Source organism: Schistocerca cancellata, chromosome 2 (genome assembly GCF_023864275.1).
Source record: "Schistocerca cancellata isolate TAMUIC-IGC-003103 chromosome 2, iqSchCanc2.1, whole genome shotgun sequence".
Lineage (NCBI taxonomy): Eukaryota > Metazoa > Arthropoda > Insecta > Orthoptera > Acrididae > Schistocerca > Schistocerca cancellata.
Genome location: NC_064627.1, coordinates 566,566,697 through 566,691,065, shown reverse-complemented (window position 1 = coordinate 566,691,065; position 124,369 = coordinate 566,566,697). Strand labels below are relative to the sequence as shown.

Sequence of the window (124,369 nt, the reverse complement as noted above, 5' to 3'; positions counted from 1 at the left end):
CAGGTAATTTCTCTGTTGTTCACATTTGTTCTGTATTTATGTCTTATTGATTATAACTAGATAAAGTTTTACCTTAATTGTAGGTGAACGGGGGCAGAAGGAAAAGGAAGGGATTACTGATGTCAGCTGCATCCGGACATTACGCGGAGCCAGCGGCGACGAGCGAAAAATGTGTACCGGATCGGGGTTCGAAGCCGGGATCTCTTGTTTACTAGAGGGGTGCTTCAACCACTGCGCCTTCTGCAGTGCAGTGTTATCGCCTCTGCGCCGACTATCTCGGCACCCCTCACGGCCGACCTACATTCCCTATCCGGAGCCCCTGCTCATATCCTCCATGCTCGCTACTCAGAGATTTCCGCAGGAGGTGGGACGTACAGTACGCTGTGATACATATATGTAAATTGAAGGTGGAGGGGGAGAAAGAAAAGGAGAGATAAAGTATTATTGCATGTGTCCAGCATAAAAACAAATGTTACAAAACGTTTTTCTACGATTAGTCCCGGCGTACAAAGTCTAGATCACTCTAGAGTTGATTTAGATGTCTATAGTTGGTAAAAACCGTGGCTTAAATCAAATGCTAGCTCATGTTGAAAAATGTTCACATGGGTGTGAGCTCCTAAGGGACCAAACTGCTTAGGTTATCGGTCCTTAGACTTACACACTACTTAAATTAACGTGTGCTAAGAACAACAACACACACCCATGCCCGAGGGAGGACTCGAACCTCCGGCGGGAAGGGCCGCGCACTCCGTTACGTGACGCCTCAAACCACGCGGCAACTGCACGCGGCTGACTAGTTCTTCTAGTTGGATTTTCATATTCATAAAAGAAAGAATATAATAATTATGTATAACTTTTGAAAAAGTAATTTTGTGAGTAGGCTGTTTATGTTTTCTTTATGTAAGTTTGCTGTTTATGTTTTCTTATTGGCAACGTTACGTAGCGCTCTGTATGAAAATCACTGGCTGTGCTGTGTGCAGTCTGTGGCTAGTTTGCATTGTTGTCTGCCATTGTAGTGTTAGGCAGCGGCAGCTGGATGTGAACAGCGCGTAGCGTTGCGCAGTTAGAGGTGAGCCGCCAGCAGTGGTGGATGTGAGGAGAGAGGTGGCGGAGTTTTGAAATTACATATATTATGACTTGTGATGATATTAAGGTAAATACATTGTTTGTTATTAATATCTTTCATTTGCTAACTATCTCTATCAGTAGTTAGTGACTTCCGTAGTTTGAATCTTTTATTTAGCTGGCAGTAGTGGCGCTCGCTGTATTGCAGTAGTTCGAGTAATGAAGATTTTTGTGAGGTAAGTTATTTGTGAAAGGTATAGTTTAATGTTACTCAGGGCCATTCTTTTGCAGGGATCTTTGATAGTCAGATTGCGTTGCGCTAAAAATATTGTGTGTCACTTTAGCGAATGTTTGAGTACGTTCAGTTTTGCTCAGCTGTTTGAAAAGCAAATAGTGTAAGAGGTTTATCAGCACAGTCGTGTATAATTGTTCTAAGGGGACGTTTCAATTTTAGAATGTAATACAGTAAACACCCGACTTTAATTAACGAACAGGCAACGGCCTTGCCGCAGTGGATACATCGGTTCCCGTCCGATCACCGAAGTTAAGCGCTGTCGGGCGTGGCCGGCACTTGGATGGGTCACCATCCGGGCCGCCATGTGCTCTTCCCATTTTTCGGGGTGCACTCAGCCTCGTGATGCTAATTGAGGAGCTACTCGACCGAATGGTAGCGGCTCCCGTCAAAGAAAACCATCGTAACGACCGGGAGAGCAGTGTGCTGACCACACGCCCCTCCTATCCGCATCCTCATCTGAGGATGACACGGCGGTCGGACGTGATGACGGAGTGTTAATTAGTGAACGTATTTTGGCCTAGTTTGAAATCTGATTAAAACTGGTCAGCTGCTGGGGGGGCTCTCGATCTCGAGACCTCCAATATTCTGAGGTCTTCCAAGACTGAAGCCATCCCTTCCGCTTCCCTCCCCCCCCACCCCCCTACCCACTCTCTACCCTTATTACGCCTACAATTACATTTATAATGCAAAGCAGTAGACTATGCCATATACATTGTAAGAGCTGTCAGAACTATGTTTACTGAAACTCTTACGACACTGATGCTACAGTGGTAAAAATGGAAATGAGCGTTCGGCGTCATTGGCCGGGACGCCCCTCACGGAGCAGGTCCGGCCGCCTTGGTGCAGGTCTTATTACATTCGATGCCACATTGGCCGACCTGCGCGCCGAAAGGGGATGAAATGATGATTAAGACGACAGAACACCTAGTCCCTGAACGGAGAAAATCCCCGACCCAGCCGGGAATCGAACCCGGGCCCGTAGGACGGCAATCCGTCACGCTGATCACTTTTATTTTTTATTTTTGTAAATCTCATTTTTGTTCGGTTTTGTTCGTTGCATCTGCTCGTGGCGGACGTCGCAAGACAGCCGTTTCAGTTCGTCGTTGATCCATTAACTCAGTTTGTTCATTACAGAGAGCAAGCACCCTCTGACCGGACACGCTGAGCTACCATGCCGGCACCACTCAGCTCTCGGGGCGGACGCTACAGTGGTATTGGAGAACAAACTATACTGGTCCACGGTTCCAGTATTTGTGACGGTTCACTGCTGGGCGCAATGATTTAATTATATAGGTGGTCATAAGTGTGGAATAACCACTGTGAAACAAAAATAGGTGAATAAACGGAAATTTAAAGCCAAGCAGTATGAGATGGGAAATGGGGGGAGGGTTGGGGACTTGGCGACCATTTTGAAAGCCACCATCTTGCATACAACTTATTTTCAAACGGCCATATAAGACAGGTAGAGTATTACATGGGAAAAACAATGAAGCCTTTCAGTTGAACAATAATATATCTATTCGTGTTCTATTTACGTCGCAAAGGCTAAAGGATAAGTTCCAGGTGTGGTCTAACGTATTGTAAGGTTATCGTTAGCCCACTTCACCCACTCTTCACGGTCACATCGACTGGAATGCAAGTGCAAGCAGCAACCCATCCTTACGTGTGAGACATCTAATAGAGTTAAATCTAGGGAATGTGTGGGCCATTCTACCGGATTGCTATTGTACCGTGAATTTGCAATTCGTCTCACGTCTTGTTTCCTGCATAGTCCAGATTGCCGCGTTAGCGCTGCTCTTGCGATAGCTCTAAGATATGGGATGCCGTCGGCAGCATTTGTGGCGCTGAGCTCTAGGCCGACCAGCACTCAAGCTAGAGTCTTGGAATGACCAGTGGGCGAGCCAGATAGATCAGTTGGCAAGTGGACGGCGAGCGACTGCGCGCAGAGGACCTCGGTCCAGTGGCGGCAAAGGACGGCCGCCCATAGCTATCTTGTGGGCAGTAGTGGGTATTCCCGATACCGTGCGTGACGTAAGCAGGGCCTTCCGCGTAGTGGGTTGGTTACCCACGGAGCAGTTGGAAGCAGTCAGTTGGTGGAGAGCTAAGCAGGGAAACCGTCTGCAAGCTGGTACGCCAAGGAGCTGTCTGCGGGATCTCACTAACAGTGAGCGCGGGGCATTGTTGCTGTGAGGACATAGACCCAGTGGGGCATTTAGTGTCTTCTGCGGGGTAAGACAACGGTGATTCCCGTGGAGATGCAGAGAGGGCTTCCAGAACAGAAAAAAGAGCACTAACTAGGTGCTTCAGTGACTGATAGTATTTTGGTAGGTCAGGTGAGGCAAGTTAGTGTATAGTGAAGAGTACAGGCTGTGCATTGAGTGTATCGGATGATCAGTAATATTACATATGGAGGATCCGAGGATAAAGTGCGGTTTTTTTATGGTGGTTGTGTGGTGGCACACTGGGCCTGCGGATGTTTTCTCTAAAAGCGAGAGCCGTATGCTTTTGTTATTTATACACCATAAGCGTGATTAATTTTGTATTTGCCATTGTGCAGAAGGTGACCTTGTTATTATTACGCTGTGAGCATGACTAATTTTGTTTATGCTTTGGTATCGAAAATTAAATTGTTATTTTGTCCTGTAAGATTGATCTGTTTTGTACATCATATTCTACATAAATTTGTAATGAGTAATTTGTGTAGGTGTAGCTTAGCTACGGTGACTTGTTGGTCACGGCGGTAGTCGTAGATCTTTATTCATTTGAGTGCTTAATGAGAGTACGTTTAATTAAGCCAGCGAGTTGTCCTTTTGTTTGTGCTTTGGTTGATGGCAGAAGCCAATTTTATTGCTATTTTGTGCCAGTGGCCAGAGGCCGTAATTTTTAACCCTGCTGTTCTGTTCGGGTCTATATGACCCGAAACGAATATGAACGTTATTTTACATTATGTAAATACCAATATATATTTATGAAACTTTGTGACTTTGTCTGAAAATGGATGAGCAGCATGTGTTTTAAAAGGTTTTAAAAAAGTTTAAGAAGTTTGGGCTTCAACTGTAATAGTTGCATATGTAATGTTCGGGTCATAATGACCCGACACAAATATGTTTAGTGTAACTCGTATTTATTTCTAAAATCTGGAAATGGCGAAAATTATTTTTGTTGTGTTGTGTGGGAATAGTGACTGCATCATTCCAACTTACTCTCAACAATCACCTAAAGCTCCATGCGTTCACAACAATGGGCTTGTTTGTTGCTTTCCCCAGGAAATAATAATTGGCAGTTCTCAATAATTGGAATGCTTTGTTTCTGCCCAGTTTGACTTGTGACACCATGGCGATGAGACCATTGAATGATCGTGAGTTGGAAGAAATAGTAAATGCCTCACCAGATGAAGGATCACTTTCTGAGTTTGAAGATCACATCAGCAATGCATCTGAAAGCGAGTGTTCCGATGACAGTTACGACAGTCCACAGCCCATACAAAATAGTGTAGAGACTTTTCTTTCTAAAAATGGGAATATAGAATGGCAGTTGCATCCACCAGCACAACATGGTCGCCTACCAGCTTCGAACATCATCAAGAGTACCCCAGGAGTTACCAGGTATGCAGTCAGCAGAATATCTGATGTAAAATGTTCATTTGAAGCAGTATTTCACACAGCGCTTCAAAATGAAATAATAGAGATGACAAATATTGAAGGGCAGCGAGTTTATGGTGAACAGTGGACAGATATTGATGGTTCTGTTTTCCATGCATACTTAGGACTCTTACTCCTAGCGGGTGTATATCGATCTCATGGGGAGTCTACAAAAAGTTTGTGGGATAAAGATACTGGGCGAAACATATTTCGAGCAACCATGTCTCATGAAACATTCTGTAAGATATCACGTGTCCTGCGATTTGACAAGAAATCTACTAGAGAGGAAAGACGACGTACTGACAAACTTGCCGCAATTCGTAGTATTTGGGAGAAGTGGGTAGAGGTCCTTCCTCAACTGTATAATCCAGGAGAAAATGTTACTGTTGACGAGCAGTTAGTAGCATTTAGAGGTCGCTGTCCATTCAAGCAGTATATCCCAAGTAAACCGGCAAAATATGGGATCAAAATATGGACCATGTGTGACAGCAAAACTTCATACGTACTGAAAGCCCAAATTTATACAGGAAAGGTGAGTGGAGCGGCACCAGAAAGAAATCAGGGAATGAGGGTGGTATCTGATCTCACTTCTGAGTTACGTGGTCAGAATATCACGTGTGACAACTTTTTTACGTCGTACAATTTGGGGCAGCTGCTTCTGAAAAGGAAATTGACTATGTTGGGAACTATACGGAAAAATAAGCCGGAGCTTCCACACAAAATGACCAACAAGGAGGTACACAGCTCTTCATTTTACTTCACAAATGACACTACTGTGGTTAATTATATTCCTAAGAGACACAAGAATGTTGTACTTATGAGCACTCTCCACCATGATGCGGAAATCAGTGACAGGGCTGATAAGAAGCCAAAAATGATTTTGGACTATAATTCAACCAAAGGTGCTGTAGACACGCTTGATCAGTTATTAGGTACATATACATGCAAACGAAAAAGTAATAGGTGGCCAATGATAGTTTTCTACAATATTCTTGATGTTTCTGCTTATAATGCATACGTTTTGTGGATTTCGGTTGACCCTAATTGGAATGCAAGCAAATTGACTAGAAGGAGAATATTCTTGGAGGAACTTGGAAAGTCACTGATAAAAGAACATATTGCATCAAGAACGCATTTCCCAAGAACAGAAGATTCTTTGAGAATGGTCACAAGCATCCAAAACCCGAATGATGTGGGTGGTGTGTCAGAATCGGTAACAACAAGAAAATCTACAAAACGTGCACGCTGTAAGTTCTGTCCATCAAGTAATGACAATAAAACAAACATGGTGTGTGGAAAATGTAGTAAACATATTTGCAAGAAACATGTAACCTACTTGTGTCCACAGTGCAAGCAGTAAGAAAAGAACTGTAGTATTTTATAAGATGATTGTATTGAAAATTCTGTTGTTTCAAATTTATGTGAATACTTGTGCCTAAACTACAATCAGTAAGAAGAGAGGATTCTAAAGTTGTAGTGCTTTCTATGTTGGAATGTAATAAAAAAACTGTAGTGTGTTCTGTACTGTAGTGTGCTCTAAGATGAATATCTGTAATGACAACTGTCTGTTGTTAGAAAATGTCAATACTTACGTCTAAACTGTCAACAATAAGAATAGAAGTATGGAAAAACTGTAGTGCTTTCTAAGTTGAATGCCTGTAATGGAAACTGTCTGTTGTTTCAAATTTATGTGCATATTTAAATGAAAAATATCCCTCAATAAAGTTGTATGCATTGTTATTATTATTATTATTACCATTATTATTATTATTATTATTATTATTATTATTACTAACAAGGTACTGGAATAGAACAACAATGTCGATAGCTAAAACTGTACCAAAATTTATGTTTCTAAAGCATTTTGATATGTCGGGTCATATTGACCCGAACAGTATATATGTCAAGTAAAAGTGAACAGAACAGCAGGGTTAAACTATTATTGTTTTGGCCCGATTATGTCTGCTGGGGTGAAGTCTATTTGAACTTCGTTTTCGTTGTGTTAAACGTACTTTATGTTGTTATTCTCTTGTTCAACCCTGCCGTCATGAACTGCACTGAGCTCTAAGTTAAGTTGTTTGTCGTAATTTCTCTATTGTCAAGAAGAATATTTTATGTTAAATACATTCCTTTTAAAACTGAGCCCACGCCTGCACAATTCCCGGCCCGAACCTCACTCCACCCAAGTCGTACGCTTCACTATGACCTATCTATCTCTGGAGAAACTGGGTATCCAAGTACACCGGGACAGATACCCTATAACGAGGTGGGCCATAATCGTACAGAATGGACGTTGTAAATGTCCCATCTTCAGACAGCAACAGGGACAGCACATCTTCGTCTAACGACTGGAGACAACAGCTTGCTGGTTGTAAGTGTACTCTGAATGATGAGTGGCTCAACAATACGCGAACCCCACACTCCACACTATACCATCGTTTTTGACGTGTAATCTAGCCTAGTGGATCTGTCCATTAAAGGGTGACATCTGACCAGTTTCTGTGATTCAGTTCGTCCATCATGTGTGTCACCTATTTTGCAAACTGAACCTGACAATAAATAAAAATTAAGCAGCAGAATGGTTTCTGAGAGAATTTTACTATTCGGTAGAAGAACTCATGGAGGACAAACAGCTAATTTGAGCTAGGTGTGATTTAGTATAAGATTTTGTTTCTACAACAAAACTGCCCTATTACTAAGATATTGTTGTTATCATCAGTTCATAGTTCGTGATGAAATTTTACTGCAAATGTTAGATTGTCTTCTGTACCTGAATTGAATGATTTAGATTATGAGACTGAAAAGTCATATTTCACAATGTAGTAACTAAATTACATAGAAGAGACCATCAGTGACCCGACTTTGGCATGAAAATGGTCAAAATGCCAAAGAAACATTTCAGTGGTATGCAGACAGCCTTGGGTGCAAGAGTGAGATGTGGACCATATTTGCATTCCTGGCCGTAGTTGTGGGAAACTATAGAACAGGAAACATCTTACACTGAAAAATATCCACTAAGCTAACACTTGGCTAACTCATAACATTTATGTATTACATTTGTATATACTGTGTAATAAGTGTCATGAGTCATCCGTTTATACTGAATAAGCAGCAAAAAGTTACATAACCAAAACTTGTTTTGAATATCTGTTCCTAAATATCTGTTTATGGTAAAGAAGACAAGTGTGGAAACTGCTACAGACTGCTGAGAAATGTTGACAGTGTGAAGCTGCATGTACTTCTTTTTTTCCCTCATGATAAACACCCCATTGTTCTCTTACGTAAGCCGGCCTGTGTGGCCGTGCGGTTCTAGGCGCTTCAGTCTGGAACCGCGTGACCGCTACGGTCGCAGGTTCGAATCCTACCTTGGGCATGGATGTGTGTGATGTCCTTAGGTTAGTTAGGTTTAAGTAGTTCTAAGTTATATGGGACTGATGACCACAGATGTTAAGTCCCATAGTGCTCAGAGCCATTTGAACCATCTCTTACGTAAACAAACCAGGCAGTTGCACTGAAGTCGAGACGGTCTAAGAAGGTGGCTGACAACTAGCAGCGCTGTTGCCAGCTTTCAACTACGGAGCGCCAACGGCTATAGGCAGAAACAGTAGCCCGCCCTTTACAAAGCTGTGACAACACTGAGACGTTGCCATATCGACGTTTACAAAATCGCGGTTCGTTTTTAATTGAGGTAGTCCCGCGAAGATACCCCACCAAGCCCAATGCAACTGCCAAGGATCAACTTAACCAACTCAACTATAGCTCCCCTTATGTAAACAAATCGCTCACTTAGGTTCATTTATTTATTTAGGACATATTTAATGGCCAATAAATGTCTTTATAATTGCAATTAATGTTCCATAACTGTCTTTGTAATTACCACAATTTATAGCCAAGATGGCGGCCGAGTAGCGCACTTATGTTCATTTTTACCCAGGTGTCCGAATGCTCTTAGCATAAAGTGTAACTGCCATCAGAAAGATGGTAATTTATGACTAAAAAATTGCGTCTTACCCCTTCCAGCCCATTGTCACAATGTGCTACTACTGCCCCTTCTCGCACTACCGCTCCCCCCCTCCCCCCCTCCACCGTCCTCTCACGCTGCTATAGTTGAATTCTTTTATCCTGGCGGCTTGCGCATTGCCGCCCAGACGCGGGAGATTGCTGCGTTGCCAGTTGCAAAAGACGCACGCGCCAAGAGAAGCAGCGCCATAGTATAGTATAGTTCGCAAACTTACGTTTAGGGGGCAGCGCGCAGTTCATGAAGTAAAGCCACCACGATCGCATTAACCCTTTCACTGCTACATAGACGTACTCCCCGCATTCCGCGCTGTACGCGATGTTGTCACTGCACTGCTCGCCTGTGCTGACACATGGTGTTCCAACTGCTTTGACACACTTATCATTCGATTTCACAAAAACTATTTAGCCCAAAAATTAGATTTTTACACATCTTCTTGACTGATACCTTCCCCCCATAAATGACTTAATTTTGTTTCGATGTTCAACCCAGTTATTGTGCAGCATTAAATGTAGTAAACCCTTGCACGAAATTTTGAAGAGTTTGCAGAGGTAAAAGTCCATAGCGTATACTTTCCGTATGGTCGATTTTAGTTGCCACAATGTTCAGAATGAAATGTGGACAAGATACCGAAATTTCATATAAAATTTACTGTATAACAATATCTCATTTAATTTAAGTACCACATAGGTGTCATATGTAATATTGAGAAATATTCCGTCTTTCGCGACTGTAACAAAAGTTTTATTTACACCGGGCACGTTTGGCTTTATTTTAAAGCACTTCAATCAATCAAAGGGAAGTAGACAAAATACATTAAACAAAACTGTGGACTTACAAAAACATTAGGACTTGAATATACCGTCTATCAGTGAAGTGCTCTGAGCTATGTCAAATATAATTTTTGTGTGTGGCACACACAAACAACATTTATTTGCTAAAACACTGATCAGCCGACACAAACGTTGAATATTGTGTTACCGCAGCACCAAACTACGAAAGGTGACTTGGCAATGGAGGAGACAAAATACTGTCCACAGAATATGCTTCAAAAGAGAGAAACGTGTCTAGTCTAACTAAGTCGCTTATTACACTTGCAGAAGAGGAATATATTTCAATACCATTGGTAAAACTGCGACTGTGGAACAAAAACAAGAAAGAGAACATGAGTACCATTGTGTATGTGCCATACCTTTCATTGACTGAAGTGTTTTAAAATAAAGCCAAACGCGCCCGTAAATAAAACTTTTATTACAGTCGCGAAATACGGAATATTTCTCAATATTACATACGACACCTATGTGGAACTTAAATTAAATGAGATATTGTTAAACAATAAATTTTATATGAAATTTAGGTATCTTGTCCACATTTCATTCTCAACGTTGTGGCAACTAAAATCGACCATACGGAAAGTATACGCTATGGACTTTTACCTCTGCAAACTCTTCAAAATTTCGTGCAAGGGTTTACTACATTTAATGCTGCACAATAACTGGGTTGAACATCGAAACAAAATTAAGTCATTTATGGGGGGAAGATATCAGTCAAGAAGATGTGTAAAAATCTAATTTTTGGGCCAAATAGTTTTTGTGAAACGAATGATAAGTGTGTCAAAGCAGTGGGAACACCATGTGTCTGCACAGGCGAGCAGTGCAGTGATGACAAAATCGCGCACAGCGCGAAATGCGGGGAGCACGTCTCTGTAGCAGCGAAAGGGTTAATGAAGAGACAAAGCACTCGAAATTTCCAAAAACTGCATTCAAACGAATAAAATTCGTGAAGTAAGACACTACGATATTGTTTTTAAATAAAGAAAATACAAAGCACCACACAAGGATCGAACTCTTCACCTTTCGGTTATTTACCCAATGCCTTAACCGTTATGCTAACGCAGCTCGTTCAACTGTGCAGCTCCATGAAGACTTTAACAGGTCAGGCAAAATACTGACAAACACTGTTGGTATGATTATGAATTACTCACACTTCATCGAAGTACAATAGGAAATAAACAATTACCGCTGTTCTTTATTGCGAAAAAGCGGTTCGTGAGATTGATACAAACACCTTTCTTATTGCTTGTTTGGTTTAATTAATTAATAGAATATGAAGCAATTGGTATAAAGAATGCTTTTTCCAAACTTTCTATAAAAGAAAGGCTGCTATCAAGACATTGCTTTTGTTCTATTACTTTATTTATGGCTGAAAGTTTCTAAAACTGAAGACACTCGTCCGTGCTCTGCTCTGCAGTCGAGCTCTGGCAACGTCGTTCTCTGTTCATTGGCTGACTGTGCTTTGTGACGTCAGATGCGCAGAACGAACCTAAACTCGGCCGCCAACATAAATGACGCGCACTTTAGTGTTCATTGTCTGAACCTCACTTGAACAGCAGCAGCTGAAAATCAAATGATGTTCGCAAAATTTGCAACAGAGTATAGTATTGGCATGGTTTTCGCAAACGTTCAGCAGAGTATCACAAACACCCAAGGATATATGTATTGTAATATCGTATACGACGATTTCGTGGCTAATCTTACGGATTTTTTAAGAAGACGTACGTATACGGGGTTTAATTGCTATTTTACTGATTTCCGACACTTTTTAAGAAGATACATGTAAATATGACTTTCGCTGGTATTTTCGCCGACTTTTTACGAATTTACACGTAAATCTGTGTTCAGAAGCTAATTTTACCGGTATTTCAAGAAGACGCACATAAATACAAGTTTCGTGGGTATTTTACTGATTTTTCAACAAGCTGCATGTAGATATGGGTTTGTAAAAACCACCAAACATGTCCTGCACGCACCTCAATGTATGACGCTACTTACAGTTTTGGGATAGTATTACTCATAATTCAAGAAGACAGACTTAAATATTTACTCTGAAAGTTTGAAAACTTTCTGAAAAGTACATTTGGAAACACACCACTACTAAGTACTGTTTTATCGATTTGTTTCCCACAAATTGCCACTTTTTCCAGGAAGAGACACGTAAAAGAATAGATATCAAACAACCACCACATCGCAATCATATAAGACACTACCGCCAGCATAAGAATACGAGAGACAGCTGTACATGTTATTTGAGAAAAAAAAGCGTCGGTACTTATTCGATCACACTGCTGCTGCTGCTAAAGACGTTGAATGAAGACTAAGCAGTGCTTGCCAGAGTCGGCCTAAACTTTGTTACGTTTTCTGCATTACATATTGTAAACGAGTAATGATTTTACTACGGTAGTACGAGCATTAACTTTAATAGCGCGTTGATATTCCACTTATACCGAATACAACTTCCGTTCTACGCGACACAAAGCCTTTATATTTTTCTAGAGGTATATGACTCCATATCTTTTGCGAAATTAATATTCCATTACCGTCTGACGTTCCAATAACGGCAGATGGCTCTCCCCTGGTTTACGCTGAGGTTACAAAAGACATGAGTTACCTCCTAGTATCGTGTCGGACCTCCCTTTTTCTCTGTGTAGTCAAGCAATTCGAAGTGGCATAGACTCAACAAAAAATTGTTCAAATCGCTCTGAGCACTATGGGACTTAACATCTGAGGTCATCAGTCCCCTAGAACTTAGAATTACTTACATCTACATACATACTCCGCAATCCACCATACGGTGCGTGGCGGAGGGTACCTCGTACCACAACTAGCATCTTCTCTCTCTGTTCCACTCCCAAACAGAACGAGGGACAAATGACTGCTTATATGCTTCTGTACGAGCTCTAATCTCTCTTATATTATCCTTGTAGTCTTTCCGCGAAATGTAAGTTGGCGGCAGTAAAATTGTACTGTAGTCAGCCTCAAATGCTGGTTCTCTAAATTTCCTCAGTAGCGATTCACGAAAAGAACGACTCCTTTCCTCTAGAGACTCCCACCCGATTTCCTGAAGCATTTCTGTAACACTCGCGTGATGATCAAACCTACCAGTAACAAATCTAGCAGCTCGCCTCTGAACTGCTTCTATGTCCTCCCTCAATCCGACATTATCGGGATCCCAAACGCTCGAGCAGAACAAGTCATATTAGTGTTTTATAAGCGGTCTCTTTTACAGATGAACCACATCTTCCCAAAATTCTACCAATGAACCGAAGACGACTATCCGCCTTCCCTACAACTGCCATTACATGCTTGTCCCACTTCATATCGCTCTGCAGTGTTACTCCAAAATATTTAATCGACGTGACTGTGTCAAGCGCTACACTACTAATGGAGTATTCAAACATTACGGGATTCTTTTTCCTATTCATCTGCATTAATTTACATTTATCTATATTTAGAGTTAGCAGCCATTCTTTATACTAATCACAAATCCTGTCCAAGTCATCTTGTATCCTCCTACAGTCACTCAACGACGACACCTTCTCGTACACCACAGCATCATCAGCAAACAGTCGCACATTGCTATCAACCCTATCCAAAAGATCATTTATGTAGATAGAAAACAACAGCGGACCTACCACACTTCCCTGGGGCACTCCAGATGATACCCTCACCTCCGATGAACACTCACCATCGAGGACAACGTACTGGGTTCTCTTAAGAAGTCTTCGAGCCACTCACATATTTGGGAACCAATCCCATATGCTCGTACCTTAGTAAGGAGTCTGCAGTGGGGCACCGAGTCAAACAGTTTCCGGAAGTCAAGGAAAATGGCATCCGTCTGATACCCTTCATCCATGATTCGCAAGATATGTTCGAGAATCTTGCAACAAACCGATGTTAAGGATATTGGTCTGTAATTTTGAGGATCCGTCCTTCTACCCTTCTTATATACAGGCGTCACCTGCGCTTTTTTCCAGTCGCTCGTGACTTCACGTTGGGCAAGAGATCCGCTATAAATGCAAGCTAAGTAAGGAGCCAATGCAGTAGAGTACTCTCTGTAAAACCGAATTGGAATCCCATCAGGACCTGGCGATTTATTTATTTTCAACCCATTCAGCTGCTTCACAACCCCAGGGATGTCTATCACTATGTCCTCCATACGGGAATCTGTACGAGACTCAAATGGCGGTATGTTTGTGCGATCCTCCTGCGTGAAAGATTTCTCAAATACTAAATTTAAAATTTCAGCTTTCGTTTTGCTGTCTTCCGTTGCCAGGCCAGACTGATCAATGAGTGACTGGATGGAAGCCTTCGACCCGCTTACCGATTTTACGTAAGACCAGAATTTCCTTGGGTTTTCAGCAAGATCTTTTGCTAAGTTATGATGGTGGTAGTGGTTGAATGCTTCGCGCATCACTCTTTTTACATCAGCACGAATCTCTACTAACTTTTGCCTGTCCTCATTCTCTTGCTCTTCCTTGTACCGCAAGTGCAACTGCCTTTGCTTCCTGGGCATTCTCCGAATTGCGCTGTTAAACCACGTTGGGTCTTTTCCATCCGTAACCCACTTTTTCGGCACATACTTGTCCAATGCGTGATTTACAATGTGTTTAAAATTTGCCCATATTCTTCCACGTCCATCGTACCGGAAGTAAATGAAGTCGATTCATTTACTAAGTGGGACGCTAACAACTGCTTATCTGCTCTTTCTAGTAAGAATACTCTCCTAGCCTTCTTGACCGACTTTATAACTTTTGTAACCATAGTCGTAATGACAACATTATGATCACTAATCCCTGTCTCAACACTGACACCGTCGATGACGTCTGGCCTGTTCGTGGCTACCAGATCTAAAATATTTCCACTACGCGTTGGCTGTCTATTTAGCTGCTCAAGACAGTTTTCGGATAATGTGTTCAAAAGTAATTCACACGGCGGCTTGTCTGTACCACCTGTAATGAATCCACAGACATCCCAGTCTATACTAGGTAACCTAAGGACATCACACACATCCATGCCCGAGGCAGGATTCGAACCTGCGACCGGAGCAGCAGCGCGGTTTCAGACTGTAGCGCCTAGAACCGCTCGGCCACTCCAGCCGGCCAGACTCAATAAGACGTTGGAAACCGTCAATAATTGCAGAAGTGTTGCCGGTGCAGGATTTTGCGCTACTACTGAACTAATTGGTACATCCCATAAATGTTTACAGGATTCATGTTGGGCGATATGAACGGCCAAATCATTCGCTCGAATTGTCCTGATTGTTCTTCAAACCAATCGCAAACAATTGTGTCCCACTGCCATGGTGCATTGTCATCTATAAAAATTCCATCCTTATTTGGCTGCAAATGATCTCCAAGTAGCCGAACATAACTATTTCCAGTCAATGATTGGTTCACATGGAGCAGAGGACCCAGTCTGTTCCATGAAAACACGTCCCACACAATTATGGAGCCACCACCAGTTTGGACTGTGCCTTGTTGACAACTTGGTCCATGGCTTCGCGGGGTCTGTGCTACACTCGATCCCCACCATCACCTCTTACCAACTGACCAGACCACGGTTCTCCAGTCGTTTAGGGTCCAACCGACATTGTCACAAGCCCAGGGGTTGCGTTGCAGGCGATGTGTTGTTAGCAAGGCTACCCGCATCGGTCGCTTGCTGCCATAGCCCATTAACGCCAGATTTCGCGGTACTTTCCTAACGTATACGTTCGTCGTACGTTCCACATTGATTTATGCAGTTATTTCACGTAACGCTGCTTGTCTGTTAGCACTGACAACTCCATAAAACAACGCTGTTCTCGGTCTTTACGTACAGGCCATCGGCTATTGCGTTGTCTAAGGAATGAGGTAATGCCTGACATTTAGTATTCTTGACACACTCTTGACACTGTGGATCTCGGACTATTGAATTCCCTAACGATTTCCGAAACAGTATGTCTCATGCATCTAGCACCAACTACCATTTAGCATTCAAAGTCCTGCCGCCATCATCACGTCGGAAACCTTGTCACAGTAGTTACTTGAGTACAAAGCACTGCCGTTTTATACCATCTGTATATGTGCATATTGCTATCCCATGGTTTTTGTCATCTCATTGTAAGATTCACTATAAAAGATCAGCCATACAGTATGTCACTCCGAGGAGGCTTCAGGCGTATTGTTTTTCCTCTGCAAATAGTATCATTAGCGAATGGTGCACGGAAAGAATGTCTATCTGTCTGTCAAAATTCTGAGCTGTACATCAATTTGATAATGTTATTCACAGGATTTTATGTACGAATCGATAACGCAAATCTAGTCTGCCTATTAAGATATTATAGACACACAAAACTCACGGAAGAATGTGCACTGTCCATCTAGTCTAAAAATGGTTCAAATGGCTCTGAGCACTATGGGACTTAACTGCTGTGGTCATCAGTCCCCTAGAACTTAGAACTACTTAAACCTAACTAACCTAAGGACAATACAGACATCCATGCCCGAGGCAGGATTCGAACCTGCGACCGTAGCGGTCGCGCGGTTCCAACGTTTCCCCATATTTTTACCTTTAACAGATCTCCATAAAAAAACTACAGTCGTTGATTTACGTACCACTTGTGTCTCCAACGTCTATCTCCTCGAATATGGAACGCTATTTGCGTTGACTACTCCAGCAATCGCTCCCCACTACAGACAGACTGCCCCAGCACGTTGCTACGATAGTGCAGTAGCTCTTCCCTCGTTTAAGTTCCAAACTGCTAACACTACTGTGTCTTACAACAAGCAGTCTACAATGTTTTGTACAAAATGAATAAGATTCCTTGGAAGAAAGACAGCAACTCTCCCAGACATGTACAAGTTACATATATTTCACCTGGAATATACTCCACAGTTTTTTAACGGTAAAGCTCCTCCATGGTGTATATCGCCTCTCTTGAAAATCATACCACAGTAGCAGCACCAACTAAATTACTGTATTGGTACTGTTTCCAGTGATTTGTTGTCACTGACATAATAAAACAGTATGCAGATCTCTTCGACTGTTTAGATGCAAAGTTAAATTTTATTTACGTTGCTCCGACTCTCACTCCCTGCAAATCGCTACAGCTTAATGGTGCTGCAGCCTTCCTAAAAATAACAGCCTGTATCTAAACACACAGTCTGCAAGCCAATGTACAGTGCACAGTAGGGACTCCGCCAGAACAATATTACCGAGTTTCGGTCCTATTCCACTCACCACGTACTGATCGAGTAAAAATGATTGTCTATATGCTTCTGTTCGTACCTCAACCTCCCTTATGATCGCTATACCAGATATATTTATTGTAGTGATTATAATATAGGGATATAGTTCTCCAGTGCAATGACAAATAAGTCTTATTGCAGCACCTTTTGTATACAAAGGTTGCACCAAGAAAATCTGGTACATAACACTCACTATTCCACTGCGGGATTGTCTTTAAATGTAAGTGTATGTGTCCAAATCTCCTTTGTTGTATTCCATTATCACTATGCCAAATATGCTACGCCAGCATTACTGTGGTGGTGGCGTAATGGTGTCGGAGCCTTCGTTGAATGCATAACCTTCACGAGAAATATATTGTCTTTTTCTTTTTTTTTTTTTTTTGGTGGAAATACCTCCATAATACGATTCTAACAACGTCCTAGCGCTTTCAACACACGTTAACCATTAGATCATTTACATTAGTGCAGTTGTTACGCAGATCAGCCACAACTAGTAACACACTATTTAGAGCTACTGCTGGAGTACGGAATGATTTAGGATTCAAATACAGCACTGTTCATCTCCCCCTCCCTCTCCCTACGTCCTGTTCTGGAGTGCATTGACCATAACACGGTATTCCTGCTAGAGCAACACATATCTTCTTCTTTTTCCATATGGGTAATGCACGTACGTGTAGTGACACTTAATTTTAGAAACACGCGGACGGGATTTGCCGCCACTCGTCTGTCACACCTGTAATTTTCCCGTATAAATAAAAAAATATATAAAATAATAATGTGCAACCTTCCCGAACAGAAAATAAAAAAATAAAAATAATTAAATTTGTATGATTAAATTCTTACGTATGAAAACTGATAAATCTTAACTCACGAAAAACTGATAAATTTTGACGTAAGCAGTGCTACGCCATGGCCTTGTGAAATCAATTTGAAACTGAAAAATTATTATCTCGTACAGTGTCGCCGGATAACGCTGTCTATATATCTGCTCGTAAATGGCACAGCTTAGTGCAATGGTAGCCTATCTACTAATACTGGATAACATTTGTCAGAGATCTGAATTACGAGAAAAACTGACTTTACTTAGTGACACAGCTGCACAGCTGGTCGTCTGTTTACTAAAGAACACTTGGCTATGATCTGACAAAAATTCTGGAATATTTTAATTTAGATAAATGACCGGATCGTGACTGGCAATGGTGAAATTATACTTTTACACTTGAATGGTAAATACATTTATATTCTGAAAATTTTTTACGTTATTGATAAACATCTGCAATCCATTACACGGTAAAATTGAGTGTATTAAAATCTGGTTCAACTGGTGCTGACGAATCACAAAAGAAAAGATTGAAACAAATTCATATTAACATCTCAGACAAGTGACTTAACTATGCGCATGCCAATAAAAATAATAAAATTTACTTTGCAATAGATGGTTGACTTAATTACACTGCTGATTTTTCATTATATTAACAATTATTCATTTGTTCATCATCATTATCTCATACCATGGTATCACTTAGCTCTGCGGCTGATCACAATTATTATTCATTTCCATATAATAAAATTTTACAATTTGTTCTGCACTGTGACTTTAACAGCTACAAACTATAAACTGCGCTGTACCAGCAACAGACAACTACACTGTAGCAGCGAGCGACTGCAACTGCGGCAGTGACTGTACTGACCTGCGACTCTATTGCAGCTCTCTTTTGACAGAGACAAAGGTAATTTATGTCTCAGGTGGCGCCTGTGAATTGTCGTTCTAGCAAGTGAGCAATACATCGAGATTACATTTGCTCCAGCAGGGTGGTGAACCCCTTACATACAAAGCACCTATCCCCACACAGATCTTGCGACCTTCCTGTAGATGACTCTATCACCCGAAAACATTCCACGTACATCTAAAGAAATGCACCACAAGCCGCTCTACAGTGCACGGCAGAGGGTACATTGCATCATTATCATCGATTACCCAACCATCCCATGCTCAAGCTCTCATCGAGTAAAAAATGATGGTATACAGGGTGTTACAAAAAGGTACGGCCAAACTTTCAGGAAACATTCCTCACACACAAATAAAGAAAAGATGTTATGTGGACATGTGTCCGGAAACGCTTAATTTCCATGTCAGAGCTCATTTTAGTTTCGTCAGTATGTACTGTACTTCCTCGATTCACCGCCCAATTGAAGGAAGGTAATGTTGACTTTGGTGCTTGTGTTGACATGCGACTCATTGCTCTACAGTACTAGCATCAAGCACATCAGTACGTAGCATCAACAAGTTAGTGTTCATCACGAACGTGGTTTTGCAGTCAGTGCAATGTTTACAAATGCGGAGTTGGCAGATGCCCATTTGATGTATGGATTAGCACGGGGCAATAGCCGTGGCGCGGTACGTTTGTATCGAGACAGATTTCCAGAACGAAGGTGTCCCGACAGGAAGACGTTCGAAGCAATTGATCCGCGCCTTAGGGAGCACAGAACATTCCAGCCTATGACTCGCGACTGGGGAAGACCTAGAACGACGAGGACACCTGCAATGGACGAGGCAATTCTTCGTGCAGTTGACGATAACCCTAATGTCAGCGTCAGAGAAGTTGCTGCTGTACAAGGTAACGTTGACCACGTCACTGTATGGAGAGTGCTACGGGAGAACCAGTTGTTTCCGTACCATGTACAGCGTGTGCAGGCACTATCAGCGGCTGATTGGCCTCCACAGGTACACTTCTGCGAATGGTTCATCCAACAATGTGTCAATCCTCATTTCAGTGCAAATGTTCTCTTTACGGATGAGGCTTCACTCCAACGTGATCAAATTGTAAATTTTCACAATCAACATGTGTGGGCTGACGAGAATCCGCACGCAATTGTGCAATCACGTCACCAACACAGATTTTCTGTGACCGTTTGGGCAGGCATTGTTGGTGATGTCTTGATTGGGCCCCATGTTCTTCCACCTACGCTCAGTGGAGCACGTTATCATGATTTCATACGGGATACTCAACCTGTGCTGCTAGAACATGTGCCTTTACAAGTGCGACACAACATGTGGTTCGTGCACGATGGAGCTCCTGCACATTTCAGTCGAAGTGTTCGTACGCTTCTCGACAACAGATTCGGTGACCGATGGACTGGTAGAGGCGGACCAATTCCATGGCATCCACGCTCTCCTGACCTCAACCCTCTTGACTTTCATTTATGGGGGCATTTGAAAGCTCTTGTCTACGCAACCCCGGTACCAAATGTAGAGACTCTTCGTGCTTGTATTGTGGACGGCTGTGATACAATATGCCATTCTCCAGGGCTGCATCAGCGCATCAGGGATTCCATGCGACGGAGGACATTTTGAACAATTCCCGTAACAAAGTGTTTGAAGTCACGCTGGTACGTTCTGTTGCTGTGTGTTTCCATTCCATGATTAATGTGATTTGAAGAGAAGTAATAAAATGAGCTCTAACATGGAAAGTAAGCGTTTCTGGACACATGTCCACATAACATATTTTCTTTCTTTGTGTGTGAGGAATGTTTCCTGAAAGTTTGGCCGTACCTCTTTGTAACACCCTGTATATACCACTATTCACATCCTATGTGATCGCTACACCAGATATTGTTTTTTAATTGCGAAAATGTAGGGAGATGATTCCCCGAAAGCAAAGACCAAAGCAGCCTAGCTGCCGCATCTTTAATATACGACGAATACACAAAGAAAATCAGACTCTTATCACCTGAAATCCGCCACTATCAAATAATTGTCTGTATGTGTCTATATATGTCCTTTACCTTATTCCTATGATCACTACACTGGAAATGCTATGCAGAGTATATTAAGGTGGTGGCATAGTGGTATGAGAGTCCTAGTTGTCTTTTAAATTTACCCAATAGCTTTTCGTTAGAAATACATTGTCTGTTATTTCAAATAGGATATATCTACATAATGTGATCCTAACATTGTCCCAGAGCGTCTGTCACTACCCATCAGACTATATTCACATTGGTGTGGTGCTTTGCAGACCGGCAGCAACCACGCACAATTCAGAGGTTCTCCCCTCTCCGTGGACTGACCATGATATCATAATTCAGCTGAAGTAGCGTGTATCTTCTCCTCCCACATGGGCAGTACTCATCTGTGCAGTAGCAGGTATTTATTTATAAACAAATCCAATACTTACGCATTGTTTCGAATTGTAGTGATAAAATCTGTATGTGACATGCGGGTGGGATTTGTGGCCATTCGACTGCTAGAAATAAGTCGACCTGTCAGTACTTAGAACATCTGCAGACGAAGCTAGAGTACATATCTAAATGTGTAACACTAGCATACGACCTTACAGTGGATGATGGGGAGTAAATCCGAGATTTAACCCACGTCCATACTCCATTCACATAAAAAGGATAACCGTCGGCAAACACCAGTAATTTCGTGCGGCGTTTATGCAGGTAAGTAATATACAGTCCGCAACATATTTCTCGGATTTCCAGCAGCAAAACTGTCTCATAGCGACCAACATAAAGGAGACTGTTCAGAATCGCGTTGTGACTGAACGACTGCATGCGTGCCGCTCCTCGCTGGATTTCCAATTAATCTAACATTTTTGAGGGACCCAGATTAACAAGCAATATCTAAAAGATTCGTTTGAACAAGTGGTTTTTGTAAGTCACTTCATCTTTTCAGATGATTCCACAGGCAGTAGTTCTGCATTGGCTTAGTCGAACGACTACCCCTAGGTACCTAGGTTTGTTACCGTTTCCACCAATAGTGTAATCGAACAGCAATGGACTTTTTCACCCGTTTATATGCAATAGCTACATTTTCATGTATCTAGGTCCCTGCACCAGATACTAGTTTCATCATGGCTTCTGGGGTACGAAACGACGTTTTAATTCCATGGAAGACAGCATACGTTGATAAAAGGCGGTATTGTATGTCAGTTCTACATTTTGAGACTAAAATAACCCTTTTATGCGACTCCGTGCTTTTTTCCCGAAGGAGCAAGTCGCAATATGTGTTTAATTCCACCATGCATATTATTATTATGCGTCACCAGGAGTAGATGTACTTAGCAGAGCTTAATTCCACACTATTTAGTCAGGAAGACGTGAATCAGGGTATTTTTGTTTTCCTCTTCTTCTGCGTTTACGGTCCCACTGGACCACTTCAGTTAATCCTTTACTGGTCACTTTGTACAGTAGGTTTTCTTTCGGAATTGCCCAGAATCTTTTCATTCGTTCTGATCTTTTTTACCGTTCCTCATCTGAAAACCCCCTTTTTATTGTTTGTCGTTTATCTATTTTTGGTTTAAATCTTATTTTCTGTTTTTCAGTTTCCTTAAATTATTTTGCTTTATAAGATGACTATTTAATCTTAACTCCCCCATGTCTGAAGTATCATGTAAACAAGTGTGTCTACTATCATAGGTCACAGTATCACCAAAACACTCAAGACTGAGACGTAGGAAACCTGCTAAAGAGAGCCTTTTTTCCCCGAAGCAGCAAGTTGCAATGTGTGTTTAATTCCATCATGCACATTATTATACCACTGCATTATTATGCCACTGTACTGCTGTATAACAACAGAGTTACAACTGTAGCGCTACATGTGTGTTACATACTCAATATCTTTAACAGAGAGTGGTTAAGTCTGTTCTACACAGTGGCTCTTTCTCATAAGACCCACGAAATAACATTGCTTTCATTATAATTCGATAATACTTACAAGACATACGGAATAACATTGTTTAATCATAACTGGGTAATATCTAATTTGATGGTATTGTGCCGAAAAAAATGTTTTTCTATTGCTTTAATATAACACTTCCTTATTGACAGCATTTCACACATTTAGACAAACTGCAACAGGCTCAGACTTTAACACTCCATTCCGTAGTCATAAATCAGAGCTTAAGAAACATGTACTATTTATTGGAGAAGGACGTGAAAGTATTTGCCAGACGTTAGGTAGACGCCTGTATCCATTCTGTCAAAAATCTCGCGTTTTATCCGAATCCTTAAGCAAACTGCCATCTACACAAGTCGTTGCAACAGTCCAGGCTGATGTTTCCTTTCAATGTCAGCTAAATTCTGCTTTATAAACAGCGTCTCTAGAATGCCTCATCTTTCCCCTGTTAAGGTGCTGATATGTGACGTCATCCTTTTGTCCTACATCTGGTGCTTAAATTCAAAAAACCCTGCAGCTTCTACTGTCAATTTCGAATACATCCAGTACGTAATGCTTTGTACTGAAGTAAAATGACATATGGCTATGGGCAACGCTCCATAATTTATATGTTACTGATGGTTTTGTGCGGTGACAAAATCAGACTTTTTTTTTCCTCCATGCAATACATCCCAGTGTGGAATCTAATCGCTGCTAGCTAAGTGGAGTGTACATGTCGCAAAGCACTTGTTACGGGATAATTCGGAACTGTGTAGCACAAGTGTTAGCCTCTTCTGGGGATAAAATGATGTTTTCAACCTCATGGAAGACAGAATGATGGCATTGTTGTCAGTTTTATATTTCAACACTAAAAATCACGATTTTTTAATGCATGTCAGTAGGTATTAAGATCATGGTATAACCATAGCTAACATATTAAGAGGAGACGTAAATGTTATTGATCTAGGAAAAAAACAAAAAGAATGTATTTTAACGATAGTGCGTTATTTTCCAAAATGCGTATTAACAATGTATAAAAAGATGTAATAAAATAATAGTATTTCCTACAAAATCGCTGATTTCGTCAAAAATTCTTTACTGTAGCTGCCGTTGTGGCCGAGCGGTTCTAGGCGCTTCAGTCTGGAGCCGCGCGACCGCTACGGTCGCAGGTTCGAATCCTGCCTCGGGCATGGATGTGTGTGATGTCCTTAGGTTAGTTAGGTTAAAGTAGTTCTAAGTTCTATGGGACTGATGACCTCAGATGTTAAGCCCCATAGTGCTCAGAACCATTCGAACCATTTTTTACTGTAGCTGAAACAGGTCTCTTGACTCACAGCACACGAGGAAGGGGAAGGCCCACATTTAACTTAAGCAGTTATCTGTCTGCAAGGAACGATAACACTCCCATTTCTTCGTGGAAGCAGATTTTGCACAGGCGAGCATTGTCTGAAGCTCTCAGTCGAGTCGCATGGTGCTTTGGTGCTGCTTTCAGAGAATGTCATGGAGGTTTAATAATAGCTGCATCCTTTCCAGTAATTTTTGCATCTCTCTTCTGACAAATGTTATCTGCACAGTCCTTATCCCTCCCAAGAAGCACCAACAGGCACCTGGAAGAGCACACAGCATGTTCAGACCATGGATTGTGCGTTTCATCCCAATGTTTCAACCCTCCACATCAATGTAAACACAAACTTCCACCTATCTTAACGGTATAAAAGAATCCAACTTCACTTAGTTTGTCAGGGCATTGCTTAACAGCTAATGACCAACCATTGAAGCGTTCCAGCCTCACATCATATGTTCTATATTTAGGATGAGTTAACCCAATCTCCCACACAACACACGCTGAACTGCACGACTATACTGATTCAGGAGATGAATGTGGGCGTTTTTGTTTTCTGCACGGATTACAAGTATCGTACGATAAACAATTCGACTCACCGCAAATATACTTCCACAGGTATGGGAACGGACTACTAGATTTACATGGCCAAAAAGACGCCAGTACTATTTTACATGCTACTGACTACAAATCACTAGAAACAGTATCTTACGTAAAAAAATATCTGAAGTGAGACCAATACATTTACGTGGTGCATCTTTTGTGATATAAGCATCATAGAGGGGCTTTCCTGTTAAAAATCTGTGGGTGTATGATACGGGCGAAATACATACAATTAGTGCCTACCACTCGTCTCGAAGAGCTGCTGCCTTTCTTCTATGGAATCTCATTTACGTTCCTACAAAACACACATAGACTGCTTGTCGTAACATCGGTTACTCACAAGAGGAGGCCACAAAGTTGGGATCAATGATTTACTTCAAACTTGATACACCTCTAGCAGGCAAGTAGTAAGGGGCACTACTCTGGCAATTCCGAGAAAATCGCAAGAGAAGTTTTACGCGTCTATTATGTAACTGATGTATGTGCGAGATAGTGAAGGCGTAAGAATTCATTGTGGTCAAGCGGTTAGCGTTCGCGCTTTGCAGGAAGGCCGTGGACGGCACAACCCTTCGAATCGCGCAGACAGTTTTTTTAATCTATATTTTTCTTCATCACAGGTCACATTATTTAATTCATGTGACATTTGAGAGTTGTAGTGAATTTCATTATGTTATTTGACTATTTAATATTTTTAACTAAACTTTCAAGGACGAGGGACAGGCTTGGAAAGCCGCGATAAACAGCGATGCGAATGGCGTTATTCAATAATATACTAAGAAACAATGTGCCAAACCACAAGAGTAATGTACAATTACTCATCGGATGTGATGAAAAAATATAGATCAAAAATTAAGATTGAGCGGGAGTCGAATCGTCTCCTCACACACACTTCCGTCTTGAGAATGTCGAACGCTAACAACTTCTTTTAATTAATTTATTTCAGAAAACAAAAAATTATTTAACAGCAAGCAGACGCGAACTTGCAACCTTTCACTCCACAGCTCACCGCGCTATCAACCTTTTTTTTTTATATAGGAACCTTCATGGCGCCCAAAGGGAGGGGTGGGGGCACTGTGGGCAGGGGTCGCAAATCGAGGCTTTGCCACCATGTCTCGTTCCCACACTCCAGGCACAAGGAAAGCATAGGAAATGTGGAGCAGAAGTACAATGATCATTAATGGTTTATTTGTTTCTTTCTTTATTTTTATTTATTTCCTTATTTGATTCACTTTTATTATTTTTTTAATCGACATTAATTCCAGCGAGAATGGCAGGAAACCAAAGTCGCGAGGAGAAAGGCCCAGCAAGTTGTCAGACTCATTGAGGCTATCGACGTATGGTTTTTGCGAGAAGAATATTCCGATGACCAGAGAATATATCGATTCTAAGTGTGAAACAGGTGGGGGATCAACTCTTCATGGCAGTAACACCCCAGCTCTGGTGTGGATTGAGGAAGACACTGCAAAGGAAGTTGGAGAAAAATTGTCTGTATTTTGAACTGCGGACAACTGCACAATGGCGTTCATTAAGAAATTGCCAAAAATCAAGGATACTTTTCGCACCATCAGTAAACAAGTACTGAGCTGCATGTTCACTAATCCGTCTTTGCTTGCTGGAAGTATCCCGCGTCCGAAAATAGGAGCAGTTGAATAGGTATCTGATCAGGAGTCGTACGGATAATTAGGAATAACATCTGTCGTATCAATAACCAGACACCTCTTGCCGATCTGCACATCACAGGCGAGACACAACAGGGTGTCTGCGATGTGAATCCTGTGAAGACATAATCGGCATACTTGCTTGCCATTGACAGTAAGGTACCATGCAGACTGGGCGTCAGTGTCAAGATAAGACGCGCACACCCATCGCCAAACGGCACCCTAGTCGACGTGGGAATGCTTCCCCTCAAGTTCGTTTAAGTGAAACACAGGCCCGGTGCGTATATGTTGTTAAATAAAATTTGTTTATCCTGTAGATCTGTCTAATTTCTTACATTACCACGATGTGGTGATAGTTTGAGACCAATATTTTTACATGTGCGTTCCTGGAAAAAAGTGCTTATTTAAGTAATAATGGCAAACAAATCAGTAAAACGTACTTAGCAGTGGTATGCTTACAGAAGATACACTAAGCAAATTTTTTAAACATTCTCAGTAAGGAATTTATTTCTGTCTACTTAAAAAATCGGCAAAATACTCCAAAACTATAAATACCGTCATACAATGCGGTGCATGCAGGGCTTTTCGAAAAACCAGTAAAATTATCCACGAAAACTGTATGTACGTGCGTCTTCTTGAAAACAATGGTAAAACTAGCCAAAAAACCGTAAATAGTGTCGTATGTTCCAGAACGTAGTGTTTGGTGTGATACTTGTACTCTGCCGAACATATGCGAAAAGGAAGTTAATACCATACTCTGCTGGAAATTTGGAAATATCACTCGAATTTACTGATGCTGCTGCTGATGCTTTAACGAAGTACAGACTAGAATGCTAGTTTCAAGGTGCTGGGGGCACTAAGAGGAAGGGGGGGGGGGGGAACGGTCGTGGGAAAAAGGACCAACAGGAGCACACTGCACCAGTGTTGGGAAAGGAGACACCTTTTGTGGGTCATACATTACCATCTTTATTATGACAGTTATCACTTTACGCTAAAAGTATCCGGATACCTGCATAAATAATAATGCAACTGCACTTCTCGACCGCCATCTTGGGTACAAATTATGGTAATTATAATGACAGTTATGGACCATTAATTGCAATTATAATGACAGTTCTTGCCTATCAATCACTTCCTAAATAATCAAACTAAGAGCCCAAGTGAGCGATTTGTTTACATGAGGTTAGCTAAGGCAGCTGGCTGGTTTACTTACGAAAGAGAATAAGGGGATCTTTGTCATGAAGAAAAAAAAAGTATGTAGTCTTCACACTGTGAACCATTTCCAACTACTCTGCAGCAGTTACTCGCCCTGTGTGTATCTTAGCATTATTTAGTGATAGACGTTCAAAGAATGTTTTGTTTGTGTGATTTATGCCGAATATTCAATAACAATGATTGGCTTGATCTGATTTGATTTTTTATTTAGTGATACACGTTCAAAGAATGTTTTGTTTATGTGATTTATGCCGATTATTCAATAAAAATGACTGGCTTGATCTGATTTTATTTTATTATTTGGTCCTGTTGATTACATATTGTACAAAGGATGTAATAGTAATATAGGGCAATTCAAGTGAAATGATACAAAATTATATGAGAATTTCATATATTATAGAAATACTTATTTTCTATGAGCAGTTGGTCGCAGACAACATTACAACCTGCACTTTACTGGTATAAGTTCTAGTGAATGCTCAAAATAGCAGAATGAATGGAAGTACACATTTTTATCTCAGTGCCACAAATAAATAAATAAATTTACATTTTGTGATTATCTTCATCACATGAGTAAGCTCAAGCGGATACTTAATAGTGTAGAATAAATGGTAGTACATACTTTTTAACCTGTGATATAACAGGGTGTATACGTGGACAAGGAAAAAAATTCCCGGATCTCCCGGTTAAAAATACACTTTCTCCCGGGTGAAAACATAATTTTTCCCTGTTAACTGACAGTCTCTCGGAACTGTATAACTTATCAGTCCTTTGAATGATTAGGGTTTTATACACGGGCGTAGAATTTCCCGGCGCTTTAGAAAACTAAATACCGGGAAAAAACACGTTTCGGAACGATATTTGATGTGCAGCAACATGTATTACGAAAGTATAAATTCTAATTCCACCAGACCGCATGTTACTTTCCAAGCATTGAAATCGAGACTGCGATGCGCTTTTGTAAGCCAGTAATAGCTCATGTCACGTGATCTCGCCAGCAGATGACAGCGGGTATTCACGTGATGTAGACAGCCAGTAGCAGCATCACTGTTAAGTAGCGCGAACACACAAACAGAAAAAGTTAATGATTTAAATTAATATACATAGTGTTGCTACACGAAACGAAAAGCTTTCACATATAATATTGATCTATAAGATTAATAAGCTGCAAGAGAAGCTAAGCTTTCACATATAATGTTGGTCTTTTAGCTCGTATTACAATTTACGATATATCACACTAAAGTGCCAGTAAAATTTTTAATAACGACATAAATGTCTGATCTTCTGGGCTCGAAATTCATCTAAATGACTCGTGAGTTGATTTTTAAATGTGAGCCAACGCTCTGTGATCTAGGAAATTCATGGTACATTCTCGCACATAGTTCAACTTGCGTAAAAGGAAATTTGCTTTGATGGTAACGCTTTTCAAACCATTCGGAATATTTTCCCGCGACCTGTTAGAATCAGGTTCGTTTCTGCAGTTGCCAGAGAGCGCCAGATGACAGGCGTCACCGCGCTTGCGCAGCTACGGTGCCGTAGGGAGCCCGTATGTTCGTAGGCCCTACATGTAGAACATTAAAAGATCTTACATTATGTCATAAAAGAAACAAGACATCAGAGGATACTCCAAGAGCATCGGAATTTCGTGACCCATACTAAAATATGCACATTTAAAGTGCACATTCGTATGTCCAGGTCCCCAGTGAAGTAGGCCACGGCCTGATATTAAGCTTATCAATGTGGTTTTCGGGATGTAAATTTTCTTGGAGTACCAATACTGTGTTATCTCGTCTTTGGTTGTTTATTATGGCATAATGCCATACGTGCTATAAGTTGAAAACGCGCACTTGAAATGCAGCGAATAGTGTGTGGAATTAAACACTTCGTTTCAAATATATTGTGTGCGTCAGCGGAAAAGATTAATCAAAGAAAATTTCTTTAGCAAACCGACAAAAATAACTTCATTGTTCTGCAAGGCAATTACTCCTTGACTGTCGGGTAGGTGGAAATAAAATAAAATCTGCAACTAACAACATATTTTAGCCTTCCGTAATTATGTGAATGTATTTTAATTCAATTTATAGCTCCCGGCCACAGAAATCTGTTTTGTTTTCATTTGACGTGAGAGCAGTAAACGAAGAGGAAACAGTAAAATCACTAAATGTAAACACGGGTCACGTGGAGACTACCCACTTCCCCACTATATCTCAGACTGCTCTGCGCATCAGCCCCGGGTAACGATATTTCCGAACCGGGGCAATAACCCGCCACTCCCCGAGCGTTTGAGACAGGACGTCAAAATAAAAAAAAAAGAATTTTCAAAAATATGTTCATTTTATAGCGCTCAGCTTTCTGAAGAGCCTGATGCATAAAACATATGCGTTCGAGGAAATGTAAAACATATTATTTGGTCTAAGTGAGACAAAGTGCAGTGCCTCGCCTTCTCACACAACATTCTTCTATCGCACGTCACTGTATTTCGCTATGAGGAATTGAAACGTGTATATTTTGTAATGGATGCCATCAAACCATATTCAGGACAATGGAAATTAAAATGGCCTGTGGTGCCTCTCCAGCTTACAGTCAGCCGGTTTGACATCCTGTCCCTCTTTTTTATTAAAAAAAAAAAAAAAAAAGAACTCTTCAGAAAATATGCACTCTTTATTCCCTATCAGCTAACAACTTGCTGCTTTGTGTGACATAAAATGAAATATAGGATACATAGACCCAGTAAAGACATGAGACAAACAAGACAATATACAATCCTTAGCCCTAGAATTTTTTTTTCTCTCTTATCTTGCTACAACTTTATATGGTGTGCTTTCCTTTCTGCGAAAGTTCGTTTCGTTTTGCTACATCAAAAATCGAAATGTTGCTGTCTAATACTGAAAAAGCTGTTAATACAAATAGGGCCCAAGACTGGTGTGATTTCCCGATCTGATTACGTCTATTTGTCACTGTCTGCTAGATAAAACAAACTAAGCCTTTCTAACACTGCAACAATTGTAACACACACTAAATAAACAAGACTGTTTTGGCACAAACGGTCTTTTCTGTCACGACAGAATATAATTCACAAAGTACCAATATCAAATGCCTATTAGGCCTACTACAAGCAAAAAGCTTTACGTTAGGGGATAGTTCCACACTTCATTCATACGCTCCAGTTTCTCAAGCATGAGATCGAAAAGTAGTAGTACGAAATTTTTATACAAACTTGGAATTGTCATATTGTTCCATAATTTGTGCGATGTCCCCGTTTCTTGGCGCTCAGTCCGAACTGCGGGACTGCTACGGTCGCAGGTTCGAATCCTGCCTCGGGCATGGATGTGTGTGATGTCCTTAGGTTAGTTAGGTTTAAGTAGTTCTAAGTTCTAGGGGACTGATGACCACAGATGTTAAGTCCCATAGTGCTCAGAGCCATTTTCTCCTTCCTCGTTCTAACAAACAGTCTTGTTATCACTAATTCTGTAACTATTACTGCCTATGTCAAAGCTTATTCACTGGTTAACTTCACTAACTCTGCTAGAATCACCGGTTTAGTTATCCCGCGATTATTCTCCGGTTAGGCGTTGTTACATATTCGTACAACGCGTTTTCCGCGCTTCTTCCAGAACAGAACTTAAAGCGGCTGCTAGCTGGGGACTGAGCAACTGGCCCTTACTAGTATAGCAATCTGGCCAAACATTTTCCGTCAAAATTTCATTTTCTTCGATACACCGAGAAGGTAATATATAATCTTTCTTACCTGTTATTCGTTTATTTCCACTCCTGTACTCTGAATCTATGCATTTCACTAATAATTATAACAACGCTCATCATTCGCAAACCCAATCAACCAATCAGACAGCGGTTGGCATTCAGCCGTTCGGCTTTGCTCCGGTCAGCTCGTATAGCCGCTTTTGTCTGTAGGAAAGTTTGTTTCTACATGCGACGAGGATTCCCGTGACAGAGACATCATGTAAACTATGCACGCATTCACAAATCAACTTCCGATTCATTCAGAACTCAACTTAGAATATGTTCAAAAACCGACAGGGATGCGTTTCAAAGTCATTTGAATAATCGATAGACTGGATGCTAGTAGGTTTGTGAAACAAGGTTTTTTCCCCCTCAAGAATATGAATTTGCCCCCTCCCCTTCCCCTCCTAGATCTGGAATTGTGCGCATGCATTAATCTGGCAGCTTGGGCGCTCCAGTAAATTTTTTCCCGGTAGCATCTAGCTGCTTGCTGCGACTGCTTACACAGCCAACAGCCACATTTCTGTAGCCAGAACCGGGAGAAGGTACTACTCTCAACTGCGCATGCGCATGATCCCGCTCGTAACTGCTAAAACGAATCTAATGAAACAGTTGTCACGTCACGCTCATCGGAGGCAATTTGTTGTTCCGAAGCATCGTATAGTCTTCCTAAAGCCTTTGACTTATTTTGCTGTTGGTAGACGCTTGTATGAGCACTGTGTTTTGTTGCTGTATATGGCGCATTTCCTCTGCAATTTAAGTTTTATTTTCGTTTTTTCTCTCGTTCATGTTTTATTGCTGCAGTATTATCTGTAGTAACGGGATACTATCCTTTGTTAGAGTATCGGTTCTTACCACTCAAAATTACAAAAATTTAGATGAAAACAAAAACAATGAAAAATTCCCGGAATTCTAAAAAATTCCCGGGTTTTTCCCGGTTTTCTCCCGGATGAAAAAATTCCCGGGTTTTTCCCGGATCTCCCAGTTGTCCCGGGTCGTATACACCCTGTATAAATAAATTTACATTTTATCATTATAGTTAGTGTTAGAATACACAATTTTGTCTTCATAACGTAAGTAATGATTTTCTCTGACAGAGCTTTTTATCTAAGTGGTCTCCTCTATTTTTACTCATAAGGATGCCTTATTATTCAAGGAATCCATTTGTTTTATATATTGTTCTCTAGGGAATGTTTTTAGTTTGCTTTTGAATACCTGTATGTTATTAATTTCCTTTTTATGTTGATGGGAAGATTGTTATATACTTTTATTCCTGACAGAGTTACTCCCCTGAGAACTTTAGCGAGAGTTACAGAGTCTTGGTGGAAATTTTCACTCTCTCTTCTGTAATGCTTGTGAATGTCACAGATTTTCTCGAATAATTCCCTGTTGTTGGGTACAAACGTTAGAGGGAAACATTCCATGTGGGAAAAATATATCTAAAATCAAAGATGCTGTAACTTACCAAACGAAAGTGTTGGTATGTTGACAGGAGACAATAAAAAACACAAATTTTGAGCTTTCGCAACCTAAGGTTGCTTCATCAGGAAAGAGGGAAGGAGAGGGAAAGACGAAAGGATGTGGACATATGTCTGCCTGTGTCTGTATATGTGCGGATGGACATGTGTGTAAGGTAAGTCTTTCCACTCCCGGGATTGGGAGTCTTTCCCTCTCCTTCCCTCTTTCCTGATGAAGCAACATTAGGTTGCGAAGCTCGAAATTTGTGTGTGTGTTTTTTATTGGCACCTATCAACATACCAACACTTCCGTTTGGTAATCACATATTAACCTCACTGCTCGTTTTTGTAGTTTTCAACTCCCGTAGCAAGTCCCCGCAAGATAATACCATACAAGAGTACAGGATGCAAAAAAAAAAAAACTATATTTCTGCCGACAAGGTAGAAATAACTCTCAGGCAAAACACATTGTGCTGTTTCTTGACCAATTGATCAATTTTCTCTTTCCATCTTAGCTGACTGTTTATAATACGGATGCCTAGGATTTTGTATGTGTGGTTTCATGAAGTTTTGGGTTGTTGATCTCCATTTTAGGAACTTGGAATTTTTTATTTACCATCTGAAACGGTATAATGTTGGTTTTTGGAAAAAAAATTAGGATTAGGCTATTTGCTGTGAACCATTTGAGTACTTGATTAGTGACTGTCAGGACTGTATCCTGAATTGTTGGGTTGGGACTCTTGATCATAATACTCATATCATGCAAACATGACTATTTTTGCTCTGTCATTAATTGTGACTGGTAGCTCATTATGTACTCAGGAAAATCAATGGCCCAACGATTGATCCTATGGGATTCTGTGTTTTACATTTCCTCAGTCTGAGTTTACTGCTACACTTGCCTCAATTAAGATAACTCTTTGCTTCCTGTTGTCTAGAAAAGACTTATGCCATGCGAAAGGTTTGTCTTTGAAGCCATAGTATGGAAGCTATTTTAGCAATGTGTTATGATCTACAAAGTCAAAACCTTTAGAATGGCTGTAATGGCTCTGAGAACTATATGACTTAACAGCTGAGGTCTACTTAAACGTAACTAACCTAAGAACATCACACACACCCATGCCCGAGGCAGGATTTGAACCTGCGACTGTAGCGGTTGCGCGGTTCCACACTGAAGCGCCTAGAACCGCTCGGCCGCTCCGTCTGGCTCAAAAGCCTTAGAAAGGTCACAAAAGATCCCCATTGGGCACCTTCTGAGATTTAATTCACCTAGAATTTTACCTGTTAAATATATATAGCTCTCTCTGTGTAGAATCTCTTATGAAAGCCAAACTGTATGTCTGTCAGTAAGCCATTTTGTGTCATATGGCCATAAATCCTATCATACATTACTCTCTAAACACCTTTGGAATACTGGCAACAAAGAGATGGGCTGATAATTGGATAGTACATTCCTTGTCCCCTTTTGTGGATGGGTATCACTATTGTTTGTTTCAGTCTCTCTGGAAATGTCCAGTTTTCATTGACTGGTTACATAGTGCATAATGTGTGACTGATTAAGTCTGCACACGAGTTTAAAATCATATCCAGAGCTTTTAAGTAATTTCTTTTTAAATTCTTTAGGAGCTGTGCTTTTGAAATGACATGCTATACTTCATGTGATTTGCTTGTGATTTAGTAGCTATATGGCTTCTGTTGGAAACTGTGTATTATGGTTCCTATTCTTTTAGTTACAGCGAATTTTTTTATAGAAACAAATGATGTATATATATATTCATACTATTAGTATTGTTATTTCAGCTTTTTATTAAAAAAAATTTACATGTTCCACATCCACGAGGATCTCCTCAGCATGGATCTATGGAACGAAAAACTAATCTAATCTAATCTAATCTGAAAATGTGTGCCCCGACCGGGTCTTGAACCCGGGATCTCCTGCTTTCATGGCAGACGCTCTATCCATCTGAGCCACCGAAGGCACAGTGGATAGTGTGACTGCAGGGACTATCTCGCGCATGCCACCTGCGAAACCCACATTCTCACCTTGTATGTCCACACACTACATTTGTAGTGTCCCACCCCAACACACTCATTACTCATGGAAGACATTCTTACCAAGTCCCGTAAGAGTTCGGGTAATATGTGTGCATCTGCACAGAAGAAGGAGGTCATGGCCGGTATTGCCAGAATTATATACTTATATGGATATGGTGTTTGTTCTTTCAAACATGTCCAAAAGAACAGACACCATTGATGACCTGCAGCCGTCTTGAACGAAATTAGAATTAATTTAATACCTTCAGCTGCTGATGGGCTTTGAGGGGACAGGTGAAAATGTGTGCCCTGACTGGGTCTCGAACCCGGGATCTCCTGCTAACATGGCAGACGCTCTATCCATCTGAGCCATTGAGGGCACAGAGGATAGTGTGACTCCAGGGACTACCTCGTGCACACCACCCGCGATACCCACATTCTCACCTTATACATCCACACACTACATTCGTAGTGTCCCACCCCAACACACTCATTACTCGTGGAAGACATTCTTACCAAGTCCCATAAGAGTTCGGGGAATATGTGTGCTTCCGCACAGAAGAAGAACAGAACATAGGTCGTATCAACCATGATTAACACCATCTTTGGACTCTGATTGCTCTGCTGAGCCTCCATGTTTGTTTTTAGTTCTGTTCTGTATCTCAAGCTGTGTACATGTTTATGACGAACTACGAAATATATCATTTAACCTATCGTAACCCGTTCCCATAAAGTATTGTCTTGTATTTTCTGTAATAAGCATGAAATTAATCGCCTACCTGCTCTGTCTTATAATATCACACAGTTTTCTCTTTTTCTTGCTTGAGATCTTTATTCCAGTTGTTACCCAAGATTTGTTTCTATTGTTAGACCTCAGTCTATGTTTCTTTATCGGGGATGCAGTTTCATAGTAGTTGCTAAATATTTCCGTAAATCTGTTGAACTTCTCACATGTACTTCCATGCTCATATACTTCACTCTATATTTCTAAAAACAAAGATGATGAGACTTACCAAACAAAAGCGCTGGCAGGTCAATTGACACACAAACAAACACAAACATACACACAAAATTCAAGCTTTCGGCCGGCCGCGGTGGTCTAGCGGTTCTGGCGCTGCAGTCCGGAACCGCGGGACTGCTGCGGTCGCAGGTTCGAATCCTGCCTCGGGCAATGGTGTGTGTGGTGTCCTTAGGTTAGTTAGGTTTAAGTAGTTCTAAGTTCTAGGGGACTTATGACCTAAGATGTTGAGTCCCATAATGCTCAGAGCCATTTTTTTCAAGCTTTCGCAACAAACGGTTGCTTCGTCAGGAAAGAGGGAAGGAGAGGGAAAGACGAAAGGATGTGGGTTTTAAGGGAGAGGGTAAGGAGTCATTCCAATCCCAGGAGTGGAAAGACTTACCTTAGGGGGAAAAAAGGACAGGTATACACTCACACACACACACATATCCATCCGCACATACACAGACACAAGCAGACATTTGTAAAGGCAAAGAGTTTGGACAGAGCTCTTTGCCTTTACAAATGTCTGCTTGTGTCTGTGTATGTGCGGATGGATATGTGTGTGTGTGTGAGTGTATACCTGTCCTTTTTTCTCCCCTAAGGTAAGTCTTTCCGCTCCCGGGATTGGAATGACTCCTTACCCTCTCCCTTAAAACCCACATCCTTTCGTCTTTCCCTCTCCTTCCCTCTTTCCTGACGAAGCAACCATTTGTTGCGAAAGCTTGAATTTTGTGTGTATGTTTGTGTTTGTTTGTGTGTCTATTGACCTGCCAGCGCTTTTGTTTGGTAAGGCTCATCATCTTTGTTTTTAGATATATTTTTCCCACGTGGAATGTTTCCCTCTATTATATTCACTCTATATTTCCATAGCTAACAGTTGTCTGAAGGTGTCTATATTCTGTTCACTTAGAATTTGTTCTTCTTTGATTAATTCTGTTTGCATTGGGGTTTTATGTATCAGTATTGTATTGGCCACTAAATCCTGCTTTTATGGTTCCAGCCTGGAAGGTGTTTTATCTGCATTTATGAATATTTGATCAATAGTGGTACATTTAGTTTATGTAATTCTAGTGGAAGACTTTATAGTGGCCTGCAAATTATATGTTGAAAGAATGGCCATGAGATTTTGTTTTTTGTTTGAATTTTTCTGGAAGCTTTTGTTGAAGTCACCACATACTATTAGTTTTTCTTGTTAGCTTTACTTTAGCTGAGTGCACTGTCTAGCTTCTGTAGGAAAATATGCAAGTCCCCATCTTGGCTTTTGTACAGGCAAATTATTATTGTTTTTAGCAATGTTATTTCTGTAGCTGAAATTTCAAAGTCTTAAAGATTTTAAGCCCAATGTTCAGTGTTACTTGTAACAAAAATGCATGTCCTACCAAGAGCACAGGATGTCCTTCAGAATGATGAGGATAATGCTAATCCCAGTAATTTTGTGACTCCTAACATATCGCTTATCACTCCTCAACCCATGTTCACTTAAACAGACAACAGAAGCTTCCTTGAGATCATCTGACAAAGAGTATTTTGAATTTGCTGATTTTATTCAGAAAAGATTGAACATTCTGATGAGAGAGCATGAATTTTGTGCTTCTGTCAAATTCAGGCATATGTAATTGACCACTTACCTTCTTTTTCACCACTTGGTCTCCTTTATCTGGTGAGATCATAAAAAATCCTCATTCCTTGTTGGTGGACATTTGTTTTGGTTCATTTGTTTTCTGACTGTGGATGTCTTTTTTCCAGTAGCTGTGGTTGTATTTTTTGACATTTTTGTTTTGTTGCCTATAGGTGTTTCTTTCTTGTGTTTTTTCATAGTTGCACAAGTTTCATCACAAACAGTTCCTAAATTAGATGTTTCAGGTTTGCTCATCACAGCAAGGTTTTTGTAGAGACTGGTTCTATAACAATTGATTTGCTTGTGATGAACTCAATATTCTGTATTAATTTTGCTAGCATTTTACCAATCAGCGACTTCCCAGCATTGTTCTAGTGTTGTCCATGTTTTGTAAACAGTTCTCTTGATGTGGGAAGCTGGAAGAATGTCACGTTATGACAGGTCAAATTTATAACTGAGTTATCCTGCAGGATATATCTGTGCGGCGTGCTAGTAACTATGATGGTGGACATTTTGAGATCATATAGTGTAGTTTTTAAGCTCTGTGTAGATGTTTACCCTCATTCTGATAAACATCATTGCTTCCACCCATGATCATCATGGCATCATTCTTAGATTACTTGTTTAGCGAGTTCTTATTATCTCAGACAAAGGTGCATTCGGTTTAGTTATCCCTGTGATGTACAGTCAGAAAGTAAGTAATTAACATACAAAATAAAATAAAAGGAAAAAACAATAGTTAAAAAACAAATTTAATAGATTAACACACAATAACATCATAGATAACATTTCGTGCTGATTTATCGTTAAAGAGTAGTTTGTACCATACGATAATGGAGACAAACATTTTACTTCAAAATTCAACATTTTTTTTTTATAATGGATTTTTTACAAGCATCAGTGTCTTGTATATAAGATTGTAGATACATAAATTTAATTATTCAAATCTTCCCACTTCTCATATTATTACAGATTTAAAACCAGTTGTTATAATGTTACTACTTTCATTTTTCAGTATTAAAATTATGTCAAATTTAAGGCTGTTTTGGTTAAAAAAAATGCAGAGATTTAATTGCTAATATAGGAGATAAAGAATGTCATTACATAAGCACAAGTAGTGTAGACACAGAACAAAACACCAAAATATCTAGTTTAAAATTAACATCACAGATATATATACTGTCACAATCCCATCTTTTATCACAGTATCAAAATAACCAAAATTACAGAGACCAACACAAAAACAGGGAAATTTTTTGTACAACTCACATTTTCTTAATGAATTAAATCCCAAGCTTAACTTTTTCATTATTAACACTGTGTTTTAAATAATAAGATGCTAGTTCTGGAGTAACATAGTGGAAGTATATGCTTGGAGCTGATGTAACGATAGGGTATAATTTTTTATACTGGAGGTCAAAATGACAAATAAGTATGAAAGGAAATAACAGTGTATATGGTGTGAATGGTTGTAGTGAGATGCCCAGATGAAAGAATATACGCATTAAAAAAGTACAGACACTACATCCGAATAAAAACATTTTAAATTCACAAAAAAAAACACAATGTAACAAATTAAGGAATTAAATTTTCATTTTGTATGGTAGAAATAAACACATTATTGAGAAAGGGCTCTAATCATAAACTGCGATTATAAGAAATTTCAGTAAAAATAAATTAGAAAATTGGGGGGGGGGGGGGCTGGATGATGATCATAACAAAAGACATATTGGTGAACAAAACTGGACAATGAAGACAGATGAATTATAATGTGAATGCTCTTAAAAGCAAATATAAATGCTTAAAATTGCTGTCTTTTCAATTGAAATGGTGAGAGATAGCTAGGTAAAGGTGGTTAATCCTTACAATTAGTGTGAAAGAATAGGAAAATATTAGGTAGTGAACAGAATCACAAAATATGATGGTAGGCCAGCTCTGTCCGTAATGGGTCATTCAGTACTGAACAGGCACTGTGTCATCCTCTGCCAGTGGCATCAGTTGGGTGAAGTATGGAGGGGAAAGAGGTAAGCACATCAGTCTTACCTGCTTACTAGACCTTGTAGCTGCTTCTTCTCACTCAGTTCACATCACAAGGCTAAATGCACTCCTTTCCTGTCCTTCCACCAAGAAAAATCCCTGATAGTACTGCGAACTGTACCTGGGTACTCTACACAACAATCAAACATGCTGGTTGCTTAGCCATGTAGGTGGGCAAAGATGAGTTATGGTATCGACTGAAGGTACAAAACACTGTTCTTTTCCATCATGTATTGGAATGACAACAATGGGGTGACCTATCTCTACCGGTAGTTCCCTGTTGTCACAGTTGCCATGTAGCACTGTATGACAAAAGTATACAAAATGTATTCCTTTATTTAAAGTAGGTGCATCTAACCTATGGATATAGGATTCTGCTTTATTGTGTATACCATCCTCCAGGCACTTAATAGAGTTTAACCAATATTTCTTCTCTAACACCCGTTTCACTAACCTTTAATTCCCCTCCACCCATCTTACAATGTCTACCACATTATCTGTTATTACTAACCTTTCATTCTTTGTGCCATTTCCATCTTAAATTTCCTCTCCTTCCCTGCTCTCAACCAATGTGTTATCTCTTAGACATCAGATGTGGCTTTCTCTATCTGCTCCTGCACTCCAGCCTTTTGTAGCACTTACCTTCACTCATTAGTTTACCACCAGCCCACTCTCTTGATTTAATCCATGCAGCCTGTTCCTAAACTTTGCCTATTTTTAAAATTCTTGCACAACATCTTGAAGACAATGAAGTACATTAGTTGACACTACGATAACAGGTTTCTCACAAGCTAGAATTCCCTTAGGGTATTCCTACTTTACAGTAGATGTAAGTAGCAGTGAAAATGATCCAAAATGTCCATAGTCCCCCCTCCCCTTTGCTGGCACATCTGAATTAATGGAATTAAGTTGATATAGAGGGAATTTGCGGGAACACAATGCCACTTTTGTGTGCTGTTGAATTCTTGACTAAACTAAAAATAATTAGTTGGCTCATTCATTTTTACTTCAAAGATAATCCATTCTCCGCACCAACTGCAATATTTTAGTCATTTTTCACTCACTTCTTTCATGATGTATTCTAGGACTAAATTACACATGTGTGTTATGCGGGCTTGCTTGTGTGTGTGTGTGTGTGTGTGTGTGTGTGTGTGCGTGTGTGTGTGAAAATAGTGAAAGAGAAAAAGAGAGAGAGAAATAAGGTTCACTTGCATCTGTGTGTGAAGAGATGGGTGTTAGAGGCATGTAGAGAGGGTATGAGCCAGGGAACTAATTTTCGTAGGTATATTAGTATTCATTTTTTAATTTTAATCACATTCATGTCATGATATTTTAGTATAGGTTTTAAAAACCATAATTTTGGACTCCATCTGTTAACTACTTAAAAATGTATCCATATTTTCTGTTGTAATCTCCCATCATATGACTTCCGACAATTATTGTCCTAACTATACAGTTTTCAGTTGATGCATCAGTTTTATTTTACTTTCTTGTCTGCAGTATAGATATCAGTCTTTGTTTCATAACTGCCTATTATTATTTTTTGCTATTATTTTTGTTTCTCTGCTTCCCATTATTATGGATATTATTAACATAAACAGCTCTCTCTGCATTATATATACCATCATTCTCTGCAATAACAATGCACTGCATCTGTTCACACTCACTGTTCTTTTGACACATCACAGATTGTGATCTGTGCTACTAGAAATTGGTCCACCATTTTCACCACTATGAGATCAGAAGAAATACTGATCAGTCATTAACTAATTTTGTATTAACAAATTTAGTGATGTTTGACTCTGATCAAGTTCTATCACTGAATATATTTCAGTCCTTTCTCATTTTCTTCAGAGTTTGCACGTTTGTTTACCTCTAATTTTGTTTCACTTTTTCCTGAAGATGCAACATCTGGACAACAAAATTTTAGTATGTGTTGCTAGACTAATTTTGTTTCACTTTTTCCTGAAGATGCAACATCTGGACAACAAAATTTTAGTATGTGTTGCTAGACAGGTATACATATTATAAAATATGTCTCAAGAGTGGTTCAAGGGAACAGTATTCTTCACAAAATAAAATAAAACGTGATGGCAACATCCACAGAAGCATGATTTACGGGAAATGGTAGCATAATTACTCAAATTACATGTTTTTGTAACGAGAATGGAATGGAATCTTGCATTATGATATGTAAACTACTAATGGCAAGACTGAGTAATTCTAAAATACATTACAAATTTAATTAATAAGTAAGGTTACTTTAGTATCAGGAAGTGTTAAAGCTTCCATTGTGATTTGGAAGTTAAGTTACCAAAGGCAAGAGTGAGCCACATTCGTAAGTGGAACTACTAAAACATTTAAAGGGCTTCCTCTACAAAAATTCTAATTAACATAATCAGAAAGGAACTGAACTGTCCATCATCTTTATGATTTTTCAGCCATTTGAACTTGTCGAATGTGGGCGGCATCTCTCTTCACTAAATCTCCCTTTGGTGCTCATGATTATCATAAGTCGAATTCACTTTTGCAGCTCTGAATGATGTCAGTACAATTTTCTTGTGCACAATATTTCATCAGTGTGCAATAGCACTATCACAGTACCTGAGCTTAGTAGTACAAATTTTTGAAAAGAATTGGTTGCATTGTGGCCTAAACAACTTGACACTATTTACAATCTGACTACGGTGCAATAGTTGCTCCAGAAAGCCCACAGATTTAATTTTAGATTTATATTGGAAGTAAATGAGGGAACTTCCACAATAACTGTTTTTACATATACATATCACAGATAATGCCTTTGGAGAGAAGTACTATTTAACATAAAAAAACAGAGATTCTTAATTACTTTCAGACATGAAAAAGTAAAATAATAATAATAATGATGATAATGATATTAATAAAAATAATAGTAATAAGTGCATCATATGCTTGTGTGACATTAAAATGATACAGGACCTTATCCTTGTCAAGTCAAAGAGCAGATCATTCAGCACTAAGATTTCAAAGAAATATGAACAAGATGCCCATTATAATGAAAATACTTGTGCTAAAATAAACTCAGAAAACCAAGCTTAAAATAGTTTCTCTAAGAAGCTCCACTTCACAATACAACAGCTGGAAAATATTATTCATATGTTTGTTTGCAAAACTGGCCACTGCTCATGGCTGTGCCTTTAAGCCCACATACCAGCTTTTGCTTAAACCTCACTGAGTTATAATCTGGTAAAATTCATATGGTAGTATCTGAGTAAAGGCAGAGGGCACAGCACTGGAAAATTATGTGCATCAACACCAGCCAATTTTCATTCAAGCTCCTTTGAATGTCTCCTCACTCTCTTTCTTTGGCGTTGAGACACAAACCTGTAGGATATTACCATGCCGGAAATTATTCTCAATCTCTTGCAGGGAACGCCTGTATGTCTCTGGTAACAATAGGCCCACAAAAATAGTTCCTGCAAGTGAAGTTGCCGCAAAGAACAGAAAGACATCTCGTGATGTCCATTCTCCATCACCTCTGTCAGTTGTCAGGGCTGCAGCCAATGAAGGATACAGTTTGAGTGCTGCAAAGTTTGCCAGGTATGCGAGACATGTGGTGGCTCCAGCTGCAGGCCCACGTGCGTGTGCAGGAAAGACTTCACCCAGCAGTGCCCATGGTAGTGTGTGGAAACCCAGTGCACCAAACACCTGCAAAAGTAAGTGTGTGTCTCAGTAATGGTATGCACCACAGTAATCTCAACTTTTGCAACACTTATTTACAAACTTCGTTTTTATAAATTTGTTCTTGGTTGGTGCCTTGTCATGCAATCCTGTTTATACACTAATGTCTTTCCAAGTAAATTAAACATATGATTTTTTGAGCAGTTTCAAAGTGAAGAAAGGGATGTCCCAGTGTGTTTGTAATTTTTTACCTTCCATGAACCATGGACTTTGCTGCAGTGAGATGGCTTGCATGCTTCAATGAAACAGATAACCATGCCATTGGTGCAGTTGTGGAGTGGCCGCGTTGTCAGAGGTGCCATGTCACATATTGTGCAGCCCCACCCACCAGAGGTTCGAATCCTCCCTCGGGGATGGGTGTGTACGTTGTTATTAGCATAGTCTAGGGACCGATGACCTCAGTAGACTGGTCCCTTAGGAATTCACACACCTTTGAACCATTCGTGCAACCACATTGGATATCCACATGGAATATCTGTGGAGAGGCCAGTCTAAAATATGGCTTCTGAGGGGGAGCAGAGATCTACTCAGCAGTTGCAGGGCAACAGTCTGGATGATTCACTGATCTGGTCTTGTTACATTAACCATAGCATTGCTATGTTGGTACTTCCTGAGGAAATATGTAATATGTCATTCTTTCATTGAGTAATAACTGTGGAGGAGCTGAATAACACTGTTCTTGGTAATATCTAGAGAATGGCTGTGTGCTGCTGGTAAGAGATAAAGTATTTGCTGTTACCTTGTGGCGACTATAATTGCAATAACACCGAATTTTGGAAATAATGAAGCAGAGCAGGACTGATTTTTGGAGAGGCAGACTTTCCCACATAAATGGTCTGAGGTGTGGAAGTACCTTGTGTTCTCTCACTCTCATCCGTGATAAAGGTGTAAACAACACAATTACTCAAGTTGTTTTAAACTATGACAATAGTAATGAAGGATATTTTTTACAATGATATACCAAAATCTTGAGAGAGGAAAATATATGAAGTAATTATATAATCTAAACAAATCACGTAAGTTAAACAGTTATTGTGCTCATAATATGAAATACTACATAAAATTTTCATTTCAAGAAAACTGCATTTGAGAAGATAAATTACCGTGTATGAAAGCACTAAATAGGTTTAAGTGAAGTATGGTGGCAGAAGGAACAAATTTTGTAGTCAGGCAACTAAAGAATTGTCAACAAAAGATCAAATAGGGGTGATGCAGGAGTAAGTCCAATAATGAACAAAAATAGGATTTTGGATGAAGTATTATGAACAGTATAGTGAAGATGTTACCTACCATAGCAATATTACAGCTGACATTAAGTTAATTTCTCTCAGTTACGGTAGGCTGGGCACGACAGCTTCGCATGCCTACTGCAACCAACTGTATAACGTGATTTGTAACCATCTCTATGGCAACTCTTCAGTGTTGTCACAGCTCTACAGGTGGATGCTGTTTTAACCTATAGTAATTATGACTACTGGGTCTGTAGACGATTATAAAGTAAAACAGTGTATGATCAGAACAAAGAAAATATTCAGTATTAAGGAATGATTTAATTGTGATGATGAAATGGAAGAAAAAATCAGTAGAAGTAGATGATAGGTTGCTGTTAGAATTTTGTACAGAGCACAGTTAATGATTGCTAAAACTGGGTTTAAAAATTGTGAAAGAAGGTTATACACAAGCTGCAAAACTTTTTCAACAGTATGTGGACTCAAACTATAATTTATTAATTATGAAATGACAAAGCTGAAGAAACTGCAAAATGTAGTAAACTGAAGGAAGCAAATATTGTTGAGAGTTACACAGGGAGCATTAACCAAACAGTCACTGAAATTGGCAAAATAAACACAACAGAATATGAATGAGTAACTTTCAGGTATGGAAGACTGGAGGCAGCAGAGAAACAATTACATAAAGAGGCTAGGTCCAGTAAGAGTCCTTAGATATCATAAGAGATAATGGATTTTATCAAAAGTAATATTCACTTGAGAAAACTATAAGGCACAATTTCTGGCCAGTATGTATCTTCAAGAGGCATAAATTCAGTACTTCCAGTAGGCACACATAAAAGCACATACACAATCCTAGATTTTGAAATGAATAGCTCTTTCCTCAGGGATATGTTGGGGAAGGTTAAAGAGAAGGGAAGGACACTCAAACTGCAGGATGATAGGACCCACTTGTTGTGCAGATGAGGGGAGCGGATATAAAGATGGAAAGGGAAAGGGGGGGTCAACTAGGAACTATCAGAAAGAGTAAGAGGTGAGCAATTGTATACTGGTAAGCACTGCACCAGCTTCAGTCCAGAGATGAGCAGGAAAATGAATTTAGAGAAAGAATAATGAATAGTGCTATTAAGAGAGAGAGACTGCTGACCCACAAGGGCTACATAGATCCTCTCATGCAGTACTAGTTTCTCCGGACTCCATATGGGGCTTGCCCTCAACACATCTTCGCTATCATGACTGTGGAATATTTTAGTTATATGTCATATTATAAAGAGAAAAGAATTCTGCTGTAGTTCTTGGACAAGCAAGCATGTGCACGGTACGAGATGCCAAGACAGCGGGAGTGTATTTACAAAAAATAAAGCATTTGGATGCATCTGCCCACCAAGTTATCAGTTGAAGGTCGACCAATGCATCAGAATGTGGTAATGAATTCTCAGAAGGCCAAGAGATGAAGGTTTAAGGCCATGCTTATGCTGAGTGCCCTATCAATTAGATGGAAATTAAGACATCACATGGAGATCAAATGTTCCAGCGGCCCGAAAAGATAATAAACAGACACTGTGTGCAGTCATACCCAAATGGAAAAATATCTTCAATAAGGGCTGATATAATCAGTATTGGCAAAGTATGCAAGCAGTAACCAGCCAGTGAAGCTGAGGCAAGAGCCAGTGATGTTAGTGGACACCAGCAGTTACTTGTGGAACAGTAGTACTTCATCCACGAGAAGAAAATACAGTATTACACTGGGCAGCAACACTACAACTGAAGGGTAAGTGGCAAGCTTACAAGTGTCTGATATATGCACTGACTAGTGCTGAACAGAGATAGTCTGTCTCTGCCTCAGATACCAATGTAACGGATTTCATTTGCTAGTAGGAACAAGAAGCTGCATAGTATTTGTCTCCTGTGAATTAGGTCAACGGGCCAGTGAGATAATTAACAGGCCAACAGGCCACCAAGTTAATATTTAGGCCAAGGGGCCATAGATTCATTAGATGGCAGAACAAGTGACAACAACTGCACTTGTCTGAGGTAGGCACCCCAGGGTAGTGTATTTAATAGTGACTAGAACAAGAAACAAGGTGGTTCTTGTCTCGTGATAGTGAGAAGTCCACATTTAATGAGACAGATTCATAGTGAAAGGAGAACCAGCTGAGGTATATGTGTTAGTGGATCTGATGGTCAGACACATAGCATAAAATATATGTAATGAGAAAAAAATTATTAAAAAGTTCATTTTTTAAGATGAAAAAACTGAACAACAGCTGCTTAATAAACAATCATTTATTGTATACACAACTGGTTTTGGAACACTTGAAGTTCCATCATTTGGTGTAAAAAATAAAATCATTTCATCATGCGAAGTCATCCTCATCCCATTGTTGTCATGGAACCAGAAGTTCCACGACAAAAGGATAAAGGGGGCGGTGCATAAATTCCATATAAACCATTCCCATGCACTGTGACTATTACATAGTTCTCCAGTTTGTGTTTGCAGTCACACAACATGGGAGAATAGATTTTATGGACTTTATGATCCCCCTTCATCCTTCTGACACCCAATTTCTGGTTCCATAAGAACATTAGGATGAGTGGACCTCAGATGGTTAAGTGATTTAATTTTTTACACCAGATGATGGATCTTTAGATGTTCTGGAATCAGTCATGCATACAATAAAAGACTGTTGATCAAGCAACTGTCATGCAGTTTCTTCATTTTATAAAACTGACTTATACATTTGCAGCTGCCCCATACAAAGAACTCTTAAAGAGTTTGTATCACCTTGCTATACCGTCAAAGATCCTTCTCCATTCCCAAGCATCGATCCTTAACAACCAAGGAGGTTCCACTCCCTCCTGTTATAAAGGTTAATTAGGGGAAAGCACAACTGAAGAATATTGTCATGTCCCGATTGCACCAAGCAGGCCATACCAGCCCTATATTGGTAATTTAGTTATGTGCCAGGACATAACATTATGCCCTGACATCCTCCTGAACTTAACCTGGGTTAATGCACCTCCCTTCATTTTTTCCCAGAGCATTTACACACACACACACACACACACACACACACACACACACACACACATGCGAAGGCAAAAAACACACATCATGAAGGTGTTTCACAAATTGTCCACAAACTGTTATGGAAAATCCAAAATTGTAAACTTTGCTGGCTGATGTGTGATGCTGCAATGCAATTCCACTATGCAGCTGGCACAGATGACATTATGGCACCAGGACATAAAGTGTTTGCAAATTTCATTCCGTGTACTCAGTTGGACAGTAACTACACCTCGCAAACAGGTGTGTGAACAATATATGCTTATGTCCACATTTGACAGGGAGCATGTAGTTGGGCTCAAAGGATCTGGCTGATGTGCTCGGCAAATTGCTCAACACTTGAACAGCAGCAATGCCACTATTTAACAATGTTGGCAGGAATGGGTAAACCGTGTCTGAACACAGAGCCAAGAAGAAAGCGGCTGACCTCAAACATCAAAACATGAGGGCTGAGTCAACATCAGAGAGGCATCCAGGCCCTCAGATTCATCATTATCATTGATCTGATGTGCAACTGGTGCTTTACTGACCACAAGGGCTATCAATAGGCGGCTCACAGAAAGGGTGCTGAACTCACGGTGCCCCTTGCACTGACTACCACTGACCTCTCAACACCAATAAGCCTGTTTGCAGTGTTGTGAGGCACATTAAGCCTGGAATCTCATTGAGTGGAGTAGAATTGTCTTCATTGATGTGTCCTGCTTGTAGCTGAGCCTCAATGATCAGTGAAGACATGTCTGGAGATGTTATGGACAGGAGTGGGATACCAACCTGCTGTAGCCCACCATGCAGCCTGACAACCAGGAGTGACGATCTGGGTGCCCTTCCTTTTCATAGCAGAACCTGTTCAGTTGTTATCTGTGACACCCTTATAGCACACTAGTATGTCGATGATACTCTCTGTCCCGTTTTGTTGCCCTTCACAGCAAGCGATCCTGGGCTTACATTTCAGCAAGATAATGCCCACCCACAAACAGAGAAAGAGTTTCACTGCTTGTCTTCATGCTTGCCAAACCCTACCTTGGCCAACAATGTCACTAGATCTTCCTCCAAATGAGCACGTTTGTAGTGTTAGCAGCAGCACCCTCGAACCAGCTCCAGATTCTGATGATGTAATGCGCCAATTGGAGAGAAATTTTGCATGATATCCCTCAGAACACCATCCAACAGCTCTGTCAATTAATGCCAAGTGAAATAACTGCTTGCAAAGGGCCAGAGATGGACCAATGTGTAACATACAAGCCGTCCCAGAGCTGGACTGATTTAATGTGATACAATCTGTGAAGCATGCAGTGAGTGTGCTATCAGATTGGCTCTGGCGCTAATATTGTAGACTGTATCTGGCGTAGGTGGAACTCTAATTCAGCATGAGCTACACTTTGCTTTGATACATAGATTTACGTTTCCTTGCACTTTCTGAGGGGCATTGTGAATATATCTATTGTTGTTAATAAACTGGGGCAAGCCCCTCTAGTTTGTTTGTTTTTTATTATTTCTCTTTAGCCATTTTTTTACTCCTCATCATTTCAGGACTGAAGCTGGCACAGTGCTTACCAGTGTACTACCTTTGACCTTCCACTCTCTCCCATAGCCCCTCCATGCTTTTCCTCTCTTTCTCCCATCATCTTCACAACAAACTGGCCCTTTCATCCTGTGGTCTGGTGGCGTGCCCTTCCTTGTTAACCTTCCCAAACTTATCCTTCTCTCCTCCCCAAGGCAGAAACTTTTACTTATGAAAGCTAGGGTAGTGTATATACTTTTGTATGTATCTCTCAGTATCACTGAAATATTGCCTTCTGGAGGCAAGTACTTGCCAGCAGTTCTGTCTCAGAAATTAAAGAGCTGAGATGAAGAAATACAAAAAATACAACAGGCAGAATGGAATATAGATGTTTGAAAACTGATATTAACAGAGGGTGCAAAATTACAAAGCAGGAATAGTTACAGGAGAATTGCAAAGCTGTACCAAAATGTGCATAACAATGGGAAAGATAGGTACCACTTTTAGGGTATGAAGAGCTCAGATGGTTAGCTAGTAGCTAACAAATAACGGAAGACTTAAAAGCAGAAAGAGTGTATAGAAGGACAGTATAAAGGAATCACATTATGAAAAAGGAATGAGAAGTAGTTGAATAGGCACCTGTAGCGCTGTAGCGGACAAAGGCAGTGATCCATCAGAATAATTAAGCTCCTCAGGAAAAACAATTATGACAAAGCTATTTTACCTGGTACACAGGTAAAATGACACAGATTTCAAAAAGAAGTTTATAATCCCAAGGTGGCCACAGAAAGTTTGAGCAGTACTGAACCATATATGAAACATACTTTTTGAAATTCTGAATTTATGATGGATAAAATATAGGGAGTGCAAAGCAGTCTATAATTTTGACAGAAACTAGATTGCTATAATTACAAGTTGAACAACACAAAAGGAAAACAATAAGCGAAGTAGAATGGAGACAGGTTTGCAGCCTATACCCATGTTATTTGATTTGTTCATAGGGAAATCAACAAGAAACTTAGAAATGGAATTAAACTTCAGGGAAAGAGATAAAACTTGAATGTTGGAGAATGATAGTATAATTCTGAAGGGACGACAATGTGCTTGGAAGATCAGCTGATGAGAATGGATATCATCTTATAAGTAGGCTACAAGATGAACATCAACAAAAATAATACAAAGCTAATGAAGTGAAGTAGAATTAAATGAGGTGATGCTGAGGGAACAGGATTACTCAGTCAGATACTAAAAGTAAGATGAGTGTTACTGTGGTGTCACCGCCAGACACCACACTTGCTAGGTGGTAGCCTTTAAATCGTCCGCGGTCCGCTAGAATACGACGGACCCGCGTGTCACCACTGTCAGTGATTGCAGACCGAGTGCCGCCACACGGCAGGCCTAGAGACACTTCCTAGCACTCGCCCCAGTTGTACAGCCGACTTTGCTAGAGATGGTTCACTGACAAATTACACTCTCATTTGACGAGACGATAGTTAGCATAGCCTTCAGCTACGTCATTTGCTATGACCTAGCAAGGCGCCACTATCAATTGCTATTTATCTGGTGATGCATGTACCGTCAGACCGATGTTCACCAATTATGGATTAAAGTTAAGTATTCCAGCAGCAACGTACCTTATTGGCTATATTAATTACATTGTCCTGTTTCAGACCTCACGCCAGCCTGCGTGAGTTTAAACGCGTGCCTTTCGGCTACCGGTCATAGTGGCTTGGCTGTCTTGCCAAGTCACAACAAAATTGGCGACGAGAATTTTGCGTTTGTATTGATTTACATGTGTAATGGCTTCTCCACATTCTCCAGATGTACTGTCTGAATTTTATCGCTTGCAGAATCAGCAGACGCAGGCCTTATTGGATGCCCTTGGACAACTCGTCCAGGGTCAACGTGCACTGCAAACTGATGCGGCAGCCGCCGCTCCACCCCTCACGCAGCCACAACATGCAGTTGCACCACCTTTTTGTCCTTTTGATGCGGCACCGGAAAGCTGGACGGAGTGGTCACGCCAATTTGGGTTCCATCTCGCCGCCTACAGAATTCAAGGTAATGACCGGCAGCCTTATCTCCTTTCCTCAGTAGGGGTGCAAACGTACCGAGTGATAGTCAAATTATTTCCCCGATGCGACGTAGCAACTCTGTCCTACGAAGAAATTTTGTCTGCAGTAGATGCATATTTCAAAGAATCAGTCAATGTAGTTGCGAAAAGGTATACCTTCTTTCATACAAAACATACGGCAAGTCAGACTAATAGGGAGTGGGTTGCAACCTTGCAAGGCCTTACTACGGATTGTGCTTTTGAGTGTGAATGTGGACTCCCTTATTCAGATACTATGGTACGTGATGCAATTGCACAGAACGTTTCTGATGTTCGTATAAGGGAACAGATTTTGAAACTGGTCAATCCCTCCCTTCAACAAGTGATGGACATATTGGATCGGCAGGACACACTTGACTTTGCTCAGGAATCATTTGAAACTTCGCCACCTGTGTGTCAGGTTAACCGGCCCGCCGGGCGAGCTGCACGGAACAGTAAACAGTCCTCACGGCCGGCCGCGCCAATGCCGCCTGGCTCTCAGCCACACGTACTGCGTCGGTAGACAAATGCAGTGAAATCATGCCCGCGGTGTGCTACTAGACATTCGCGTGAGAATTGCCCGTCATGCCAGACTATTTGCTTTTTCTGTAATAAAAAAGGCCATGTTCAAAGTGTTTGCCAGAAAAAGCTCAGATCGGACACTCACAACCATTCCAGGCCCTTTGCTTCGCGCCGCAATCGAACCAAGGATACTCAGGCTCGAGAAACTTCGCCTATGGGAATTCATGTAGTTCATTCCACTCCGCCCAGTGCTACTCTCTCTCACAGTGACTGTGTTCATCCCACAAAACGTGTGCGTCGACATCGACGGAAATCCCGTCAAATCACAAGTAATTCTGTACCAGTGTCAGTTCACATTGCATGAGACAGTCGCTCTTGTCGTCAGCAGGACAATAAACTTTTTGTCGACTTGGACATTCACGGCAAAGTGATCCCGTTCCAGCTCGATACCAGAGCTGCGGTTTCCCTAATCAAACAAGACACGTACAAACAGCTGGGCAAACCTCCGTTGCGTGCCGCCAATGTTAAGCTAACTAGTTATTTAGGTCACGGGCTCCCTGTGTTACGACAGTGCAACCTTCTTGCAACATACAAGGGACAAACAAAACTTGTGTCATTTTACTTACTTCGTTCTTCTTCTGCAGTGAACTTGTTTGGTTTAGATTTATTTCAGTTGTTTAACTTGTCTATAGTAAATCAGGTCCTATCAGTGAACCAGACTGCCTTCAGCCAGTGTTTCTCCTCTATGTGAAGAATTTGCAGACATTTTTGCACCGGGCCTCGGTTGCGCTAAGAACTATAAAGCACATTTGGAACTGAAAGTAAACGCGCAACCGACATTTTTCAGAGCACGCAATGTTCCCCACGCATTGCGTGATGAGGTCGCACAAACGTTACACGATTTGGAATCTCAAGGTGTAATTGAACGTGTGCAGGCTTCCCTCTGGGCATCACCCTTAGTCATTTTGCAAAAACCTTCCGGAAAATTGAGACTTTGTGTGGACTTCAAGGCAACAGTGAATCCACAACTAGTGACTGCTACTTTTCCTTTACACCACCCGGAAGATCTTTTTGACAAACTGTGCCCGGGTGAATATTTTTCGAAGTTGGACCTAGCAGATGCGTACTTGCAAATACCGGTGGATGAAGAATCCCAGCGCGTATTGGTGGTTAACACACCTCTTGGTTTGTATCAATTCAAACTACTGCCATTCGGGTGTGCATCCGCCGCTGCATTGTTTCAGCAATATCTACAAACTGTTTGTGCGTCGGTCCCTACTGCAGCAAACTATCTGGACAATATTGTGATCTCTGGAAAGACGGAAGACGAACATTTAGCGAATCTCAGAACATTATTTCAGGTCTTGCGACACAATGGTCTTCGCTTGCGGAAGGACGAATGTGTGTTTTTTGCTCGTGATTTGCCATATCTGGGACATGTACTCAATGCCCAAGGCATACATCCCAGTCCAGAGCACCTCCTTGCCATACAAGACTTGCCTCCGCCGCAGAATTTGAAGCAGCTACAGAGTGTGCTGCAAAAAATAAATTACTATCATCGCTATGTGCGCCACACCTCTTCCATTTCAGCTCCGCTTCATCGCTTACGCCGTAAAGGTGTTCCGCTCGTCTGGACGACGGAATGCGAACACGCCTTTCGCCAGTTGAAATCGGCGTTGCTTTCCAATACTTGCCTTACGCCATTCGATCCCCAGAAACCCCTTTTGTTGATGGTGGATGCATTGGATTTCGGGATCGGTGCTGTGCTTGTGCACAAAGATGGTTCGCACGTTCGCCCTATTGCCTTTGCGTCCAAATTCGCAGAAATTCATTCGCTGGTCTATTTTCCTCTCGCAGTACTGCTACGATATCTTGTATCGGTCCACTGCTAAGCACGGAAACGCCGATGCGTTGTCCCGTTTGCCAGTTGCTGAGGATAGAGCATTCGATTCCTCCGAACTTGCTTGCATGTTCATTGATTCGGAAACTGATGACGTGGTAAAATCGTTTCCGATTGATTTTCGTCGTGTAGCTACAGCCACAGCTGCCGTCCCTGTCCTTGCTACCATTCTGCGTTTTGTTGCTACGCAATGGCCCTTGTCACAGTCACGGATCGAGGATCTGTTGGTTCGCTGATTTTTTGCTCACAAGGAGAGACTTTTTGTACGACATGGTGTTTTGCTGTTGCGTTCTGATAATGATCAGTCCAGGGTCATGGTCCCACGTTCGTTACAGTCCTCCGTCGTACGGCTTCTCCACCAAGGACATTGGGGTATAGTGAGAACGAAACAACTTGCTCTTCAGCACTGTACTTGGATCGGAATCGATGCCGCGATTACGAATATGTGCTCTTCTTGCATGGCGTGTGCCGAATAACAATCCGCACCACCGCAGAAATTCTTTGCATGGCCAAAAGCCACTTCCCCTTGGCAACGCTTGCACATCGATTTTGCTGGTCCATTCTGGAATGCTCGATGGTTGGTTGTGGTCGATTCATCTAGTAATTTTCCTTTTGTTGTCTGGATGTCTTCCACGACGTCTTCTGCCACCATCCAAGCGTTATCCGCTATCTTTTGCATTGAAGGTCTTCCACAGACTATTGTTTCCGACAATGGCCCACAATTCATTTCCGCAGAATTTCAGTCTTTCTGCAAGTCCAATGGTATTCAACAACTGACGTCCGCGCCGTTTTAGCCACAGTCAAACGGTGCCGCTGAACATTTGGTCCGGACTTTCAAGTCACAGATGTTGAAGTTGAAAGAGTCGCTTCTCGGGAGGACGCGTTATTGCTCTTTTTGTCCTCGTATTGCTCTCAGCCCCGAGATGGTCGCTCGCCGGCTGAGTTGCTTCAGGGTCGCCCTCATTGAACCTTGATGTCTTTGCTACATCCGCCGCATCAGGTTCCTGTGCAGCGGCAGACACCTGCTTTTGCTGCAGGCGATGTTGTCTACTATCACAACTATCGAAGTTCACGGCGTTGGCTCGCAGGGCGCATTCTTCGCTGCCTCGGCCGCGCGATGTATCTGGTTTTGGGGGCCTCTGGTGAGGTGCGTCAGCATCTCAATCAGCTGCACCTCTGTCGTTGCACGGGATCTGCCGCTCCCCGTCTGCTTTCAGCGACGGTGCCGCCCGGTCAGCGCCCTGGGGACCCATCTACTGGCTCGCCTCAGCCCCAGGTGTTACCGACGCTGCCTTCCATTTTGCCCCATGGCGATGCGCCGCCACTGCCGCCGCCTGTGCTCCCACCGGCGACGCCGGCAGTGGACGCGTCGCTGCACCGCCGGGCGCCTCCCTGGGTCACACGCCGCCGATCGCTTCCCGTGACCAGTTGTCCTCCGCCATGGAACTCTTGCCTGCTCCGGACCATCTGTCGTCTTCGCCCGTCGGGTGCTCTGACCCGATGGAGGTCGACCCTTCGGCCCCTCCTGTCTCTCTACAGGCGCATACACCGCATGTTGGCGTGCACCCTGGACTAGGTTTTCAGGCGTTTCCTAGCTCCCCTCGGACCGAATGGCAGGGTGCGGGTGGCACAGCCTCGCCTGTTGTTAGGCTCCCCACCTTGTGGCATACGTCAACATGGGGTCCTCCCCACGGCGGGCGGAAGCCTTATAACACAACCGTTCGCCAATTTGTGGGGGAGGAATGTGGTGTCACCGCCAGACACCACACTTGCTAGGTGGTAGCCTTTAAATCGGCCGTGGTCCGCTAGTATACGACGGACCCGCGTGTCGCCACTGTCAGTGATTGCAGACCGAGCGTCGCCACACGGCAGGTCTAGACACTTCCTAGCACTCGCCCCACTTGTACAGCCGACTTTGCTAGAGATGGTTCACTGACAAATTACGCTCTCATTTGCCGAGACGATAGTTAGCATAGCCTTCAGCTACGTCATTTGCTACGACCTAGCAAGGTGCCATTATCAATTGCTATTTATCTGCTGATGCATGTACCGTCAGACCGATGTTCACCAATTATGGATTAAAGTTATGTATTCCAGCAGCAACGTACCTTATTGGCTATATTAATTACATTGTCCTGTTCCAGACCTCACGCCAGCCTGCGTGAGTTTAAACACGTGCCTTTCGGCTACCGGTCATAGTGGCTTGGCTGTCTTGCCAAGTCACAACAGTTACCCTAAACATGGTGAATATATAAACAAAAACAATCAATTTTTGAAAATATAATGTGATTGAGTAGACAAAGAATCTACTCACCAAGTGGTGGCAGGAGAAATAGACATAAACCTCATGGAAATGTGTAAGCTTTTGGAGTCAGTGGCTCTGTCTTCTGACGGGCTGAAGGGAAAGGAAGATGGATGAAGGAAAAGGACTGGCAAGGTTTAGGGAATGGGGAGAGTTACAGAAGAGTTGCCCAGAGCATTCAAAAGCTCGTGAAAACCTGAGTACAGTGATATAATGCTGGTTAACGTGAGCATTGAAACTTCTCTCAAAAGGATCTGGGAAATACATTAAAATTGAAATGTAAGATAGCCATAATCAGTTATTGCAGTGTAAACAACATCAAGTAGGGCTCTCATGCCAGGCTCTGTCAGTATAAGCAGCAAGAAGCTAGGCCTACACTACAAAGATAAAATATGTCTCCTCTTAGCTTTATGTTATATGGCATAGATACAAAAAGTAAAAGCTATGGAAGTTTCACTCTAGTGAATAGAAGGGGCTTAAGAAAAATATTTCAAACATGTGTTCATACTCATGCTTAAGTGAACAGCTTCTGTAGACATATGTAAACAATTGAAAGGCTTGAGACAACAATGGAGCCTGGCATGACAGCTCCACTTAATTGTGTCTACATCACAACAGCTGATTCTGGTCACCTTACCTTTCAGTTTGAACACACACCTTTGATAGTTCTGCAAAAAGTTTCAATGTTAGCATCAACAAACTTTATATCCTTGTACTTGTCTTCTCAACAGCTTTTAAACAGTGTTGAAAAAAGTACAAGGTCTGTTAGAAAAGTATCCAACCTTTGTTCTGGAAAACCCTTCACTTACCTGGAGCAGTGGACACCTAATCACCCTCAAAGTAGTTCCGTTGGGACTCCACACACTTCTACCAGCGGTGCTGCCATTGTTGGAAGAATACCAAAATGACCTTTCGCAATGGATTTTAGCCTGGCTATTGTCACTGACATAATGTCCTCTCTTGTATGAAAGTACATTCCTTTCAATGGCCTCTTGAGTTTGAGGAACAGCCAGAAGTCACAGGGGTCCAAATTAGGAGAATAAGGAGCCTGTTGAAGCACAGGAATATAGTTTTTTGCCAAAAATGTTTGAATCAAGTGCAAGGAATGGGCTGGAGCATTGTTGTCATGGAGGCAGCAATTTTGTGTCAACCACAAGCCCAGTCTCTTGTGCCACACAGCATCATATAGTTGATGGAGGACATCCCTGTAGTACTCTTTGGTGATTGTTTGACGCTGTGGTGTGTACTCGTGGTGTACCGCACTGTGGGAGTCAAAGAAAGCAGTCAGTATCATTTTGATGCTGCTGTGCACTTGGTGAGCCTTCTTTGGGCTTGGAGACACGGAAAGCTTCCACTGTGACAACTGGAATTTGGTTTCTGCATCATGCCCGTACACCCAGGACTCGTCACCTGTGATTACGGAGTTCATGAAGTTGGGGTCACTGTTTGTGGAGTCCAGCATATCCTGTGAGATTTCAACATGAAATTTCTTTTGCTCTGCTGTCAGTAGCTTCGGCATGAATTTCGCTGTCACTCTCTTTATGGCCAAAGCTATGGTCATAATGGAATGTACCGAAAAAGTGCTGATGCTCACTTCTCCTGCAATTTCCCTAATAGTGACATGATGGTCAAGCATCACCAAATCATTCACTTTGGCAGTGACCTGGTCATTTTGGCATATTGAGATCGGAGCGTGGTTTACTCTCCACTGATATGCAACTGTCTTTAAACTGGCTGTACCACTCCTCAATCTGTGTGATGCTCATAACATCACCAAATGTCATCTGAATCTTCAGAATGGTTTCCACCTGGCTGTCACCCAGTTTCTGGCAAAAACTGATGCAGTAGCACTGCTCCATTTGTTCTGTCATTTTGCTTCCAATGAAAAACCAATGTGAGGACTACACACTACATCACTCAAATTCTGCTTGCCAGCAACTGATGCCAGGAAAAAAATTCATCCATGCGCATGAAGGTTCAGGGTCAGCTCATGCAAGCATGCTAGATTCAAGACAGAAAAGAAATAAGATTGGGTACTTTTCTAACAGACTCATATACCATTCCACTGAAAAGAAAGTAATTGCTTCAGTATCTCAGTTGATACAAGTGTTAATAAAGATGAAACATACAGCAGAATTATTTGGCCTCCTGTGTACTTTTATTTGCCAAAAACCTCACTTTGTTATCTCAAACCATTCAACAAATAAAAGGGCTGTTATATCTTATGTGACTCCCCATGTATAAATAACTGATGATGACCAAAATAATAGGATATAAAATGCAGACTGGCAATGACAAGAAAAGAGTTTCTGAAAAAGAGAAATTTAAGACTCAATAGAAATTTAAGCGTTGGAGAGTTCTTTCAGAAAGTATTTTCTGAAGTGTAGCCTTATGTGGAAGTGTAAACAATACAAACAAGAAGAGAATAGAAACTTTTGAAATGTGATATAACAGACAGATTCTGAAGATCAGACAGGTAGATCAAGTAACATTTAGCCATTTGCAGGGAATTGATCCAACAGGCATGCATCAAGAGTGCAAAATGCTATATGCATATTTGTTTAATTTTAATTTTTTTCCTTTCTTTTCTTTTTTATGTATATATGTAGCAAGGTATTATGCATATTGGGTAAGTTGCAGATAGGTACAGTCATGAGCATTCACATGCTACCCTGTGACACTAACCAAACTGCAGACCAACAACAAAAATCCTTACAATCCAACCATACTTTACATAACTCACCTTGTTCACAGTTATCTATGACATCCTAATGTTATCAGTTCAATACAGGCATATACTGTCTGGATCAATATCTTGCCTGTAAAATTTTGCTAATTCTGGTAATAGTGGTATGAATGTTTTGAGTTACATGCTGTAAAAAGCTAAAACATGGGTTTGCTTTATGACAGCTATGAAGCGGATACTTAGTAAGACATTATTTTAACACAATATTGTGGATACTTTAAACACGATAATGAGTAAGGAATTACCTGTTTCATCATCTTGGTTAAGTTTCAGATTCATTTATGTGTAGTAACAATTATCAGTGCTACAGTGGGAAATGATGTGTATTGTTCTTTCAGTATGTTATTCAACTGAATGAAGCTTAAAATGTAACACTTTCTTCCTTTCTATCTGTATGGTTTTATAACTTATTACTTAATTTGTAAACTTAATTAATCTCAATTTTATACATACCACATAAAGGACGAGAAGTATAAGTGGTAGCATTGTAACTGCAGATTTATTAGTGGCAGACAGGTCAGCTAGTTGCAGGTAGATTGAGAGTCCCAACATACAAAGCATCATGCCAGCACCAGAGATGATTGATAATGGCCGACGACCACATCTGGAAGACAGAGAATGGGAGTAAGCTATATTCGAGCTGTTTCGCTTGTGTATGTATAGAATGCAAACACACACACACACACATTTTTACACACACACACACACACTCTTGGCATTAAGACTGTGGTACTCAACTTACCCTCTGCTACACACCGTAAGGTGGCCTGCAGAGTGTAGATGCAAAAGTTGTAAATGTAGAATTGAGTGAACGTGTGCACACACAAGACTACATAACTATGAGTTTAACACTACAAGTTGGTCTATTTGAAACACATATATTGAATTTGTCCCATGGGCCATATCATATTGCTTTATGGTGAAATGGTATTGAGGACTCAGGACGAAGACACCCTGTCTTCATTCTTTCACAACCTCAACACCTTCTCTCCTAAACCCATCATGCCACCTTCATAGATGTTAACCTCCTCCTCTCTGATGGCCCCATCTGCACCCCTATCCACACTAAACCCATCAACCATAAACAGGACCTGCATTTAGATAGATGTCACCCCTTTCTCACACAAAGGAAGTGGCTACTCGGGTAGCTGAGAACTTGTGGAGTGCACATGGTTTTTTTTTTTTTTAGGCTAGGCAGTAGTGCGAGTTGTCCTGATGAACACTCACCAGTCAATGTACAGGCAGGGAAATCAGGATGCGCTCACTTCAGCTATCAAGATATTAGCAGTAAATTTTCAGAGTGTTCTGAATAAAGTGCCTGTATTTACTGCCCTCCAGGAAGCGTGTGGCACGCTAACTATTCTTGGGACTGAGACCTGGCTGAACCCTGAGACAGGAAGTTCTGAAATATTTAGTGAGGGTTGGAACATGTATTGGAAAGACAGATTAGACGCCATTGGAGGTGGCATCTTCATTGCAGTTGACAAAAACATTGTGTCTACTGAGATCGAAGTAGAGTGTGATTGTGAAGTTATCTGGACACGTTTAACAGGGCTACGAGAAATAAAGTTAATTGTTGGGTGTTATTACTGGCCACCAGGTTCCACCGTGGCAGTTCTAGAATCATTCAAAGGGAGTCTACACTCTGTATCGCAGAAGTACTCGGATCATGCTATATTAGTCGGAGGCGACTTCAACCTACCTAGTATAGACTGGGATGTCTATGGATTTATTACAGGTGGTACAGACAAGCCATCATGTGAATTAGTTTTGAACACATTATCCGAAAACTGTCTTGAGCAGCTAAATCGACAGCCAATGCGTAATGGAAATATTTTAGATCTGGTAGCCATGAACAGACCAGACCTTATCCACGGTGTCAGTGTTGAAACAGGGGTTAGTGATCATGATGTTGTCATTATGACTATAGTTATGAAAGTTAAAAAGTCGGTCAAGAAGGCTAGGAGAGTATTCTTACTAGAAAGAGCAGATAAGCAGTTGTTAGCATCCCACTTAGTAAATGAATCGACTTCATTTACTTCCAGTAGGATGGACGTGGAAGAATTATGGGTCTAGTACCTTCCGCTGCCAGAACAAATGGACGTGGTCAACCCATAGAGGGCTCCGCCTCCGCGGCGGCTATTCCGCGCAGCAGCTCTCGTGCAGCGAGGGCGCCACCACTATGGCATGTGCAGACAGCGGCCAATAGCTGCTCCCTCCGGTTTCGTATATAGGGACCGCTCTGCCCTATTCCAGTCAGTCTGGTACTCGCTCTGGATTTCGTTTCTATCTCGGCGGTACTGCATTCTGGTCGTTGCTCGTTGTTGACATTTGCCTGGCTCTGGTTCTGAGTGGATTTACTGTTGGAGTTTGGTGTTGTAGTTTCCACAAGCCTCCGTTGTTTATCTCTTCCTTGTTGTGTCAGTCATAGTCAGTCGTGGTCGGTTGTTGTCAGTTGTCGTTGGTCTGTCGTCCGACTCGTCCTCGGCTTTCCCGCCTGGCGCCTCCGATCTGCAGCCCAAGGCGTTCCCGCAGTTGGTTTTGGTTACTACAATGGGAAAATTTTAAACACATTGTAAATCATGCATTGGACAAGTATGTACCAAAAAAGTGGGTTACGGACAGAAAAGACCCACCTTGGTTTAACAGCGCAATTTGTAGAATGCTCAGAAAGCAAAGACAGTTGCACTTGCGGTACAAGGAAGATCAGGAGAATGAGGACAGGCAAAAGTTAGTAGAGATTCGTGCTGATGTAAAAAGAGCGATGCGCAAAGCATACAACCACTACCACCGTCATAACTTAGCAAAAGATCTTGCTGAAAACCCAAGTAAATTCTGGTCTTACGCAAGATCGGTAAGCGGGTCGAAGGCTTCCATCCAGTCACTCACTGATCAGTCTGGCCTGGCAACGGAAGACAGCAAAACAAAAGCTGAAATTTTAAATTTAGCATTTGAGAAATCTTTCACGCAGGAGGATCGTACAAACATACTGCCATTTGAGTCTCGTACAGATTCCCGTATAGAGGACATAGTGATAGACATGCCTGGGGTTGTGAAGCAGCTGAATGGGTTGAAAATAAATAAATAGCCAGGTACTAATGGGATTCCAATTAAGTTTTATAGAGAGTACTCTATTGCACTGGTTCCTTACTTAGCTTGCATTTATCGCAAATCTCTTGCCCAATGTAAAGTCCCGAGTGACTGGAAAAAACCACAGGTGACGCCTGTATATAAGAAGGGTAGAAGGACGGATCCTCAAAATTACAGACCAGTATCCTTAACATCGGTTTGTTGCAAGATTCTCGGACATATTCTCAGTTCGAATATAATGAATTTCCTTGAGACGAAGAAGTTGCTGTCCATGCATCAGCATGGCTTTAGAAAGCATCGCTCCTGCAAAATGGAACTCTCCCTTTTTTCACATGATATCTTGTGAACCATGGATGAAGGGTATCAGATGGATGCCATATTCCTTGACTTCCGGAAAGCATTTGACTCAGTGCCCCACTGCAGACGCCTTACTAAGGTACGAGCATATGGGATTGGTTCCCAAATATGTGAGTGGCTCGAAGACTTCTTAAGTAATAGAACCCAGTATGTTGTCCTCGATGGTGAGTGTTCATCGGAGGTGAGGATATCATCTGGAGTGACCCAGGAAAGTGTGGTACGTCCACTGTTGTTTTCTATCTACATAAATGATCTTTTGGATAGGGTGGATAGCAATGTGTGGCTGTTTGCTGATGATGCTGTGGTGTACAGGAAGGTGTCATCGTTGAGTGACTGTAGGAGAATGCAAGAAGACTTGGGACAGGATTTGTGATTGGTGTAAAGAATGGCAACTAACTCTAAATATAGAGGAATGTAAATTAATGCAGATGAATAGGAAAAATAATCCCGTAATGTTTGAATACTCCATTAGTAGTGTAGTGCTTGACACAGCCACGTCGATTAAATATTTGGGCGTAACATTGCAGAGAAATATGAAGTGGGACAAGCATGTAATGGCAGTTGTGGGGAAGGCGGATAGTCATCTTCGGTTCATTGGTAGAATTTTGGGAAGATGTGGTTCATCTGTAAAGGAGACCACTTATAAACACTGATACAACCTATTCTTGAGTACTGCTCAAGCGTTTGGGATTCTTATCAGGTCGGATTGAGGGAGGACATAGAAGCAATTCAGAGGCGGGCTGCTAGATTTGTTGCTGGTAGGTTTGATCATCACGCGAGTGTTACAGAAATGCTTCAGAAACTTGGGTGGGAGTCTGTAGAGGAAAGGAGGCGTTCTTTTAGTGAATCGCTACTGAGGAAATTTAGAGAACCAGCATTTGAGGCTGACTGCAGTACAATTTTACTGCCGCAAACTTATATTTCACGGAAGGACCACAAAGATAAGATAAGAGAGATTAGGGCTCGTACAGAGGCATATAAGCAGTCATTTTTCCCTTGTTCTGTTTGGGAGTGGTACAGGGAGAGAAGATGCTAGTTGTGGTATGAGGTACCCTCCGCCACGAACCGTACGGTGGATTGTGGAGTATGTATGTAGATGTAGATGTAGAAGATCCCTCCCATACAGCCTGGCCAACCAGGGATGGTGTATTTGCAGTGACAAGAACTTCCTTGCCCAGTAAGCTGAGGACTTCACCCAGGCCTTCACAGACATGCACTACCCCCAGACTTAGTCCACAAACAGATCTGCCTTGCCATTGCCCATCACACCCCCAAACCTCTCACCAGCCCCAAGAACCAGCCTCAAAGGAGTGCCCCCTTTGTCACCCAATACCATCCTGGACTGGAACAACTGAACCACATTCTTTGCCAGAGCTTTGTTACCTATGGCCTGTAATGAGGGACATCCTACTTGAGATCCTTCTCACCCCTCCTAAAGTGATGTTCCATCACCCACCCAAGCTTCATAACATCCTATACCATCCTTATGCCACTCACAATCCCAATCCCTTGCCACAAGCATCATATCCCTGTGGAAGACCCAGGTGCAAGATCTGCCCAATCCACCCACCCAGCACTTCTTATTCCAGCTCTGTCACACATTTATCCTACCCCATCAGAGGCCAGGCCATCTGTGAAAGCTGCCATGTCAACTGCCAGCTCTGCTGCAACTGTTGCATGGCTTTTTATATTGCTGTGATCACCAACCAGCTGTCCACCAGGATAAACGGCCACTGCCAAACTGTGGCCAAGAGCAAAGTAAACCACCCTGTGGCACAATATGCAGCAGAACATAACATGCTTGAGTTGAATGGATGCTCCATTCCCCAAGCCATATGGATCATCCCCTCCACCACTAGCTTTTCTGAACTGCCCAGATGGGAGTTATCCTTACAACACATCCTCCAGTCCCATAATTATTCTGGCCTCAGCGTATGGTAATATACTGTCCCCACATCCTCCACACAATGGTTTCCACCTCCTCTGTCCTATTACCTTCTCCTCATTCTCGTCTCCCACCCTCCTTGTTTGCCACCCTCTGCCAATACACCCGCCCATCTTTCCCCACTCCTCTCCTTTTTCCTACCTCCCTGCCCCACAACCACCTGATGCTGCACCTGTTGGCATCCTATTCCCTGCATACTCCACCAGACAACGATCCTCTTTTGCCCCTCCGTACACTGCTATCCCCCCCCCTCCCCCTCAAAATTGAGATTGCTGCTTCCATCCCACGCAATAGTTGTCAGGCCCGAGCTGCTGGAGTGCTTGCTTGTGTGAATGAATGGTGTATGTTTCTCTTTTTACGATGATGGCTGTGGCTGAAAGCTTATGTGTAAGTGTCTGAATGTGCCTGTCTGCAACTCAGTGTGTCATCTTTATGGTAAGTCTGTCTTTTCCGATGTAAGTAAGTTTTAAATCTCATTTAAAATCATTTCTCCAGGACAATTCCTTTTATTCCATTGACAAAGTTCTAAAAACTGATAGCCAGTAAAAAAACAGTGTACTGGCATGAGTAGAACAGAAAATAATAATGTGCTCATTAATGTTAACACAAATCATATGTAATAACCTGTAAACTGTCTCATTCCACATCATTTTGATAAAATAATCATTCTACTGATCTATGGAACATGTAACTAACTAACCAACTGACCCAGAACCACACATTAACAGGGCACCATGTATAATGATACCAGATACAACTGCATGTACAGCTGCAGAATGGTATTGTACATATTGTCTATTTTACAGCTGCTGCATAATAATTTCACAGTGTGATCAAAACTTGGCTATATAGCTTACAATGATATGTGGCACAAAACTAATCACATTTCTTGGCTTCTTTGGAAGTAAAGAATTATTTACTCAACTATGCAAGTTATTTGAATGTTCTTTGATTGTGTTAATGCATTATTATAAAAAAGTTATTTTATTCTCTAAAATACCTGGTAACAATGTAGCTGACAACAAGGCTAGAGACAAGCTGTACACCACCAAGCATGATTGTGGCCATGTATGCATCAATAACCACTCCTGCATTAGTCACAATATCCACAGCATAGGACACAACCACATAAACACCAGCAAGCTGCATGAAAAGGAAATACATGTTTAGTAGCAGCAAAGGCCTCCAGACAGCAGGGTCACACAAAAGTAACCACATCCTGCTCAGAAGGGTCACCAGCTTGCATCTCGATGTAGTCTCACACACTTCATCTGCTACATTACTTTCTTCATCTGATGGTGAAGCACAGCTGTGGAGTAAATTGTTTTTTTAGTGTAATCACTGATTTCATTTACTGATGACATTATATACTGCATACATAATGCTAATAATCTTAAAATAAGTCTACTTCATGCAAATTTATGAATTACACCAACTCTTATGGTAAAAAAGCAGTGAATAATCTCAAAATAATGAGAATGAGACTGAAAACTGTGTTACATGAAAAAGCTTATTATCTAACTACAGAAACACTGAATTTATTTCTGATTACTTAAAAAGAGAAGGCAGTTTATATGCAAAATGACATTGCACAACCATAATAATATAGGATGAGTGTTTAAACATTTCTTTAGAAATCTATAAAGATCTATTAAACTAAAAATGGTAATTTCAAGATTATGTTGTTACAACCAGCTTGAGGAGCATAGTAACAGCTAATTCACAACCTTTTGGTATAAACTGGGAGGCAAAGGAAAAACATAATAAGCATTTGACTCTTCCAGTATTATTCCCTAAAATACAAGGCAATTTCATTTCCCCTGACTATGGATTGTCCTTTCATGTGTAAACTCAGTGAACTCTTCTAACACTTCTCAAACACTGTAGACTGATGGGTCCTCTAGGCACAGAAGGGGACAGTGGCCTGTACAGAGGTATTTAAGTGTACTTCATTTCACATGAGTGGTTGCCAGGCACTGTATGACATCTGGGTAGCAACAGCTTGTCCCTCATTTCCAGCCATTCCTCCTCCTGTTGATCCCTTAACAGTGACATTATTAAATGTAGGTGACTTGACTCTGATCTATAATAAATATTTTGCAAAGTTCCTTGGCAAAGGCAGTAATCCTTAGCATGCTTCCTTGTGTGGCTGAATTCTCCATTCCAGAATGGTCTGATACCACTTCCATGACTCATAATCTAAGTTGGCGCTCCATATGTTCCACAATCTTTCATACACAGCAGAGAGGGCAACACTGCAACAACAATTTTGGCAGGCACACTCCTTCCCAGATTTCATAAATGGGAACATTGTGGAATACTTTTGGGAGTTGGGAAATGATTCTGTTCCCCATATTAGGTTGAAGAGAATTTCTTTTGTGTGTCATGTGTTATGCCACAGCCTTACTGCGACCAAATGCTATGCCACAAGCTACATACAATACCAGCTACACCTCTCATATTAGTACTGTGAAGTTGTGAAGTACATCATCACAGGAACAGAATTCTTGATTATCCTTCTCAACTACGGATCTGTGGTGAACAAAGGCTGGATACTGGCTGGGACAAAATTTTGTGCCATTGGCTGTGCTATCTGCCTTGGGTTGGTCTGGTGACATATAATGTACATTACACAGATAACCTGCTATTTCAACCATACATCCTTCATCATGGTCTCCATTATTGCTTTGGATTTTGTGGAATGATGTACCACATTCAAAAACTAATGCCACATTCTCTTCTCTCAACATTTTGCATTTAATACCCAAATGACTGAGGAGATTTCTGCAGTTGGACTGGGTCAGAATGTACTCAGCCTGATTGCAGAGCAGCACTCCTTGCTCCATCATAATGCTCTTTGTAGGTGGCATGAAGATTCTGGAATGGATCCAATAGTGGGATGACAGTTCATATTCATAGCTCAATGTACACATTCCTGAATGCTATCACAATATTCAAGCACTGATAAGTGACTCTTCAGCAAACAATGTGCCTTGTTTATAACACATAGTTCTCCAAATGCTATTGAACATGTCAGCAAAGGCTGGAGAATATTTATTTATTTCTTATATTTCTTTTTGTGTGTTGCCATCAAATGACAGCCTATGAAAATGTTGTATTGTTACAGAGGTACACTATATTTCATTTGCGTACAAAGGTTTACAACACAGTGAGATATTTATGTTTCATGAGGGCATCACAACAGGTTTCCCTGTGTCCCAGATCATGAACCAGCCTATCAACTCTCTTTTATAGCACCAGTGATCTGTTCAAGTGCAGCTCTATCCCATAACTTATAAACAGAAAAACTGTTCCATAGTGCACTGTTTTAATGTTTCATTACATACAATTTTGGACATTTGGCTAAGCAAATACAATGTACTGCTTACCTTTCTGAATATCTAGTTAACATGATTTCCCCACTGAAAACTGTCATCCAAGTGCACAGCAAGGAACTTACAGCCTCCGTTGTCTGTATATAAAATTCCACAAATGCCTCCTTCACATCTGTGCACAAGTTGGTCTTGGTTACTAAAATATTTAGTCACCTCATACATGCCACGTGTTAAAAAATACATCATCCCCATGGTCACCATAGAACAGTTGAGAGGTGTCATCAGCATATGGGAATTAGAAGGATGTATAATATCGTTTATATGAACAAAAAATTAAATTGTCCTAATACATACACAGCACACACTGCATTACCATTTCAGTCAAAGACTGAATATAGATTTTTCTAACTCCATTTTGATAATTTATGTTTGTGCATTTTTTATATTTCTGTAGGTAAGCAGATAGGAGTTCAAGAGATGTGTGCACAATATTGCGCCCTCTCAGCTTCTGCAAGAGAAGTGCATAGTTGACCAGGCCAAAAACGTTTGTGAGATCTAAAAATGTGCCTAGAGTATGCTTTCCTTCATCTAGAAAGCTACAGACTTGGCACAAAAATTCTGTGATGGGTGCAGTACTATTGTGATTTTTTTGAAATCAATGTTGAATTTCTGCAAGGAGATTGTTTATAGTGAAAAATGCACAAAGCTGTACCAGCATTAATGATTCAAAAATCTTACTGAATGTGGGAATCTGAGGTATTGGTCTGTAGTTTTATGCTTCCTCCTTTGATACTTTTTTATGTATTGGTCTGACAATGCTCCTTGTCAATGCTTTAGGAAACATACCTTCTTTGATGCTGAATTGTTTTAACCACAACATTTGAGTATTTTTTAATTACTGTGCTGGAAAAACCATCCCAACTACTTGAGTGTTAGTTCTTTAGCTATAGAATTATTTTGCTTATCTCTTGTCCTTTTATTTCCTCAAATTCAGAGTCCTTATCTGTTGTGTAGCAGTGCACCAGAATGTTGAGTGGATCTGTGTCTCGAGTTATGGCGCCAGTTGGTTACAAGCAGTTTTTTGGTCTCTTATCAGTTGACCTTCACGTTTGCTATTTATTGCTTCACATTATGTGTTCATGCATGTTTTACAATATTTCATAGTAAGATTCCAGAAGGCATAGCTTACATTAATTGACTGTGCTATTGCTTCACTGTGGACTCGTTTCCCAAGATTTAGGAGGTCTAGTTTGAAGCTTTGCTTAGCACTGGTATATTTTTCTTTGAAAATGTCCAGCCCAGATGATTTGTACATTATATTGAGTTCATGGATATTCTGTCGAAGCTTGACTAACATAGCTGGTAGTTTATTTTAACTCTTTCTTCCACTGACTGAAAACCGTTTCTGTTTTAATTGGACAACACGACTCATAATGCTTCAACAGAATTGAATGAATTCATCCCATTTATTATTTGACCATTCTAACTGGCAGACAATGTCCAAATTCTCTGTAGCTAGTATGTTTTTGAATCTGGTTATGTTCATAGTGGTTATGCTTCTTTTCTGCTGAATTATTTTTGCAATTTGTGGAGGATCTACATTTAAGTAATCAGTTTTCCAGCAACAATGACCAGAGAAGTGAAATTCTGTGTTACTGAACTGAACACTATCTTAATCATTTTTTGCTGATTATTGCATTGTCTATCCTACTGGAAGTTAAATCTATTACTCAGATTTCAAAAGCTACTACATTTACAAGGTTATATGAATTCAATAAACCTGATAATTTTAAATTATTAATATTGCAATAATTTGCATCAATATTTAAATTACCCAGTATTGTGAGGTTATTGGGTTCAACTGACCAGTTATCTTATTTAGGCTGTTGAAGAAATGACCTAGCTCCCCATTTGGTGGGTGACAGACCACAACTTTGTGTTTCACACTGTAGTTCATAAGGCCTTCATAATATATCATAGTTCCAGCTGATTCAAGTGATCCTATTCTGACATTTATTATTTATATATGAGTTCATCCATGAAAGTCTGCAACAAGTGCAATTTATTTCTTAATTATTGTATGTTTAAATGCATCAAGCAGAATGGCCTTTTCTGTTCATTTTCACACTGTCTGCTATAGTGGGAAGACTTACTGTCATGGAATACAAAGAAAGTTTGTGTTTTATTAACACCTGCATTAATTAATTTGGTGCAGGAGCAACTTATTTCAGTACATCTATTTCTTGCTTTGATGCAGACACTGGGAGCTTACTCTGCATAGGCCTACACAAAAGAAATGTTTGACCTTGCTTGGACTGTTTTTCTCTCATGCGAATCACAATATAAATACCATGGTAAGAACGATCCAACAGGATAATTTAACTACATGGTGTACACAGTGCTCTATACACATGAAGCTCCAGTCAACTTGAGGTCCTCAACCTTTCTGTCCTGTTGGGAGGGGGCATGGTGGAGAGCCACAGATTCATTTTACTTGTGACTCCACAAAGAAGAAAATTTCTGGCCCACTGGGTGATGTTATTGATGAGTCTCATTGTGTAGAGCTTCATTAGTGACATGTCATTAAGAAGACATCCCGTATTGCAATAGCACTTTCATCACATCTGCTTGAAAGCTGATGTCTAAGGAGAGAGACAGTGAGTGGTATTTTTTGTTGATGATTTGGCCGTACTCTGTTTGACTTCTGCTTCTTTAGGGATGTTTCTGTTTTAATGGTGGAGTTGATAAACGTTGCTACATGTTCTCCTTTGTTGTGTGTTTGGCTACTGTTGTAACGTGGCTTCTGAAGTATCACTTTTTCCATGTTAGTTCTTGCTGAGTTGGTGATGGTTAGTGGATGAGCAAGTGTAGGTTTGCTTATACTTTTGCAAGTACATGTGTCTGTAAACTATTTTAAATGGAATTTCAGCTCTTGACAAGCCCACTTCGTTGGGAAGCCTAATGTGACTGAGGTATGATTGGCACTCCATTTGTCGGCTGCTAATGACCATTGCTCCTCAACAGCCACCCATCTAATCAACTCTTCATCCAATTGTTGGTTGAGATTTTTTCTCCTAATGGTGGTTACTGAAGGGCCATGATGTGTGTGTGTGTGTGTGTGTGTGTGTGTGTGTGTGTGTGTGTGTGTGTGTGTGTGGGTGGGTGGGTGTGGTGGGGGAGGGGGAGGGGCAGGGCCGTGTTGCTCATGAAATTAAAACATTTATCTTTGCTGACAATAGTTTTTTAATTGTGTCTTGTTATGGACATAGGTTGCAATCTTAAGTTCCTTAAAAAAAAGTGAATATGAGTGGCTGTCATTTTAATTTCAGTGATCGATTTTGTTCTGCCCTGTCATCTGGCCCCAGATAGCTGAATGCTCAGCGTGATGGACTGTCAATCCTCTGTGCCTGGGTTTGATTCCCAGCTGGGTCGGGCAATTTTCTCTGCCCAGGGACTGGGTGTTGTGCTGTCCTCATCATCATCCTATCATCCTCATCGACTGTGCTGGCATAAAGTGGTGCCAGCACTCCCGGTGGCAAAATGATTGTGAGAAAATTGATAGAGGCAAAAGACAGATTTGCAAGAAACGCACTCCCAATACCCTCTGGGACCTCCACTATTTAGATCGCCACTGTGGACTGGAGGGCCAGTCAGTCCCAATCAGTCACCCAGTGAGTCAACGAGACGAGTCATCAGTTACAGCACAGTGGGAGTCACAGCTCCAGTTAGCTCAACCTCTAGCTCAGAATCAGTCAGTAGTGACCAGACGAGTGTGCATAGCAGGACTTGTATTTCACCAGCAGTGAGGCTAACATGGACTATTACTGACTATCTTAGGTTAAGTAGCTCTTTGTTTATGCGGATAAAGAACCCTGTTATTAATGCGTGCAGTTGTGTTATAGAAAGAGGCTACCGACCACCAAACAACATCCTCTTCTTGCTTCCCATGGTACAAGCCTACAGTGACAATGAGACAACACAAAAATGTGAACTGTCATAGTCCACATATTCAGCAGAATATTAGTACTCAATATAGAATTGAAAATTTGCTCATATGGTACATGGCTGCAGACAATAATTAAATTTCCAGTGTTGCAGTGGTAATCAGCAGGTGTCAGTGGCCTATGGGAGGATAACTGTGGAACTGCAGGCACATATAGTAAAGTACAAGACGAGTTTCACCTGATGACTAATAGCTAGGAACCTGAGGAGCACAGAAAACGTACATACACTGAGACAGTGGCTCATATTAGAGTACTTCCCAGCCTGGCAAAGTTATAGTGTTATCCAGCACTGTCACTTGAGTTGTTCAATAAATCTCCAGAGTACTTTTATTCCCATGAGGTATCCATCTCTAGCAATCTTTGTTTCTGTTTGGTTTAATAAGAATAAGGGTGTAAATTATCTTGCAATTTGTTTGTGCTTGAGTGATTTTTGATAAAACTTGAGTTGTTGAAAATGCAGACACACAACAATAGTACTTAAATAAAAATATTTTTTCTCTTCATGATTCAGATTGCCCAATAACAAACTATGAGGGTTGTTCGATAAGTAATGCCCCACATTTTTTTTTTAAAGCCATTAATACACATAGACAAATGCCCTTGTTGGTTCACATTTGATGTTTGTTCCTTTGCAGCAGTGAAGTTTTGAACCATTCTGGCAGAAGCGGAGCCATAGTAAAGTGTCAAAAGGGTGTCTACATATGACTCACGTTACAAGTAGCATGCTGTTATTGAATTCTTGTGTGCAGAAAAAGAAACCATGGTAAACATCCATAAACATTTGTGTGTAGTGTATGGCAATGCTGCAGTTGATAGGAGAACAGTTGGGTGATAGGTAAAGAAAGTTACAGCCTCGGGAAATGCAGAAACAGAGCTCCATGATCAGCCACACTAGGGACATCCTGTCACAGCCATTGCTCCAGACATGCTGAATCATGCAGATGCCATTATTTGTGCCGACCAGTGTATTAGAACTCGACAATTGGCTCTACAGTTGTTGGTCAGCATTGGAAGTGTGTCTGCAACGATCGAGACTCTCCGATATTCAAAGAGGTGCTCACGATGGCTTCCAAGAACGCTCACAGTGGACCACAAGATTCAAGGAAAGGTATTTCATCTGAATTGTGGGAACATTTTGAGACTGACACAGAGGCCTTTCTCTCATGGATCATTATGGGGGACAAAAGCTGGGTGCACAACTTTGCAATGGAAACAAAAAGGTAGTCCACGGAGTGGCATCATCCTCATTCACCACAAAAGAAGAAATTCAAGACAACCCTCTCTGCCAGAAAAGTCATGGTGACAGTCTTCTGGGATTGTGATGATGTCATTCTCATGGATGTGATGCCAAGAGGGTCAACCATCAATTCAGAGGCATGCATGAAGACTCTGAATAAACTCAAGAATCACTTCCGACATGTTCAACCGGATGAGTCCAGCATAAATCTTGCTTCAACATGATAAAACACGTCCATACACAAGTCTGAGAAACCGAGAACACACTGCTAAATTGGGATGGACATTGTTGCCTCAACCACCTTACAGTCCAGACCTGGCACCCTGGGACTTCCATCTCTCTGGGCCACTTAAAGATTCTCTATGGAAAACACACTTTGAAGATGACAGGAGTGTCAGTCATGCAGTGAAAAAATGGCTAAGCCTACAGAACAAGAGCTTTTACCAGAAGGGAAAACATGCTCTTCCACAATGTTGGTGTACAGCCATAGAATGTGATGGAGACTACAAAGGAAAATAGGACATGGACAAGACATGTTTATGTATATTGTCACCAAATTCTGACTCTTAACAATAAACATGTTCTGAGAAAAAAATGTGGGGCATTACTTATTGAACGATGCTTGTACAAATCCAGCAAGGAAAACAATAGAATCTACACAATACAATATCTCCAAATTCCCCTGCTGTAGTCCCAGTAAGGTAATAATGACACTGATTTATGTTTCCAAACTTTTAGTAATGACTAATTTCTTTTAACATAATATGGCCAGAGAGAATGTAACAAGAATTGAAAGCAGACTACAAGTGGAGTCACAACACACCAGAATAATGCTGAACGATGTTATATCTCCATGATGAAAGCTATCCACAGATTTCATAACTGATGAGGAATATGCCATCTGATGATGTAAAGAGTAAGTAATAGATTTCATTATATGAGAAGAAGGGTGATATGAAACTTCCTGGCAGATTAAAAATGTGTACCAGACCGACACTCATAGTCAGGACCTTTGCTTTTGCGGGTAAGTGCTCTACCACCTGAGCTATCCAAGCATGGCTCACTACCTGTTCTCACAGCTTTCGTCCCACCAGTATCATATCTCCTACCTTCCAAAACCCACACAAGCTCTCCTGCAAAACTTGCAACACTAGCACTATTGGAAGAAAGGATACTGTGGAGATATGGCTTAACCACAACCAGGGGAATGTTTCCGTAGTGAAATTTTCACTCTGCAGTAAGCCCTGATGGAAGTAAAGCTGTGGGGATGGGTTGTGCATCATGCATGGGTGGCTTAGTTTGTAGAGCACTTGCTAGAGAAAGGCAAAGGTTCTAAGTTCAGGTCTTGGTCCAGTACAAAGTTTTAATCTGCCAGGAAGTTTCATATCATCGCACACTACACTGCAGAGTGAAAATTTCATTAAAGAAGGCTGATAGTTTCTACTTACAAGGACCACCTTTATGCATGAGCAGCATGCATCCTTGTACAAGATAAAATACTTCAAGTGACAGAAAATATTAAAAGATGTCTGATTCTGGATGTAACTAGTATGTACCGGGTGATCAAAAATTTGAAAACTTAATAAACCACGAAATAATGTAGAAAGAGCAGCATTATGCCTTGTGCTCGGTCAGCCATTATGGGGTTTATCGTCTAATCAACCCGTGGCTTCGAACTTCAAAATCATTCTCGCCACAGCTGCACACGGACCTTTACCCGTTCAAATCCCCTTCCTGCGGCGATATGATCGTAACGCTGAACTAGCACATTCCCCACTCTGATAATACAGCTTCACTAAAAGCGCCTTTTCAGGTAACATCAACATGCAGCAACTGCTGGCGCATCTGATTCTCTCTCTCATTACAGCTCCTTTTATACACGATTGTCATGTGTAGTCACTGACGTTTTGCTGTCCAGCGCCATCTGTCGGACTTTTGTAAACTTCGTTTCTTTTTTTTTTTTTTTTGTTCTAATCAAACCCCATGCCATTCCAAGCATGTGTGTCAATTTTTACCTCTCTATCTACATTATTCCGTGATTTATTCAGTTTTCAAATTTATACTAACTTTTTGATCACCCGGTATTACCAGTACGACTTTTGGTAGAGGCATGGATCTTTAATACAGAAACTATTCAAGACTACAAGGTTGCAATGCAGAGATGAATGTTGGTATTATTAGCAATATCAGGACAAAAAACAAATGGATGAGGAAAGACACTTGACAGAAAGAAATTATTATGACAGTAATGAAAATGAAATATATGTGGGCAGGACATGTTGCCAGGAGTATGGATAGCAGGTAAACTGAGGAAGATCTCTGCTGGATTCTAGGAAATAAAAGGCTGAGGTAACAATCTAATGGAGGATGGGTAAAAATGTGGATAGGGAAGTGCCTGGACAGGACACGCGCCATGGCCCTTGGTCTTCATGCCACTGCCATGAGGGTCAGAAAAATGCAAATGGAGGAGGTATGTATGCATCGTATGGTGCTAGTCTTCAGTTGATATTGTGTGAATGGATCTTTCCACACACTTTCATTGTGCCTTGGGCATGCTCAAGGCTGGGTCACAAGCCTTACTTACTTGGAAAGCTCTGTCTTTCATATATCAGTTCCTCTACTAGAATCTCTAAAGATTCTTTTCACACACTGTCCAATGTGTCTTATACTTTTTTAAGAACTTGATGCCATCATTGTTCATGCTAAGTCCTTTGGAGATGCAATGCTCTGTGACAGCTGACTCTCTTAGTCATTCTTTATCTTTCTGATACTAGTGCTTTGTGCACCTTTCCTGCACCATGTGGATAATCTTGCCTCCATACATCTTAGACAAAAATATGGACACACAACAAAAAATGTGTTTTTGAACATAAGTTCAGGTTCTAGCCAAGCCTGCAGGTTTCACTATTGTTTTTTACCACAAACAGCACCTGTGCAATGATCTCAAGACATTTCAAGCGTCATCTGTGGTCACAATAGTGTTGCATGTAATTGTGAATGCATTATGTCAGAACTAAGTGAAGTCAAACATGAGCAAGTTACTGGTGCTCATATGGTGGGTGCTTCTGTACCCAATGGAGCCGAAATGTTTGGAGATTCAAGAGGTACAACATTGAAGGTTTCCCCACATAAAGGGAAAGTGGAAAAACATCATTGGCGGTCTCACAATGCAGATGAAACCGTATGTTGAGTGGTCATGATGGAGGGTGTTTTAAGAGGATTGTGACGAAAATTAAGAGGATGACAGTACAAAACTCACTAGGGAATGAAATGTTTCCCTCACAAACAGCACGAAGAGAGCTCCAAAATCTGGGAATTGCAATGTGACCTGGAATTCCAAAGTGTGCATCAGTGATGCAAATGCCCATAATAGGAAAATCAGTGATGATTAGGGCAGCCATGTCCTGGTATTCCAAGGGCCCATGGCTACTCTGCAAGGACACGTTACTGCCAGAACCCCTGTTCAAACAACTCACATCGTCCAGGATTGGTTTTGTGAGCAAGAGGATGGATTGTAACATTTCCCCTGGTCATCACAGGCACCAGATATCAATATTATTGACCCTCTGTGGTCTGCTTTGGAAAGAAGGGTGCATGATTGCTATCCATCTCCATCGTTGTTACCTAGACTTGCCACTATTTTGCAGGGAGAATGGTAAAAGATTCCTTTGGAAAATCATACAGAAATAGTCCAAGATGACTGGAAGCTGTTCTGAATGCCAGCAGTTTCCCTGCACCATATTAGGCACATTAAGGTATTGCATTTTTGGTGTTTCCATATTTTTGCACTCACCCTCTAGGTCGTCCTTAATGGCCCATAACAAGGATTTTGTCTTTTGTGGTGGGCGAAATACACACTTGACCCTACATTTCCGAACCATTCTTCCTCTTCTCGTTAACATGTTACCGAAGTAAGGGATAAAAGGTGTCGTAACAGTTTTCTCTTCTTCCTTTACAACTGCAGGTTAGGAGCTTCGGCTTTATGGCATGCTGGATCGGTTGGCAGCTGCAATTGTTCTTCCAGGAAAATGTCTGCAAGACATGCAACTTTGATGCTAGATTCTCTTGGTCGGATATTTTGAGAACCCTCTGCACTTTGCACTAGTGTGCTGAGATCCTCCTTGCGAGGGGACATGACACCTGCAGACATGCAAGTATAAATCTGTATGCGTTGGTTTACAGTGTTAGCTTTGACCTAGTACACCGTCCCATTTTCATTTGACTAGCACAACAAGGATCTGAAGTTGGTTGTTCTTTTCTAGTTTTAACTTGATGCTTTAATGCCGTTGGTTCAGATGCCACAAAAAGTCTTGTAAAATGTGCCATCTAAGTTCCCAGATTACGAACATATCAACTACATATCACAAGAAGTGCAGGGGTTGTGGACTGCTGACTCAAGACTTCCTTCAAATGCTTTCGCAAACATGGTGCCCCATCGCCATTCCGTCAATCTGTTCATAGCAACTTCTGTCAGAGTTGACGTGAGAACTAATTCAAAGAGTTTTGTTAGATGTTGGTCCTAACATCTCTCCTGTGAGATTGGGAGAGTCTAATTAGAGATGTGCTAGCAAATGGAGAAAAGACTTCGATGCTCACCATGAGGTTTTTCTTGCCTAAATGGAAATTCTGAAGCTGATGGGTGAGCACTTGCTGTTTGCTTATACTTCAGGCTGTACTTCCCAGCCAGCCAGTGTGGCCAGATTAGTTTTTCATTCCATAGATCCGTGTTGAGGAGATCCTCGTGGATGTGGAACATGTCACCTTTCTTTTTTTTCTAGGCGCTTCAGTCTAGAACCGCGCACGGGTGTGTGTGATGTCCTTAGGTTAGTTAGGTTTAAGTAGTTCTAAGTTCTAGGGGACTGATGACATCTGATGTTTAGGTCCCATAGTGCTCAGAGCCATTTGAACCATTTTGTACTTCCGAAATAACAGAATGCATTTACTTGTATTACTATCGAATTTCCTTTCTTAGTGTTTGCCCTTATTAGTCTCATCTATTTATGTGTTCCCATTATTTTAGTTTTGTTAAGTGTTTATTTTCAGTTTGCAACTGCCCAAAACACCAGAGAAAATTAACAAACAGTTCTTACCCTTTTCTGAGTCTGGTAGACTAGTATATTATCAGCGAATCGAATACATTGTACTTATTCATCATTCATTTTAATCCTTTTGGCACTGCTTCTCATTTTTTGTATTGCACTTCTTGTAATAAATTAAATAAACATGGAGAGTAAGGTCGGCCTGGGTTCAATGACAGAAAATGCATAAATATGTATGTACTAGTGAGAAACATATCAACATTGGCGATAGTAACTTTAGTTTTAGGTAATGAGTTTTCAGAAACATTATTTCTTTAATAATTTTTCACAGAAAGGAGCGTGACTGAAGATAACAATGTGTAATGTAAATGAAAAGGGTTGTAATTATTCTGTATAGGTCCAGATAAATAAGCAGAACACTCAAGTGACAGCACTGAAACATACGCATCTTACTTGGAAAATAGATATGGATTCCTGTCATATTCCCTCCCTAAACACAATTGCTTGATTATCTAAACAGAGTGAAATTCTATAAAATCTTCTCGGTGTCCAGACTGCTTCAAATCGGAGGAGTTTAAAATGGTTCAAATGGCTCTGAGCACTGTGGGACTTAACTTCTGAGGTCATCAGTCCCCTATAACTTAGAACTACTTAAACCTAACCAACTTAAGGACATCACACACATCCATGCCTGAGGCAGGATTCGAACCGGCGACCGTAGCAGTCATGCGGTTCCAGACTGTAGCGCCTAGAACCGCTCGGCCACCCCAGCCAGCAGGAGTTTGTGCTTTCAAAGATTAATACATTCTCTTTTGTCAGGAGATGACTGTCTGCTGAAAGTGAATTCTGCTTCCTTTACAGTGGCGTTAAAAGAATGCTATTAGTCGAGTGACGTCGCTTGGAGTTGTAAAGTCTCCTGGAGGGCGCGTTTCACATGCAGAAATGCAGGAAATCGGTAACGCGGTGGCGTGCACTGCACCCCACCCACTCTGAACACTGAAAAGATTCCATACAAGGATTCCACCGGAAAAAATTCGATGTGAGAGTGAAACTGGATTTCAAAAACAACTGGACAGCATTGAAAAATAGTTGATTGGGCTATCACAGTGAAAAGATACATGCTTAAGGCTTGAAAAATGAACATAACAGTCATATTACGCAAACATAACAATTCAAAAACAGAAATAGAGAACTGTTATTAGAAAGTATACAAATCAATACAAATGGAATAAATACTGTCACATGCACGTTCTCTTGAGCTTATCAGTTCTTTTTTAAAAAAAGAGCAATATTAAACATTATCACAAAGCCACAGCCTCCCCCCCTCTCTCTCTCCCCCTCTCTCTTTCACTCACACACACACACACACACACACACACACACACACACACACACACAGAGAGAGAGAGAGAGAGAGAGAGAGAGAGAGAGAGAGAGAGAGAGAGATGGGGTGAGATAAAGAAAGAAGAAAGAGAAGAAAAACTTCAAACCTTTTTTTATGTAATGAGAAATGGCCATTACTCTGGAGATGAGAGACAGCAGTGCTCACAGGTGGATGCTTCCCTGTGACATCCATACTGCCACAGGAATAAGTGGGTTTATCTTCACTTTTACGGCCTGCCCACTGAACTGTCTGTAGATTACCATCTTGACTCTGATCTGCTACACAAATGGGGGAGTGCAGTCCGTGATCCAATACTGGGATTGCAACAGCATCTTCTTCAAAGGCAAGGTTAGAATGCCCGTGTAAAGAATGCTGTGCCGAGTGGTTGCTTCTGATACTTGTACGTGCTGAGACGTCGAGGTGGTTCGAGTTATCAAGTTTCTGTTGGACCGCTGGACGGTATTCGGCGCCACTACTGTCTCTTAGCTCACAATCGCTCCGATTTTCTTCTTTTTCGCCTGTTTGACTGTTTGTCGACTGACGGCCACTGTCTTCAGCATCCACTAGGTGTTTACCTGGTGGCGTGTTAAAGGAACAACCGTCTGTTGTCATCGGAGCCGTAGCTACTGCCAGTTCTTTTGCCTCGCCCCCCTTTCCGAGGCTCGGCGGCGGCGCGCTGTGGGCGGGTGCCAGTACAGGCTCCAGCGCCTGCAGGAGGGCCAGCTCTGCCGCAACGGCAGGAGGCAGCGGCCCGGCCGGGGGCTGGGCGCGCAGCCTCCGCAAAGCCGCCTCCGCCTCGGCGGTCCGCCCCCGGCGCGCCAGCCACGCAGGCGACTCCGGCAGCAGCAGCCACGTGAGCAGCAGCGCGGCCCCCGGCAGCGCCGCCCACGCGCCGGCCGCCGCCCTCCACGGCAGCGCCGCCCCCAGCGCGTACGCCAGCAGGATGCCCGCAGAGATGGACAGCGACGTCCACGTCACGAACGTGGAGCGCAGCCGCGGCGGGGCCGTCTCCCCCAGGTACACCGTCGCCGGCACGCTCGCCAGGCCTGCGAGACATTCAGGTGTACACCAGCGTGTATTAAGAGCGCGCCAGGAGAACAGAATGGTCAGTTTGTACCCAGCGGCAGCGTTTTCTGACAGCACGACTTCGATGCCGGTATGCAGTTCCCTCGTGTCCGCTTCTTTACGGATCGTGGAGCTGCTGTCTGGCGAACACATGTGTGTCGTCAGGTTGGCATTGTGGATACAAGAGAACTGCCGTTGCAGAATAGACTTCTTTCTTCAGGCTAATGCTGCCACTAGGTACAAGCTGGTAATTCGCTCTTTCCTGCCGATCACCTACTAGAATAGCATCAGTAAACCCGACCCCGATTCTTTAAAGAATCGAACTCCCATGTAGAAAACAGCTTCAGACGTCTTATAACTTCATAAATAAGTTAAATATTTGGCTTTAAGCATATGAAATCTTTATGATAGACGACGTAAAACCCTAATTATGATGGTTTCATTAATTCAGGATTCATTCACTGACTAATGAAAAAGTAAATAGCCAAAACCGGATGAGGATAGTCTGGGCAGTTTGCACAGTTTTAAGAAAAACTAGTTTTTCAGGCATCTGAATATTTATCCCCTGAACTACGAGCCGTACAGTGGATTAATTTTGCGATTACATTTAGTGGTATATGTCGATACTGTCTACAAAATGCGATGCAAATAAAGTTGGCACTAAAAAAGTAATAAATTAAATCCTCATGCCTGATGCTGAAGTTTTACTGCATGAGTACGAAAATTCTTTTTCCTTCCATTATTTTGTGCGGCTGTCAGAGAGAAAAAGTTTCGAAATTGTTTGAAATTATGAGTAAAGTTTGCTGGAAGTCGCTAAGTGCTCTGCTAAGTGCGTCTGCCATGTAAGCAGGAGATCCCGGGTTCGAGTCCCAGTCGGGGCACACACTTTCAACATGTCCCCAATGAAGTATATCAACGCCTATTTGCAGCTAGGGTGTCTGTTTAGTTATCATTTCATTCTAGCGAAGCTGCGTGGTCATCAACGGTAACTGTTCTTTCGGGAACAGATATTACTTCCATATATAAATTACGGAAGTGAATGATAACCTACGCAACTCGCTGTTAGCCTATAAACGAAAGTTACCGTGGCCAAACTATTACAATATAGAACGATTTTTTGTCGCAGAGATATAAAAGTGACGTTGCTCTGTGCCCAGTTTTCGTTTGACGCAGCACATTCGAGTCGGCCGCGGTGGCCGTGCGGTTCTAGGCGCTGCAGTCCGGAACCGAGGGACTGCTACGGTCGCAGGTTCGAATCCAGCCTCGGGCATGGATGTGTGTGATGTCCTTAGGTTAGTTAGGTTTAAGTAGTTCTAAGTTCTAGGGGACTGATGACATAAGATGTTAAGTTCCATAGTGCTCAGAGCCATTTGCAGCACATTCGTTTTCTCGTTGTGGAGGTGGAATAAACAAGAATACAACCATTTTGTTTGCATTGGACGAAATTTGTATGTTTTTCGTCTCAAGAGTGGACTATAGAGTGAAACTTATTCCAGATAACATTCCTCTGCTAATTGAAAACATTTTCGTCTTACACCCTCCACAGACTCACAAAATGCCGCTTCGTTGAAGGCCATCTGATCCGACAATCGGTCATTTCGCTTTGTCAGTGCTACTTTACAGCAGCAAGATCGCGTACTCACCTTCCGTACTAACAATAAGTCACGACTAACCTTACATTCCTGCATGCTTCAATAAGAGAGAAATAATCTACGAGTGTGAAGCGACTGTTCTCACACACTAGAGTGCTGCAACGCTCCATGTTTGACCGGTCACGGCTCGCCTGTTGACGGGGGGACCGAGCCGCTCGTGTCCGGCCCCACACGGCTCGCCTCGGTCACGTACTCGCCCCATGTCTGATGTCCGGATTCCGGACACGCGGATAACCGAGCATGACCGGTCACCGCTGACGTCTCACCTCGCCTCGCCCCGGCTCGGCTCGGCTCGCTGCTCTGTACTGTACAAAGCCAATGCCTCTCTCTCTCTCTCTCTCTCTCTCTCTATTTCTGTCTCTCTCTCTCTTTCTTTTAATACAAAAGTAACGTTTCCAAGAACGGGTACGTTACACAGCTAAATTCATAGAGCACTTTCTTTTATAATATTTACTCCCGTCTTCCTAACGTCCGGGAATTTTGTTGTAAATAAAACATTGATCAGAAGAGACCAATCTGTGTTAATGTAATGAGATGTGAGCGTCAAATAGTGCACCTGATAACGCGAATCAGACCACATATCAACTATCGCAGCACATGTTTTATTAATAACTTCCGCAATAACAGAAGGCATTATACTGTTTCGTATTGCATCAGCTTGTTCTTTGACATATCTGCTTATAGTAGAGGGATGTGGCATGACATCTGCCACGTTAACTTTTCCATAATGCGCACCTAGATGTATTAACTCTTGGCCTAGTTCTCTGAAACCTTCACCGCAAACAGCATTAAAAGGTCTCATATCTTTAGCACACATTGCAACACACATTGCTGTAATACTATTTTTTATTACTGCCGGTATTCCTGAAGGAGCTGTATCTTTGTGAGGTTTCTTGCAACTGTGTTTCTTTAAAAGAGTGGTTCCCGATTGGAAACACAATAATGTGGAGCAGTTTATGCACGATACGTATCCAGTAGACGCACTGTTTTCGTCTACAACCACCAAAAATATGCTCCGTACTTGGCTTTTTAGACCTTCCCGTCTCTTCAATGTGTAAACATTGATTTCAATCTTACGTCTTACTGCACTGGTTTCCTCGCACTGCATGATTGCAGAGAGAGAGAGACACACCGCAAATGAGTAGCCCGTACTGGCTGCAGTCTCACACGGATAATGACACGTGTAATGTGTTTGAAGTTGTGTGTACGTATTCGGTCACGGCTTCTATGCTCGGTCACTAGAACTAGTGCGGGCAGTCTATCCAGTTAGGGTGTGCTCGCCCCATCTCGTATTTTGTGCTCGCTTACTCGGTCATGCAGGACTCTATCACACGCGTCATACTCGCGGAACTACAGTAGAACCTCGCTAATCCGACCTTGGGCGGAGGGGCTCGCCGCTTAGTCCGAGCATCCCGTGTCCGGTGTCTGTTTGTGTATGGCCCGCTACAAGAATTTTCGATGACTCATCATATGCGAGCTGGATCAGTAGGCACCTGACTGTTGCTAGGTGCCGTAGTTCCATCAGTTTTAGTATGAAATAACTTGTTTCTAACTCGATCAACAGGTGTTGGTGTGTAAACATTTATTTTATAAATTAGTGATAATGTTGTTCTTACATATTAAAGTGTGCAAAACTAAATTATGGCACCAACTAAAAGTAAACATGTGACACCGTCTTTACAACCGGACAATAAGCCCATTGATGTTAGTGAGTGGGTCAGTTCGGTTGATGTTGACTGCACAACAAAGAAGGATTAGCTGACAAACAAACCATTGACGCTGTAGCTTGAACAACCGATGAGAACGAGAAAGACGGCGAAGACGACGAAGACAATAAACCTACGGCTCAAATGTCACATACAGACGCTAAAAACGCATTTGATACAGCCGTTCGATGAATCGAACAAAGCTCTTCGTCTACCCCATTACACATTTTGTGGATTAGGTAATGGGGAAACATCGCGGCAAAATTAGGGTTGTCATCTGCTAAGCAGAAGAACACTAAATTCTTTTTTAGTCCTGCTTACGAACAGAACTTTCTCTTGCTTCAAACAGTTTAGTGAAAATGAGTTGTATGTCAATGAAGCACTGTAATGAGGTACGTACAGATGTTAAACTTTCACTCACAGTAACAATATTTTACTGTACGATACATATTTTACAGTACAGGCACTACTGTACAGTACAATTTCGTGTAAGACTTTTTAGTGTGGCAACGTTTCTTTTTTCATTTTGTTACTGTTTTAACGTGGAACAATGTTTCAGACAGTATTTCCAGTTGGAAATTAAAGTTGCACTGTGGTGTATTCTGATGTTGTGTGTTAATAAAAGTTTTCCTCTGATAATCCTACCCTTTTTGCGTTCCGATCATGCTCCCGGTCCCGCAGTGGACGAATTAGCGAAGGTCTACTGTAGAACGGGAACGAAGGAAGCCCATTACCACCGATACGACAGCGGAGCCTTGACTTGTGAAGTACGCAGCCTGAATATTAGAGTCGTATTTTGATCTCTAATGCATACGACGCTATGAGAAGCGAAATCGCGAGACTTTGGACCACACTACACTCCTCCACTTAGTTACTGGCGATTGTTGTTCGGCCCATTGAAGACGTGCAGTTTCTTGTGCCGCTGTGAGCAGTACGCTTTTGTGAGGTCTTCGACTCCAAATTTTCACTGCATGAAGTTCCCACCGCAATAGCCGCTCGGATATTGCTTGAGATAGATGTGGATTCACTGATACTATCAATTCATGACCGGTTTGAAACCGATTAACGCTACCAGAAAGCTCTTTTGAGGAGGTGACTAACACACTGAGGAGGTGACTAACACACTGACAAAAAAAAAAAAAAAAAAAAAAGAGAGGCGAATCACCCAGAAAGAAAAGAAGAAACGAAATGAAACTTCATAGGTTGGAGGGTATGTGATGTTCTTTCAATGATTACAAAATAGAATCAACTTGACAAGGAACTTGGAAGCACGAGCCCAATTATCATTATGATCTTGCACCCTTCTCGCCTGAAAGCATGCACTGATTTGGTTCGGAAGGACATGATGATACAGGCTATATCTTCTCTCGAGGCAAACTGGATCATAACTTTTGCAACTGCTCCTTGATATCCATGGTACTACCACTGGTGGAGAGTTGATGTCCGAGTTTGTCTCCCAAATGTTCTATCAGGGACAGACTTCGAGATCTTGCTGGTCATGGAAGTACCTCAGATTTACACTAATAGTTAACAGAGACACGTGCCATGTGTGGCTCAGCATAGTCGCGTTGAAAAATGGCACCACGATACTGTTGCGTGAGAGGCAACACATGAGAACAAAGGTTGTCCATGAAGTACCGCTGTACTGTTCTATTAGTACCAGTCGTGAGGTCATACCTGATGGTTTCCAACACCGTGACGCAGGAGTAACACTGCTGTGTCTCTCGAAAACGTTGGAAGGATGGGACCTCTAGCAGGTCACCGCCATACTTGCCAACGATAGTTATCCATCCGGGGTATTGCAGGACTGCAATTCATTGCTGAGCGTAGTATGGCGTCGTTCATCAGCAGTTCATGCTTCCCGGTCATGGCACCAGTCCAAATGCCGTCGTTTGTGTTGTGACGTTAACAGCAGTCTGTGCAGGAGTAATTACTTAGTCGGGCTGCTGAGAGTCTCTGACCAATGGTCCGGGATGACATGGAATGAAGCAGGCTATCTACTACTTAAAACTTCCTGGCAGATTAAAACTGTGTGCCCGACCGAGACTCAAACTCGGGACCTTTGCCTTTCACGGGCAAGTGCTCTACCACCTGAGCTACCGAAGCACGACTCACGCCCGGTCCTCACAGCTTCACTTCTGCCAGTATCTCGTCTCCTACCTTCCAAACTTTACAGAAGCTCTCCTCGCAGGAGATACTGGCAGAAGTGAAGCTGTGAGGACCGAGCGTGAGTCGTGCTTCGGTAGTTCAGATGGTAGAGCACTTGCCCGCGGAAGGCAAAGGTCCCGAGTTCGAGTCTCGGTCGGGCACACAGTTTTAATCTGCCAGGAAGTTTCATATCAGCGCACACTCCGCTGCAGAGTGAAAATCTCATTCTGGTATCTACTACTTGTTCCGACGGGCACAAATGCGAAGTGGTGTGATTGGTGCACAATACAGTGATGCCCTCTTGTGATGGTCAGACGACTATGGCTGCCCTACCGTTCCATGCAGTCCAACATCGGGGCACTGTCACATCCGAATGCCCCCCAAATCTGGATAATTCACAATTCGAGCAGCTGGCCAAATGGACCTTCCACAGTGAAGGCCCTTTCCAACTCTGTCAGATGCTGATAACGCTGTCTGACACGAGTACTCGGTATGTAGGAATTTGACTCAACGTCTGACGCTGTTCGTGCCCCTTATATCGCCTACCAGGCCCAGTAACAACACTGAACATGAACATCCCTCAGATGGCAGTGCTACCTGTGGCACAGTATTGCAATTGTACACTCACGCTCATAAATTAAGGATACTTGCAGAATGTGGTGCCACACAACGTGGCACTACACGAAACTGGCGCTAATAGCATAGGGACATAGGGAACGCACTCGACACCGATCTGTAAGTCCACAGTATTGGTGAAGAACGCCATTGTTTCCTGTGCATGTACCCCGACATAATACGGGATATGATCACCATGCACACGTACACAGGCTGCACAACGGGTTGGCACACCCTGGATCAGGTGGTCGACCAGCTGTTGGGATATACCCTCCCATTCTTGCAGCAGTGCCTGTCAGAGCTCCTGAAGTGTCCTAGCGGTTCGAAGACGTGCAGCGATACATCGACTGAGAGCATCCCAGACGTGCTCGATGGGATCAAGGTCTGGAGAACAGGCAGGCCACTTCATTAGTCTGACATCTTCTCTTTTAAGGTACTCCTCCACGATAGCAGCTCGGTGGGGCCGTGCGTTATCATCCATCAGGAGGAAGGTGGGACCCACTGCATCCCTGAAAAGGCGGACATAGTGGTGCAAAATGACGTACCGTTGCACCTGACATGTTACAGTTCCTCTGCTAAAGACATGCAGGGGTGTACGTGCACCAATCATAATCCCACCCCACACCATCAAACCACGACGATACAGGTTGGGTTGGGTTGTTTGGGGAAGGAGACCAGGCAGCGAGTTCATCGGATTAAGGTCATTGGATTAATGAAGGACGGGGAAGGAAGTCGGCCGTGCCCTTTGAAAGGAACCACCCCGGCATTTGCCTGGAGCGATTTAGGGAAATCACGGAAAACCGAAATCAGGATGGCCAGACGCGGGATTGAACCGTCGTCCTACCGAATGCGAGTCCAGAGTCTAACCACTGCGTCACCTCGCTCGGTTCCATGCAGGTCTCTTTCAAAGACATTAAGAGATTGGTATCTGGTTCCTGGTTCACACCAGATGAAAACCCGGCGAGAATCACTGTTCAGGCTATACCTGGACTCGTCCGTGAACATAACCTGTGACCACTGTTCCAATGACCATGTACTGTGTTCTTGACACCAGGCTTTACGGGCTCTCCTGTGACCAGGGGTCAGTGGAATGCACCTTGCAGGTCTCTGGGCGAATAAACCGTGTCTGTTCAGTCGTCTGTAGACTGTTTGTCTGGAGACAACTGTTCCAGTGGCTGCAGTAAGATCCCTAGCAAGGCAACCTGCAGTACTCCGTGGCCGTCTGCGGGCACTGATGGTGAGATATCGGTCTTCGTGTGGTGTTGTACACTGTGGACGTCCCCTACTGTAGCGCCTGGACACGTTTCCTGTCTGCTGGAATCGTTGCCACAATCTTGAGATCACAGTTTGTGGCACACGGAGGGCCCGTACTACGACCTGCTGTCTTTGGCCAGCCTACATTCGCCCTAGTATTCTACCCCTCACAACGTCATCAATATGTGTTCTTTGAACCACTTTGAACACACACTCACCATTAGCACGTCTGAAAACGTCTGCACACTTACTCGCTGCACAGTACTCTGACATGCACCAACACACCTCTGTGGACTGCTGCCAGCGCCACCGTGCACCGCACGGTCATACCCCGAATTGATTTAAACCTGCAAACCGCCCACCAGAACGTTGTTTCACCATGTATCAGCATTATCCTTAATTTATGAGCATGAGTGTGGTTAGCCTGACATCCGACTTCGTCATCTGGATGCTTCACTTACTTTGTCAGGCAGTGTTTTTTGGCTGAAGAGCTTAGGTAAACACGTTTCATTCCACAGAACTTTCCAAGAAATGACAATGTGGCAGATCGCGGTGCTGAGCTGACCTGTGGCGAGCCCGGTGAGCAGGCGGCCGGCGTAGAGCTGCGCGGCGTGGTCGCGGGCCGGCTGCGGGCAGAGCGCGAGCAGCAGCCAGCCGGCCAGGAAGGGCGCGTCCAGCAGCAGCAGCAGCGGGCGCCGCCCCAGCCGGTCCAGCAGCAGGCCGCACACCACGCAGCCCACCGGCGTGCACATCGACGACAGGCTCGCTGCGGGACACACACCGACACACTCTCACACCATCTCGTAGTGGATTCTACATCTACATTCTACATTTATACTCCGCAAGCCACCCAACGGTGTGTGGCGGAGGGCACTTTACGTGCCACTGTCATTACCTCCCTTTCCTGTTCCAGTCGCGTATGGTTCGCGGGAAGAACGACTGTCTGAAGGCCTCTGTGCGCGCTCTAATCTCTCTAATTTTACATTCGTGATCTCCTCGGGAGGTATAAGTAGGGGGAAGCAATATATTCGATACCTCATCCAGAACGCACCCTCTCGAAACCTGGCGAGCAAGCTACACCGCGATGCAGAGCGCCTCTCTTGCAGAGTCTGCCACTTGAGTTTGTTAAACATCTCCGTAACGCTATCACGGTTACCAAATAACCCTGTGACGAAACGCGCCGCTCTTCTTTGAATCTTCTCTATCTCCTCCGTCAACCCGATCTGGTACGGATCCCACACTGATGAGCAATACTCAAGTATAGGTCGAACGAGTGTTTTGTAAGCCACCTCCTTTGTTGATGGACTACATTTTCTAAAGACTCTCCCAATGAATCTCAACCTGGTACCCGCCTTACCAACAATAAATTTTATATGATCATTCCACTTCAAATCGTTCCGCACGCATACTCCCAGATATTTTACAGAAGTAGCTGCTACCAGTGTTTGTTCCGCTATCATATACTCATACAATAAAGGATCCTTCTTTCTATGTATTCGCAATACATTACATTTGTCTGTGTTAAGGGTCAGTTGCCACTCCCTGCACCAAGTGCCTATCCGCTGCAGATCTTCCTGCATTTCGCTACAATTTTCTAATGCTGCAACTTCTCTGTATACTACAGCATCATCCGCGAAAAGCCGCATGGAACTTCCGACACTATCTACTAGGTCATTTATATATATTGTGAAAAGCAATGGTCCCATAACACTCCCCTGTGGCACACCAGAGGTTACTTTAACGTCTGTGTACGTCTCTCCGTTGACAACAACATGCTGTGTTCTGTTTGCTAAAAACTCTTCAATCCAGCCACACAGCTGGTCTGATATTCCGTAGGCTCTTACTTTGTTTACCAGGCGACAGTGCGGAACTGTATCGAACGCCTTCCGGAAGTCAAGAAAAATAGCATCTACCTGGGAGCCTGTATCTAATATCTTCTGGGTCTGGGGGCGAACCACAGTCGATCGGGACATTCCACCTCGTTTGCAAGACGTATGACAGAGGCAGACTTAGGTGGCCGGTGTGGCCGTGCGGTTCTAGGCGCTTCAGTCTGGAACCGCGTGACCGCTACGGTCGCAGGTTCGAATCCTGCCTCGGGCATGGATGTGTGTGATGTCCTTAGGTTAGTTAGTTTTAAGTAGTTCTAAGTTCTAGGGGACTGATGACCTCAGATGTTAAGTCCCATAGTGCTCAGAGCCATTTGAACCGTGTTTAGAGGCAGACTTCAAGAAGAATGTTTATAATAATCACAATTACAACGAAAGCAGGTCTGACTTGTCGTGGTTGCAAAATACCGACTCGAATTATTGACAGAAGAATGGATGGTTCAAATGGCTCTAAGCACTATGGGATGTTGAGGTCATCAGTCCCCTAGAACTTAGAACTACTTAAACCTAACTAACCTAAGGACATCACACATACATGCCCGAGGCAGGATTCGATCCTGCGACCGTATCAGCAGCGCGGTTCCGGACTGAAGCACCTAGAACTGCTCGGTCACAGCGGCCGGCCATGTGTGTGTGTGTGTGTGTGTGTGTTTGTTTGGTGCTTACTGGCGCTCAACGGCGAGGTTATCAGCCCCCTTGCTCATATTAAAAGTAACAAACGAGAAGAGAAGTAGCAACATGTAACTATACACGTTAAGGCAACGGGAAAGAGTAAAAGACATTACACCGGAGACTAAAACACAAGTAAAATGAAAAAGAAGCTGAAAGGAAGCCACAGGAAAATGACACTGGTTGGCCACTTTTTTATGGGCGAACCAATTACCCTGTGAACATACACTATTGGCCATTAAAATTGCTACACCACGAAGATGACGTGCTGCATACGTGAAATTTAGCCGACAGGAAGAAGATGCTGTGATATGGAAATGATTAGTTTTTCAGATCATTCACACAAGGTTGGCGCCGGTGGCGACACCTACAACGTGCTGACATGTGGAAAGCTTCCAACCGATTTCTCATACACAAACAGCAGTTGACCAGCGCTGCCTCGTGAAACGCTGTTGTGATGACTCGTGTAAGGAGGAAAAATGCGTACCATCACGTTTCCGACTTTGATAAAGGTCAGATTGTAGCCTATCGCGATTGAGGTTTATCGTATCGCGACATTGCTGCTCGTGTTGGTCGAGATCCAATGACTGTTAGCAGAATATGGGATCACTAGGTTCAGGAGGGTAATACGGAACGCCGTACTGGATCCCAACGGCCTCGTATCACTAGCAGTCGAGATGACAGGCATCTTATACGCATGGCTGTAACGGATCGTGCAGCCACGTCTCGATCCATGATTCAACAGATGGGGACGTTTCCAAAACAACAACGATCTGCACGAACAGTTCGACGACCTTTGCAGCAGCATGGACTATCAGCTTGGAGACCATGGCTGCGGTTACCCTGGACGCTGCATCACAGACAGGAGCGCCTGCGATGGTGTACTCAACGACGAACCTTGGTGCACGAATGGCAAAACGTCATTTTTTCGGATGAATCCAGGTTCTGTTTACAGCATCATGATAGTCGCATCCGTGTTTGGCGACATCGCTGTCAACGCACATTGGAAGCATGTATGCGTCATCGCCATACTGGCGTATCACCCGGCGTGATGGTATGGGGTGCCATTGGTTACACATCTCGGTCAGCTCTTGTTGGCATTGACGGCACTTTGAACAGTGGACGTTACATTTCAGATGTGTTACGACCCGTGGCTCTAGCCTTGATTCGATCCCTGCGGAACCCTACATTTCAGCAGGATAATGCACGACCGCATGTTGTAGATCCCGTATGGTCCTTTCTGGATACAGAAAATGTTCGACTGCTGCCCTGGCCAGCATATTCTCCAGATCTCTCACCAACTGCAAACGTCTGGTCAATGGTGGCCGAGCAACTGGCTCGTCACAATACGCCAGTCACTACTCGTGATGAACTGTGGTATCGTGTTGAAGCTGCATGGGCAGCTGTACCTGTACACGCCATCCAAGCTCTGTCTGACTCAATGCCCAGTCGTATCAATGCCGTTATTACGGCCAGAGGTGGTTGTTCTGGGTGCTGATTTCTCAGGATCTACGCACCCAAATTGCGTGAAAATATAATCACATGTCAGTTCTAGTATAATATATTTGTCCAATGAATACCCGTATATGACCTGCATTTCTTCTTGGTGTAGCAATTTTAATGGCCAGTAGTGTATTGAAAGAACCCCCCTAAAATCTTGGTGAGAACGTTGGACAATTCACAAAACTTTAAAATTCGAACCACAATCGTTTCATCATTAAGTAAAATAGACTGCAGATCCGTCGGTAAATCAGCCGCGGCTTGCTGGCCAGAAAGTAAACCGCAGTCCAATAAAATGTGGCGCACAGTGATCTATACGCATCAAGAAACACTCATTGCAGGGTCGTCCCGCCGGAGCAAGAAGCCATGCGTCATAGGGCTGTGACCTACGCGAAGACCAGTAAGGAGGACCTCGTCCCATCTACTTGGCTGTGCGCCACGGCCGCGTTGTGGAGTTTCGACAGAGCTTATTGTCTGTCACTTCCAGCCGCTCATTCTCCCACCGACGCAAGACTCTGGAGCCCAACAGCGAGGTCATAGCATGGAGAGGGATGCCACACCTAGATACCTGAGGATCAAGGCATGCCTCCTTCGCTGCTAGAGTCGCCCTTTCGTTTCCCACAATTCCCAGGTGCCCTTGTACCCAGGAGAAAGAGATTTGTGTTCGAGAGAAATGTAGGAATGAACAAGGCAATAGTCATGCTGTGACTTATTTTAGCAGACAGGTCAAAGAGGGGCAAACATACTTTTATAGCATGGTGGACTTGGAGAAAGCTTTTGACAATGATGACTGCAATGCACTCTTTTACATTCTAAACGTCGCAGTGTTAAAATACAGGAAGCGAAAGTTTATCCACAACTTGCATACAGGGTGGGACAAATAAAAGTAGCCCGGATTACTCGATGCGATTGAACATGGATGTATGCATACAAACACACCTCGTCTACGCTCGCCACGTGATCCACACCGGTTCAGACTGTAATGTGGGCTGTGTCAGTGTGCGTGGAGCAGTGCAAAGGGGACTATGGTACTCCAGAGTGGAGCAACGGGTTCGTTGCGGAAAGTTACGTGACAACAAAAGTCGTGGAAACGGTGTTGTCAGTTGTTCGCTAAGAAGTGTAATGGTGTCAAAGTGCCAGCATAGAGTGCTATGGAACGCTTAGTCCAAGTTCAAGTGGCTCTGAGCACTATGGGACTTAACTTCTGAGGTCATCAGTCCTCTAGAACTTAGAACTATTTAAACCTAACTAACCTAAGGACAACACACACATCCATGCCCGAGGCAGGAGTCGAACCTGCGACCGTAGCGGTCGCGCGGTTCCAGACTGAAGCGGATAGAACCGCTCGGCCACACCGACCGGCAACGCTTAGTACGAAATTGGCGTCAGACAGGATCCGTTTTGAAAAAGTCAAAAATACATTTCGAAAAGTGCACATACTGCAGTTCATCAAAAAATGCTTCAGAGTCCTATCAAATCAACCCGACGCCTGTCGCAAGAGACCGGCAGATCATGTCGATCATGCGGACGAATACTCCAGCTGGACCTGCACATGCACCCCTACCGAGTGTCTGTTGTTCGTGCATTAAAACGAGAAGATGCTGCTCAGGGCCTCCAGTTTCGTGAGTGGCTGTTCTCTGTGATAATGAATGGCTTGGACATGTCTTTATGTCTGATGAAGCCTGGTTTCACCTCAGTGGTTACGTCAACTTACAGCGGCAGCGGAGAATCCGTGTAACTTCCACGAAACACCACCGAATGATCAGAAGGCTGGGGTTTGGTGTGCGATGTCTGCACGTCTCGTTATTGGTCCCATGTTCCTTCGTCAGACGCTGACTTCGGTACGTTACATTGCCAACATTTTGAATCCAGTCGTGGTAGCATTAACGGAGAAGAATAACACTTACAGTTACTTCCAACAGGATGGAGCAACTGCCCATACAGCCGTCCGAACCTTGGAGCACATTTACACAATCTTCACGCCTGACGAGTTGTTAGCAGAGCAGTTCTAGGCGCTTCAGTCCGGAACCGCGCTGCTTCTGAGGCCGCAGGTTCGAATCATAAATGGTTCAAATGGCTCTGAGCACTATGGGACTTAACACCTGAGGTCATCAGTCCCCTAGAACTTAGAACTACTTAAAAACTAACCTAAGGACATCACACACATCCACGCCCGAGGCAGGATTCGAACCTGCGACCGTTGCGGTCGCGCGGTTCCAGACTGAAGCGCCTAGAACCGCTCGGCCACAACGGTCGGCGGTTCGAATCCTGCCTCGGGCGTGGATGTGTGTGGTGTCCTGAGGTTAGTTAGGTTTAAGTAGTTCTAAGTCTAGTGGACTGATGACCTCAGATGTTAAGTCCCATAGTGCTCAGAGCCATTTGAACCATTTTTGTTAGCAGAGATCAGTCTGGTCGCTGTCCTAGCTGGGCGCTCAGGTCACCTCATCTGTCGGATTACTTTGTATGGGGACCTATCAGGTCTAAGGTGTATCGCAACAACCATTATAGTCTTCAAGAACTGCAGCAGAAAATTTCGGATGAGATTGCAGCAATTCCAACAGTCCACCTTCAGCAACTCACGAACGAGGGCCGCTAAGTGCCTCGAAACGAATGGCGGTCACCTTCGACATCTGCTACAGCCAGGTTAGTACTGCACTGCCTTGTTTCCTTTCCTCTGCTGTGTTTCTTTGAACACTGGAACTCTGTTCTCCGGGCCACTTTTATTTTCCCCACACTGCAGAAACCAGACGGCCGTTATAAGGCGAGCCGACTGCCTCGCGTGTGACATTTAGGTTCGCTGCGCTTTCGCACAGCTTGGAGGCGGCTCGGAGCCGAAAGCGAGTTGAGAACGGACACCGGCGGGCAGCAGCGGACCCTCCTTCTCCCGGGCGGGTGTCTGGTGTTTATTCCGCCCGATTTGCGACGGGAACAACTAGAGCTAGAGTAGCTCTGTTGGGTCTTGCAGCATAACATTGACTCTACAGGAGGTACTTCCAATTGTTTTATTTCTCGGCTTTGAACATTGCTATTTCATGCAAAACGCCGTATACTTAAGGTGAATTAAATTAGATGATTACGCTGGCCCACATGAGTGAGGTTCTTAAATTAATTAGTGAATGCCCTTTTAATAACCATGTTTGACTGTTCCTTACTTAGCATTTAATAGTTCTGTGGGTTTCGAGCAATGTCTCATTATTGGTTTTCGGCATGTCATGAAAATGTTAACTTTATCTGCTTATGTAGGTTCTTTGCTTTTTAAAAATAATGTGCCATTGTATTTGTCTTGCCGTTTAAATTTGATTTTGAGTGTACTGGTTTATTTGTGGCTCCAGTTTTTTTTATTTCAGCCAGCGCTGAATTGGACAGAAACGTTAACTAGGCGGCCAACTGTAACTGGTTTTCAGTAGGCGTTTCTAACTTCGGCCTAATTTTGGTAGTAATTACTACCTCAAGGACTTAGCATATACTACAATATTTTTCGTCTGTCTCTGTAATTCGACCATACTCTTCAAAAAGTTTTCTCAACGTTTTCAGTAGGTTGAGAAATGCTACGAAAGTACATCTGCTGAATATTCTGGCAGATATCAGGAATGAGCACTACTCTGTGTCGCTAGAGACATTTAGAAACGAAACTCAAAAGCTTAGGTGTTATAAGAGGAGGAGGAACTAATAGGCAGTGTAATGTTTCAGTATGTCGAGCCAGCAGTGGCGGATACACATGGGGAGGAGGGGGGGAGGGCCGCCCACGCCTCCCCTGCCAGTCAGTCCGCACGCTATTCGTCGTTTCTTTCGTCAGTTGACTCGACTGAATCGAGTTATCGATTAGTTGTACTTTCCTATGTAAGAAAACAAGTCCACGTCATCGTATTTCATGCGTTTCTGTCTGGCGCAAGCTAACACATCCGGCCCGCATCTCGTGGTCGTGCGGTAGCGTTCTCGCTTCCCACGCCCGGGTTCCCGGATTCGATTCCCGGCGGGGTCAGGGATTTTCTCTGCCTCGTGATTGGTGGGTGTTGTGTGCTGTCCTTACGTTAGTTAGGTTTAAGTAGTTCTAAGTTGTAGGGGACTGATGACCATAGATGTTAAGTCCCATAGTGCTCAGAGCCATTTTTTCTAACACATCCGTAAGAGAAAAGTCGGGGCCATTCTAATGATCTCGATGCCTTATCCTGTCTGGCATTTGTTCGAGAAAAGTTGCAAATATTCTACTGTTTTGTTGTACTGACAATCTTCGCTACGTAGCGTTATAAATACTGACTATTCGCCGAATAGGAAGCCAGTTGATATTCAGAAGCATAATATTAAGACTGAAAAAAAAAGGTTCAAATGGCTCTGAGCACTATGGGACTTAACTGCTGAGGTCATCAGTCCCCTAGAACTTAGAACTACTTAAACCTAACTAACCTAAGGACATCACACACATCCATGCCCGAGGCAGGATTCGAACCTGCGACCGTAGCGGTAGCGCGGTTCCAGACTGCACTGCCTAGAACCGCTCGGCCACTCCGGCCGGCCTGAAAAATAAATAAGTAAAAAGTCCTAGTTGTGGCAAGTGCAAGTGTGAAGATTAGTCAAGAGTGAGAGTGATCAGTTGATTGTGGAGCAATGTTACGAGACTCGCAACAATATTATTACTAATAACGTAACAATAGTTTCCCATACCTAACTCGTAAAATGGGTTAGGTATGGGAAACTATTGATGCGTATATCTCCGATAATAGTGACCTTCGAGAAGATTCCTAAAAACGCATTGTTACTGTATATGCCCTCTATCTAATGCACTAGAAAAGAACGGAATCGACAATAAAAGTTTCACACACATAAAATGCCGGAAACTCCGCTTGTTTACCTGCATCTAACTAATAACCCCAAGCCGCGCGGGATTAGCCGAGCGGTCTAGGGCGCTGCAGTCATGGACTGTGCGGCTGGTCCCGGCGGAGGTTCGAGTCCTCCATCGGGCATGGATGTCTGTGTTTGTCCTTAGGCTAATTTAGGTTAAGTAGTGTGTAAGCTTAGGGACTGATGACCTTAGCAGTTAAGTCCCATAAGATTTCACTCACATTTGAACAACCCCAAGATAATGGATACAGTGCACCGTCTGACTCCACCATAGTCTCTGAGCAATAACTGACGGTACTTCCGTGACAGCTTCTTAGGAGGACCAATTTCAAACTGGAGTAAGGTTTTCAATTTATCATACACACTCTAGAAAGGTAAACTGTCGAGAAGGACCAACCATGAAGTAATATAATACGTGGATCAAAAGAAAAGTGGATTCAGGAGTGATTATTTCATGCTCTATGGACTGTCTGACGACTGCCAGTGTAAATGAAAACATTACAATTTATGCTTCAGGCACTATGTTTCTATTTAATCATCACTGTTTTCGACGATTAAATTATGATCAAGTGGAAGGAAATTTTTACGTGACTATTCCTTCTGGAAAACATTGGCGTTTTTGTGGAACATATTGGTTGCCAGTTGGTTATGTTACATTTTGCAGGTTCAAGGACCAAAGCATATGTATTGTATTCTGATGTGGGGCATCACGTAATATTTTCACTGTGAATGAATCGATACAATTTGATTTATTTATTTAGTTTGCACTTGCAAGACGCAGCGTACGCTCATGGCCTCTTGACACATTACTAGAAGAAAGTGTCAATGATTTTAAACTACCTGCAGTCATGTGAAAATGCCTTTCAAGTGATAATGACAGAGTAAATGTCTACAGCCGAAGTGGATTAATAAAAATCTTCCACTGACACAGAAAGTGTAACATTTTCGTTTACCTTTTAATTGTATCTATATTGACAGTCAGGTTGATGACAGCTTCACCATGTCACGAGCTTCTTTCGCTATCAATCTTTCTTTAGTGGGCGTTATTTTTGCCATAGTGCCTTATAACATAACTGTCCAAAAGCCACTGGGTTATTTGCAGAATTTCGTATCTTACTCGGAATTATGTCCCTTTATAAAATCTCAGAAGAGAGCATCTTGTCTCTGTATGCATTTCTTACGAAAGACGAGACAACGATAAGCGTTGAGACGGATTCCTCCCTAAGCCCTCCCACCAAATCTCTGCAGATTTCTATTCAAAATCCCTTATCTTTGCTAATCCCACTGCCAACAGCCGGGCACGTTGTCGCCGTCTTATCTGCATTTTTTGCGCAGGACTCCTCCGCGTGCTCAGATCAGGGGAACATGACGGCCGCTCTCATTTATATCTCAAACAAATGCAAGCGTACGTGTATATAATCTTCATTGTCGAATAATCCCATTTGACGCGATAATTACGATTGTGTTGTCGGCTCAGATAAGCATCGCTCTCTTTCAAGGAGAAAGAAAATAGTATCTTTCAAGGAGAAAGAAAATAGTAATCATACGGATGAACTCTGTTCTCAGGATTTCAGCTGGACAGAAGTGCTAATAAGTCGTGACGATTCGACAGCTGTCATCATCTTCTGGGGAAGAACGTCAGTTCGATATTTGTCAAACTGTAGAAACTCATCAACGATGCTTCTCGACTGGAATCCAAAGAAGAAAAGGCTTTGTTTATGCGAAAACTAAAATGAGAACTAGTACTCAATCCAAAGATTTGTTTGAACGTCATATAGTGATTTCGTAAGAACGGTCCTATTTCAGATGATTCGCACTTAACTCTTTACAATTGAGAGCCGGCTCACTCATTCAGTTACAGGGGAACACACAGTGTGACGACGATGGGGAAAAAAACTTATAGGTAACCAACCGTAAGTTGAAACGTAAATTTTTTCTGATCATTACACTTCACGTATTTCTGGGTTTTGTAGCGTTAGCTATGCAGTAAACATTTCAGTTGTTACTGCTAGATGCCCGTGCCGCTTACCATCCATACGATCTTTGGCTGAGAGCATTTTACTCATTGTTCCATACGTATCGCGCACCGTAATAACGCACGCAATTAGCTACTCCGAAAAAAGTTGACGGATCGTTCTAGACAGGATAGGTTTCGGGCACATATTTTATAAAATCTCTCTCCCTGATTAAGTATGTTCCAGTTGGGCAGTCGCTAATATGCGGATATCATCCCAAAACCTTAGTACAGTTTCGAAAATTTGAGAGATACTAAATGTACTGAGCAGAGATTAGGATGACTAAATGGACAGTCGCTTAGCCCATAACTGAACACAACGAGCAGCACATGATCCAACCCTGTCGAGCTGCCCTGGCCCTAGTCACTTCAAATCTCCAGGTCAGCCGTCGAACGAATGAGGCACTAAAGGCGACTCCGCGGCTCGTAAGGCACAAGGTGGTTTAAAATAACTTCATCGCCATCAAGGATTAGAGCATTTCTGCTTTGTTACAACCTAAATTATTTTGAGCGACCAGCATTTCTTCTTCCACGTTTGGGCTTCAGCGGTGACTTTGGTGTTCTGGTTTCTTGCAGGTTATTTCCACTGTACTTCACTATTTCTTCATTCAGATTAAATATGTTTAATTTCTCTCTTCATATCATCATTTCTCTTCTTATCAAGTGATATATAGTAAGAAACTGTTCTCTTTTGAGCTACTTAGTAACTGTCCAACATTCACATCCATAGAGCAACGTTGCCATTACTTTAAAAGCTTTAAGATGTATCTCTTCCCCTGTTTTTTAACATCCCGTTTGATTGTGCCGCTTACATACTACGATTTCTGTTTCTTTCTACCCACATCTTCATTTGGTATGTATGAAATATCACATCCAACATAGAGACATATGCTGACTTTTCACATTGTTTCGTTATTAATGACTATTTCGGCTTTAACTCGCCCAAGTCCACTAAACGCCACCACTTTTGTTTAAATTATACTCATTTGTTAATTTCACAATCAGGTAAATCATATTCTATTTCAGGCAAAGTCTCTTTAATACTTTTTAACTTTTATTTATAATATCCTGAATAATTCTTTCACTTTGGAGCAGAGCGTGTTCACCTTCCAAACTTCCTGGCACATTAAAAATATGTACCGGATCAGGATGCGAAGCCGGAAGTTTGTCTTCTTGAGCAACGTTCAAATGTGGGTGAATTCCTAAGGGACCAAACTGCTGAGGCCATCGGTCCCTAGACTTACACACTACTTAAACTAAGTTAAATTAACTTACGCTAAGGACAACACACACACACCCATGCCTGAGGGAGGACTCGAACCTCCGGCGGGAAGGGCCGCGCAATCAGTCCATGGCGCCTCAAACCGCGCGGCTGTTGAGCAATGCTCTTGCCGACTTTTTATATTAAAAATTTATTTTTATGTACACAGCAAAATGATACAAATTTCCTATAGCACGCACTTTGCAGTATATAAACCTCCGAAATGCTTGTACAGTTCTCTTCAGTGCTGCAGTTACAAAAACTGTATGAAATTAAAAATGGTGCACAATAGAACTTCAATCCTCTTTAGTATACGATCAGCCAGCTGTGATCATGGATACAACATTTCTTAGTGATTTGGTCGGTACAAAGGATGTGAAACTGGGCTGCATCCTTCAGGAAAATAAGCAGTAACTTCCGGTCCTTCTCCTCTGTCCATGTACATTACACGTATACCTCTATCCAGAGCTGAGCTAAGGGCAACGACTTTGTGTGATCACTCTCCTTATACGTAAGTCCCGCTTCCTGATGACAAAAATCAGCAGCTGAACGATTACCTTCCATAAGATGTTGGTAGGATACTGAATACTTCTGAAGCCGTCCAGAAGGTATTATGTGGAGGGAAATAGTTTACGTAAATCTTGTTGTTAAAATATATCACTGACTTTCCCAATACGATTCAATTACTCTACGGAAGTATTACGAAAATCTTCAACTGTCAATTCTGAAAAAAACCACAGTAACTGAACTATTCTTGCTTTTGAGTGCCCAGCCACGAAACCTTTCGTATTCTTCGCGGTACCGGAGCAGACGCTCAAGATAGGTATAAGTAATAGGACGCAAAAAAGCTATTTCTGTCACGTCACGTTCGCCAAATACACTTATACACGGTCCAGCCAATTAATGTGACCACTGCCTGTATTCGACTTCTACCTGCAATAATCACTCACAGACGACAGATGGCACCACTAGCAATGGAGGGTATAAAAAAGCGTGTCCGGGAGAAGCGGAAAAACATTTGGTGATTATGCCCCTTAACGGCGAGGCTATCAGCGCCCTTACACACATTAAAAGATATGAATGTTAATAAAGTTACAAATACTAAAATGTTATCATTCACACTAAGACAACGGGAAAGAATAACAGATGTTATACAGGAGACTAAAACACATGTAAAACGACGAAGAAGCTAAAAGGAGGGCACAGGAAAACATCACTGGCTGACCACTTACGTAAGATATCGTTGAGCCAGTCACCCTGTTAACACATTAAAACGATCTCCCTAAAACCTTAGAAAAAATGTTGTACAATTCACAAAACTATAAAATTATAACCACTTTCATTTGAATATTACCTAAAGTAGGGGGCAGATCCGTATGCAACTCAGTCGCGGTCCGCTGGTCAGAAAGTAAAACGTAATCCAATAAAATGTAGCGCACAGTGATCTGTACGCCACAAGGACCATACATTGGAGGTTGATCTCGCCGGAGCAAGAAGCCATGCGTCATAGGGATGGGCCTATGCGAAGACAAGAGGACCTCGTCGCTTCTGCTTGGCTGGAAGGAAATACACCACGGCCGCGTTGTGGGCTTTAGACATAGTTTATTGTGTGGCACTTCCAGCCTTTCATTCTTCCATCGACGCAAGACTCTGGACCTCAACAGCGAGACTATAGTATGCAGGGGGATGGTACACTGAAATATCTGAGGAACATGGCACGCCTCCCGGATTGCTAGATCCAACCTTTCGTTCCCCACAATACCTTTTTGCCCTAGTACCCAGCACAAAGACACCTCCTGCCCCAGTCGTTATAGTTGGAGGAGGGCATCCTATAATATGTTCTGGACGATTTTATCTGCTGGGTACAAGCCTTGTAGAGACTGAGAGGCACTCAGAGAATCGGAACAGACAAGAAATTTAGCATTGGGAGAACATCTCATCTGCTCCAGTGCCTGCAAGATCGCATGTAGTTCTGCGTCGAAGACAGTAAAGTCTTGAGGCAGTCTGACCTCAAGGACACAATCCCGGAAAGCAACAGAGCAACCAACGGAGTCACCTTGCTTACACCCATCCATAAAGACAGCTATATAGGTTGTGGTGCTCATATAAAATGTCAGAAAATGGCGCATTAAATACAGAAATAGGGGTGCATTGTCTCCTGTACTGCATTAAACCTGATTCTGGGTCTCAGCAGCAACCAAGGTGGCAGACGGTTAAAACCCTGGATTTGAGGCTGGACCTGCTCCACTCGAAGTGACTCCAGCAAATGCCGCACACGGATCCCAAACAGCTTTGTTGCTCGTGGACAGTTGGAGAAAAGGCGTTCTAGTGGCGGATGAGCAACAGCATGGCATGCGGGCGAAGTCGGAGCTGTGAGGAACTTAGATGCCTGACACACCATGTGGAGCTGCCGCCGGATGTTGAGTGGCGGTTCTCCGACCTCAGCACAAAAGCTGGCTATGGGACTGGTCCTATAAGCACCCTTTGCCAGCCGAATCCTATCATGGTGGATAGTGTCAATGATCTCCAAATAAGAAGCCCTCGCCGATCCGTACATCGTGCACCCATAGTCCAGCCGCAAATGCACGAAAGCGCCCTGTCCGCTCCCCAAGACCTGTGGCTAAGACACTTTATGATGTTCGGTGCATGAGTCTCACTGAGTCTCTAAAATGTAGGATGGTGTCCCTTATATACAGGACAGGTAAATTAAATATACGACGACAACGATTATAATGAACGATTATAATGAACTGCTACGGTCGCAGGTTCGAATCCTGCCTCGGGCATGGGTGTGTGTGATGTCCTTAGGTTAGTTAGGTTTAAGTAGTTCTAAGTTCTAGGGGACTTATGACCTAAGATGTTGAGTCCCATAGTGCTCAGAGCCACTTGAACCAATAGGGAAGGTGGCCGCGAAAGCCCCATTGGTGCACTTGTGCGAGAGTACTATGTCTCCAAATAGTGTCATAAGCCTTACTGATGTCAAAGAAGATGCCACTACAGTTACGTTAGCGTAGGAAAGACTGCTGAATAGCCGCCTCTAGCAGGGTCACGTTGTCGACAGCGGATCGGAATCTCCGGAATCCATGCTGCGTTCGCTCCAAGGTCTTTCCTACACAGCTCGTTAAGGGGATACTCCGACAACTACAGGGACATGTGCGATCCTTTTCTGGTTTGAGGAGAGGTATGAACTGTGTCTCTGTCAACGATTTGGGGAAGTTACAGTACCTGCTGCCATATAAGATGAAAACATGCAAGAAGGATTTCATTTGACGTTGCTGGCAAACGTCGAAGCATGCAGTACCGGACTTGGTCGTGACCAGGTGCAGTATCACGAGTCTCAGACAGAGCCGACTCCAGTTCCACATGGAGAAAGGGTAGTTGTCTCAGAATTGTTGGATCTAATGTCCAATTTTCACCTCTCTACAGTCGAAAGGCTGTGACGAAACGCCGGGATCCTGGCTGGCATTGACAGTAGGTTGTGCAAAATTATCTGCCATCGTCTGAGCGATGTCTTCCGGCGCTTTTTGGAGCATCCCTGCTTCAGTGCTGCTGCTATTGTTAAACGACTGCGTTCACCAGAAATCCACCTGATGGCTTAACATACTTCCGTAAAGCAAGTGGAACGGTTGACACAGTCCAAGAACGCTTGCCATGACTTTTTCTTGCTCTCCTTAATTACGCGTCGAGTCTTGGCTCTCATGACTCGAAAGGCTATGAGGTTGTCTGCTGGAGGGAGGCATTTAAATCGTCGAAGAGCCGCACTTCTGACCTGGTCGGCTGAACGGCGCTCATTTGACCACCAAGGTACAGGTCGCCTCCTAAGATGACCTGAGGACTTTGGGATGGATAATTCAGTGGCGTGATGGGTCACTCGCGTGATGCGGCCCACCACTTCCTGGACGCTACCGCTATGTTTAAACACAGCCAGCTGGCTGAACAGCGTCCAGTTGTCCCTGCTGACCATCCATGTTGGTGCCTTCTCTTCAGGTAGTGCTCCATCCAGTAGGTGACTGTGGAGTGGCAAGTGGTCACTGGAATGTAGGTCATCAATGATCTCCCACTGAACAGAGTCAGCGAGGGCTGGAGAGCAGAATGAGAGGTCGATGGCCGAGAATGATCCAGTAGCAATGCAAAAATGAGTGTGAGAACCTGTGTTGAGGATTAACAGCTCGTGCCACATCACGAGGCGTTCCAAAATCTGACCCCCAAGGGCTAGTAGAGTCAATCACCACAAAACATGATGAGTACTGAAGTCTTCCAGGAGGAAAAATTGTCGGGGGAGTTATTCTATAAGATCTGTGAGAGTGTCAGTGTCTACTGCATCTTATGGAGGTAAATACAGCGAGCAAACAGTGATCCTCCAACACACAGGAATTTCAACTGCAGCTGCTTGCAGGTCAGTAGCCAGGGGAGAGTAGAGGAATGGTGGCATTAGTGACAAACACAGTACCCCGTTCCTTGGGTCTTTCCCCCGATAGGCCATCCTTACGGTACGTGTGTAGCCTCACAACACAGGAATGTCAGTATCTTTAAAATGTGTTTCGTGTAAACACAAGCACAAGGTTCAAAAATGGTTTAAATGGCTCTGAGCACTATGGGACTTAACGTCTGAGGTCATCAGTCCCCTAGAACTTAGAACTACTTAAACCTAACTAACGTAAGGACATCACACACATCCATGCCCGGGGCAGGATTCGAACCTGCGACCCATTCAAGTTCCAGCACAGCGTGGGAGCCATTTCATCGGTATGGTTTTAATTTACCTCTATCTTTGCACCGAGAAGGTGAAGCACTTGTAGAGCGAGGGGGAATGGAGGGGCTACCTGGCTCTGAGGCATCTAACCCAATGATATATTCCTTATCAGTCAGATGTGCCAGAATGGCGTATGACGGTGCCTCGGACAGCTTTTGAACCAAACGTCATCCTTGCATCCCTTCGAGGATGAGGTGGAAAGGGGGTGTTCGGAGGCACTCTGCTTTCGTGTGTCTCGTCGATGCCCACTGTGGAATTGGAGCTTATCTTTTCTGTTGCGGCTGCTAGGATTGCTTTATTAATTTCGCCTTGGCATGTAGACATGCAAGTAGAGGTGATTCTGGTGGATATTAGCTAGCTGGACGTCGTCTACATCGAAGTGTCCACCTTGGGAACAGATTTGTGTACCGTGGCAGAATAGAAAGTGGCAAAGACACTACCTTATATTCTTTTTTGTCTTCAGCATAGGGGATCTGATTGACCACTTTTATTTCCTGTATTTTGTATTCCTTAGTAAAAAGACAGGGCAATCTCGGCTCCTGGCTGGGTGACTCCCAGAGCAGTTGATGCAAATCATCGGAGACTGACAGTCAGTCACAGCATCAATAGGCTGCTTTTCCGCACTTCCAGCAGGTCGCTTCACCTCCACAACTCATTGTTGTATTGCCAAAACGCTGGCGTTAAAGCACCACATAGGGTTTGGTCTAAAGTTAAGTCGAAGGAACCCTTCCATGTGTTCAGGCAGCGTCAGAGAATTGAATGTGACAATGAAAGTGTCAGTCTTTTCAGTTCCTTCATTATTCCTTCGCGTTCGTTGTTCTACAGCTACTATCCCCTAGGATACCCATTCTTGCTTCAGTTCCGCTATACCCAAGTCCCTTATTTCACGATATGTGAACATGCCTTTGCTGGAGTTGAAAGAGGTGTGCATCACAACAACGATATCATATTCACCCAATTTGTGCAATTTCTTAAGAAGTTCAACCTGCTTTGACCGGTTAGTTTCGACTAGCAAAGAACCCTTACATAAAAGTTTAATAGACCTTAACGTGCCAGCAAGTCCTTCCAAACTTTTCCTTCTTCCTCTTCATTACCAGATACACATTATTATTTATGACCCCGTGTTCCCTTTACTTAAGTCCTGATCATTCTTATTATCAGGTGGGCTAGCCTCTCTCATTCTATTGGATGAGTGGATGTGAATACTCTCAGGCCGTAAATTCATCGCAGTGGGAGGAGAAGAGGAAGATTTCGAGGGTTCCATCTCGGCCCCACGAGCAGCTAGGGAAATAAGCATCCACTCAGAGCCCCGCGTATCTGAAAAAGCCGTATACAACTGAGGTGCGGCAGGTTCCTCAGAGGCTTCCCGCTAACGACTGTTCCACCTCTACAGCCATGCATCTCGTCAGCACGCAGCACACCTCGAGACTGAGTTTTTTTTTTTTTTTTTTTTTTTTTTTTTTTTTTTTTTTTTTTTTTTTTTTTTTTTTTGTAGAGGTTTATTCCATGCTCGCGATCCGGGCAATCAAGCCAAAATGCCCATTCCCTGTGACGCACAACATTGTACTACCGCACCGCACGGTGCTGCTGGCTGAAGCATGCCCGCAGCTTACACTGACAGTCCCCAGCTCAGGAACCAGATGGTCGCCAAGTCTGTATTCAGCAAACGAATGCTGAGCCACAGTTGAATCGTAATGCGGAAACGGATCGATTTATCTGCCGTCCAAAAGGGCATGATCATTGGCTTTCAGGCCAAGGGCGGAAGTATTTGCGAAATGGCTAAATTGTTCGCTTGCCATGATTAAAGAATGCAGTGCATGGAAGCTACCTGTACGACTGCAGATCGTGAATCCCGTCTGGATAGGTAAGCGCAGTGTCCTTCTTTCTATTTGTCTTCACTTTGATGACACTATGTTCGCCGTAAAACCAAAGATAATTTTTCTACAGGTCTTCACTTTTAACTTGTTTGTGAGGAGGAAAGTTTAAGTTAACAAGGAGAATACTGTGCGCACTCTATCGCCAGTAACCGCACCTTCTTGTTTACCTACCTAATGCTGTAAGCTCCAAAAGCTGAAACGCGTACCTGTTTGTTCATGTTCCACAGAGTTCGCTTTTCGGCCGCACGTCGGTGTTACCGGGTCTGCTCAGAGTTTGAAATTAATTTCACCTCGCATCCTGAGGGCGCCGTGCCCTATCCTGATGGCAAAGAAATGACCGTGATGGTGGATTTACGGCGTTCAACATCATGATCATCACGGCTCTAACTGGATATCAACATTCATAACTCGCGGCTTGAATGATTTCAGTCCTCATACGCCTAACTCTACCATCTGGTGAGCAAGATGTATGAAACAGGCGAAATTCCCTCAGACTTCAAGAAGAATATAATAATTCCAATCCCAAAGAAAGCAGGTGTTGACAGATGTGAAAATTACCGAACAATCAGTTTAATAAGCCACAGCTGCAAAATACTAACACGAATTCTTTACAGACGAATGGAAAACCTAGTAGAAGTCGACCTCGGGGAAGATCAGTTTGGATTCCGAAGAAATACTGGAACACGTGAGGCAATACTGACCTTACGACTTATCTTAGAAGAAAGGTTAAGGAAAGGCAAACCTACGTTTCTAGCATTAGTAGACTTAGAGAAAGCTTTTGACAATGTTGACTGGAATACTCTCTTTCAAATTCTAAAGGTGGCAGGGGTAAAATACAGGGAGCGAAAGGCTATTTACAATTTGTACAGAAACCAGATGGCAGTTATAAAAGTCGAGGGGCATGAGAGGGAAGCAGCGGTTGGGAAGGGAGTGAGACAGGGTTGTAGCCTCTCCCCAATGTTATTCAATCTGTATATTGAGCAAGCAGTAAAGGAAACAAAAGAAAAATTTGGAGTAGGTATTAAAATCCATGGAGAAGAAATAAAAACTTTGAGGTTCGCCGATGACATTGTAATTCTGTCAGAGACAGCAAAGGACTTGGAAGAGCAGTTGAACGGAATGGATGGTGTCTTGAAGGGAGGATATAAGATGAACATCAACAAAAGCAAAACGAGGATAATGAAATGTAGTCGAATCAAGTCGGGTGATGCTGAGGGTATTAGGTTAGGAAATGAGACACTTAAAGTAGTAAAGGAGTTTTGCTATTTGGGGAGCAAAATAACTGATGATGGTCGAAGTAGAGAGGATATAAAATGTAGACTGGCAATGGCAAGGAAAGCGTTTCTGAAGAAGAGAAATTTGTTAACATCGAGTATAGATTTAAGTGTCAGGAAGTCGTTTCTGAAAGTATTTGTATGGAGTGTAGCCATGTATGGAAGTGAAACATGGACGGTAAATAGTTTGGACAAAAAGAGAATAGAAGCTTTTGAAATGTGGTGCTACAGAAGAATGCTGAAGATTAGATGGGTAGATCACATAACTAATGAGGAAGTATTGAATAGGATTGGGGAGAAGAGAAGTTTGTGGCACAACTTGACCAGAAGAAGGGATCGGTTGGTAGGACATGTTCTGAGGCATCAAGGGATCACCAATTTAGTATTGGAAGGCAGCGTGGAGGGTAAAAATCGTAGGGGGAGACCAAGAGATGAATACACTAAGCAGATTCAGAAGGATGTAGGTTGCAGTAGGTACTGGGAGATGAAGAAGCTTGCACAGGATAGAGTAGCATGGAGAGCTGCATCAAACCAGTCTCAGGACTGAAGACAACAACAACAACACGCCTAACTGCTGCCACGATTCCTCAGAAACAGATGTTAGCAGGTTTCTTCAGATACCTCGCTATGACGACACAAATTTGTGGTTCGTAGCCACAAATCGTTTGGAGAATCATCTAAATGACATCATGGCTGTTATATGGATGACTGACTTCTTAAACAGAAAGCAAGGGCCGTGTATCTATTCAGAACTCACTGCCTTTCTTTCCCAAACACTTCAGGTAAGAGACGTGACACTTCACAAAATTTTAAAATGCGTAGCTGTTGTCCGCTAGAATATCAAGAAGTCTCCTGCTAAGCACAGGGTTGCCTTTATGTCAGTATATAAAACGTATGTTGTTAAAATATGAAAGTGGTATTCCGCAGGCTTCCCATAGTGGTAGACCATGCCGCGAGAGCAGGAATCTCTCTCTCAGTGGACAGTGTGCTTTCCTTAAACTGGTGAGCACCACTTTGTTTCATTGGTGTGGCCGCGGGGTAGCCACGCGGTCTAGGGCGCCTTGCCCCGGTTCGTGCGGCTACCCACCCCGCTCCCCTCCCGTCGCAGCGTCGAGCCCTCCAGCGGGCATGGGTGTGTGTGCTGTCGATAGCGTTAGTTTAAGTAGTGTGTAAGCCTAGGGAGCGACCTCAGCAGTCTGGTCCCATAGGAACTCACCACCACCATCATTGGTGTGGCTAGCATGAAATTCACCACGCATGGGTGGCCTATCTGATTAACTACAGCTTGTTATTTATTGCCCCCAACCACTCGTCTTCCCACTGACGTATGATTCATCTGTTTGACAATGAAATGATACCGTCCAAGGGGACGACACACCGAATCACAACGTCTCCTCTACTCCCTTCTTTGCCTGTTTCGACAGCTGTAACATTTCTCTGTATGCCATTGTGTACCGGTACCCAGTAATATACCATCTCTTTGTCTTTGTTTTGAATTTTCTGTAAATCATGTTGGACAGTCTGAATCGTTTCTCTATCGGATATATTTGCTACATAGATTGAAAGGCACTGAGAGATTCAGAGTGGATGAGAAACATTCTGTGCGATTACATCTTCCTAAAGACGCCGTGTCGCTTGGCTTCCGGAAATCATTCGATATAGGTCCTAAATGCCGCCTAATCAACAAAATGCGAGGGTACGGAATCTACTGAGTGACTGGATTGAAGAGTTCCTACCAAACTCAGCCCAGCAAGTCATTCTGAACGGAGAGAAGTCTTCAGGTGTAAAAGTAACTATGGGCATGCTCCAAGGAGGCTTACAGGACCATTACTTTTCACAAAATATGTAAACGAACTAGTAGATAACGTCGGAAGTTGCATGAGGCATTTGGCAGATGACACTGTTGTATACAGAGTAGTGCCGACGCTAGAAAATTGTAGCGAAATGCAGGAAGGCTTGCAGAGGGTCGACGCTTGATGCAGTGGCAATTGAACCTGAACGTAAACAAACGTAAGGGATTGCAAATCAATAGACAGGAAGTTCCTTCACTGTATTATTACAAAATTCAGAACAATGGCTGGAAGCATTTGCTTCCATAAAATATCTAGGACTATGGGTACTGAGTGATCTGAAGTGGAACGACCACATAAAATTGATCGCGAGTAAGGCAGATACCAGACTGAGACTGATTGGAAGAATCGTCAGGAAATGTAATGCACCCACGAAGATGCTAGCTTAGAAAACATTTCTTCGGCCAATACTTGAATACTGCTCGTCAGTATGGGATACGCACTACAGAGGAAATAGAGAAGATACAAAGAAGATCAGTACGTTTCATTACAGGTTTATTTAGTAAGCGCAAGTGTCACGGAGTTGCTCAGCCAACTGCAGCGGCAGACGCTGCAAGAGAGGCGTTCTGCATCACGGCGTGGTTTGCTGTTGAGAGCGTACATTCCTTGAAGAATCAACCAATATATTGCTTCCTCCTACGTATATCACGCGAAATGACCATAGACATAAAATTAAGAGAGCTTCGAGCCCACACGGAGCTTTAACGGTAACCGTTCTTCACATTAACCATTGGCTACCGGAACATGTGAAGTTGTAAGTGACACTGGTATAGAAAGTGCCCTATGCCATTCACCGTAAGGTGGCTTGCGTTGTAAACGTGCAGAAGTACGTAGGTGTATACAGAAGGGATCCGTATATCTCGGCACCGTAACTTGTAAAACGAGAAACCAACCTACCATCGCTTTTGCGGAAACGGCATTGCTCGATCTATTCGTCCATGTTAGTAAATAGTGAGGTTGTAGCCTCGAGTCGTAGTTCAGCAGTGTCACCAACTGAATTTGGCTGCCGAGACTCATTTGGACAGCTGCTGTTTGTGCTGAGCGACTTACCAAACCACGAGGCCTGGTCGGCGTCCAGCTGGTCCTGGTCGTCCTGCAGCTGCGGCAGCGCCACCGCGGAGAAGGCCAGGGAGCCCCCAGAGCAGACGGCGCCCATCACCGCCACCACTCCCACCAACACCTGCACAAACATCAACTACGCTTTCATATCTGTGCCGTCGATGGACGAAGGCCCATCATTGGTAGACACCAGTTTTAGTTGTTGCGCCACAAGCAGCTGTAACTACGCCACGCGATCGCCAGAGGAATTACAGAAGTCTACAGAAAGCGTTGGAGCCCCGTAAATCTCCGTCATCGAAGTGCTACAATCTACTCTTTTACGTTCGAAATTGGATGTTTGAAACCGCTACCCCTTCGCATCCGTATATTATAATCGACGCAACATTCATCGATAGAGTGTCATCCACACATCATGAGGCTAGCTTCTCCTGCCATGCACGGACACTACCTCCGTAGCCGCACCGCAGTACGACGACCAAACCGTCTGGGTGAGGACATCCCCTGGAACTGGTGCTACGACAGCAACAGCCGCAATCTACACGACACTAGCTGCTACCTGGACAACAACATGGGCAACAATTACCTGTCAGACGTTCGCTGGACCACTCGACAACTCTCCAGCACCACCCACGGTGCCACCGACCGACCAGGCAACATTATCAGTATCACCAGCAATCGCAGTATCAACCACAATACCGTCAACAGCGTCATCAGCCGCAACATCGTCAGATGGGTCACAACCAAATTGCCAGCAGCGTCATCAGCCGCAACATCTCCAGCAACAGCCACAACAACATCAGCTACAGCAACGGTACCTTCAGATAAACATTCCCTATCCCACAATTTTTCTTCATCGCCCAACATAAACCAACTACAAAAGCCAAGAAAAGGCCTATTACAAATGAGTGCCAGAGGACTGAAGTAACCGTATCAGATTCTGATGACATGCATGCCGAAATCACTCCAGGACCTCACAAGCCAGTAGCTTCCTCTTCCTTTTTATTAAGCAGATGCGACCCTGAATTCCTAAACCTCAAGACACTCCCCAGTCACATTCAATGATATTTACTAGCATTGCAAATCCAGCAACTCGTCCCCAGGCCGGACTCCATCATCATCAAAACTAATGACCTACATAGCCATTCAGCCGACCGGTGTGGCCGAGCGGTTCTAGGCGCTTCAGTCTGGAATCGCGCGACTGCTACGGTCGCAGGTTTGAATCCTGCCTCGGGCATGGATGTGTGTGATGTCCTTAGGTTAGTTAGGTTTAAGTAGTTCTAAGTTCTAGGGGACTGATGACCTCAGATGTTAAGTCCCGTAGTGCTCAGAGCCATGCCCATTCAGCCTTACCTAGCATCCTTCACTAACCTTTCGGCATGCAACCACAGCCAACACGCCGACCCCTAACGTTCACAGCAACGTTTAAAGTCTACGATGTAGAGTACACCAACAAAGAAATTGAAAATGATTTGAACTATCACAAATTAACGTACGCAAGGTGTAACACCGGAAATGCATATCCTCCTATTTCCATCTATTGTACTATAAATTTGTTTTCCTTATTTTTGTTACCTGAATATATGACATTTCTGTGTCTTTACATATTGTAATTGTTTTACTATTTGTATATATATATGTTGTTGATGTTGTGGTCTTCAGTCCTGAGATTGGTTTGATGCAGCTCTCCATGCTACTCTATCCTGCGCAAGCTTCTTCATCTCCCAGTACCTACTGCAACCTACATCCTTCTGAATCTGCTTAGTGTATTGATCTCTTGGTCTCCCTCTACGATTTTTACCCTCCACGCAGCCCTCCAATGCTAAATTTGTGATCCCTCGATGCCTCAGAATATGTCCTACCAACCGATCCCTTCTTCTAGTCAAGTTGTGCCACAAACTTCTCTTCTCCCCAATCCTATTCAATACCTCCTCATTAGTTACGTGATCTACCCACCTTATCTTCAGCATTCTTCTGTAGCACCACATTTCGAAAGCTTCTATTCTCTTCTTGTCCAAACTAGTTATCGTCCATGTCTCACTTCCATACATGCCTACACTACATACAAATACTTTCAGAAACGACTTCCTGACACCTAAATCTATATTCGATGTTAACAAATTTCTCTTCTTGAGAAACGCTTTCCTTGCCATTGCCAGTCTACATTTTATATCCTCTCTACTTCGACCATCATCGGTTATTTTACTCCCTAAATAGCAAAACTCCTTTACTACTTTAAGTGTCTCATTTCCTAATCTAATTCCCTCAGCATCACCCGACTTAATTTGACTACATTCCATTATCCTCGTTTTGTTTTTGTTGATGTTCATCTTATATCCTCCTTTCAAGACACTGTCCATTCCGTTCAACTGCTCTTCCAAGTCCTTTGCTGTCTCTGACAGAATTACAATGTCATCGGCGAACCTCAAAGTTTTTACTTCTTCTCCATGAATTTTAATACCTACTCCGAATTTTTCTTTTGTTTCCTTTACTGCTTGCTCAATATACAGATTGAATAACATCGGGGAGAGGCTACAACCCTGTCTTACTCCCTTCCCAACCACTGCTTCCCTTTCATGCCCCTCGACTCTTATAACTGCCATCTGGTTTCTGTACAAATTGTAAATAGCCTTTCGCTCCCTGTATTTTACCCCTGCCACCTTCAGAATTTGAAAGAGAGTATTCCAGTCAACACTGTCAAAAGCTTTCTCTAAGTCTACAAATGCTAGAAACGTAGGTTTGCCTTTTCTTAATCTTTCTTCCAAGATAAGTCGTAAGGTCAGTATTGCCTCACGTGTTCCAACATTTCTACGGAATCCAAACTGATCTTCCCCGAGGTCGGCTTCTACCAGTTTTTCCATTCGTCTGTAAAGAATTCGCGTTAGTATTTTGCAGCTGTGAGTTATTAAACTGATAGTTCGGTAACTTTCACATCTGTCAACACCTGCTTTCTTTGGGATTGGAATTATTATATTCTTCTTAAAGTCTGAGGGTATTTCGCCTGTCTCATACATCGTAATCACCAGATGGTAGAGTTTTGTCATGACTGGCTCTCCCGAGGCCATCAGTAGTTCTAATGGAATGTTGTCTACTCCCGGGGCCTTGTTTTGACTCAGGTCTTTCAGTGCTCTGTCAAGCTCTTCACGCAGTATCTTATCTCCCATTTCATCTTCATCTACATCCTCTTCCATTTCCATAATATTGTCCTCAAGTACATCGCCCTTGTATAAACCCTCTATATACTCCTTCCACCTATCTGCTTTCCCTTCTTTGCTTAGAACTGGGTTGCCATCTGAGCTCTTGATATTCATACAAGTGGTTCTCTTCTCTCCAAAGGTCTCTTTAATTTTCCTGTAGGCAGTATCTATCTTACCCCTAGTGAGACAAGCCTCTACATCCTTACATTTGTCCTCTAGCCATCCCTGCTTAGCCATTTTGCACTTCCTGTCGATTTCATTTTTGAGACGTTTGTATTCCTTTTTGCCTGCTTCATTTACTGCATTTTTATATTTTCTCCTTTCATCAATTAAATTCAATATTTCTTCTGTTACCCAAGGATTTCTATTAGCCCGCGTCTTTTTACCTACTTGATCGTCTGCTGCCTTCACCACTTCATCCCTCAGAGCTACCCATTCTTCTTCTACTGTATTTCTTTCCCCCATTCCTGTCAATTGTTCCCTAATGCTCTCCCTGAAACTCTCTACAACCTCTGGTTCTTTCAGTTTATCCAGGTCCCATCTCCTTAAATTCCCACCTTTTTGCAGTTTCTTCAGTTTCAATCTGCAGTTCATAACCAATAGATTGTGGTCAGAATCTACATCTGCCCCTGGAAATGTCTTACAATTTAAAACCTGGTTCCTAAATCTCTGTCTTACCATTATATAATCTATCTGAAACCTGTCAGTATCTCCAGGCTTCTTCCATGTATACAGCCTCCTTTCATGATTCTTGAACCAAGTGTTAGCTATGATTAAGTTATGCTCTGTGCAAAATTCTACCAGACGGCTTCCTCTTTCATTTCTTAGCCCCAATCCATATTCACCTACTATGTTTCCTTCTCTCCCTTTTCCTACTGACGAATTCCAGTCACCCATGACTATTAAATTTTCGTCTCCCTTCACTATCTGAATAATTTCTTTTATCTCGTCATACATTTCATCTATTTCTTCATCATCTGCAAAGCTAGTTGGCATATAAACTTGTACTACTGTAGTAGGCATGGGCTTTGTGTCTATCTTGGCCACAATAATGCGTTCACTATGCTGTTTGTAGTAGCTAACCCGCACTCCCATTTTTTTATTCATTATTAAACCTACTCCTGCATTACCGCTATTTGATTTTGTATTTATAACCCTGTAATCACCTGACCAAAAGTCTTGTTCCTCCTGCCACCGAACTTCACTAATTCCCACTATATCTAACTTTAACCTATCCATCTCCCTTTTTAAATTTTCTAACCTACCTGCCCGATTAAGTGATCTGACATTCCACGCTCCGATCCGTAGAACGCCAGTTTTCTTTCTCCTGATAACGACGTCTTCCTGAGTAGCCCCGCCCGGAGATCCGAATGGGGGACTATTTTACCTCCGGAATATTTTACCCAAGAGGACGCCATCATCATTTAATCACACAGTAGAGCTGCATGTCCTCGGGAAAAATTACGGCTGTAGTTTCCCCTTGCTTTCAGCCGTTCGCAGTACCAGCACAGCAAGGCCGTTTTGGTTAATGTTACAAGGCCAGATCAGTCAATCATCCAGACTGTTGCCCCTGCAACTACTGAAAAGGCTGCTGCCCCTCTTCAGGAACCACATGTTTGTCTGGCCTCTCAACAGATACCCCTCCGTTGTGGTTGCACCTACGGTACGGCCATCTGTATCGCTGAGGCACGCAAGCCTCCCCACCAACGGCAAGGTCCATGGTTCATGGGGGAAAGATATATATATTTATGCATTTATGTCGATGTATAATTGGTTTGTTTCGTAAATATTATTTGTATTTTAACGCTGGGTCTCGCCTAGGGAAAACTGCTATCGAACGATTACATCGATAGGTCGTGTGAAGAACGAAAGTGTTTAGGATCTTTGGTAGTGTTAACTCTGCCGCGTGGAGCGCGGGCTGAGGAGAGAGAGTCTGGCTGGAGTAGCGAGTGGAGCAGGTGTGTTGTGTGTGAAGCTGCCGCAAGTTGCCGCGCTTTCGGGGTTTGGCAGCATGTAATTGCGCTCGACTTGCGATGATAGTTTCTGACATGGTGTCGCGGACGGGAAGCATTAGCTGGCGCACATCAAGAGCCCGTTTCGTCTGGTGACCGTGTCGAGAAGAAGGCGCGCCAACATCCAGCTTCTGCAACAGCGACGGCCGACAATGAGTGACAGTCGCCACCTCCTCGATCGACGGCTTCAAACCTTCAATCAACCAACAAGGAAGACTGGAAGCACGTAAAGTTTTAGAACTGTATGGCAGACCTCAGCTTTTCAAACTTTTAAAATTGTTGCATCACAAAATTACAGCTACTTAACATGAACCTTTGTTGCTCATTGTCCCAATTGCATTGCCAAGCAGGGTCCCTTCCTTTTCCGAAATGAACCCGAGTGTCGTTGAAATTCAAACGCCAGCATTAAAGTAACATAATTCAATTTCGCTGCTTTAATTTCAAAGTTCAGTTAAAGTATTCATAGCTGGCTACAATATCTAGATTACACAAGCACAAATTAAGAGTGCGAGTTTTGTTACCGTATTTTAGCTTACCTGTGACTGCAGCTCAGCTTGGTACGTACTAAATTTTACTATTGTTAATTGTTCAGAATCATTTAATTCAAGTTCAAAGTTAAATCTCTTCTTTCTAAATTGCGTAGATTCAAGTAGCTTTTGAAATGATTGTTGAGGTAGTCCAAGACTAACCGTATTTTACTGAATTTCGATGTGCTTCAGAAAGAAAGCTCACTATTAACTTCAGTCACTAAATTAACTTTCGATTTTTCGGTTTTATTAATTCTTTTGCTAAATTAAGTCAGAGTGTAGCGAAATTTATTACTTCTGACAAACTTTCAGTTTTCACACTACACGTGTCAACCTTCAGTTGCCACGCTTCTAGTGCTAATTATATGTGTAATAACCTTTATTTTTCAGTTAGTATAGTAATTGTCCTTAGGACTGGCGACCGTAATTTCCCCCAAACCTCAAATATCTAATTACCGCTAGTTAATTGTTAACGTAATGGCCGCACATTTACTTTCTTTATTAACTTTACGTCTTTTCAAAATTAATTTCCACCAGTTTCATTTGCATTTTTCTTTTCATTAAGATGTAACCCTTTTCTCCCTCTTTACCGACAGATTAACCTCGGTGACGATTGCTTTTCCCAAATTTCCATTAGGTATACGCGGTTTAATTTTTCACTGTCATTAAGGTCGATAAGTGAGGGGGAGGTTACAAAGGCATCCGAAATGATAACAGTCCGATACTACAGGGTGATTTTTTTCACCGTGTACAAACTCTATGGATTGACCGATGAGAGGATACGGAACAAAGAAGGTCTAATGAACTTATGTCCGGAAGCTCATGGTTCCCATACTAGAGACCATTTATTCAGTCATACTTTGTTACAGAGACTGCGGTCTAATACGCGCTGTACCGTGCAACTACAGTTGCAATATACAAGGTTTTCTCCTAAAGGGTGGGACTGTTCCTCATCCGTCATGCCCCAGCGCCCTCTCCTGCCACTGTAATTGGTAATGTTGTGCCCGATTCACTTCTCTTACTGACTCACCTTGTAGTGGATGTGATACAGCGTTGTACACATGGTTCCATATTCGAATCGAGAGTTTGCCGACATGGTGTTTCCTTAAGCAAGTCAAATGGCAACGGGTGGCAGGCAGCAAGGTTGTATCAGGAGACCTATCCCAGCCGACACAAACACAGCATTCAGTGTTTGCAACAGTGTTTGGTTCAAATGACTCTGAGCACTATGGGACTTAACATCCGAGGTCATCAGTCCCCTGGAACTTAGAACTACTTAAACCTAACTAACCTAAGGACATCACACACATCCATGCCTAGGCAGGATTCGAACCTGCGACCGTAGCGGTCGCGCGGTTCCGGACTGAAGCGCCTAGAACCATTCGGCCACTCCGGCCGGCTGCAACAGTGTTTCGCCGTTTGTCTGAGACAGGGTCCTTTCAGGAAGCAGGGAGTCATGAAGGCCGTACCCAAAATGTTCGGACACCAGTCTTGGAGAAAAATTTGTTTAACACTGTGGAAGGCGATTGCCTTTTCAGTACCAGACAGTTGGTTGTCAGTACAAGGTAAGCCAGACGATCGTGTGGAACATTTTCCATGACAACTGCTACCACCCTTGTCACTTAACAGCGTGCGCAGGGCTTACTAGCGACAGACTTTTCACATCGGGAGCTGTTCTGTCACTGCTTTCTGTTCCGGCGACAAGCGCCGGCACGACGATGAAGAACGGAAGAGCAGAGAGGGCTCTGAGACGACGTCAGCCAATAGTACGCTAACTAGGACGACACCACGATTCGAGCGCCATCTATACGAAGAGAATATAAGCGCCGCGGCGGAGTGGAAGAAGAGCTGTCATAAAAACGCTACAGCATTGACTTTTGAACTGAATTGTTTTGCTGGCATTGAACTTGTATATATCCAAGGACATTGATTATTTGCATGTCGCCATCAGATTGCGACTCACCTTTGTGAATACACAGAGTTAAGTATTGTGAATTTAATTTACTGTAGTAAACCCCATTAATATGATTAGTTTGAACTGTTATCTAGCGATACGAGAAAACAGCTTCCTAGGCACCCTATATTGGATGAGTGGGCAGGATACTACACTTTCTTCACCAGGAAACCACGATTCCGGGATTTACGTCATTCATTCTGTTCACAGATAAGGCCACCTTTATGCGGAGTGGTATCTTCGTCTTTCATAACAGTCTTCTGTGGAATAGTATGCAGAACCCTCTTGGTATTGCGACAGCGAATCATCAGCATCGGTGAATCCGGAATGTGTGGGCCAGGATAATTGGTGAGCTCGTTCCAGATGCGGAGACACTGGAGCAGCTCATTCATGCTTCCTTTGACGCTGTTCGTCTGCAACCTGGCCGATGTGGATGTGTGAGACAGAACAAGCTACTACGCGTATACGCATGCGCTGAGGCACAAGAAAAACATTTTCAGGACTTACTGCGACTGTGGCCGCATGGTACAGCGCGTATTAGACCTCTGTCTCTATAACAATGTACGATTGAATACATGGTCTCTAGCACGGAAACCAAGCATTTCCGGACATAAATTCATTAGACCTTTTTCCTGGCTTGTCCTCTCATCGATCAATCCCTAGACTTTGTACATAGTGGAAAAAATCATCGTGTATAGAGAAACTTACAAATTTGGGGTCTTGATTTTCTGCACGAAGCATCGAGTAGAAATTTCTAGAAAAACGACGCAAGCATATGAATATCAGCAATGCCACGAATACAACCATCACCTGAACGAAAGTTGCAAAATCCCACCCACCTGTACTCACTGCGAGCAACACCAGCTTCACAAACAATGCCAGAACCTTAAACTGCCACCTGCTAGCAACATCTGAAGCCTGTCTCATCCGACCTACTTCCATACTTGTAACTCCAAACACCTCCAAAGAAACCTGAGCTCACTGTCCACACACCCACACTGTTCTTAAGCTACTCCACACAAACAACCCTTCCGGTATCCACCCAGCACTGATGACAGCAACCATTCCGAATCTTAGTCTTCCAAAATGTCCACGTGTTTAGATGTACAGACGGAGGGGGAGGATGAGATGGACAGAGGCAGGGGGAAGAAGCAGATAGATAATTGGGGGATGGGCAGATGGACAGAAGGAGGGGGAGGAGCAGATGAACAGAGAGAGAGAGGGATGGAGCATATGGGCAGAGGATGGGGGTGGAGACGGACTACCTGATTTGGAATAAATTCATGTCCGGACAATGCCGGGTAGTGTGGTAGTACAACAATAAAATAATAAGAAGTAATGAGAAATAATAAGAAGTAATGAGAAGCAGCAGAATTGAGAACAGCGGGAAATTTGACATCAGGATTGATGGTCACGATGTAGATGAAGTTAAGTAGTTTTACCACCCAGGTAGCAAAATAACGAATAACGGACGGAGCAAGGAGGACATCAAACGCAGACTAACACTGGCAAAAAGGGCATTCCTGTCCAATAGAAGTCTACTAGTATCAAACATAGGCCTTAATTTGAGGAAGAAATTTCTGATAATGTATGTGTGGAGCGCAGCATTGGGGAAACATGGACTGTGAGAAAACTGCAACAGAAGAGAATCGAAGCATTTGAGATGTGGTGCTACAGACGAATGTTTAAAATCAGGTGGACTGATAAGATAAAGAACGAGGAGGTTCTGGCCAAAATCAGAGAGAACAGAAATATGTGGGAAACACTGACAAGGAGAAAGGACAGGATGATAGGACCCCTGTTAAGACATCAGAGAATGACTTCTATGGTAGTAGAAGAAGCTTTAGAGGGCAAAAACTGTAGAGGAAGACAGAGATTGGAATACTCCAGCAAATACACTCCTGGAAATGGAAAAAAGAACACATTGACACCGGTGTGTCAGACCCACCATACTTGCTCCGGACACTGCGAGAGGGCTGTACAAGCAATGATCACACGCACGGCACAGCGGACACACCAGGAACCGCGGTGTTGGCCGTCGAATGGCGCTAGCTGCGCAGCATTTGTGCACCGCCGCCGTCAGTGTCAGCCAGTTTGCCGTGGCATACGGAGCTCCATCGCAGTCTTTAACACTGGTAGCATGCCGCGACAGCGTGGACGTGAACCGTATGTGCAGTTGACGGACTTTGAGCGAGGGCGTATAGTGGGCATGCGGGAGGCCGGGTGGACGTACCGCCGAATTGCTCAACACGTGGGGCGTGAGGTCTCCACAGTACATCGATGTTGTCGCCAGTGGTCGGCGGAAGGTGCACGTGCCCGTCGACCTGGGACCGGACCGCAGCGACGCACGGATGCACGCCAAGACCGTAGGATCCTACGCAGTGCCGTAGGGGACCGCACCGCCACTTCCCAGCAAATTAGGGACACTGTTGCTCCTGGGGTATCGGCGAGGACCATTCGCAACCGTCTCCATGAAGCTGGGCTACGGTCCCGCACACCGTTAGGCCGTCTTCCGCTCACGCCCCAACATCGTGCAGCCCGCCTCCAGTGGTGTCGCGACAGGCGTGAATGGAGGGACGAATGGAGACGTGTCGTCTTCAGCGATGAGAGTCGCTTCTGCCTTGGTGCCAATGATGGTCGTATGTGTGTTTGGCGCCGTGCAGGTGAGCGCCACAATCAGGACTGCATACGACCGAGGCACACAGGGCCAACACCCGGCATCATGGTGTGGGGAGCGATCTCCTACACTGGCCGTACACCACTGGTGATCGTCGAGGGGACACTGAATAGTGCACGGTACATCCAAACCGTCATCGAACCCATCGTTCTACCATTCCTAGACCGGCAAGGGAACTTGCTGTTCCAACAGGACAATGCACGTCCGCATGTATCCCGTGCCACCCAACGTGCTCTAGAAGGTGTAAGTCAACTACCCTGGCCAGCAAGATCTCCGGATCTGTCCCCCATTGAGCATGTTTGGGACTGGATGAAGCGTCGTCTCACGCGGTCTGCACGTCCAGCACGAACGCTGGTCCAACTGAGGCGCCAGGTGGAAATGGCATGGCAAGCCGTTCCACAGGACTACATCCAGCATCTCTACGATCGTCTCCATGGGAGAATAGCAGCCTGCATTGCTGCGAAAGGTGGATATACACTGTACTAGTGCCGACATTGTGCATGCTCTGTTGCCTGTGTCTATGTGCCTGTGGTTCTGTCAGTGTGATCATGTGATGTATGTGACCCCAGGAATGTGTCAATAAAGTTTCCCCTTCCTGGGACAATGAATTCACGGTGTTCTTATTTCAATTTCCAGGAGTGTAGTTGAGGACGTAGGTTGCAAGCGCTACTCTGAGATGAAGAGGTCGGCACAGGAGAGGAATTCGTGGCGGGCCGCATCAAACCAGTCAGGAGACTGATGGCACAAAAAAAAGGTACTTCACTCTTATTTGTACACATATTTCTCCTACATCTCTAGAGAATTTCGCCTGTAGTTTCGTTCTTACGCAGCACAGTGTTCTGACGTCGTTTCTCCTAAACTGTGTCGTATAATTTTGCAGGTACATCCAGTGGTATATGTGGTTACCGCCTACGAAATGCGTTGAAACAGAGTTAGTAGTAAAGAAGTAGTAAATTAAAACTCCACATATGTAAAAGTAGTTTTTCACGCATCTCAGTGTTTCTGACATCATATCGCCTGAGCTATGTGTCGTACAATGATATAATTTTGCTGGTACATTCATTGGTATATGTGATACTGTCTGAGAAATGTGTTGCCAATACCGTTTGTGGCAAAGAAGTAATACGTAAATTAATGCTGCACGAGGCAGTTTTACTGCAAGAAAAGCAGAAATGCAGTAAGCGGTAAACTTTATTCCTTCCACCACATTGTGCGGGTTGTCAGCTAGGAAAAAATTCATTAAGGTTTGAAATTGTGTGTAAATTTTGTTCTAAGTCAATAGGAGCTGCTGCTCTCAAATACTGGATGAATAAAGTATGGGTATTTGCACGTCGTCCGCTACATTGCCTTTTCACCCCCCACCTCTTTGATAGGTACGTCGTTCGTACCCCCCCCCCCCCCCCCAGAGATTCTTTCCAGATAATAATGATGTGTGTGGTGTACATACATAGATACATACGTGCGTCCATTTTTATAATATGTATTGGCATAATTGCACGAGATAGTTTCTCCTGATGTAGTCAGACATATTTGTCGTCGTCTCTTGAACTTCTTTCGTTGGCACGGAAACTTTATTATTTAGTGGTATGACTGTTTCTCTTTAGGGTGCCGATAAGCAGCAGCAGGAGCTCTCCTCAGTATTACAGCAATCGCCACAGTAAATGTGTTTTGCATTTATTGAAACATATATACGAGCGTAAGGAGCAGTCAATGAAAAAGAGACCGATGGAAAAGAGTATTTTTTTTACTACTTCAGATGTACTCCCCATAATTTTAGTACATTTACCATAATGTGAGACATGCCGTTCAGTGCCTTCGTGGAAAAATGTTTGCGGTTGCCTACGCTACCCTAGGTGTGCACCTCTTCATTCGAAGCAAATCGCCGCATTTGGCGACAGAGATACGGGAAGCGGCGACAGTTGTTAAGACGGCCGCAACATGCACGCAGGCACTAATGTTTTCTTCAGCGCTCCAGAAATACGGCGCATTTTGCCAAGGTTGTTTCGCCTATGCTGCAGAAGTTTCGCCGGGAAGTCCTTACTCATCTTCTATACAATCCCGATCTCATCCCATGCCACTTCCGTATTTTGGGGCCCTGGTGAAAGACATCCGGGGTTGTCGATTTGCTTCGGACAAAAAGATAAACGCTTGGTACAAGCACGGTTACGCAGGCAACAGTAAACATTTTTTCATGAAGGCATTGACAATCCAGTCGCACAGTGGGATAAGTGGGATAAATGTATTAACAATTATGGCGATTTCTTTTGAAATAATGACAGTTTATGTCGTTTTATCGTCTGCCTAGGTTTCATTTGACTGCCCCGTATAAGATGATATTTGTTTCAAATATCCAGAAGTAACCAAACTGCTTTTTATGAATGTAGCATCAGTATCTTTCAGGAATACTATGGGTATAGAATGAATAGAACATACATATAAGTGTCTCACTTTTTTAAAAATGCAAATGTGTTATCTCGATGGAAAAACACAGCTTTTAAACGTTGATGTAGGAGCGCCCACAACCATGATGCAACTGTTAAAAAACTGCCTATGTCCGTCAAAGAGGTAACTGCCATGTTTCACAGTTATTAAAGCAAATCTGCAACATGAGGAAGCACTTTTGATGAAACCGGCCGCTTTTTATGCAGGAAGCTCTGAACAGTAATAGTAGAGCTATTTAGACTATGTGAGATGTGTGATGGATTACATAAACACGAACTATATTCATATACCAAAATGTTATAAACTGTTGTATAAATTATTATTAGATATTGTGAAAATTAGTGAAAATTTCCAGTCTTTTTATGTATATTCGTGTTTATTATTTGGGAACTTGTTAGGATGGGATTTTGATGCTACTTATTGTGCCATATTACTTTAGTCATTATTGGTTGACGTTAGGAGAGTGATTGCTTTTTTTGAAAGTCTTTCGGTGAGTAGTTTTAATTTAAGTCAATCAGAGTAATTTCACACAGTTCAAATAAAGATTCTTTGTCGATTCGATCAACAGCTTATTCAACGAAATATGAATATACTGGTACTGGTTGATCTGTATGATGAGTTATTTCCGTTACATAAAAACATACTTACATAATTTTGTTTTGCAATACTGTGTTGTAACTTATCTGAAGGACTGGGGACAAAAATAGTTTATGCAAAAACAGATAATAGTAATTGTGATACACCTGTACACTGCATCCATTATCTGATACTCCTTAGATTATGTACTAGAAACAACACTGTTATAATTTTCTGCTAATAGAACAAGTATTGTACTGTTACCTGAAACACTACACGTGGGCTGCATTGGTATTACACGGGGCATTACGTCTGGTAGGAGCTGATGGACATTTCTTCAAGCCCTTGTTTTGCCCTACAGCTCCCGCTACTCCTTATCCATTTGCGATGTTCTCTTAAAGCCTAAGCTGGACTCTCGTTCGGGAGGACGATGGTTCAAATCCGTGTCCGGCAATCCAGATTTAGGTTGGTTGGGTTGGGTTGTTTTCGGGGGAGAAGACCAGACAGCGAGGACATCGGTCTCATCGGATTAGGGAAGGAAGAAAGTCGGCCGTGCCATTTCATAGGAATCATCCCAACATTTGCCTGGAGCGATTTAGGGAAATCACGGAAAACCTAAATCAGGATGGCCGGACGTGGGATTGAAC

General features: G+C 42.8%; 1 protein-coding gene and 1 non-coding gene across 2 annotated transcripts; both read right to left on the bottom strand.

The window, feature by feature from the left end:
• Positions 1-34,663: 34,663 nt before the first annotated feature.
• Trnas-uga (transfer RNA serine (anticodon UGA)) lies at positions 34,664-34,738 on the bottom strand. Its single transcript has one exon. It is a non-coding gene; the product is annotated as a tRNA-Ser (tRNA).
• Positions 34,739-42,757: 8,019 nt separating this feature from the next.
• On the bottom strand, positions 42,758-110,437 carry LOC126156517 (facilitated trehalose transporter Tret1-like). Its single transcript, XM_049916316.1, has 6 exons — positions 110,332-110,437; positions 87,924-88,124; positions 79,084-79,964; positions 64,920-65,062; positions 58,981-59,131; positions 42,758-43,135 (listed from the first exon to the last, which is right to left on the bottom strand). Exons 1-6 carry the CDS (start codon positions 110,435-110,437, stop codon positions 42,758-42,760), a joined length of 1,860 nt encoding a protein of 619 aa, XP_049772273.1.
• Positions 110,438-124,369: the final 13,932 nt, after the last annotated feature.

Excerpts from the sequence above, each read along its gene's own strand:
- LOC126156517 (XM_049916316.1), bottom strand. The coding sequence starts at position 110,437 with ATGGGCGCCGTCTGCTCTGGGGGCTCCCTGGCCTTCTCCGCGGTGGCG. Across the intron at positions 79,965-87,923 it reads GCTCACCGGGCTCGCCACAG|GCCTGGCGAGCGTGCCGGCG; the intron begins GTCAGCTCAGCA and ends AATGTCTCGCAG. Across the intron at positions 65,063-79,083 it reads TCACAGGGAAGCATCCACCT|CTTGCTGGTGTTTATGTGGT; the intron begins GTGAGCACTGCT and ends CTTTTCATGCAG.